The following is a 144,087-nucleotide window of genomic DNA, read 5'->3' as shown; positions in this document are numbered from 1 at the left end:
AGATTTCTACTCAAATATTGACTTTCTTACTTTCTTAGTTTGTATGCCCTTCCAATGACAAGACTGGCGAAGTTTTAAACTGATTTATTCAACATCACGTATCTGCAAAAATAAAATTAGAATTGGGTTCAGGGAAGCCATGTAGTTTAAAAACTCAAAGGCTTATTAGTAGACGCTTATTTGTAAACAACGTCATGCTATGGTCGTATGTCGCATGCGCAGGTGACAATTCCCCCACTTTAAGAAATATTAGTATAACGGATAGACACATCACTTATTTGACAAATTCTGTGGGAATACGGTCGACTGGACACACAGTGGTGTGAAACCACCATCTTATACTTATCTTGTAGATGGAATGACCTCTTATCCCGTATACATAATTATAAAACCATCCATGTGAATGACAAGATAAAATTCCCAACATGCTCAGCACATGTCAAGTTGTATTTCATGTTATGATTGACATCTACTTTGGAACTCACCCGTGGGTGTTGATGACAACGATAATGTATTCCTGTTCATTTATATGTAGATTATTATGTATACGAGTTTCTGTGGATTTTTTTGATAACTTGATAAAGCTGCTTGAAGTCAGACGTTTGACCATTTCTCAAAAATAAAGGCGAATGTACAAAAAACATTCACGGTTTGTATTACTTGTTTAGTAGATAACAAAATCAATCGTGATTAAATTATTGTAATACTGATTTCAACATCTAGTTACGAAAGTTTACACGAAATGCGACAATAATGACAAGGTCAGTAGGTAGTTGAACTGAACAAATTAAGTTCCCAATATCAACAATGATATGCTCTTACTAGAGCGGGGGAGACGTTACCGTGGCCTGCGCATGCGTGACAGCCATAGCGTGTCGTTGTTTACAAATAGGCGTGTGTTGTTATCGTCGCCTGTGAATCAATTCTCACGCGTGCTTTAACAAAAGACATTGTTTTATAAATCTATAGCTAGTAGAACATTATTCAGAGGGTGACATCGGATACACAATTTCACACTGACGACGGCCAGAAAACGTAAACCCGAATTACACGACAAACTGCCTTTTAAGTCAAATACGAGAGTTATTTTTTCTAGTTTTCATGACATGACTTGAAGCGCATGACCTGATTGGACACAATTTAAAGATACCCGTATGGGTCGTAGCCAACAAACTGAACAATTGAACAACTGATCTGATGAGGTAGATGAATTGATGAATGAAAGATTTGAAAAAAACGGTCTCTTAAAAGGTTTCGACCGCCACACGAAGACATCGTATTCCCGAAACAGAAGATACTTCCACAATCTTTACACACGGACCAATGAGTTCGGTCATTGTGAAAAAACTTGCTGAAAACCGGTGAATGTGAAGATTGCAGACGCGACTGAAATTCACATTACAATTTCATCTCTGTTAAATTTATAATTAAATAAGAGCGTAGAAGCAACATATTTGCAGTTGCGTACATACTTTATAGCTGAAAAGCGTGGGAAGACATCATCTGAAACCCGTTATTTCCTCCTGGGAGTCGTTTGCCCGTAAATATACCCTCATTGCAGGTAATAATTTGATAGCTTGGGATCACCAGTAAAATCATTCGTTCATGTAATAAGATTACATTATTATCTTAAGTCACGTGATATGGATATACTTGGACGTTCAATGCAATTACGTTGATCATTGTATTATAATTACTTACAATATTTGCTTCAATATTTACCATCATCCTAGTTTTTATAATTCAAAATAACTTTACAATATACAGTACTTATTATTGATGGTAGATAGAATGGCTTAATGTGATATTGAGTGAGAATAGAGAAGGATCTCCACAGTATATTTAGCCAGTTTAACAGGGACTGGCGGAAAACAAGTGACCACAACTCCAAGAACTGTTACTGCTAATCACTTCTCCCTAGCTTCTTCGCATAAATTAGACATTGTCGATAGCATGTCTAAACTAGTCACAGATAATACGACGACCCACCCCACCAAAAAACATCGTATTTGAATATACATTGATGACACAAAGTATCGGTAAAAACTCGTATATTTTCGACACATTTAAAGATGACATGATACTGTATGATTTTATAGTATACAGTTATAGTCAGCTACTCGCCAATATTGACTCCAATATTACTTTAATGGCATTCATTTACTACGGAAAAGCCCTCAATTCAATCGAACACATATTTGTATTTCGAGCTCTGGAAAAACAAGGCGTCGATTTTAAAGATAACAATATAATGGAACAGCACAAATTACGATTGACAACATAAATGACCTAGGAGTAAGGCAGGGAGACACACTATCACCAAATCTATCCATTGCAGCATTGGAGGAAATATTTAAAAGAACTGATCTAGAAGAGAAGTGAATTCAGATAAATGATGCACAAACGTATTGGGAATCATAGAGCAATATATCTACTTAGGACAGTTAGTAACAGCAAATAATAAAAGTCAAGGAAATAGCAAGACGAATGGGACAGGTTTGGAATACATTATGATATACTAAGAGACACAAAGATCCAAAGGTATAGTGAAAAGTCGGAAAGGTAGAGTGAAAAATCGGACAGGTAGAGTGAAAAGTCGGAAAGGTAGAGTGAAAAGTCGGAAAAGTAGATTGAAAAGTCGAAAAAGTAGAGTGAAAAGTCGGAAAGGTAGAGTGAAAAGTCGAAAAAGTAGAGTGAAAAGTCGGAAAGGTAGAGTACAAAGTCGGAAAAGTGAGTGAAAAGTCGAAAAAGTAGAATGAAAAGTCGGAAAGCTAAAGTGAAAAGTCGAAAAAGTAGAGTGAAAAGTCGGACAAATAGAGTGAAAAGTCGAAAAAGTAGAATGAAAAGTCGGAAAGGTAGAGTGAAAAGTCGAAAAGGTAAAGTGAAAAGTCGAAAAAGTAGAGTGAAAAGTCTGAAAGGTAGAGTGAAAAGTCGAAAAGGTAGAGTGAAAAGTCTGAAAGGTACAGTGAAAAGTCTGAAAGGTAGAGTGAAAAGTCGAAAAAGTAGATTGAAAAGTCGGAAACGTAGATTGAAAAGTCGGAAAGGTAGAGTGAAAAGTCGGAAAGGTAGAGTGAAAAGTCAGAAACGTAGAGTGAAAAGTCAAAAAAGTAGAGTGAAAAGTCTGAAAGGTAGAGTGAAAAGTCGAAAAAGTAGAGTGAAAAGTCTGAAAGGTAGAGTGAATAGTCGGAAACGTAGATTGAAAAGTCGGAAAGGTAGAGTGAAAAGTCAGAAACGTAGATTGAAAAGTCGGAAAGGTAGAAAGAAAAGTCGGAAAAGTAGAGTAAAAAGTCGAAAAAGTAGAATCAAAAGTCGGAACGTAGAGTGAAAAGTCGGAAAAGTAGAGTGAAAAGTCGGAAAAATAGATTCTAAAGTCAGAAAGGTAGATTGAAAAGTCAGAAAGGTAGATTGAAAAGTCAGAAAGGTAGATTGAAAAGTCGGAAAAGTAGAGCGAAATTATTTTATTTACGAGATTCATATATGTTTCAAATGCATTTTCATCCCATGTCACCGAGAAAAAATAAGATAGGAAAAAATAATCCCACCATAGAAACCAATGTAAAAATGACAGTTTTGACCATTTCCAAGGCATTCGGACTCCTGTATCTCAAAAAATTGTCCGGCGACCCATATTTTTATTTTCGGTATTTTGATGGCATGAACCCATGAACATGAAATATAATCTTAAATTCAGCTCGAACCTCTTGACATAGTATTTACATTGTCTTTATTCGCAGCTAATAACGAATATAACGTGTAATAATGATGGGAGCAATGTTGATATTTTTTTTGATAATTGATTCCAACAATACTCAGTGTTATTTTCTGGCTTTACGTCCCATATTAAAAGCCACTATGAGTTGACATATTTGTTCCTGGTCATTTATATGATAGCGAGCGCTAATTTAAAACATCTTTTAATACTTGTTATTATTTAAACTGTTTAATTTTAAAGATCAAGTGAGTTAATAATAAGTAGGTATATCTTACATAAACTGCAACATTATTATTCCGTGTTCATTTACATAAATTCGTCAAACAGCAAAACATATCGTCCAAATGGTTGCCTTTTTTAAACACTCGCCCTTCAGGGGTTCCGATAGTGCAACTTGAAAATAACTGTTTCAAGACACGACTCCGGTTTAATTAGCATAGGGCACCACGGGCGATGAAGTGGGGCAAAGAACAGAATTGGGAATTACATGTGATAGCCGATAGGGGGCATCCCATTCAACGTCATTTTATCGTTAAATAACTTCCGATGAGCAAAGGAGCGAGTTATTAAAATAATTAAATACGTCTTGATGTAAATTATATTCGCAAGAATTTAAGTGAGTGTTGAACTTGAAACATTATTTAATAGTAGCATATGTTGAGTGTACAAATGTCATCAGTCATGCGTACAACATTTTATCATTTTGTACATGAGTGTCGAAAACAACGGGATATGACTGCATTCGATCTATTTTGCTGTCAAATATGCACCGATGAGCCAGAGTTCGTTCAGCAGGCACGGCTTTTTCTATATTGTAATTAGTATACTAGTATATTACGGCATATCACAGTCCCACTATCTCTACAGAAAGACTGTGGGTATATTCGTTTTCCTATACTAATATTCAAAACTTTAGAACTTTGTTCTAATAACTCGTCCGTGCAACACATCTTGTACATTTCCGTCTACTTAAAAATTCTTGCGTTCGCCAGAAATCTAAAATATAAAGTATTGAGAAAGTCACGTGATATATCTTCTGGGCATGCGTGGTGGATTCAAATGGCAGACGGATTGTTGGGGTATTTTTAAGGGGAAACCTTTCATGGCACTTCGTATACACACCATGCATTTATTCCTGATGTATGTTCTCTGAAAATTGGGGAAAATTGAAAATTTAGAGTGCGCCTAGACTTGCTTGCAGTCTGTTGCGATTCCGCTGAAAAATTCCTGAAAAATAAATATATATTGCGTAAACGAGGGGTGAACGCGAAAGTCATGTGACTGCGAAATCCCAACATATTTCGCGGTCACGTGACTTTCGCGTTCACCCCTCGTTTATTTTTCAAGAATTTTTCATCGGAAAGACTGCAAGCAAGTTTAGGTTACTGCTTTCGCCATTTATACACTATCATATTTTATTTAATAAAAAAAAATAAAACAAGAGCCTGTATGCAAGTCTAGTGTGCGCCGTGTACTGCCCAGAACTGTCTTAGAATATACAGCGCCCTCTCTGTCATTTACTGAGTCGCATCTGGGGTAGCAGTGACTGCAGGGATGACATTGTGAGACAGCTGACTAAACAGTAACTGACTAGCATCTTAGCACACGTGTATTTCTTATTACTGGTTGAAAGTCATGGAGGCACGAAAAGGGAAAATACAAACTGGTAAGGATATTAGAACAACAAATGGTGATGGGTTTTTTTAGATATCAATGGCAGAGCCACTTTGTGGTGGTAGAAGGTAAACTTTTGCTCCACGACGCCACGTTCACTAGTAAACAATGTCACCGCTATCTGCATACATATAATGGTGCATAGGTCCATCATCTATTTGATCGACGTGGCCAAGGTACCAGTGCCAGGGGACTCCGAGGCAATTATGGTGGTGATCGAGTCGTCCATGTTAGTTTATCATGCAGGACCCTGTGACTTTCTGGCAAGGTGACACGTGAAGGACCATTAACGTATTGGGGTCATCAGTAGCTCATACAGGACGGGGCGGGGCGTCCTGGCGAGGTGATAGCCCTGGCTACATTCCTGTAGGTTAGCCTCCGTCCGCTAATCATTCGGTCCCATACTGTTAAAATTGTTGCAACATTTCAGGTGGAAAATAGCAGACTAGAAATAGAATAATTTGCGTAATAATTCAAAGTTTTAGTAAATACATATTTGAAGAATCTCATAAAATTTGATATATAGTTATGTGGGATAACTGTGTAGTATTGGGGTGTATATAATAAACAGAAATCGGTGTTGGGTGGGTTTCTTTATGTGGGTGGACTGTAAGAAGTCCTAGATAGAAGATTGGGGTTAGATCTGGTGAGCTGTAGCGTATTGGTAGTGGTGGTGTATTGCTGCTGAATATATTTGAATATAATTAAGCACAATTGATAATGACACCTGCCTCATAGAAATCTGTGTATATTTAGGAGATTTGTCTTTGTAGATTGAAATTAATTTAAATAGTTTATGCATCGGTTGTTTGACATTATTTTTTTTAAATTCATATCAAGTATCTGTGAAGGCTTTCGGCAGATGATGTGCAAAGGTTGAATATAAGTAAAATAAATAGTAATTCAACTTGAAAACTAAACGGGGATTTGTTGTTTGCTGCTGCAAATCTTGTTGAACTTAAAGCCAAGGGACTGTTACCTGTGCTCAGACAGGAATTGAGTCCTAACTTAAAGCCAAGGGACTGTTACCTGTGCTCAGACAGGAATTGAGTCCTAACTTAAAGCCAAGGGACTGTTACCTGTGCTCAGACAGGAATTGAGTCCTAACTTAAAGCCAAGGGACTGTTACCTGTGCTCAGACAGGAATTGAGTCCTAACTTAAAGCCAAGGGACTGTTACCTGTGCTCAGACAGGAATTGAGTCCTAACTTAAAGCCAAGGGACTGTTACCTGTGCTCAGACAGGAATTGAGTCCTAACTTAAAGCCAAGGGACTGTTACCTGTGCTCAGACAGGAATTGAGTCCTAACTTAAAGCCAAGGGACTGTTACCTGTGCTCAGACAGGAATTGAGTCCTAACTTAAAGCCAAGGGACTGTTACCTGTGCTCAGACAGGAATTGAGTCCTAACTTAAAGCCAAGGGACTGTTACCTGTGCTCAGACAGGAATTGAGTCCTAACTTAAAGCCAAGGGACTGTTACCTGTGCTCAGACAGGAATTGAGTCCTAACTTAAAGCCAAGGGACTGTTACCTGTGCTCAGACAGGAATTGAGTCCTAACTTAAAGCCAAGGGACTGTTACCTGTGCTCAGACAGGAATTGAGTCCTAACTTAAAGCCAAGGGACTGTTACCTGTGCTCAGACAGGAATTGAGTCCTAACTTAAAGCCAAGGGACTGTTACCTGTGCTCAGACAGGAATTGAGTCCTAACTTAAAGCCAAGGGACTGTTACCTGTGCTCAGACAGGAATTGAGTCCTAACTTAAAGCCAAGGGACTGTTACCTGTGCTCAGACAGGAATTGAGTCCTAACTTAAAGCCAAGGGACTGTTACCTGTGCTCAGACAGGAATTGAGTCCTAACTTAAAGCCAAGGGACTGTTACCTGTGCTCAGACAGGAATTGAGTCCTAAATGACGATAACAACACATACAAAAACACAAAAGCTTATAGGTAGACATTTGTTTGTAAAAAATGACACACTATGGGCATCTGCTTCGTGTGCAGGTAATGACCCCCCCCTTAATGCCCTTAATGCCATTGTCATAATTTTTGGAAATATATCAGTAACAAAGACATATAATTTACATATTAACCTAGCAGGATTTTCATCACTAAACACAAACATTCTGGTTCTACATGTTTCATATTGCAGAGCCCACAAAATTCTATTTTTACATAAATTATTTGAATATATGCTGGTTTTAATTTACAATGTTTTTACAAGTTGGATTTAAAATATTTAAATCCCCACCTTATAGGTTTAAAAATAAGGTTGCTTCTTTTAGTTGAATGTCTATTTTTGACTCCCGTGTGCAAAGCACACAATGGGAGTCTTTGCAGTTAGTGTGTCTGTATGTGTGTGTGTGTGTGTGTGTGTGTATGTGTGTGTGTGTGTGTGTGTGTGTGTGTGTGTGTGTGTGTGTGTGTGTGTGTGTGTGTGTGCATGTGTGCATGTGTGTCCGTCTGTTCCACTGATATCTCAAGAACCATACATTGATTTTTGATGAAACTTGGTGCATAGATGCTCTGGGCCAATGCGCAGATTTGATTAGGTTTTTGTAAAAATCCGTGCATATTAATTACCTAATTTGCATGATAATTAGCTGATTTTTAGCTGTTCCGTGAAACTTGGCACATAGATGCTCCAAACTAATGCGCAGATTTGATTAGTTTTGGGTAAAAATCTGTGCAATATTAATTACCTAATTTTCATGATAATTAGCTGATTTTTAGCTGTTCCGTGAAACTTGGCACATAGATGCTCCAAACTAATGCGCAGATTTGATTAGTTTTGGGTAAAAATCTGTGCAATATTAATTACCTAATTTGCATAATGATTAATCAATTTTCGGCTTTTCCACTGATATCTCAAGTACTAATCATCACATTTCAATAAAACTTGGTATATAGATGTCATAGTACACTGCACAAACCTGATAGTTTTTGGGGTAATATCAGTACATATTAATTACCTAATTTGCATAATTAATTAATTTTCAGCTTTTGATATTTCAAGTAGTAATCATCACATTTCAATGAAACTTGGTACATAGATATCATAGGACACTGCACAAACCTGATAGTTTTTAGGTTAATATCAGTACATATTAATTACCTAATTTGCATAATTAATTAATTTTCAGCTTTTGATATTTCAAGTAGTAATCATCACATTTCAATAAAACTTGGTACATAGATGTCATAGGATACTGCACAAACCTGATAGTTTTTAGGGTAATATCAGTACATATTAATTACCTAATTTGCATAATTAATTAATTTTCAGCTTTTGATATTTCAAGTAGTAATCATCGCATTTCAATAAAACTTGGTACATAGATGTCATAGGACACTGCACAGACCTGATAGTTTTTAGAGTAATATCAGTACATATTAATTACCTAATTTGCATAATTAGTTAATTTTCAGCTTTTGATATTTCAAGTAGTAATCATCACATTTCAATAAAACTTGGTACATAGATGTCATAGGACACTGCACAGACCTGATAGTTTTTAGGGTAATATCAGTACATATTAATTACCTAATTTGCATAATTAATTAATTTTCAGCTTTTGATATTTCAAGTAGTAATCATCATATTTCAATGAAACTTGGTACATAGATATCATAGGACACTGCACAAACCTGATAGTTTTTAGGTTAATATCAGTACATATTAATTACCTAATTTGCATAATTAATTAATTTTCAGCTTTTGATATTTCAAGTAGTAATCATCACATTTCAATAAAACTTGGTACATAGATGTCATAGGATACTGCACAAACCTGATAGTTTTTAGGGTAATATCAGTACATATTAATTACCTAATTTGCATAATTAATTAATTTTCAGCTTTTGATATTTCAAGTAGTAATCATCGCATTTCAATAAAACTTGGTACATAGATGTCATAGGACACTGCACAGACCTGATAGTTTTTAGAGTAATATCAGTACATATTAATTACCTAATTTGCATAATTAGTTAATTTTCAGCTTTTGATATTTCAAGTAGTAATCATCACATTTCAATAAAACTTGGTACATAGATGTCATAGGACACTGCACAGACCTGATAGTTTTTAGGGTAATATCAGTACATATTAATTACCTAATTTGCATAATTAATTAATTTTCAGCTTTTGATATCTAAATATATCACATTTCATTGACACTTGGTATTTAGTTACTTAAGGACTGTTCAGACCCCTGATTAGTTTTTGGGTAAATATTTGTGCATATTAATTACCTTATTAGTATAGTTAGTTAATTTTCAGCTTTTTGCCTCATATCTCAAGAGACTTGCTACATAGATCTAAAACTATACAGAGACCTGATTAGTTTTAGGGTAAATAATTGTGGATATTAATTACCTAATTAACATAATTAATTTCACTGATATCTTAATTACTGATCATCACATTTGAATAAAATTTGGTACATAAATATGCTCTAGGACAATAGACAGGCCTGATTAATTTTGGGTTAAAATTTGTTCATATTAATTCTCTAATTAACATAATAATTCATAATTTTATTGTTTTGTTCATATTAGTTACCTGATTTACATAATGAGTTGTCAGCTATTCCAACAATATCTCAAGTACAAGTAATTTTGAATTAATTTTTAATGTGTCTTCAATACTCTCAGCACACGGGAGTTCTTTCTAAGCTTTCTTTGATGGTTATTGAAAATAGTATGAAATTATCATGAAAACAAAGTAAATTACATGTTTATGCACAAATGCAGTATGGTAATAATATCAACAAATGCAGTATGGTAATAATATCAACAAATGCAGTATGGTAATAATATCAACAAATGCAGTATGGTAATAATATCAACAAATGCAGTATGGTAATAATATCAACAAATGCAGTATGGTAATAATATCAACAAATGCAGTATGGTAATAATATCAACAAATGCAGTATGGTAATAATATCAACAAATGCAGTATGGTAATAATATCAACAAATGCAGTATGGTAATAATATCAACAAATGCAGTATGGTAATAATATTAACAAATGCATAGAAAAGTGCATACTTTGCAATGATAACTGCATAATAAATTATTGTTATAAATATTGTTATACATCTGTTTTCTGCTTGTATTAATAATTTAGTGATTATGACTCAAAATGTCAAAGAAAAACATTTGCACTATGTGAACATTGCATTCAGTGATGACATATTTCTATTGCAATATAGAGCTTCTGCTTTTTATGTAAACAAAGGAAAGTTTTGAATATGTGTGTACTGATATGTGTGTACTGATATGCGTGTACTGATATGCGTGTACTGATATGCGTGTACTGATAGGCGTGTACTGATAGGCGTGTACTGATATGCGTGTACTGATAGGCGTGTACTGATAGGCGTGTACTGATAGGCGTGTACTGATAGGCGTGTACTGATAGGCGTGTACTGATATGCGTGTACTGATAGGCGTGTACTGATAGGCGTGTACTGATAGGCGTGTACTGATAGGCGTGTACTGATAGGCGTGTACTGATAGGCGTGTACTGATAGGCGTGTACTGATATGCGTGTACTGATATGCGTGTACTGATATGCGTGTACTGATATGCGTGTACTGATATGAGTGTACTGATATGTGTGTACTGATATGTGTGTACTGATATGCGTGTACTGATATGCGTGTACTGATATGCGTGTACTGATATGCGTGTACTGATATGCGTGTACTGATATGCGTGTACTGATATGCGTGTACTGATAGGCGTGTACTGATAGGCGTGTACTGATATGCGTGTACTGATATGCGTGTACTGATATGCGTGTACTGATATGAGTGTACTGATATGTGTGTACTGATATGTGTGTACTGATATGCGTGTACTGATATGCGTGTACTGATATGCGTGTACTGATATGTGTATTGATATGTGTGTATTGATATGTGTGTATTGATATGTCAATGTTGGTGATACTGTAAATGCATTAATTATTCACTGGGTTTTAATTTCACCATTTTTAAATCCACTAAATTTAATCTATATGAACATATGAAATAATAATAAAACTCATTGTTTCTTTGACAAATTTGTGAATATGGTCAAAAATAGTGAAATTATATGTCAGTGAAAATAAATGTTTTTACAGTAATTTTGTCAGAATTATATATGGAATAGTTTGTTAGTCCCCGTTCAGACGAAGTTCGAAAACGGGGACTATTAATTTACTTCATGATCGGAGAAAAAATGGCCAACTGGCGGCCATTTTGGATGTAAAATTTGCTATTTCTGATATTTCTGCATGCAGCAGTTTCTTGGAGATGACTGGGCCGATTTGGATCAAAGTTAGTATGATGATCATACATATTGGGTTGTAGGTGCACGGCATTTTTTTTCATTATTCGAACAAATATGGCCGACTGGTGGCTATCTTGTTTTTCATTGTACCCATGCTACTTTCTTTTGAATGCAATGAACGTTTCTGTTTAAATTTTGTACAAAGATAGTATACCAAGGGATATATTTGTACCAACATTATTTTTGCAATTCGATTCAATATGGCTGACCGACGCCCAAATTTCATGTAAAAGTGCCAAATCGTCATTTTTACATGTCCGGAGCTGTTTCTCAGAGATGACTAGGCCAATTTGGATCAAAGTTAGTATGATGATCATACACATGGGGTTATAGTTGCATGTCATATTTTTTCTGTGAGTCAAACTAATACATACAGATACATTGTATCTGTATGGATGTCTGTGTATGTGTCTGTTCCACCAATAGAACCAGAACCAGTCTTTAGATTTCACTTTGTGATAATGCACAGACCTGATACGTTTTCAGTAGAAATGTGTGCATTTTACTAATGTATTGTAATGGTGTTATACACTACTAATATCTGAATGAAATACCATCCTTTTTTGGTAAAAACCGTTAAGCGACAGACCATATTTTGCTGTTTTGTTGTTCTGTGTTTTCATCGCTAAAACAAATGTAAAACTGCTACAAGTGCATTTCTGTCTACATTTACATATGAATAAAATAGATTACTGGAATAATCATTCAATAGACAGAATTTTAAGAGGTTAATGACACACTCAGACTAAAATGACCACCTGTTGTTTTGAATCAACTCTTAAAAAAATATTAGCTTGAGTATGAGTATTTGAATAAAACCATCAATGGTGTTTCATGAAATATTGAGATTAGTACCTAAATTGAAAAAAGATTTATTACGTCATTATACATATAATTATATATTATGTCATTATTTATTCATAATGTCATTTTTATAGTATTTGAACATTATTATATCATTATTTCATTATTATTATTAGGTAATTTTTTAATTATTAGGTCATTATTTCGTTATTATTAGTTAAATTTTATATTATTAGGTCATTATTTCATTATTATTAGGTAAATTTTTAATTATTAGGTCATTATTTCATTATTATTAGGTAAATTTTATATTATTAGGTCATTATTTCATTATTATTAGGTAAATTTTATGTTATTCAGTCATTATTTCATTATTATTAGGTAAATTTTATATTAGGTCATTATTTTATTATTATTAGGTAAATTTTATATTATTAGGTCATTATTTCATTATTATTAGATAAATTTTATATTATTAGGTCATTATTTCATTATTATTATTAGGTAAATTTAATATTAGGTCATTATTTCATTATTAGGTAAATATTAGGTTATTATTTCGTTATTATTAGGTAAATTTTATATTATTCAGTCATTATTTCATTATTATTAGGTAAATTTAATATTAGGTCATTATTTCATTATTATTAGGTAAATTTTATATTATTAGGTCATTATTTCTTTATTATTAGGTAAATTTAATATTAGGTCATTATTTCATTATTATTAGGTAAATATTAGGTCATTATTTCATATTATTATTAGGTAAATTTTATATTATTAGGTCATTATTTCGTTATCATTAGGTAAATTTTATTTTATTCAGTCATTATTTCATTATTATTATTAGGTAAATATTAGGTCATTAATTCGTTATTATTAGGTAAATTTTATTTTATTCAGTCATTATTTCATTATTATTATTAGGTAAATATTAGGTCATTATTTCATTATAATAATAATAATAAATTTATTCATAATACTGTAGGCCTCCGGCCTCAAGGTATACTCATTGTAATTACATAACATGTTACAGAGGACAATGTCATTTTACAGTGACTGAAAAAGAACAAGAAAATATGAAAAGAACATAAACTGTCAGACCAAAATAATTGTATTACGTTTTTTTGTGGCGAGAAAAATAAATTTAGAAATGTTAGGCAAGATTACTGCATGTTGTAATTGTAATAGTGATATGAATTTTTCGGGTGAGGGAAGTGTATAATAATAACTTGGGATGTATTTAGATCTCAACTTTTGGTAATTATTTCATTATTATTAGGTAAATTTTATATTATTAGGTCATTATTTCATTATTATTAGGTAAATTTTATATTATTAGGTCATTATTTCATTATTATTAGGTCATTATTTCATTATTATTAGGTAAATTTTTAATTATTACCGGTAGGTCTTTATTTCATTATTATTAGGTAAACTTTATATTATTAGGTCATTATTTCATTATTATTGGGTAAATTTAATATTAGGTCATTATTTCATTATTATTATTAGGTAAATTTTTAATTATTCAGTCATTATTTCATTATTATTAGGTAAATTTAATATTAGGTCATTATTTCATTATTATTATTAGGTAAATTTTATATTATTAGGTTATTATTTCATTATTATTAGGTAAATTTTATATTATTAGGTCATTATTTCATTATTATTAGGAAAATTTTATATTATTTAGTCATTATTTCATTATTATTAGTTAAATTTAATATTATTAGGTCATTATTTCATTGTTATTGGGTCATTATTTCATCATTATTAGGTAAATTTTATATTATTCGGTCATTATTTCATTATTATTAGTTAAATTTAATACTATTAGATCATTATTTCATTATTATTAGGTAAATTTTATATTATTCAGTCATTATTTCATTATTATTAGGTAAATTTAATATTAGGTCATTATTTCATTATTAGGAATCTTTTATATTCAGTCATTATTTCATTATTATTAGTTAAATTTAATATTATAAGGTCATTATTTCATTATTATTGGGTCATCATTTCATCATTATTAGGTAAATTTTATATTATTCGGTCATTATTTCATTATTATTAGTTAAATTTAATACTATTAGGTCATTATTTCATTATTATTAGGTAAATTTTATATTATTCAGTCATTATTTCATTATTATTAGGTAAATTTAATATTAGGTCATTATTTCATTATTATTAGGTAAATTTTATATTATTAGGTCATTATTTCATTATTATTACGAAACTTTTATATTATTCAGTCATTATTTCATTATTATTAGTTAAATTTAATATTATAAGGTCATTATTTCATTATTATTGGGTCATCATTTCATCATTATTACGTAAATTTTATTTTATTATGTCATTATTTCATTATTATTACGTAAATTTTATATTATTAGGTCATTATTTGATTATTATTAGGAAAATTTTATATTATTCAGTTATTATTTCATTATTATTAGTTAAATTTAATATTATTAGATCATTATTTCATCATTATTAAGTACATTTTATATTATTATGTCATTATTATTTTGCCATGTATACAGCGATTCCACTATAGTTTGTGCCATTTCGCTTCACAGAATTTTTCTTGACATTATTTCTTTATTTTGTATCCTCATATGCAAATGCTTGGTAACAATTATGTTATTTATTTCAGTATGTGGTCTTCTTGACCCAGCAGAGTTAGGATTCACTATGACACATGAACACTTCACAATGGTATTCAATATAGCCTATACAGAGGCTGACAGAAAAGAGGATTTGGAAACGATGACAGATGCATTGATTAACTTGCGTAATCTTGGATGGATTAGACAAAATCCGTAAGAATAAATTTTATTCATTCATAGATAGATTGATTATTAATTTATGTATGACACAGTTATATAATCATTGACACTATAGTATGTTCACACTACACTTCACATCAGGTTTACACTGGGCTACATTGTACTTCTCTTATTGTTCACACTACGGTACACTTCACATCAGGTTTACACTGGGCTACATTGCACTTCCCTTATTGTTCACACTACGGTACACTTCACATCAGGTTTACATTGGGCTACATTGCACTTCCCTTATTGTTCACACTACGGTACACTTCACATCAGGTTTACATTGGGCTACATTGCACTTTCCTTATTGTTCACACTACACTTGTAATCAAGTGTACATGGACTACTTCACATTTGTTTACAGTATGTTCACACTATATGTTGAATCAATAAATTATAATTGCCTATTTTATTTGTTTGCAATATACTTTGAATCACAATTTTATTCATCGATCAATAATTGCTAAAAATATAGGTTATTGATACATCCTAAATGCCTTCTAGCAGCTTTGTTAGGAAATGTGGTTACAGTCATTGAAATTGGCCGAAGAATCAATATTTGCGATAGATTTATCCCATATTTCATTTCTAAACTTTCAAGTTTTGTAAATTATGAGTATTATTTGAGTATATAAGTGTATTGACTTTTTGTTGCATAGGTACAGCAATAAACCCAACTTATTACTAGATGATGAGGATGATGCGATTGTTGAAGAATTGAAATACTATAAAAAGAATGGAGGCTGTAGTATGGTTGATAACACAACGATAGGTAGTCAACGTAATGTAGAAAAGGTCAAAGAGTATTCTGAAGCCAGTGGAGTTAATATAATTGCTGGAACAGGTCAGTGATAAAGAGGCACTCTGACTGAGATATGATAGCTGTCTCTAAAGTATTTAATTTGCATGAATAAATGGAAATGTGTACTAAACCTCATAATTTCAATAATTTGCAGCACATTGGTGATCAGGTCATTGGAATAAGAGTCATTAATCATCCAGTGTACATGTGTTGAGATAATCCAACATTTTGTATAATAACAAAGTCTTGAGTTCCTAATAAAGATTTTTCTTTTTATAATTAACCTGTTTAAATTCCATTACAAATTATAAAGATTCAGAACTCAGAGTTGCAATCTAATTGATTTTAATCACAGTTACCCTGCAAAGATCAATTCATGTAATTTATATATCTGTATTGAATGGTTATTAACCCTATCTATGGATGGTCATTGAATTTTATAACCTACCAATGTTGTGAACTATGTTATGGAAAAGGTTCTTAGATATACCATTTTTCAGTTGTTGAATGTGTATTTGTTCCATGTCTAATCTGGAAAATTTTGGAGACTGTTAAGAAATCCACAAATTAGAAGCTATCCATCAGAATTAATCAACATCACCATGTTACAATCTTTTGTGACAGGAACTTATTCTTGATATTATATTAGGATATTATGTGAGTCAATCACACCCACCTGAAATGAACACTATGAGCACAGAAGAATTGACACAAATCATGGTCAATGAAATAAACAATGGCGTTGGAAACACTGGGATCAAATGCGGTGTAATAGGAGAAATAGGATGTTCCTGGCCTTTACACGGTAATGTCACCTTTCTATTTTGTGAGTCATGGAAATCTGGAGTTCAATTTCAGGAGAGTGTTCTAAAATGGTCCTATCGCTAGTTGGGATATTTTTTTAGATTCACTGTGTACAAATTGTCTGTTGACATCTATGTATATATTTATACCTTGGGTGATCTGATGTTTGTTTATTTCGTTCATGAAATTTAATTCAATTTTAAAATCTCTAATTTTGTTGAATAATTTTGTTACTTTTGGTAAAACGTGCCATTTTTTGAAAACAACTAGTCCAACCAGTCAATATCATAATTCAACATGTACATTTTATTATGGAAATTTAAACAGACATTTTACCCAGAAGACACTTACATTCAAATTAGCAAAAACGTTTTCATTAGTTAGAATATTACATTAAATGCAGTAAAAGAAGTTTTCTTTTGTTAGAATGTTGTATTCAATGCAGTATTAATAAATTATTATTATTATTATTAGCAGGGTCAAAGGTATTATGCAAACTAACACTATATGTTCACTGCAGGGTTTACATAACTGAATAATGACATTGTAATGATGTGTTTTTCAGCAAATGAAAAGAAGGTGTTACAGGCTTCTGCTGCTGCACAAACTGTCACTAGTTGCCCAGTCATCATTCATCCAGGACGTGACCAAGCAGCTCCTGCAGAAATCATCCGAATTTTACAAGAAGCTGGTGGTGATATAAGTCGAACAGTTATGTCTCATCTTGATAGTGAGTACATGCAACTTTTTGTTATTTCCTGTCACAAGAGATTTGCCTGCTTTGACTGATTATATTCATATTTTTAGCTCCACTGTCGATTTTGTTGAGCGAAGCTTATCATATGAGTGATTGTCCCTCGACAGCGTCCGTCGTCTGATGAATTAAGTGATATTTTCGACTTTAAGCTCACTTCAGTAATCAGACTGGATCACATCATAGTTTTCGTATTTCATCAATATATTTGTTTTTCTAGGAACTTTCTTTAGCAATGAAAATTTGTTGGAGTTTGCCAAATTGGGCAGCTATTGTGAATATGATCTGTTTGGAATAGAGACATCACATTACCAATTTACAGACATCGACATGCCCAGTGATGCACAGAGGATTGCTTATATCAAAACATTAATAGATGAAGGATATGAAGATAAAGTTGTCATTGCACATGATGTACATACCAAACATAGATTGGTAAGTATACTACTTGATGCACATACCAAACATAGATTGGAAAGTATACTACTTGATGTACATACCAAACATAGATTGGTAAGTATACTACATTATGTACATACCAAACATAGATTGGTAAGTATACTGCATGATGTACATACCAAACATAGATTGGTAAGTACACTACATGATGTACATACCAAACATAGATTGGTACATATACTACATGATGTACATACCAAACATAGATTAGTAAGTCTACTACATGATGTGCATACCAAACATAGATTGGTAACTATACTACATGATGTACATACCAAACATAGATTGGTAAGTATACTTCATTATGTACATACCAAACATAGATTGGTAAGTATACTACATGATGTACATACCAAACATAGATTTGTAAGTATACTACATGATGTACATACCAAGCATAGATTGGTAAGTATACTACATGATGTACATACCAAACATAGATTGGTAAGTATACTACACGATGTACATACCAAACATAGATTAGTGAGTATACTACTTGATGTAAATACCAAACATAGATTGGTAAGTATACTACACGATGTACATACCAAACATAGATTGGTGAATATACTACTTGATGTACATACCAAACATAGATTGGTAAGTATACTACATTATGTACATACCAAACATAGATTGGTAAGTATACTACATGATGTACATACCAAACAGATTAGTATGTATACTACATGATGTACATACCAAACATAGATTGGTAAGTATACTACATGATGTACATACCAAACATAGATTGGTAAGTATACTTCATTATGTACATACCAAACATAGATTGGTAAGTATACTACATGATGTACATACCAAACATTGATTTGTAAGTATACTTCATTATGTACATACCAAACATAGATTGGTAAGTATACTACATGATGTACATACCAAACATAGATTGGTAAGTATTCTACATGATGTACATATCAAACATAGATTGGTAAGTATACTACATGATGTACATACCAAACATAGATTGGTAAGTATTCTACATGATGTACATACCAAACATAGATTAGTAAGTATACTACATGATGTACATACCAAACATAGTTTGGTAAGTATACTACATGATGTACATACCAAACATAGATTGGTAAGTATACTAAATTTTAAAAATGGAGTAACATATTAATTGGTAACCTCTAGATTAATTTATAAAAAGTACTACTTTGTTTGTTTTCATTTGAATCCCACCACTGAACTCATACATGTATAATCGTTGTCATCTATTGTGCCTTTCAGTTTATTCTATCTAAACTACACCAAGTGTTTATGTTCCTAGAGCTCAAAAACACATACAAAGCTATAAATATTAGCCAAATTTCAATGCAATCTTGACAAGCTTTTGTTTCTATGGTTACAGATGAAGTATGGTGGCCATGGTTACTCTCACATCCTGCTTAATGTCATTCCTAAGATGTTGAAGAGGGGAATTTCCCAAGATGCAATTGACAAGATTACAATACATAATCCTAGAAACTGGCTAGTATTCAATGAATAACTGATTCATTAAATCAAATATTTCAGGAAATTAAGGAATCAGTTTTTGACCAATGTTTTCAAAATTATTACAGTGTTTCATTGGAGCAAATATTACAGTTATCTAAAGAAAGCTATTTTAATAAATTTATTCAAATTATTGTTATATTTATTCATTTTCAGTCATGTGACATATCAAGTTGCAGGTGGATTCAATCTAGCCACTCGCACTTTAGAGACTTTGTTGTAGATGTTATCATACTTTCTAGTTTACACCATATTAATATTTCAGACCTTTGTCACAATCATTATTTTGGTTGCAATTTGAGGTCAAAATGCTGTTTTTTAGATCAAATTCATAAAACACGCTAACATTCCTCCCAAATTCAGGTGATCATAACCACATAAGACCCACTATATGACAGCGAGGTAGGATATGACAGCTGAGATAGGGAGATTTATTATTTACATACTCACACGAAAGGTGTAAGCTGGTGGCAGCATTTGAAATAATACATCACTACCGGGACATTAATGTTGCGAGTATTTCAACTTTCCCAGTTCGGAAAGATCGTTAACTTTAGCTACCGATGTGGCAGTCTGAGCGAGAGAAATGTTAAATGCATTCTAATATGCACAGCAATGAATGGTTTTGCCTTTAAGTTCCAATGTATTGTGATGGTAATCCCAGGTGTAAAGCAATTATATAATATGTGAATGCCATGTCATCAGGGTTGCTTCTTCAGACATCATGGTGGAGGAAAACCCTTGACAGAGTTGGTCCCAGATTCTGTAAGTTGTAGTGACACAAATGAGTTTGAACATTTCCTGAAGTCTAACCAGCGCTGGGTTTCTGTGAGTGAATGGTCTCAATGTGTAACATCCTTCCTTCGCCAATTTTACACATTTTGTATTTTGTTTTGTTTTATGATTAATCTATCTTGCATGATTGAACTGATTAGTTAAGCCAAAGTATCAACAAAGTATTGAAACGTGAAATGGCATATTTTGTTTGGAAGTTATGTAGCTACACCACTAAATCTATTTATTATTGATCTATCATTTATTCTATTATAAGTTACTCGCTCATATTTGTGAGCTCTGGGGCATTATTCCATCATATGCGCTGGTGCTGAAAATCCTAAGCAAGTGTAGATATTTATTTCCCTTGTTTGGGGGAGTGGTCAATGTTATTTGCAACACATTTGTTTTATGTGACTAATTAAATTTCTTTACTTGTTAACTGATAAGTTAGTTTTCTCTAGTATACTGTGTTGGTTTGTTTGTATTCCCAAGAAACAAGTGATTGGTCATATGGTCAACTGTATTCAGGCGATAAGTTTAATAATAGCTACAAGTTGTTGCAAGTCATTTCATCATCAGTTAGCAATAATAATTATAGTGATTGTAATAATTCATAAGATGATAATTGTTCAATAAATACATGTTGTAGAAATAATGATTTCAATAAGAATGGCATTTCTAGTTCCACTCCATCTAAACAACAATGAAAACCAGTAATCCCACATTGTCAAAAAAAAAAAAAAGCGCTTGACCAATTAAATGATATTGCTACAAAAGAAACATTATAAACAATGATTGGATGTAAAATACCAAACTAATATTTTGAGGTGGATATACAATCTGATACAACATTTGAATGTCCTGGCACGGCACATCACATTACGCAGACTCCAAAACAATCTCAGATTTCAAGAAAACTCTTGGCAAATTATTATTGTCAAAGGGTTGGAAAAATGAGAAAGCATGTTGTGGAAATATCTTTACTTTGAGGCTTGTGTTAGGCTTAAATTAGTCTCAAAAACATTGTACACCTGTTCAGTTACCTATCATGGTAAATTAAAACATGACATAAGAGAATCCCATACAAGACCTATTGTGGGGGACAAATGCGTGAAAACTTCAGAAATGGTGCTAAACCTTTCAAGATCTATCATGAGCTACTAAATAAAAAAAGTTCACCAAGCTTTTTGGCAGGAAATAGAAATTCAATTGGTCAAAATTTAACTACACTGCAGAAAATATCTAGCAAATCTACAACTGAAAACAGGTAGGCAAAGAATGAATGAGAAAACTTACTGAAAACAGGTAGGCAAAGAATGAATGAGAAAGCTTACTGAAATTGTATGAAGAACAAATCATTGAAGTCAAGTCCACCTAATTCGAAAATGAAAGTGAGATATCTTTCGTTCCTGATTATCTTGTGTGTTTGGCCGAATCTGGTGTGCAATTTTGACATATGTGTGAACAACATTTTTTGGGACGCAACGGGTGGATGTGTACGTCCAAATAAGAACAAATGAATTACTTGTTCCTTATCCAAATTCCAAAATAACTGCTTTGCCAGTCACAAGTTTGTTATTGACTGCCCATGGTGTACCTATCATAAAAAGGTGGTTGGATATGCGTTTATATATGCTGATGGTGCAAAATGTGAATCTAAGGTGCAAAGTTGTGGAAAAGCGGTTCAAAGTGTGAAACTGGAGTGCAAAGTTGTGGGGAAATTGATGCACAATTTGAACCTCAGGTGCAAAGTGCGCATCCAAGGTGGAAAAGTTGTGCAAAGTGTGAGACTAGAGGGCAAAGGAGTGGAACAGTGGTGCAAAATGCGAACCACGGTGTAAAGTTGTGGGAAATTGGTGCAAAGTGTGAAACTAGAGGGCAAAATAGTGGGAAATTGGTGCAAAATGCGAATTTAAGATGCAAAGTTGTGGAAAAGTGGTGCAAAATGCTTTTCCACAACTTTGCACCTTAAATTCACATTTTCAGGTGCAAAGTAGTGTAAAATTGGTACAAAATGCGAATCTAAAGTACAAAGTAGTGGGAAATTGGTACAAAATGCGAATCTATAGTACAAAGTAGTGGGAAATTGGTACAAAATGCGAATCTAAAGTACAAAGTAGTGGGAAATTGGTGCAAAATGCGAATTTAAGATGCAAAGTTGTGGAAAAGTGGTGCAAAATTCGAATCTCAGGTGGAAAGTTGTGGAAAAGTGGTGCAAAATGCGAATCTAAGGTGCAAAGTGTGAATCTTGAGTGCAAAAATGGTGCAAAATGCGAATCTAAAGTACAAAGTTGTAGAAAAGTGGTGCAAATGTAAAACTAGGGTGCAAAGTGGTACAAAATACGAATTTAAGGTGCAAAGTTGTGAACAAATTTAAAATTTGATGATATATGGTACAATAAATAAAAAATAGAAAAGTAGATTTTCTCTATGTTTAGAAACGCAGAATACAAATTTCGAAATTTGAAGTACAGATAAGTTATTAAACGAAGAATTTTTTCGTCCGACTGATTAGACTGACAAAATATAGGTAAATATTTTTTTAATATTTTTATAACGTGGACATACAAGGCAAACATAGTATTCATCCTCAAGCAACCCTAAAATACATAATTTACAGATTTTCATACTCCTCGGTATGTTTAATTTTCGATCAGATTTAACCCAAATGTTGTGGAATGATGTTCTAACCTGGCATAGCGCAGAAAGAAACGTGTTATCTTTAATAAAAAGCAAATATTTTTCACGCCTAAAATAGATCTTAAAATCTCTGTAGTTATCGAATTTAGGATAGTTGTTGAGATCTGTAAACCAAGTTTGTTTATACATATTATGAACTCTTTGGGTGAATAGTGACAAAAAAGAACAGTTATCTTCCACGCCTTGGTTTAACCAAACAAAACCAAAACCGTGCGAACATAGTAGTTCTTTGGCTTGAACGTAGTCTCCCTAGCTCTCCATAAATTACAGGATTTGATGTGGTTTTAACCAAATTTAAAATAAATTTACAAATCATGCGATTTGTTTCCTCAACTTTTACCCCTTTGTCAAAATCCCAAACTTCACTGCTGTACATCAATATTGGTAAAATTTTACAGTCAAAAATCTTTAAATAAATTTGTATATCAATATCACTGTATTTGGCTAGTTTCATTTTTAAAGCAATTATTGCTTTACTCGCCTGCTCGGCAATCGTTTTTGGGATATAAACCAGCGACCATTTCTTGAAAAAGTAATAGCCAGATAATAAAAATGAGGCACAGTCGGAAGTTGTTCTCCATTGTAGTGTCATTTCTCATAATGCCTTAATTTGCCGGCATTTCTAAAAACTACATTTTTGTTTTACTAATATTGACTAATTAAGTTTCCATTTGCCTGAATATTCCAACTGCATTCGAACTGAATAATATTAAATCGTAAATCGTAATAGCAAATAGTAAATAAAACAATAGTAGTTGTGTTCACGTTACACGAAGTACGGGCTAAGATTTAAGCTGATTTAGGCTTATCTAGCATATTTGCATTTCGGCTAGACCCAATTGCGTCCACGCACAGGGAGGGCTTGTCGTTAGCACGGGCTAAGGGGCGCCATCAGTCGGTGACCTTTGGCAAGCCGCTATTTACGAACGAAAAATAGATGACGCGCGTGGTTCTATTGTTTCGTTCTAATTTTGAAGCGACGTGCACAGGTACGCAAGAGAGGACGGACCCAACTTATTTGGATGCACAGAAACAGTATACAACGGCGTAACAGAATACAGAGTTTATTAATGCATGTCGTAGACAGCGACCCCAATTTATTTTGTCTACGATTGGAGCTACTGTAAGCTCTACTACAGCGACCTGATCAGTGTGGAAGCGTGTACACTGAGCTCGGTTGCCATTTTGAGAACGAGAAAGTTGGATATATTTGATCACGTGCATAATGTTCACACCCAAAGGTCGCTGCAGAGGGCGCTTAGCCCTGGGCTAAGCGTTCGCGCACACTTCATTAGCCCGTGTTAATGGTCTAGACCGCGTCTTAAATTCGGATCAGATTTAACCCGTACTGAGCATTCATTAGCCCGTGCTAAGCGTTCACGCACGTTTGCTTAGCACGGGCTAAGGAATTTGACCTCTTAGCCCGTGCTAAGGAGCTGTGCGTGAACGCACTAAAGTAAACCAGAGAATCATACTCCAAATAGTCATCAAGGTCGTTTATAAACAAAGCAAACAGAAGAGGTGACAAAATAGAGCCTTGTTGAACCCCACATAGACATTTAAACGTTTCCGTTACCCCTTTTGAGCTTCGTACGCGAGACTTTATATTGCAGCTATATAATGATTAATATGGTCACACAATAAAGTCTGCTCATAAGAGTAAAATATCTATTTATGAAGGTGTCTAATATAAACATATTATCTAGCGTGCTATACGACTTGCGAAATCCAGCTTGATTTTTATTCAAAGGACATATTTTTCAACCCATTTGTTCAATCTGGAATATATAATAGAAGCAAATATTTTACCTAACAGTGATAATAATATCAGGGGGAAAATTATTCTCCTCTAGGGTTCTCCACACGTGTCAGGAAGGAACCTCGTCTCCTCTCTCTATCGCGTCCCATTATGGTACGGGATCGGGTAAGTCACTTAAGCTTTACAGTCAAATAAGACACACACAACGAAATACGTTTCAACTCTCGTCTTAGTTGGTCTTTTGAGCACTCTATAAGACACAGCGCCCTGGGGAAAAGTCCCCAAGACTATCGCAAAGCTGACCCAAGACTAGCCCAAGACTCTCTAGGACTGGACATAGACTGCGTCTATGTGGAGTACTTGCCAAGACCAACTCAAAACTCTCTTTATTCATTTTCAAAAGCTTAACCAATTACAAAGCAGTAAAAAGACTCTAGGGCGTAACCTTCAATCATATGGCCAATCACACTAAGTACTGAATACGTCATATCTTTTGATTAATCGTTCACTACATTAATAACTACGGATACCAACTATCATTAATAGTAGTCCGATTAGCGACGGTTATCTCGTAATTAGTTCCAAATCACTGAGCCAAGTTCCGTCCAAAACTTCAAATAGGCCTAAACGATGACAGACATAACACAGCAATTCGCTAATAATCAACTAATTAAGTCGGACAACAGATACGTGTAAACAAATTCATCATACATCCCTTCACCCAAACTGAGATTATGCCTCCCGGTATTGCACGTTCACAAATCAAAGATACCGTTCTCTACTCATCGTCATACGGGTTAAATACAATACTAAGAAAAAGGTATAAATCAAAAGAGTGAAACACACTAATTAAATACTATGATTATAAAGTCTCAAATATCAACGGTTATAAATAAAAAAACAAGGGAAAGGCTACTAATCGACTCACTTTTCTCAAACAGTTCGCTGAGGTAACCCTTCGCTGCACTGTCTCTCGTTACTAAGGTTACAAACTCTATATCAAAAACTCAAAAAAACTAAGGCGTGGCGGTGTAACCAAGCGATCGGCCAATCGCGGCCGTCGTCGTGATTACCAGGGATGCGTCTCTCGGTTAAAGCATTGCAAAGCGGTAACTTAAAGAATGAATAAACAAGCTATTAATCAAACTCCTGTCATCTACGCTTATAAACTTCAACTGAACTCACAAGTTGTTAATCTAAACAAAAGTCATACGGCGTGGAAACAGAATGAAATGACAAAGACGCTTTCATAACACATTACTCCTCTGGCAAAAAGACGGGAAAAGACTAAAACGATATATACTACTGAGTCACATATAATCCTGTCAATCATGAACAAAAGCTTGCGTTATTAAACAATACTTATATAAGCGCACCACATCTCATTCCAAAAAGACATTCAAAAACGTTACAAAGGTGCTCTCCACTCAAAAAGCGTCAGAAGTATTCCGGAAGCAACACATAAACAACAACAACTCTTAAAACGTTGATATCTCTGTACATCGACAAATCTCAAAACTCTGAAAAACTCTTTGGGGCATTACTTTCCCCATTATATCCCTTACTCATAAACTCATTAACGGAACAGTCATGATCATAGCAAACTGTTGAATTTTCATGCTGCCTTGGTCTCCTATTTTTGACCACATGTTTCATTTCAGCTGCGGCAGTGTATAAAAGATCAACAATACGAGTAATTGACTCATCCAAACTATTGCTACTCATCAAATCATAAATTGATTCCAACATGGAAGCAGCGCATTCTCCGTTCAAAAAACGGTGAAAATTTTCGCTATATTTTTCATCCCAGGTTATTTTAGACATTTTGGGATCATCACTTGTAACCGGTGCGACATTCGAGGCTACTATAGCATTGCGATTTTGTTTCACACTAAAAAATAAAGGTTGGTGATCTGACTCATTTCTATCACCCACATAGAAATTTGTTAGTTCTTTCAAATCTGAAGAATTACATAACAAATAATCCACAACACTATCACCATGACATTTTAAACACGTAAATTAGCCACTATTGTCTGCAAAACGTCCATTCATAATAAGTAACCTAGATGTTTTACATAACTCTAAAAGGTGTTACCCGTACCGGTTTGTCTTTGTGCCATGTGACTGTCTTGGTGGTAAAATAACATCACTTAAATATTCTTCATGGCAGGGGACATGTACAGTGTATCTACTAGATTCGCAGATCTAGCATTAAAATCACCACAGACCAAACAATGGTAGTTGGGATACATTTGGAAATATTTAGCGTACTCAATTTCTAGTACATCAAATAAATTAATATCAGAATATGAAGAAGAACCTTCAAGAGATAAATATACAATACCAATTATAAGTAATAAGTTATCATTAGTTTTCATTTTCAACCAAATATCGGCAGACTTGCTATACAATTGATTTACTGACTGGAGACCATGAGTGTCATTTAACAATAGAATTGCTTAAGAGTACCTGCCAAGGTGACAATATTTATTTCCAATACTACATTAGAATTTATACCCACCAAGGGAAAACGTGTCATTAATAGTGCCCATTTCTCCGTGAGACAAATCACTTGAAATGTCCTTAGATAAAAAAGAAAATCAGGATTTGACCATTTAGATCGAGCACTATTGACATTCCAGCATATACAATTAATAACATTATTTTCAAACGATTTATTAGGATTGTTAATAGTTGTATAGTTCGTATTCAATATAGTATCAGGGGGAAAACTTTCCTTCTCTCGGGTTCTCCACACTTGTCAGGGGGAAACTCGTCTCGTCTCTCTATCTCGTCCCCTTGAGGTACGGGATCGGGAAAGTCACTTTAACTTTACAGTCAAATAAGGCACACCAACGAAATACGTTTCAGCTCTCGTCTTAGTCGGTCAATCGAGCACTCTATAAGACACAGCGCCCTGGGGAAAAGTCCCCAAGAATCTCACAAGGCTTTACCAAGACTCGCCCAAGACTAGACTGCCTCAAGGCTCGCCCCTGGACTCTCTCGGACTTTCGACTGCCCAGGACTGCTCTCTCTCTATCTCTACTGCGTCTATCGTGCTGTATTCGCCAAGACCAACTCAAACTCTCTTTATTCATTTTCAAAACTCTAACCAATTACAAAACAGTAAAAAGACTCTAGGGCGTAACCTTCAATCATAAAGCCAATCACACTAAGTACTGAATACGTCATATCTTTTGATTAATCGTTCACTACATTAATAACTATGGATGTCAGAATAGCGACGGTATCTTGTAATTAGTTCCAAATCACTGAGCCAAGTTCCGTCCAAAACTTCAAATAGGCCTACACGATGACAGACATAACACAGCAATTCGCTAATAATCAGTTAATTAAGTCGGTTAACAGATACGCAAAAACAAATTCATGACACATCCCTTCACCCAAACTGAGATATGCCTCTTGGCATAACACGTTCATAAATCAAAGATACCGTCAGCCACTCATCGTCATACGGGTTAAATACAATACTAATAATAAAAGGAATAAATCAAAAAGAGTAAAACACACTAATTAAGTACAATGATTATAAAGTCTAAATACAATGGTTATAAAGTTTCAAATATCAACGGTTATAAATCAAAAACAAGGGAAAGGCTACCAATCGACTCACTTTTCTCAAACAGGTCCGCTGAGGGTAACCCTTCGCTGCACTGTCTCTATTACTAAGGTTACAAACTCTATATCAAAAGGTCAAAAAAAAACTAAGGCGTGGCGGTGTAACCAAGCGATCAGCCAATCGCTGCAGTCGACAGCATGATCACGTGATTACCAGGGATGCGTCTCTCGGTTAAAGCATTGCAAAGCGGTAACTAATAAACAATGAATAAAAAGCTATTAATCAAACTCCTGTCATCTACGCTTATAAACTTCAACTGAACTCAAAAGTCGTTAATCTAAACAAAAGCCATACGGTGTGGTAACGGAATGCAAAGACAAATGTCGCTTTCATAACACATTACTCCTCTGGCAATTAAAGACGGGAAAGGCAAAACGATAGAAACTACTGAATTACATATAATCCTGTCAATCATGAACAAAAGCTTGCGATATCAAACAATACGTATATAAGCGCACCAAACTCTCACCTCAAAAAGACATTAAAAAATGTTACAAAGGTGCTATCAACTCAAAAAGCGTCAGAAGTATTCCGGAAACAACACATAAACAAAAACAACTCTTAAAACGTCGATATCTCTGTACATCGACAAATCTCAAAACTCTTTAAAAAAACACGTGGGGGCATCATTCCTCCCATCATAATCCGTACTCATAAACTCATTAAAACTCCATAAAACTTCACAAAACTCCAAATCACTGTGTTGCAAATACTTGTCCACTGAGGCGCGCTTAAATCGTTATAAAGGACCTCGCACGTCACCAAATATCAGTTCAAAACAAAGATCTGGGCGCTTACATACATACAATTCGACATCACAAAAAAAAAAACGGTAAAAACAATAGAAAAAAACAGCAATACATTACATTACTGAGCAATAGGGTTGGGGTTCTGGAAAAGAGTTCAACGTCCTTGAGTTATACAGTGTCAGTTACAGTGTCCAACGAGCGGTTCTCTAAGCAATACACAGATAGCTAAAGTCAAAGTCTATAAGCGTCTCTTCTCTTGTCGCGTTATTCTGGGTCGTTCTTTCATCTTCTTCTTGTCTTTAATGTCGCTCAATTCTTAATTATACAGTCCTATCCGGTACTGGTCCTTCCGAAGGGGTTCTGAAATCTTCATCTCTTCAGCGTTGTACATCGGTGCCATACTGGTAACGGTGTTAGTCGTCGAGCTCGGTTTCTGAGTCGTCTCTGCCATGGAGCTGTTTAGTTCGGTTCGCAAGAAAGACACACCTTCGCCATTTCACTTCTCTTCTCAGGATGTCAATGTGTGTAAAACACCTGCCCGGGTTCTCCACCACGTATCAGGGGGAAAACTTTCCTTCTCTCGGGTTCTCCACACTTGTCAGGGGGAAACTCGTCTCGTCTCTCTATCTCGTCCCCTTGAGGTACGGGATCGGGAAAGTCACTTTAACTTTACAGTCAAATAAGGCACACACAACGAAATACGTTTCAGCTCTCGTCTTAGTCGGTCAATCGAGCACTCTATAAGACACAGCGCCCTGGGGAAAAGTCCCCAAGAATCTCACAAGGCTTTACCAAGACTCGCCCAAGACTGGACTGCCTCAAGGCTCGCCCCTGGACTCTCTCGGACTTTCGACTGCCCAGGACTGCTCTCTCTCTCTCTACTGCGTCTATCGTGCTGTATTCGCCAAGACCAACTCAAACTCTCTTTATTCATTTTCAAAACTCTAACCAATTACAAAACAGTAAAAAGACTCTAGGGCGTAACCTTCAATCATAAAGCCAATCACACTAAGTACTGAATACGTCATATCTTTTGATTAATCGTTCACTACATTAATAACTATGGATGTCAGAATAGCGACGGTATCTTGTAATTAGTTCCAAATCACTGAGCCAAGTTCCGTCCAAAACTTCAAATAGGCCTACACGATGACAGACATAACACAGCAATTCGCTAATAATCAGTTAATTAAGTCGGTTAACAGATACGCAAAAACAAATTCATGACAATAGTATTGTAATTTGTTATTGTTGCGTAAACCCTGGCCGAGCTTTTATCCATTTTTAACCACGGTATGAGTTTTAAAGTCATAGATATAAACTTCACTCTCGATAATCAACTTATCGTATTCCAGTGCTGCACGCTTCACCCAACACGTATTCCATCATACAGCGATCTTCTATTTATTCTCGCATTTTTAACACTTTTGACTGAATTTGGCAATAACCCGGTCATTCGGTGGACTCTTTCGAATTCTATGTTGTTTGCTATGTTTAATTTATCTTTAATAAAATGGTTAACTTTTTCTTCAGAATCATCCCATGTCTCATTTACGTCTTGCTTGATGCCATGGAATATTCAGTTGTCACGTGTCTAGCTTATTTTCCAATCGATCGATTTTCTCATTTAACTGTTTATTTTCAGACTCGGGACTCTTCATTCTATCATTAGGTACTTTAGCTTCACTTCTTAGTTTCTGAACTTCGCCATAGAGATTATTAATTTTTGTATTTAGGTTACTAGCGAGATTATCCATTTTGCCATTTGGTTGTTTCATCTCCTTTACATTTGTTCCCATGGTGCCCTCGTATCATCTTTATTACCATCACTGGTTTCATTTCCACTCCGTAATGTCATAGATAGTGGACTTTCCGTTGAGATCATACCATCATCTGTCAATGTTTATTGTTTAGATCCGGGGTTGGATTCTACGTCACCACACATTACAAGTGAATTAGACAAAAGAATCTAACAACAGGTGGTATGCCACTCAATGTTTACCCAATATGGCCGGTTATTTCTTTCGGCTTGGGTTGATGGAAACAACCAATTTTACTTCTATATTGCTGTAAACTGATGCCCATTTCACAAAAATTCAGGTGCGTACTCACTGATACTTTAGAGTTACAATGCACTGGATTAATGATATCGTCCTCACTTAATGAGAAATAACTGGAGAAGTTGCAGCCGCAGTTTGCGACTTGTTGCATCTTGCAGCTCCCTCTCATTTAAAATATAAGAAGCACTTTGAATTTAGAGAATGGAAAATTCACGTTTCATCAGCGGATAAGGAATTTCCCAAGCAAAAGGATGATTTTAACTGTAATAATATATATATATATATATATGCAAAACATATCATATATAAATGTAAATATACGTTCAGTACACAGAGCCAAATGTTAGTAAATTATCGACATTTAATGCTTCAAGAACTGTTGCAAAATCGCGTATAGTAAGCCAAATGAATAAACTTTGTCACTTTATTCTGACATAAGGAATACATACTTACCAGCTTATTATTATACTTACCCAGATCCAATTAAATTTAATAACTTAATGAAAACAAATAACAAACATTTACAGAGAAACATAGCATTTACACAGGCATATACTATACGAGATAGAATTTAAAAAATGTGTTTTTCTTTTCTTTTGTAATCTTTACTAGCACTTCTTGTACTTATTATGTTTGTTACATTCTTTGTACATAAGGCCGGAGGCCAAAGTACTGAATAAATTATTATTATATAGAACTGTTGCAATATCGTGTATTACTATAGTAAGCCAAATAAATAAACTAAACTAAACTAAACTAAACTAAACTAAATAGACCCTCATGTGAAGTGAATTCAACATTCTTAGATTATTCAACAGACAACCTGGAACCATTTTTCATTTGTCGCTGCATTTATTGATTCGCAAGTAATGATACATCCTGTTTTATCGCGGTTGATTGAACTTTTTTAGGCAAATATTATTGCAGTTAAAATTAATTTAATTGAAAGCAGAATAAACTACAATAAACTATACATGCAACAATTTATATAAACCATAAACACAATAAACACAATAAACACAATAAACACAATAAACACAATAAACACAATGAAAGTGAATTGTTATTATAAACATTGGTTAATTACTAAGCAGACTGCTGTTGTTATTATTGGTGATGTCTTGGTGGTATTAAAGGAACTTCAATTTATTCCACATACTTTGCTGCTTTAGTAGTATCCATATTCCCACCGTCGATAGGAATTGCACGACAGTACCTAACTGTCCTCTTATGAACCTTTATATCTAATAATCTCTGATGTTTCCATCGGATACTGAATTGAGTATAATTATATGTAGTTAAGAAAATTGTGAACTGGCAAATTTAAATTTATCATTTGACGACTAAAACAATATTATTCTATGACAACCAATACATTTGAACGTCAATGACAAAATATTTTATGGTTTTTAAATATTTTTCCAAATTTGTTAACGTTTTTTAAGATACTTACTGCGGATATCTTTAAAATGTTACATAAATATTTACAAATAGAACGTAAACTTCAAGCATATCTGCAAAATAATATCCTGACAATGGTTACGAATCCTTCTAAAAATATTTCTGCATGACAATCGTTTGGTCATTATTTCTAGGGTACCTATAACCTATAACCTATGTTATACTATTTATCTTTATATTACAACAATCCCGCAATTACAAATTTTGAATATCCTGAAACCTATTCGATTGGTTCCTGCCTATAAGATTTTATGAACATTGACCAGCAACTAGTTTAGTTATCTTGCTGATAGTACAAACAATCAAGGTTAGAAAAACAACATAACCTCCACAGTAAAAGTATTTATTCAAAGAATAATAGCTTGACATTGTTCAGTAAATACTCATATTTACACATCTACATTTTCTGGATTTTTTTTCGAATTTACTATTTATTTACTTGTGTATATTAAATTTGTAAGTATTTCATTTTCTTATAATTTAGAAACCTCTAAATCCAGATACCATTGTGACTGGCCTGTCTGTGGGGCTACTTTGTTTCTATTATTTTCTTTGACAGTTATGGTCATAAAATAAAGGAGGAAATCAAAAATGAAATCTGCATTTGGAGTTTATTGATCGTTTGTTTTGATATTTGAAAGTATCATCCACCGCCGTCGTTCAACCACAACGGACATTACAGCTAATCCATACATTATATACATTTAGTCTTCAAAATCAAATATAAATACACATATGTAATGTAACTACCGTTTTATTTTGCATACTAATGTGTTATTAATGTTTGAAACAACTCTTATAACTCCAAATTATGATCATCGATGAATTTTGTGAATTACACTATTGTTTATCTTACCTACAAATCAAAAATTGGTAGCACTGTATGTTTGTACATGTATAACCAACGGTAAGTATAATACAGTTGCAATGTCAGTATAAAGGAATAACCTGTAACTACTATTTGTAATTAGTATATACATATTTCTAATGTTAAAGTATTGCTGTGGTAGTTATTTATTAATACCCGGTAGTTTACATAGTTGATGTGTATCGATTTTCAAACTGTGGTTATGATCGCCTGACGTCGGAAAAAATGTTTGCGTGTTTTATGAATATTTGATCTAAAGATCGTTATTTTGACCCCAAATTCCAACCAAAATAATGATTGTGTCAAAGGTCTAAAAATCGTCATTTTGACCCCAAATTCCAACCAAAATAATGATTGTGTCAAAGGGTTAAAAATCGTCATTTTGACCCCAAATTCCAACCAAAATAATGATTGTGTCAAAGGGTTAAAAATCGTCATTTTGACCCCAAATTCCAACCAAAATAATGATTGTGTCAAAGGGTTAAAAATCGTCATTTTGACCCCAAATTCCAACCAAAATAATGATTGTGTCAAAGGGTTAAAAATCGTCATTTTGACCCCAAATTCCAACCAAAATAATGATTGTGTCAAAGGGTTAAAAATCGTCATTTTGACCCCAAATTCCAACCAAAATAATGATTGTGTCAAAGGTCTGAAATATTCCATATAATATAGATATTGGTGATTATTTATTACTAGTTAGTTCGTGTGTATCGATTTTCAAACTGTGGTTGTGATCACCCGAAGTTGGAAGGAATACTAGCGTATTTTATGAGTTTGATCTAAACATCGTAGGTAGTATCGCCCAACCCCCTATATAATTTTAGGCGTTCGTAAATCCGTGATATACCTCTAAACGATGTTTGGGAATAATTGAAAAATTAGTGTGCGCCGTGTCGTCGTACTGTCATACTTGGTAGATACAGCGCCCTCTCTGTCATTTACTGAGTCGCATCTGGGGTAGCAGTGACTGCAGGTGACCTTGTGAGACAGCTGAATGAACAGTAACTGACTCGCATCTTAGCACACGTGTATTTCGTATTACTGGTTGAAAGTTATGGAGGAGCGAAAGGGAAAAATACAAACTGGTAAGGATATGTTTTGATCTGCAAATAATGATGCTTTTCCCAGGATATATATGCCAGAGCCCCTTCCTGGTAGCAGAGCGAAAACTATGCCCTACGACTTTTTCAAAGTGGGCGTCATTTATATTCGTTCATTGGATGCCTACTCAAAAATTCCACATTTACCAGTAAACAATGTCACCGCCATCTGCATATATATTATAATGGTGCATAGGTCCAGCTTACATTTGAGTGACGTGGACAAGGTACCAGTGCCTGGGGACTCCGAGGGCAATTATGGTGGTGATCGAGTCGTCCATGTTTAGTTTATCATGCAAGGACCCTTGTGACGTTCTCACGAGGATGACAGGTGAAGGCGTCAGTTTAAAGTAGTTGGGTCATCAATGGTTCATACAGGACAGGGCGTCTTGGCGAGGTGACAGTTGGAGGCGTTTAGTACAAAGTATCTCAGTACTTCATTATCAGTAACACAAGAGGTGCTCGCTAGTAACGTTAGGCATTAAATGCACAATATGCAATCATAACATGTAAACTTATGTAGTAGTAATAATGCACCTATCAATATTTTTCAAATAAACGAATATTTAAACAATAATGAACGACCCGCCAACCCATAATGGGCTCGCGCCTCATACATATATGTCGCACAAAGTGTGCTTGAGTCCATTATGGGTTGTCGGGGAGTTCATTATTGTTATTATTTTGTAGCGTTGTCATTATCAGTGGATTTGCTGCCGCTAAAAAGCGGGAAAATTTTGAGAAAAATCTACAGTGAACGGAATAGTTTCAAAGTCACTGGCCTGTGAATCTGAAAGCTAGTGGGTGTTAGCCATCCTAGAATGAGAACCAACAGTGATTTGAATCTCACTGTATAAATAAACAGAAACCCACCTGAGAACACGGATACTTTCATTTATTTATACAAACTGTGCCCGGACTGTTACATTAACTGGGAGTCGACGCTGAGGAAATACAAGTCAAGTCGGTCTTTCGTCGATCTCGTTTCGCAAATTTTGTAGTACAAAAACAGAACAAATTCATCTCTGTACTCGTAGACATACATTGTACACCCATTTCGTTTATCGCATTTGCTTTGATAAATTATCCTCGGTTAGCCTCACATGCATTTCATCAGCACGATAAAGTGAACTAATCAGGAGGCCACCAGGACAGCAGCTTCAGTCGCAGAATTTAGAAGCGCGCGTACTAGATGGAATGCGTGTTAGCGTACAGATACAGATTTTGATATTGAAATCCGCTGTTATTGGTTATGGACCGTTTTATTTGATGCCGATTTTGGTATTAAATACTTGTTATCTAACAATTTCTCTTCAATAGTTTCTCCTTTATTCGTTTTCGAAATCAACATAAGTCATTGTATTCATATCCATGGGACAGGTCCTTGATGCTCAATAATGTAATACATTACTGCGAATAATCTGCTGCAATGACGTCATAAAATCCACTGGTATTGATAATGCTATAATATAATAATATATAATTAGTCGAAAAAACAAAGAAATAAAATAATAAAATTACATTTTGGTAATTTGTTCATATTTTCTGTAATTTTCATTGAAATCAATTGTAATTTGGGACAAAACAAACAAAATGTTGCTTCTATTTTTTTTAAAATTTTTGCAACAAATTCCTTTTGAAAATAGCAGACTAGAAATGGAATTATTTTGTGGATGGTGCCTGCAGTTTGCTCTGGCGCTCAAACAGTTTAACAATTCTGATAAGCATTGTCTATTTGACTATGAAAATATTCAATAAAAAAATTTGGAGTTGTGGACATTTATAACAATCCAATATTTCCAGTATTGTAGACCTTGGAAATGAAGTCATTCCCTGCATATTATTTGCATAATAATAGTTTTAGTATACACACACTATCTTGTCGATTTCACATCTACCGTGAAATAAGCTTTCCATCAATATATAGCTTTGTATGGTTCTGTCAATATTTGATATGGGAACATGAGTTTAGAAAATACCAAAAACCTATACAGCATCCTTAAAGCCAAGGGATTGTTACTTGTGCACAGACAGGAATTGAGTCTAAATGACGACAACACATACTAAAACGCAATGGGTAGACATTTGTTTGTAAAAAATGACACACTATGGCCATCTGCCGCATGTGTAGGTGACGACTCCACTGCCTTAATGCCACTGTCATATTTTTTGGAAATATATCAGTAACAAAAAGACATATAATTTACATATTAACCTAGCAGGATTTTCATCACTAAACACAAACATTCTGGTTCTACATGTTTCATATTGCAGAGCCCACAAAATTCTATTTTTACATAAATTATTTGAATATATGCTGGTTTCAATATACAATGTTTTTACATGTTGGATTTAAAATATTTAAACGTGTCAATGCTATTTTAACTGATAAGTAAAATCCTCTAAATTTAATTTACATGAACATGTAAAAATAAAACAAACTGTTTACTTGAAAAATTCATGAATTAAAACACAGTGAATATGCTCAAAACATCACAATAGTGTAAAAATGTAAAAATAAATGGTTTTACAATTAATTTACTCATATTATGGAAAATTGAAACAACAGATAACTACGGCCCATGGATAATTGAATTGTAGCTGGAACAAGATTGTGCAATATTTCTCACATTTGTAAAACTATTTATACCAATCATGATTTTTTCACATTGTCTGATCATTTTCAATGTGCTTTAAAATGTTTAGTGAATAACTGAAATGCAAGCATCTTGGATTTGCTAACAAAAAGATTGAATTCTAATAATAAGCTGCCCAAGCACAATTTTTCAATATTTTGTTGTACATATTTGTACACAGAAAAATGATCTGGTGAATCGCTATGTAACTATGTAGTCAGCACAGAATTCTGTGTCATCACTGATTGGCTGTCTCTATTCTATGGGAATATACATACACAGAATCACTTGTATATAAGGCCCACCCCTGTTGGATTCGTTCACTTTGTGACGATATCTTCAATTATAAAATTTTAATGAATATTTTTGTTGAAATATTTTTGACTTCTTCTTGAAAACTAACACCTCAATTGCATTGAAACTTGGTACGTAGGTGCCTTGGGTAGACCTATAGATTTGTTCATTCTGTGGCGATATCTTCAATTCCCTATTTTTAACTAATATTTTTGTCCTTTTTGAGAAAATTATTTTTGACTTGTCCTTCAAAACTACCTATCGGTATTCTCAATTGTTTTGATACTTGGTACATTGGTAGACCTCTGTCTGATTTTGCATTTCATGGTGATATCTTCAATTCTTTGTTTTTAATGAATATATTGTCATTTTTGGTAAACATGCTGGTATCTTTTAACTGTATTTATGGATGTCTGTTCCACCAATATGTAAAGAACCAGTCATTAGATTTCACCTTGTGATAATGCACAGACCTGATACGTTTTCAGTAGAAATGTGTGCATTTTACTAATATATTGTAATGGTGTTATACACTACTAATACTCTAAATTATTCTATTTTTGTAAAAACTGTTGAAATAACTGCAAATTAGTTAAGTCCATGTCATTTCAGTATTTTCACAGCAAATTCTGCAAATGTTCCATCTTCACAGCCTGGGTAATGTGACTATTTGTTTTCTTCAGAAATTGAGCAAACAAATCATACAGCTTGGAAAAGCATTGAAACCAGATCAAAAATAATGAAAATGTTTAAAAAATCGCCATGGCAATGACAATTTCTGGATCAGCCAAGTCCAGTCGAAACAGGGTTTCGGTATCATTGAAAGTCGCATTTATTTCTTGATATCCATATCAAAAATACTGGTCCTACTGATATGTCACAATGAAATACATATCCATATCAAAAATACTGGTCCTACTGATATGTCACAATGAAATACATATCCATATCAAAAATACTGGTCCTACTGATATGTCACAATGAAATACATATTCATATCAAAAATACTGGTTCTACTGATATGTCACAATGAAATACATATTCATATCAAAAATACTGGTCCTACTGATATGTCACAATGAAATACATTGAATTTTGAAAAACTCTTGAATGCTGTATTGACAATCTGTGTTTTCTTTGCAAAATTGCAAAAACTGCAACAAGCACATTTCTGTCAATATTTATATATGAATGAAATAGAATATTAGATTGATTATTCAATAGACTAAATTTTGAAATTTGTTACTGTCTATTTGATGAAGTGGTTTTGACTTTCTTAGTGATTTTTGATATGCCTGAGAACGTCATGGTCTCGCTGTGATGTGATGTAGAATATGGAGGTAAATTTCACTTGTGATATGGTTTATCCATGCTGTATTTTAACCTCCTTCATTTGTAAAATTATGGCCGCAGGATACACCGCATTACTCATGAAATGGACACTCCACAAACGTCAGGGTAAGACCATGACAACCATCTCATATCAGTGACAAATGTAACAATCACAATAAATTCTATCCACTAAACTGAACCACAATATTTGATCTCTATGGATTGGACTATCTATATTGTTTCTTCAAATTTTTTATTTTAAATAAAACATTCCTGTGGCATTGGTGTCAATTTGTAATGGCCATCTCAAAATGTGAATACTGAAAGCATAGCATATACACTACTCTGTGTATACCGACTTTGTACATTAAATCACTTGCAAGTGAAAAAAGATAAACAAATGGTTGCGTCTAGGTCTTCAGAGAGCGCCATCTAGAGTAATCCAGTTTGTTAAACAAACTGCACGGATTACAGTAGGAGATGACAGCTTACCAGTGGCCCTAGGTGAAATGTCAATTCAGTTGCCATCGAGAGTCTCTGTCAGAATGATGATTTTATGTGACATATTATCCTTGTGTAGAGTGACTTTACCCATGCAATTGTGTCTAAAACAATATTTCTGTAAGATTTGATCATCTTTATGTGCTATGTTTAAACAACAAATCTTTAATCTCTAATATGTAAGTATAAGCACAGTTCCTCTATCATATATCAGAGTGATAAAGGGACTGTGGTATAAGCTACACCCATAATTACAAATATATAAATCGGACAAATGAAAAACTGCTTAAACAAATATTTGAAAATTAAAATAAACATTGGTCATGATTATTATATCACCTTGTAGTTGAAACAAACACAATTGGTTGAGAAGTGTCATTGGAAAGCCGTTAATGACATACTCTTAAAAAAATATTAGCTTGAGTATGAGTGATATACCATCAATGGTGTGTCATGAAATATTGGGTGACATTAGAACCTAAATTAAAACAAGTTTTATTATGGCATTGTACATAATTTCATAATTGTTATATCATTATTTAATCATTATTTAATCATTATTAAGTCATTGTTATGTCATGTACAGGTTTTTTCTAGAAAAAAACTGCGAGGGAGCACTGTAATTCAGTGGTGCCACCAAGTGCGGGAGATAAGGTTCTCCCGACCAGGGTGTGGAGTTTTTGATAATTCTAAGTTATAATGGAGCATTCTATGGCTTCTTTGGGGCCAAAATTACTATCAGACAGGTCACAGTTGAAGACTGTGGCCACATGTGATCAATGGTCACTCAGAATTTGATGGTTGCCAGAGGATCTGCTCCCCAGGGTAAGGGGGCGCATGGCCATGGCATGAGGGTGCTGCGCCCCTGTTCCTTTGTTTAAAAAAATCCCTGATGTATATAGTGATTCCAGTTAGTTTGTTCCATTTTGCTTCACAGGAATTTTTCTGGATATAATTTCTTCTTTATTTTGTATCCTAAAATGCAACTAAATATTTTGGTAATATTTTACTATTATTTATTTCAGTATGTGGTCTTCTTGACCCAGCAGAGTTAGGATTCACTATGACACATGAACACTTCACAATGGTATTCAATGTATCCTATACGGAGGCTGACAGAAAAGAGGATTTGAAAACAATGACAGATGCTCCGCTTAACATGCATAATCTTGGATGGATTAGACAAAATCCGTAAGAACAAAAATTAAATTGACATAGTTATATAATCATTGACACATTAGTGTGTCTACACTACACTTTAAACCAGGTTTACACTGGGCTACATTGCACTTGCCTCATAGTATGTTCACATTACAATTAAAATCAAGTTTACACTGGGCTACATTGCACTTGCCTAATAGTATGTTCACACTACAATTAAAATCAAGTTTACACTATGCTACATTGCACTTGCCTAATAGTATGTTCACACTACAATTAAAATCAAGTTTACACTGGGCTACATTGCACTTGCCTAATAGTATGTTCACACTACAATTAAAATCAAGTTTACACCGGGCTACATTGCACTTGCCTAATAGTATGTTCACACTACAATTAAAATCAAGTTTACACTGGGCTACATTGCACTTGCCTAATAGTATGTTCACACTACAATTAAAATCAAGTTTACGCTGGGCTACATTGCACTTGCCTCATAGTTAGTTCACACTACAATTAAAATAAAGTTTACACTGGGCTACATTGCACTTGCCTCATAGTATGTTCACACTACACTTTGAATATGGTTTACAATGGATTACTTACAATGCAATTGCCTTTTAATTTGTCTGCAGTATATTTTAAATCAAAAGTGCTAAAATTAAGGATTATTGAATTATCCTGAACGCCCTCTAGAGACTTTGTTGGGAAATGTTGTCAAGGTCTTTGATCTCCACAAATGTCCGAAGAATCAATATTTCATATATTGGTCTGTTATCAATATTAGTATTGTGTATTCACTTTTTGTTGCATAGGTACAGCAATAAACCCAACTTATTACTAGATGATGAGGATGATGCACTTATTGAAGAATTGAAATACTATAAAAAGAATGGAGGCTGTAGTATGGTTGATAACACAACTATGGGTATTCAGCGTAATGTACAAAAAGTCAAAGAATATTCTGAAGCCAGTGGAGTTAATATTGTTGCTGGAACAGGTAAGTGATAAAGAGGCACTAAACTGTTGACAGTCCTCCTGCCTAATTTTTTAGTATACTAAATCATTATCAGTCCTCAGGCCTTTGCTGAAATGCCTGCAGCATTTCTTGCAAACATCTTCGGTATTTGCTGATTTAGTATAAAATTAGGCCTGAGAACTGTTGACAGGTTAAGGAGGCACTGTCACTGAGATTCAATAGCTGTCTTTATAGTAACAGGAAATGCACTCTAAATTTCAATAATAATTTCCACACATTTCATTTATTCTTTAATAATACGATAAAGATAATGTGACTTTTTTTGTTTGGTTAACATATTAGACATCATTTATATGTAGTTTATAATGCATTCCTTATATTGTAAAAATTTGTAATTTGTTTTGTTTACTTATTATTTGTATGAATTATTTATACTTAGTTATATCTTTGAATCCATCTATACAGTGTGTAGCTATTGCATATAGAATGTCTCTGTTGTTTGTATATAAGGTGCATTCTGTTGATAAATAATATTCTTCAATTTTGGCACAGTTTTGTCACTAATGCTATGATTAATGTTTTAATGTATGTGGATCCATAGATTTATTGTAATAAGGATGATTTATCCAATATTTTGCATCTAGTTTACATGTAAACTGACTTTCCAATATTTCATATAAGTCCTAAGACAGTAATTATGCTATAGGACTTCAAGTACAACTACATGTATATTGATAATTATTGTGGTTACCCTGCAAGGTGAATAGATCATATGTTATGTGACAGTTAGGAACACTTCATGGAATGTATATATCTGTATTGAATGACTTTTATTCCTATCTATGTATGGTCATTGAATTTTATAGCCATACAATGTTGTAATCATGTTATGGCAAAAGTTGCTGTAAAAAACGCTTATTTTACTGGCGTTTAATTTCACTATTTTTCTGTTTTGAGCAATTTCACTGGTCATTAATTTCACAAACTTGGCAGGGAAACAATGAGTTCTATTGTTATTTTACTTGTTCATGTGAATTTAACCTAGCAAATTTTACTTATAGCAAAAATATGAAATTAAAAATCAGTGAATAATTAAATGTTTTTACAGTGTATCATACATTTTGTTGGATATTACTATATTTATAGAGAAATACTTCAAAATTATCAAGTTATTGCAGAAAAATATACTTTCACAGAACCTAGTTATTTATAGAAAGTTTATTTTTGTTACTTAATTCTTATTATATTTTATTTTGAAGTGTGTTCATTCGTTAGTCTGGGGAATGACAGGAGCTGTTAAGAAATCCACAAATGAGAACTAACCAGCACAGTTAATCAAAATCATTGTCTTAGCTACAGGAAATTATTTTTGATATTCATACATAAAAAGTACCAAGTTTTTTTGCCAGAACAGTATCACCTCACCAAACCTCGTTATTTATAGAAGAAGAATTTTTGTTACTCAATTCTTATTTTATTTTAAGTCTATTTGTTTCAATGTTTAATCTGGGTAATGACAGAGGATGTTAAGAAATCCACAAAATAGAAGCTACCACCATGTTACAATCATTTGTGACAGGAACTTATTCTTGATATTCATAGGATATTATGTGAGTAAATCACACCCACCTGAAATGAACACTATGAGCACAGAAGAATTGACACAAATCATGGTCAATGAAATAAACAAAGGCGTTGGAAACACTGGGATCAAATGCGGTGTAATAGGAGAAATAGGATGTTCCTGGCCTTTACACGGTAATGTGACATTCAGAACAGTAAACAAAGTTTTTATTGGTTAGAATGTTATATTCAAAGCAGTAAAAAGAGTTTTCATTGGTTAAAACGTTACGTTCAAACCAATATTAATATATTTATATTAGCAGGGAAAATGTCACAATGGTTTAAAGGCCATACTGACCATTTAGGATTTCTATAATGGCAGTATACAACCACTGGGGCACTATGATTTGTTCAATTGTTTTTAAACAAATGTTCATGCCTATGTGAAATGTAGTGTATTATGCAAACTAACACTATATGTTCACTGCAGGGTTTACATAACTGAATAATGACATTGTAATGATGTGTTTTTCAGCAAATGAAAAGAAGGTGTTACAGGCTTCTGCTGCTGCACAAACTGTCACTAGTTGCCCAGTCATCATTCATCCAGGACGTGACCAAGCAGCTCCTGCAGAAATCATCCGAATTTTACAAGAAGCTGGTGGTGATATAAGTCGAACAGTTATGTCTCATCTTGATAGTGAGTACATGCAACTTTTTGTTAATATTTCCTGCCACAAGAGATTTATGAACAGTATATCCACCTTGGCTGTAGTACATGTACTTTTGTTGTATAGTTACCTTGTTCTGTAATCTACCCATCTTGATCTGTGGTATAGTTACCTTGTTCTGTGGTCTACCTACCTTGTTCTGTAGTATACCTACCTTGTTCTGTGATTTACCTGCCTTCATCTGTGATATACCTACCTTGGGCTATAGAATACATGCATTATAAATGCTTTCTGTTTGTGTACAGAAATCTGTTATTAGTTTGTATATTTTGGTAAAATTGTTTGAAATATTGTTTAATAAATATATACAGCAGCATGAGCAATAGGGCTGGAATAGTTGAATTCACTTTACATAAGAGCACTTCTATAATCTCTAGTTATTCAAAAATTTTATGAAATTTACTCATGATGGGGCTCAGATACCCATATTGATTTTGTAGTCTGAAATGGGAACTTTTGGGTTCTGTCCATGCGTCTGTCATCAGAGATGCCTCAACAAATTTTCTTCAAGGCTGGTACAAAGACTAGTCATAATGGGAGACATGTGCACATAGATTTATTTTAGATTTGGTTGACCTTTGACAGATTGACGGCCATTTTTGTTCCAAAAAACACCAAAAATCAACATTTGGACATGTCATCAACAGTTTCTCGGACATGCCTTGACAGGCTTTGACTAAATTTGTTCAAAGTGGAAACAAAGACAAATCAAATGGTATATATGTATATGCATGTTGCTTTTCTTTTGCAAATATGTTTGTACATAATTTTTGCCATGTCAGGTTTCATTGTAACTTGAAACTTGTAGATTACTGATGCACATGTTACTCAACTTACATCTTCTCTAGTATGTGTGAAATTTAATATCATAAGCTGGTAGTTACATTTCACTTGAGTAATCAGACTTCATTATAATCTTCATATCTCATCAGTAAGTTTTTTTTCTAGGAACTTTGTTTGGCAATGAAAATTTGTTGGAGTTTGCAAAATTGGGCAGCTATTGTGAATATGATCTGTTTGGAATAGAGACATCACATTACCAATATACAGACATCGACATGCCCAGTGATGCACAGAGGATTGCTTATATCAAAACATTAATAGATGAAGGATATGAAGATAAAGTTGTCATTGCACATGATGTACATACCAAACATAGATTGGTAAGTATACTACTTGATGTACATACCAAACATAGATTGGTAAGTATACTACATGATGTACATACCAAACATAGATTGGTAAGTATACTACATGATGTACATACCAAACATAGATTGGAAAGTATACTACTTGATGTACATACCAAACATAGATTGGTAAGTATTCTACATGATGTACATACCAAACATAGATTGGTAAGTATACTACTTGATGTACATACCAAACATAGATTGGTAAGTATAATACACAATGTACACACCAAACATAGATTGGTAAGTATACTACATGATGTACCTACCAAACATAGATTGGTAAGTATACTTCATGATTTACATACCAAACATAGATTGGTAAGTATACTACTTGATGCACATACCAAACATAGATTGGAAAGTATACTACTTGATGTACATACCAAACATAGATTGGTAAGTATTCTACATGATGTACATACCAAACATAGATTGGTAAGTATACTACATGATGTACCTACCAAACATAGATTGCTAAGTATACTTCATGATGTACATACCAAACATAGATTGGTAAGTACACTACATGATGTACATACCAAACATAGATTGTTAAATATACTACATGATGTACCTACCAAACATAGATTGGTAAGTATACTACATGATGTACCTACCAAACATAGATTGGTAAGTATACTTCATGATGTACATACCAAACATAAATTGGTAAGTACACTACATGATGTACATACCAAAAATAGATTGGTAAGTACGCTACATGATGTACTTACCAAACATAGATTGGTAAATATACTATAACTTACAATTACAGTACAGGTATTGTTCCTGGTAAATTTTATTTTAATTATGTTATTATTCTATAATGAAGTAACATTATTAATTAAGAACCTCCAGATTAATTTATAAAAACGACTGATTACCTCCTAGTTTGTTTTTCATTTGAATCAAAACTGATATTTGTTCCCACCACTGAACTCATACATGTATAATCGTTGTCATCTATTGTGCCTTTCAGTTTATTCTATCTAAACTACACCAAGTGTTTATGTTCCTAGAGCTAAAAAACACATACAAAGATATAAATATTAGCCAAATTTCAATGAAATCTTGACAAGCTTTTGTTTCTATGGTTACAGATGAAGTATGGTGGCCATGGTTACTCTCACATCCTGCTTAATGTCATTCCTAAGATGTTGAAGAGGGGAATTTCCCAAGATGCAATTGACAAGATTACAATACATAATCCTAGAAACTGGCTAGTATTCAATGAATAACTGATTCATTAAATCAAATATTTCAGGAAATTAAGGAATCAGTTTTTGACCAATGTTTTCAAAATTATTACAGTGTTTCATTGGAGCAAATATTACAGTTGTCTAAAAACAGCTATTTTAATAAATTTATTCAAATTATTAAAAAAGAAAAAAACATCTAATCAGAACATTCATTTTCAGTCATGTGACATATCCAGCTGCAGGTGGATCCAATCTAGCCACTTGCATTTTAGAGACTTGTTTGTAGATGTTATCATACTTTCTAGTTTACATCAGTATACACCAAATTAATTCAAAGTATATTAAATAAATGTGTGAGATTCCATGCAAGGGTGGGGGAAAAATTAATATTAAAATTCATTGAACCAAATATTACAGTTATCTAAAGAAAGCTATTTTAATAAATTTATTCAAATTATTAGTTTGTATCATTGAACCAAATATTTTTGTTATCTAAATAAAAATATTTCTAATCAATATATTCAAATTATTGTGGTGTTTCATTGAAAAACCTAATTGAAATGGTCTGTGAAATAAATGAAATTATACATACCTTGGTCTGGTCGTTTCTGAAGTAGGGAATGTGTACTTGACTTCTTTTATCATGCGATGGAAGGCTTCAACTCTAAAGCAGCAAATGATTCTACTGACAATTCCATAAGGTTGTGGCAGGTTTTAGCTTCAGAAATTTAAGCAGAACTGGCAAATGATCTTGACAAAAATTGAGACTTCTGCTGTAGCTGGAAAGGTTGACTGGTGAAATATGCAGACAAATAGTAAGAATGACCTGAACTGAGTCATCAGTGTGTCTGGTCTAAATGCTGCTAATATTGTCTAAATACTGCTAATATTGACTAAATGCTGCCAATATTTTCTAAATGCTGCTAATATTGTCTAAATACTGCTAATATTGACTAAATGCTGCTAATATTTTCTAAATGCTGCTAATATTGACTAAATGCTGCCAATATTTTCTAAATGCTGCTAATTTTGTCAAAATTATGCTGATATAGTCTAAATGCTGCTAATGTTATATGCTGATTCTGTCCCACGGTTACAGCTGGATATCAATCTGATTAACATAAGATCCGAGATTTGGCTTTTTTTAATTTTTTTATTTTTTTTTTTTTTTAATTTTTTTTTTTTTTTTTAATTTTGATCTAGTATTTATTTTTTGATAGTTTTTTGAAGTTTTGGTAATTGCAATAGTTAAAAAAAAATACATAAAAAAACATAAAATAATACAATTTCTCAAAATAAAATAAAAAAACCAGTAAAAGTAAAAAATACACTCCATACAATACATCAGATTGAGCTGGACATCTGAAATAATGTTTCAAACGATGAATGGTGGAGTCATTTGTAATTTTCATTACCAGTATTAAAAAACATTGCTTCTGGCTTTTCAGGCATTTTCCAGGTACTGTCCAGGAAAGGATCCCTCAGGTAATGGAAACTAACAGTGGTGTATGACTTCAGATACCAGAGTGCCAAAACGTGTTATGATAATGTACGAGTAAGACGACTCATCAAGCCATAGTTTTATACAAAAGTGTGATTGGTCCACAAAGTAACTGAATCAACTTGAGAGACTGCAAAATTTTCAGTAAGTTAGAGACGACAACTTGCTGCATCTCCTACCTGAAGCCAAGACCACTAAAGAGCAGTTGGAGGGGGTGAGGATGTCCCAACACCACTAACAAAGACCAGAATGGTATGACTGTATGTGGTGGTAATTAGCGCTTAGTCTTTTGAATGGAGTTCCTACCAAAGCTATAAATAGTTATTCTGATATTACCCATCATAGGCAGAACTATTATCCCTATTTGCTACATTGTAAACCAATGTAACCACCTGTGAATGGAGTATGGTGTGCAGAGACCATTGTATGGTGTGCAGAGACCATTGTGTGGTGTGCAGAGACCATTGTGTGGTGTGCAGAGACCATTGTGTGGTGTGCAGAGACCATTGTGTGGTGTGCAGAGACCATTGTGTGGTGTGCAGAGACCATTGTGTGGTGTGCAGAGACCATTGTATGGTGTGCAGAGACCATTGTATGGTGTGCAGAGACCATTGTATGGTGTGCAGAGACCATTGTATGGTAATAATAGTAATTATAGTGGTAAAACAAATTGTACTGTTTTTGAGACACTGTGTGTATAAAGATGGGACAGTTCTTGAGTTGTTAGAACACTTCTATTGGAATGTTCAATGGTAGTGGGTCAGCCTCCTGACTTTCTGTGTGAGCAGAGTCCTTTTGAAGCATAGATAACTGACAATATTGTCCCCACATAGAAATCATATGCCATGCCCATGCTACAATGTGCTGCAACTTAACGGCACGCCAATGTAAACACCTGTATAGCCAAGTAGAGAATGAACAGAGAACTTTCATCTTCACAACTTTGCACGGCACAACACGATTTTAACAGGTTACAGACAACCTTTGCCAGCTACATTATCATAAGCCAATTTCTTTTTACATTTTGTACAAATCTTTAAACTTTCCATTAACATTTGAGGCTGTTTTGATGACTTTAAATAAAAGGTTATCATCAATATACCATAAATTGATATGCAATTTGTATGTATATGACAGAATTAAAAAAAAACAATAGTTAAATGGGCTAGATGGTTTGTTCAATTGGTCTCCCATGGCAGTACTATACTTGTTCAATGCCGCTTAACTTTAAAGGTCGTCACACAGCGCGTGTTCGAATTTTATGTAAGTAAACAATGTATTTTACATGCGTTGTATACGTTGCTATGAGTCCCATATCGAGCAGGATACTGCGCGACGACGACCACCACCCTTTAAAGACAGGTCTATCATCTGTCGAATCTGCTTTGGCAGCCCGCTATTTTTGCATGCCATTCGAAGTTTAGAAGTATTATATCGATTGGATGATTAGAAAGTTTGTCTACACATTCCTGATATCGTTTTGTGACATTTTGAACTATGATTCTATATGACAACAGCATCGGTAAAATTTCCAAGAAACTTCGCCAACTTCCCTGTCTGTTTGCACAACATTAAACGCTGTTTTGTGACACGCTCAACTTAGAATGCACCTTGACTTTTAAAATGGGTTGATCAATTTTCGGCATTTTATTTTAAATTGGGGGGCGGGGCATTAAATGTTTACAAGTTCAATTGTTTGGGTGTTAACCTACTATCTGGACGTGTTTTGTTTGACAGTCTGATAATATGATGAGCGTTCAACAGTCTTTTCAAAACTTTTTTGAACAGTCAACTACGTGTTTTGTAATGGTCACAAACTTTTCAAAATTTTCTCGCTGTTTTAAACAATATGTGGCAAGCTTTTGTCAAATCTAGAAGCCGTTTTTTGACATTCCATCATGATGCATTTGTTTTTAAACATTCACAGCTTTAAATGAAATATAGTTACGAAAATCACAAATTTACTTTAGTTTACGTATTTGCATTTATTGAATTGGTCTCCTATGTATATAATTAAACACGCTTTAGAATATCTCGATTAGTTTTGTAATTTGTTTTCATTAATTAAAAAGCTGGCTCATTCGCCTGCCTCATTAAAAATAATATACATAATACAAAAAATAAGTTACATAACATTAATATAACAAATGTTTAAACATTGATCAATAAAAATGCATTTTACGTTTGCACTAATGTACGAGTTACTAACTCATTTGGTATACGATGTTACTCTCTGGAAGACGCACTTTCAACGTTCGTAGAAGCACAGTTTTATACTGTGGTATAATTCCTAAAAACAATGGGTATATTGATTGAGAATCGTATTAGAAGTGTTGAAATAAATAGTTAAACAATACAATACAATGGTATTTTCAAACAATCGAATTGATTGAATTTTAAAATGTGACTTGAAATTTGCTAGAGAAATTGATGTTACTATAGTGTGTCATATTTCAGTTGAAATACAAGTTTCATTTATAGTGCATGTATTTTTTGAAAAATCAGTTTTCCAAAACGTTATGTAAGAGAATTGCTTTGTTTTCTTGAATGCAATGCGTCGCCCAATAATGACCTGTTGAAATTAACCTTGCTAAAGTTTGCAAGAGATATATTCAAGTTGAATTTGTCGTCTGACTTATAATACCTAAATATCTTAACAGAATCACTATGAAAATCAGAATTATCATCTTGGAATAAAATAGACAATATGTTTGAAGTCAATTGCCACAAACGTTGAGTTGTTCTACAAAGAACTAAAATATGAGTAATGTACAAAATCGCTGTGTATGTGGTCTATTGCGGCAATTTTATGCGAAAAGATATTTTTAAATATTGAAGTAATGTTATAGGCATTATTGCCGAGCCTGTTCGGTGTCAAACCACTATATGGAAGAACCAGACAGCTTTGAAATCCACATCCGGGTATCATCACAATTAACATAATTCGTATTCTCCATGCAGAATTAATGGTTTATAAAAATAGGTTGGTGATAAATATCGCATTATTGAAAACGGTGTCCATCTGGTTTGCTATTTCCGTCCAGGCTTGAATCATTTTGATATAAAAAGAAGGCAGGTTGGGACAATTTAAGAGCGTCATTAATGGGAACCAAGTATTGATTAGCAGTTTTTATCAAGAAAGAACTCTTGATTTTTTTTTGAATTTGTGGTGGTTGTTGGGGTGAATGAACTTTTTTAAGCGGAACTATGCACGCTGGGATCGCTAAACAGATAAATTCATCCCTCCTTCGACAGTTGAGTTTGTGGGAACATTATACCTAATCAAGTAACCAAAATATACAATTATTATAACCTCTTTTAAATGCGTTAAGTGGGTCAGATATTGGACTGATTGAAAACACATGTAAATAATAAAATGAAGACGAAGAATACAAGGCGTTAATTATCTGGGTTTTCCTTTCAGAGTAAGGTGTCGCCGCCGCCGTTGATTAGGAATCATAAAACATTTTATTTTACTATTCCGATTAGAGTCCAAGATGTCAGTATGTTTGTGACCCATAGAAACAGCGAGTATTTTTATTATGCCAACTCAAACAGATCCTGAGAAATCCTGAAGTGCGCCCTCTATTGCTACCACGCTATAATGCTTCTGTTTTTTTCCATACTCGATAAATGTTTCGGAAGAATTCACGATTGACTTGTCGTCTGACAGGGTGAGAGTTGAATCACCAGTGTGTTGATATATAAGTAAGTTGAAATTTGGAAGAGCTATTATTTTAATAGCGGGATTAAGCTTGTTCTTAATATTTAGTAGAGACGTCAGTTTAACACTATTCTGTTTTGAAATGAGTGTAATAACACTGGTACGAAAACTTTCAGGGAGTTCTCCAGAACTGAAATTTGATGATAGTCAGCCACACTATTGTACCAATTTGCAGTCCGGCCATATAATCCCAGAGACATGTCGTTAACCTTTTCAAATATTGATTTGCAGAGCTACAAATTGTTGGATTGTTATCTCGTAGCTCTTTGCCATAGTCTGCTAAATAGAGTGCATAAATTGGTCAAGAAATGTCCGAAATATTTGGGTCTTTAGTGTACGGTTTGATATATAAACTAGACATTTTCAGCCAAATCGACTCGGATAAGTTGAACGTCTCGTTGTGATTATCAATCAATGTCATGCTTAATTTTTTCAGACTCAAAAACATGTTTTGTATTTCTGTTGCCATTCTTACTAAACAGAACTTTACTACGTATAGCGACGCTTTCGATTTCCGGTTTAATAACATTGACGTGTTGATCTTTGGGCACATAAAATGTCGTTTGACGGTAATTTTTGTATATTTACACTTTTGTTTATTAATATTTAATTTTGTTCAAGTTTTCGAGTGATTTTATAAGTTTACGTGGAACACAATCTTTTCGAATTACCGAAACGAATCGATATTCTTTAATGTATTGTTTTTTTTTTAATTTCTTTCACCAACTTATTAAAGGGGAACCGCTCAATCCCATGGATTGCACCAAAGAATCATGGGACACTATTGTTTATGTTGTTTACAATGTTAATCTATCTTTTGTTATCCATTGTTATTTTAATCCAGAAAGTAAATTTGTTGTGAAATTAATCTTAACTGGAAGGTGCCCCTTTAAATGTTGTGTTCAAGGTACTGTCACGAGATTTAGAGATATGCCCGGTCAGCGTCACATTTTGAGAAAAATCAATTTTGTAAAAAAAAATATTCATATTCCTAAATGGGAATAGGAACATTGTAGCATTGATCTTATCATTACATAAAAATAGTTATGAATTCTAGTATCTGCCAGTCTTTGCTCTACTGAGCGCCGCCGAGTAAATTCTGTTTCTAAGATCGTTCCATGTCGGCATAAAGAAGACAATTAATATATTACACATGTCATTTTTCAGATATCGTTGTTCATATCATAAGATTTGACAGCGACATGTTCGGACTATTTATTATGTTAACAATAGTATCGTCAATAACAACATCCGTAGTAGTCAACCTGGATAGCTATCGCTTGATCTATAATTTATTATGGATGTTTTAGAGATTAGAGTCGCCACTCCTCTCATGCCAGGGTGACACCGGTTTCCGTAGTTAGCGGTGACAACGTCATTATATGTATTTAGTGTTCGGCTTGATATTTGTCTCCGTCTTCTGTTGCGTGTTTGAGTTTCGCTCTCAATAGATGACTCGTGTTTGCGTTTCGTATGTTTCGTTATTCCACGTATTTCTTTCACATTTTGCGGAACGGAGAGATTCGACAGATGTGCAGATACCAGGTATTGCGGCTCACCTGAGCATATTGCTCCTTATTTGTTTCGCCACAACTTTCATCTTGATCTTCATCAATTCAATCTCAAAAGTTATGTCCATTCAATTCGCATTTTTTGCAGTGGCGATTACCACATTTACCGGTACGTTCCGTATAACCGGCGACTTTACATATTTTACAAATATACAGTGGGCACTGGTGAATGATATGTGTATCGCTGAGATAGTTATTGCAAACCTTTGATTGCTTATTGTGAAGTATTCGAGGATACTATTATGCCTGTTGTCTTCAAATGTTACCGCCTATAGAATCGAACTCACACCTGATGAAAATCTGACGTACGGCGTGAATTTAATTTAATTTTTTTATGTAATATTTTTTTTTATTATTACGTAAATCTTAGTTTGTATTACTTTAATTAACGCCACATGCTTTCGCGGTTACAAAAACTTTTGAAAAACATGTAACAGTGGCGGCTACAGGTGTTGGCGGTGTATGTACCACTCTCCTCCTATTTTCATTTTTATCGTCATTTTAAGCTGACTTTTTACCTCCAAATCTTCGTCGTACAATTTACAATAATAACTTGCTTATTATACGTGATCGCTTGTCTGATTTGTTTTTTAAGCAGTTCATGCCAAACTCGGCGTTCGACGCCAGCAAAGATGCCACGTCGATATGTTGGAAGAACATATTTCTACCGTGGACAAACAACTCATCGATGGTTTTATCACTCGTGTTACTTGGGAGAAATGTACATCGGAACCCGGATCTGGCTAAATACCCATGTAGTAAATATGCAAAACAGTATACTAGTACATCACAATATATGCACCTGAATGATTTTACCTGATAATTCTTGGAACTTTGTGGACGGTTTAGTTAAGGCATCTATTTGGTTCACAATAATTTGGACAGGTTTATTAAACTCTCAGCTGAGTATAATTTACTTGAACATAACACTCACCTTCAATAATCACATACTAGACGCATGGAGACGAGAACAGCCACTGTATACTATTCAGGCTTGCCAACGCTCACACCGGCATCAGTGTGAAAAGCAGATACACTCGTTAAATTTGGTGACCAGTTTAGTATGATAGAAAGAGTGTACAATCTTCAAATAATCACAATATAGAGTGTGGGTCAAGACCGAACATACGTGATTCCGGCGTTTTATAATAAATGCTTTCTGATAATAATAATGTATGAGATATGTCTACGTCATAACCTCGTTAAAGTTATTAGCATATTTCTCACATCAAACATGGACGATATGCACATTGGTATAACAATGATATGATGGCTATTAAAAAAGGCATTGTGCGCATCAGAAATACCAAAACTGCCAATGTGGCCTACTACTAGTATATATCGTATTTTCTAAACTGCGATCGGAGTTTAAGAAAATGGAAAAAAATGTAAAAAATATATGCTAATTATATTAAAGATATTCAAATATCGATACTGAACGTTTGTAGAAAGCAAAACTAAAATTAACTCTATCACGGCATGCGTGTTGTATTATGCTTGTTCAGCCAATTATTTTGACTTTGTTTTTTCGAAAAATTCGATCCCAAAATGGCCTAATATTAATTCATTCAGTGACTCTATACTTAATAATATTGTGTTCACGGTAGAAAAAGTTAAATTAACTTTACTGAGTGTCGGTGTTAACAAGCAAATGGCCAGGATGGCATACGGGCAATTATAATACGGAAGTGTGTGGAAGAGTTGATCATCCCATTAACGTTAATTTCTAACAAATCTAAGCAGTTGAGTGTTTTTCCCTCTGTTTTTAAGAAATCAAATATTGTACCGGTTTTTAAATTAGGGGAAAGAAATAATGTATGTAATTACAGAAAATAAAGATACATAATAAGTTTTTGAAAGTATTATTTTTTTATAAACTTTTTGCTCTTGTGAAACAAAAACAAAACAATCAGTGCGCATGCGTATTAGAAAATTTCATTGTTTCATCGTTTCTTCGAACGAATACTCAGATGTGTGCTACAAGAAAGCGGTTTTCTGTTCATAATAAATACGGTACACTTAATTTCAGCCTTGCCATATTTACTGTAAACACATTAATTATTAACTGGTCTTTAATTTTTTTCGTGATGAGTAAAATTCAAATAATAGGATAACAATAGAAATACTGGTTTTCCTGTCAAATTTATGAACTTAAAACCCAGTAAAATTGCTCAAGACATCAAAATAGTGAAATTGAATGCCAGTGAAAATAAACGGTTTTACAGTACATCATCGTCTTCCTCTGCTCACTCTTGAATGGTTCAGGCATTGTTAACTTCCATATATATGTGTTTGCTGATCTGACTCATCCCCAGTCACCTGTACATGGTGACACTGGATCTGAAACCAACATCTAATCCAAACAGGGTTTAGCTTGGTATGTTGTATATTGCATCCTTCCATTCTACTGATGTAGGTGGTATAGCGTCAATCAATGATCATCACGAGTCACTGCGCCCTCACTGGCGGATTCATCCGGACACAAACTGAAGTAATGATACGTTGCCTTCGATGCACAAAATTTAGTTCTATTTACTGGAATCACATAATATGTCATTGGTGTATGTTTTGTGTTCACTGAAATACTAGTAGTTTATCTTGTATGTGGACCATTCACACATATGCTTCATCATCATGCTTAACGATCGACGCTTTCCAGCAAATTCCAGACCAGTGAAACGAAAAGTACTAATTTGGAATAATGTTATTGTGGATTACGGTATCAGATGGACAGGGTTATTTCCACTATTTGTAGCTCCGCTGCCATCGTAGATGACAGACCGGAACTGCTCATATATATGATTGACCGTCGTCGTCCGTCAACAATTGCATTTTCGACTTCTTCTAGAAAACTACCAGCTCAATTTCTGTGATACTTGGTATATGTAACTTGGGTGTATAATTCTTCTTGAACACTACCAACTCGAGGTGTACATTATATTTTGAACAATTTATTCTCGACTTGGCTACCACAATGTTCTTGTAGGACAGCACAGCTATTTTGACCGTCAGGTCGCTTGTTTAATTGAATCGCATGTTGAATGTCCAAAAAATATATTTGCATATTCTCTGTCGTTGAGTCACAGCTGCTAAATAAATAAATAAATAAATAAATAAATAAATAAATAAATAAATAAATAAATAAATAAATGAAAAATAAATAAATAAATAAATAAATAAATAAATAAATAAATAAATAAATAAATAAATAAATAAATAAATAAATAAATAAATAAATAAATAAATAAATAAATAAATAAATTAAAAAAAATTAAGCAGTTTTAATCATGATCGTTTTACAAAAGACGTGCATACGATCCGTTTTAAAGATGGGGACGACTTAATAACGTTTTAACAGTACCGCAAAGTACTCTGACCCGTCAGATTTACACATGTATTGTCAATCAGATTTACTACATTCTAATCGGAGTAGTATTTGACGAAGTTCTTGCAAGCCTATGCTAGAAGCAGGCCGATTTACACATACGTCGAACAAGCTAGATCACGTGACATCATCCTAATGTTTTATCTCATGTTGATATCACAAATGAGATTAAAAAATAATAAACAAAATTTTAAAAAAAAGATTGTGCTTTTTTTTCATTGCAACTAGACCAAGAAACAATAAACGTTTGTTAAAGACTAAAGTTAACTAAAGTGAAACACTGCGATAAAGACTTTGTTTTCAAAGTTATCGACATTGTAAAATTCTTTCGTTTTTATGCAGAAAAATACAGTATTTTTACCAAGTAAAATCATATTTATTAAAGTTATTGTTCATATATGAGTTGTCGAACACACTATACATAATCCAGAACATAAAAATATTTGGCGCTTCCTAGTTACACTTGACAGTTTTTCTTTGTTTTTATGGAGGTGATAACTGCGCATTTGTTTTGGCAGGCAAAAGACAAGTATTGTGAAAACAGGAAATCAAAAATGACAAGAGAGATTCGCTAAATCGACATTTCGCTATTACGGCATTTTACCACAATTCGTTAAAATTGCATGCCGCCTTTCAATTTACATGTTTACATGTTGCATGTTTTACAGTAGTTTCATTGGCTTAGCTCATGGATTTACATCCATTCTTAACTAGAATAGTTTTAATTGCAACTAAATTGTTTATTATTGCCACCCACATATGATACATTTCAAATCCAATGGTCTAAATAAATAAAGGTTTAACATCATTGACTCCCACAGTTATCGTCTTCCTAATACTGGCATTCAGTGTAACATTAGGCTGCATTGTGGGAATTTTCAACCCCAATATCATACACACTTTATCGGCAATTTGATTGGTCCTTGCTCGAAATTTGAGAATGTGACGTCACCTACCGACCGTCCTCAAAGACACCAAAACATGGTTCGTTTTCTCGGCATAAAAAAGACCATCTACGAATGCCTGAAATTAACTTCACATTGCAGAAACATTGGAATTTACCATATTCAGAAAATTATTTCCAAAAAATATTGTCCAGTCAGGATTATGTATAATTCGTCATTTTTTATTCCCCCAATCTTAGCAGCGTATCCCGTTCCGCTTGTTGATTTCTTGTGAAATGTATGAAGACCGTTGATACTAGATAGTGTATGTGCTTGGAGTTAGTTGCTCATGCGTGTCATGAGTGGACTGTGAGGGCGTCCTCTAATATCTTTATTCTCGATGCTCGCCCCGGATGCTAGCATTTTCGGACTAAGTGTTCACTGAAAAGTTATTGATGGAATGTTTGCTTAATTAGTTAATTTATTTTATATATAACCTTATTTTCATTGTAGACACTGCGTGCCAATTATTAAATTGTAATCAATATCATTCAATCTTCAAATGACGTTTTTCACAAATTAAAATTCTAGAATATCTGAAGAATAATTTTAATCTGGATATGATCACGCCGAGTTGTCTATTTTTAGGCAATGTTCATAATGTTGGTGTTAATAGTAATTACACGTTAGTAAAAAAAATCGAATTGTACACAAATAACGTCTGATATATTTCCTGTGATTCTACTTTTTAAAATTGTAGTAAAATAGTTTAATATTTAATTATCAATAAATGGACCCGGTATGAAAACTAACGATAAGTATTGAAGGCACAGTGGTATAATACAACACATATTGTTTGTTTAGCAATTTGCAATATTCGGGCGTATTCCATGCTTAACTACGACGAACCGAATTAATGAGCAACATTTTGCGAGTTGGCAAAATGGAATGGTAAACTTGTTCACGTACACATGCATCCCAAACTTGTTGTTAACAAATTATTTTTTTTACAATATAGCGATATATGTGTTTCTATATACTAGTAACGCCATGGACTCAATATCCACCTCATATATTTCGTGTGAGCTCTTCTGTTTCATGAGGAAATTGTGCTTCCGTTCGTATATGCGATATTGGTTTACGTTGTTTGGATTTATTGCTAATAAAGAAGTGTTTTCGCTTTTTGACACGTGAAACAATTTTGCATAGTAGTTACCCAATGTGGCATCTGTTTCTACGAAAGAGGGAAACTTTGTTGGGACAGAAGTAGCGATATGACGTCATTCATACCCGGGCATTCATACCATGCCTTAATATCGGACACATCACACCTTGGTAAACACCGTGACCTGCCGCTAAAATGGTACTATTCATTATGTAATTGTCGGCAATATAAAATATAAATTCCAGTATCAGCCACAAATACTACACGAGAAGCTTAACTTAATTTAACATTTAACAATATATACGTACGAGGGTTACTAGTCATATCGGCGGAGTGATTTTCAGTCAGTACTCGCAATGCGGTAGGAAGTGGAACAAGGGAGAGCACGTCATAGTCACCGAGTTCAGCAACTTTGTTCAGTTTCTATCGTTTTTTCGTCTTTTTCGTTTCATTTATTTGGACTAGTAGCAGATACTGAAATACTATATATGTGAAGATGCGCCTTTTTCTCCGATCATGGATATTGTTGGGAGTCATTGCTGCAATTTACGGGAATCTGGTAAGTACACTCGCTCTGTTATCGCTTCTCTCCAAACTATGTTAAATCCAAGATGGCTGCGTCCATAACTGAATACACCACCCGCAATCGCATTTCGACAGAGATGCCAATTAAAATTCAATCACTGAGCGTTATTCGTGACAAAGAAAACAGTCAACACATTCCACTTTAGACACCGTGCTTTCTGAAAATGAAATTTTCTGTTTGTTGATCAAACTGCCGCCTCGTTGAGAAATGATTTGGTGTTTATGTTTCTGATCGAATTGTCCGTCTACTTCTTAGTTGACGCGTAAACACAGTGTTGTCTAAAATCTAGTATGTGCTCCAGTAAGTCTGTTTATTATTATTGTCCACCGACTACATATCTATCGTTTGAACAAATACCGATCTTTTCTCTGGCCTTGCGTGGTAGGCCGATTGCTGCCTTTTGATTACATGATTCAATCAACGCCGATGACATATTCGCGGTAGCGCTGTCGACCTATTCCTTCGCAAATGTCAATAACAATATTATTGACAGTAAGAACCACAGCATTCACGAGTCTAATGTTTAAATCCGTTTTCTCTCGTTCATAATTAGATCGGTTGTGACTGGAAATTTGTTGTTCAACTAAACTTTATCTAAATCAACAGAGAATAGTCGCGCGTAACGAATATCGATTCCAATTAATTATAAGGCCATTCCAATTACTGACGAAAATTTACTTTGCAATTCATCCATCTTGATCAAAGTACTAAACTCCTGGAAATTATTCCAACCACCTTGTTCAACGAACCATAAATTTGTTTTGGGATGAAAATATTGTAGTTATAATTTATTTTTGTTGATAAACTGTCACACCTTTTTTATTGAAACATTCCTATAGTGATAACCGTATCTCATATTGCTCAGTGGATTGCAGAGGTTATGTTCTCAGAATTTATATACTTGAACATTCCTTACATGTTTGTTTGTTATCGTAAATTAATGCTTAGGTTTGGTTTCCTTTTCTCTGTGAAAACAATTTTCCTCTAAATCATGAAAGTTATTCATGATAGAAAGATAAACAAATACAGATTAATTTGCTTAAAATAAAAAGTTTGACTTTCTCCAAGCATAACAAAAAATAAAACATATTTTAATGATGATGCAGCATGCAGTAAATGTAATTTTTGGTTTTTGTGTGCTTTCATCCAAAATATTAGAGCAAGCAAATGTAGCACTTGTGAGAATATTAAATAAGACCTTGTCTAAACTAGCCCATGTGACCAGAAAATTCTGGCCCATGTGATCAGATAATTCTGGCTAAATCGTAAACGAACTAGTGATGCCATGTTAGTTATTTCAGCATGGTGATCAGTAACTATTTACTGGAGTGGATATACTGTATGGTTTTCCAATTTAAAAAAATGGCCTACCATTTTAATTTGAGTTGAGGATGTGTTTTAGACTTTATTTTTCAGGGAGTGTATTTCCTTGACAGTCTTCCTGTTTCTAGGCATGGAGGTAAAAAGAGAAGGAGTCGCAGCCAAAATAATTCTCCTAAACTTCTTTTGTTTTAGTCAAGTTTAATCCTATAATTCCCTTTGTCTTATCGTCCTTTCACCCCAGGATCGTCGCCGACGTGTCATTTCTCTCAAGCGTTGCTGCGTACAGTACACACTCCAAGGTCTTGTTTTACAGTGTTGCAGTAAAAGCCAAAGACGTAGAGGAATCGTGCTTGTGAGGGAAAGTTGAGATTTTGAAAATCAGAGAATTTCTTGTTAAGTTTATGTAATTTTTCGTTTTTCAGCACATTTTCCGTTGTATTTTTGAATCGGTAATATTGTAATGTTTCGAAACCTTGCTAGTACTGCTTTTTAGTCCAACATAAAGATCGTTTAATGTTCCTTGCAATGGTGCATGACATGGACCACATCGTGTTGTACCAGAGACTGAATTTTGAGGTTCGAAATGACACTGTTTGAAGTTCATATCCCGTGTATGTCCTACTTCCTATGGCAGTGCGTCAATTTTCTTTATACACCATGTACAAGAAATTCGCTGCATTTTTTTGTTTTCGTGCAATCATTTCGTTCACAGCATATGCAAAAAAATTCTATGTCTATAATATGCTCTTCGATTTCGTTTACGTCTTCTGAATTTAAGGATATAGCAGTTTCAGCATCGTAGTCAAACTCGTGCGCGTTATCGATCGTCGCCATATTTGTTTATAAGAATTTGACTAGAATTGTCACGAAAATCGCAGAGTGCTGCCAAAGGCATCCGTAGTATGCTAATACATGGTAATCCTCACTGTGTTAAGAGGAAACTGTCCTCCTTGATCCGTTCGGCAAATAAACTCCCTGATCTATGTACAAACAGCGGTGACCATCCTGGTACCTCTGATCTAAGCTTGGCTGTGACTCCTTCTCTTTTTACCTCCATGTTCTAGGTAATTTACTTTGCCCCTGTAATCTATAGCACCTATAATATATCAAATTACAAGAGGTTTTGGTCCTTTTTCTGCCATGTTAATCCAAAATACCAATACTACTTTTGGATTTGTTTAATATCAGTCATTAACTTATGTTGACATCTTGGGATCTCCTCGTATTAAAAATAATAGAAGATGAATTTTCATTAGGGTGACACCTTGTTATAGTACACAACCAAACTAACGTAGTCCCTAGTTTTCACATCTACTTTGTGCTTCTTTAGATCAGTATTAGTGTGCATATGTAAAAGAAAGACAGGTGTTAAACACTACATTGGCATGGAGAAACTCAATTAAAAAGGGAGTTTAAAGCCCAAAATACCATCTAACAGTGTTCATTTTCAAAAAGCTTTTAAGTGAATTTCACTCAAAACTGCATTTGAGTGCTGTGGCCAACTTATTCAAACTAAAAGAGCAATTAGCTCACAATATATGTTGAATTTTTACACAGTTTAGATTGGTATTAGGCCTATATATGTGCTACTTAAATATACAGCTGTCAACTGTTAATTACTATGATGTTCATGTGGAGTAAGTACCACAGTAATTAAATAAATAAACGAACAAACAAAACAAAGAAATAAATAAAACATTATTTACATTCATGTTATGGAAACTCGGCAAGTGCTGAATAATTTTATTCTTCATATTTTCAAAGGAATTACACCAGTTGAGCTCACATTGATCAGATCCAAGACGCACTCGGCTCGCGCCCTGTTTTGTTCCCATCATTATGAAATAAAATGAATTCCTTTCTTCATATATTAATAAGTGCTGTTACATATATATGTGTTCACTTTAGTTCATCGTCAAGAACGTGATTTCAGTTTGTGCAGAGCACTCGGACAGGGAAACGTGATTTCAGTTTGTGCAGAGCACTCGGACAGGGAAACGTGATTTCAGTTTGTGCAGAGCACTCGGACAGGGAAACGTGATTTCAGTTTGTGCAGAGCACTTGGACAGGGAAACGTGATTTCAGTTTGTGCAGAGCACTCGGACAGGGAAACGTGATTTCAGTTTGTGCAGAGCACTCGGACAGGGAAACGTGATTTCAGTTTGTGCAGAGCACTCGGACAGGGAAACGTGATTTCAGTTTGTGCAGAGCACTCGGACAGGGAAACGTGATTTCAGTTTGTGCAGAGCACTCGGACAGGGAATTTCACCTGTAACGTGAATACCATTATACTCACAAGACAAGAAATATATGGTCGCCCAAATAATTGCCTATTTACATAGTATGTGTGTGTTGTTCAGTGGTCATTATATTATTATAAGTTGTATGAAACTTCCTCTGTATGAATGTAAAACTAGATCCTTAGGTTTTCACTAACTGGTTGTACTTGTATAACTTTTCTAGTGAGAACACTATATTTGGGGGATCGTACATTGTAGCTCTTGCTACATGTAGAGAACCATTAAATTTTATGAGAAGATGCATGTTGTAAATTCATTTCTATGAATTCAACAATATAATTCTACATAACAATAGTAAGTACAGGCTTCTTAACCTTTAATTACCGAAAACACTGTAGTTTTACAATGTACTAAGACATACATACGCTTTCAGGAAAAGAAACTTAAAAATTCCCGTCTGTTTTATACCGTCATGTTTATTTATAGCTCTTCTACCATATAATAGGAAGTTTCAATACCCGTCTTGTTTTCATTTGATAACATTGTTGGCTAAGGAAGCAGATGTTCTATTAACTGTCATAAGATATTTGTGAATAATAAAGGCCCATACCCTTTTCTAGAATAAATAAGGTGCAAACATACAATACAAACATACAAATTTCAGTTAAAAATATGTTTCATGGGGTCTATATGCAAGATAACCCATACCGTGGTACATTATTTCTATGGTCAAATTATATAATATTTAATGATTTTTGTCTACAACAAATGTGATTTTGGGTTTAAGTGAGCTTACTATTGGTGATGCGCTTCTAATGAAGCAAATATAGTTTTTTATGTTAAGTGTTCTATGAACTTGCATTTTGGTTTATGTTAAACAAAATTAAAGCAGGTTTACAATATTGGCGTATTGCAAAAGAATTATTTCAGATTGATCATCAGGTTCACAAAAAGCTTATGTCATTATGTTTCAGGAATAAATGCTAAGCCAGTTTACAAATAACAATCCTATTTTTAAATGGAGGCAGTTGACAGGGTGTGTTTACACACTGTCATGATATACACTGTTGACATGAACCCAAGACCTTAAGATTTTTTTTAGACAAGGTGTTGATAGAGATTTGATGTTAAGAGGTTTGTTACCAGTGCTCACTAGAGAAAGCCACAATATTGCACATTTATTCATTATCTGCAAATTAGAACAACATTAGATAGATAATTATCATTTATTTAGGTTGATATTGGGGTGATAATTATCAAGTTTTTAGATCAAGGCCAGGATTTGGGATCAAGATTTCTGAGTCATAAGTTTTAACACAATGTTTCTGTCATTGGAAATAGTATCTATCACATCAGTGCTGTTTTTGTTGTCAGGCAAAGAGGCTGGGATTTGTGCCAGAATGCCATCAATGTCGGCACGTAATAGCTTTTTACTCCTCTCAATCTGTCCCTGGTCTTCTTTTCTATAACAATGGCAGGACCTTTAATTGTATTCAAATAATTACCTGTCTTGGGTTATAGCTGTTTGTAGGCTCTTAAAATACACATTGCTACATCCAAAAGTATCGTAATGTATTATTTTTAATTACATATTATTATGCATCTGTAGGAGACTATCATTTAAATTGTGTACATACATGTGATATCAGAAAGCTGAATTGCATGATTCTCTGTGAATAGTGTTTGCCAGGCATTGCATACTGATGAGCACTTACTTGTATGGGAACAATTCGGGTGATGAAGTGGAAGAGATAATTTTCCTATTCTTACTATCTTAAATACTAACATGTACGACTTGGCAATGTGTTCACTTTATTTTGTGCATTGCATTGTGGGGAAGAGGTCAACAACAACAAAGATCAACTTATTTTATTCATGTATTTCATTATATTTCTTGGCAAGCCCAGCAAAACCAGTTCATCAGGCAAGCAGAACCACCAAATTAAACACTGTATTTGAGATACAGAGCTTAGCTATGAATGAATATTTTCAGTGAATTGAGTGTCTGTACGTCACAGTATGCAATTTTAAACATGTGCTTATTGACTAATAGAGCTTGCCAGTAATTTGAAGTCTGGCTTGATGTCACTCACTAAGGGTAGTTACTGTCTACATACACACATGCATACATACATGTATGCTTGGCTGTCTTGATTTTATAGCTTTTACTCCATTACCTTCTGATAGCTACACAGCATGCATAATTGAGTAGATCTCTTACTTGGAATGCAAGCAGTTACAGTTGCCAGTAAATTACACTGATTTCATCTCTTTTTTTCCCAACCTCTTTTATATATGCAATGGCTTCATGAAAACATGTCATACAAGTTGCTTACGTCACCAAATGTAGTATGTCACCTTGTCATCTTGTGTGACCAGTGTCATCTTGTGTGACTAGGTCACTTTGTCATCATGTGTGACCAGTGTCATCTTGTGTGACTAGGTCACCTTGTCATCATGTGTGACTAGGTCACCTTGTCATCATGTGTGACTAGGTCACCTTGTCATCATGTGTGACCAGTGTCATCTTGTGTGACTAGGTCACTTTGTCATCATGTGTGACCAGTGTCATCTTGTGTGACTAGGTCACCTTGTCATCATTTGTGACCAGTGTCATCTTGTGTGACTAGGTCACTTTGTCATCATGTGTGACCAGTGTCATCATGTGTGACTAGGTCACCTTGTCATCTTGTGTGACTAGGTCACCTTGTCATCTTGTGTGACCTGTCACCTTGTCATCATGTGTGACCTATGCCATCTTGTGTGACTTGGTCACCTTGTCATCTTGCATGACTAGGTCATCTTGTGTGATCTGTGTCCTATGTCATATTGTGTGACCTATATCATCTTGTCGTCTTGTGTGATCTGTCACCTCATTTTGTGTGACCCATGTCATGTCACCCTGTAGATATTTGCTATATAACATAAATTACATTTATTTGTAAATGTCATGTTGGCATGCATTACTGTGGCATTTAATTTCACTATTTTGATGTTTTGAATTACACTTTATTGTAAGTCCACAAACTTGGCTGGGAAACAATTGCTATGTTCATGTTGATTAAATTTAGCAAATTGTACTTAAAAAGGCAAAATTAAAAACCAGTGAAAAATTGATGTTTATTGTGTTTAATAATTTTGAATTCTTCTACTGCACATTGATTTAACTGCTGGTACTGTACTGTACTGTACTGTACTATACTATTGAATTGTAATTGTAGCTGAACAGGTGTTTTTGTGATATTTTATTACCCCAATATTTATAGTTTTATTATTCATATTACTTTATCATGATAATTTCCATTCAGTGCTTGACTTTAAGTAGATATCATGTATGAGTTTGCTCAGTCACATAGACAGCCAGTGCTGAACCTACATCTATATTACTGTACGATTTGTGTGTGGATATAACATGACAGCAAATCTGTTTGAATCGCTTTCTCAAATACTGTAAAACCATTTCACTATTTTGATGTTTTGAGCAATTTCACCTTTAAGATCATAAGATCAGTTCTTTTGTAAGTGTACATTAATTTTATTTAGCGAATTTTACTTTTCAGTGAAAATATCAAAATTACAAACTAATTAATAATGTGTTTACAGTATATAATGTACCCTGCCTCCATTACTATGTCATTAACAGTTTAATACATGTACCCTGCCTCCATTACTATGTCATTAACAGTTTAATACATGTACCTGCTTTAATACAGCGAAATAACAGGTTAACTTTACTCCCTGTTAGTTAATTAGATGGTTTGGCATCACTGTAACATTCATTTGCCTGTAGTCTTGAATACAGATAATGATATGACTTGTCTACTCATACAAACTCATCCTCTGTGGCTGCATCTGTCACTTGATAAAGGAAGACATGGTAAACAACGCTCTTGAAAAGTGAAAACACTCTTAGAAGCCTTGGTATACATTTACATATTGATTTCTTGAAATTTCATCCAGGTGGTCTTTATTTTCTTGTTCAAAAAGCTTCACATTACATTTGAATGAGAATGTAATCTGTACAGAATGTGCAGGCTTGCCCATAGCTACTGTTACATAGTGTCATTATCATACCATGCAAAGCTCAGAGCATACAGACCTGTACATAGCTACTGTTACATGGTGTCATTATCATACCATGCAAAGCTCAGAGCATACAGACCTGTACATAGCTACTGTTACATGGTGTCATTATCATACCATGCAAAGCTCAGAACATACAGACCTGTACATAGCTACTGTTACATTGTGTCATTATCATACCATGCAAAGCGCAGAACATACAGACCTGTACATAGCTACTGTTACATGGTGTCATTATCATACCATGCATAGCTCAGAACATACAGACCTGTACATAGCTACTGTTACATGGTGTCATTATCATACCATGCATAGCTCAGAACATACAGACCTGTACATAGCTACTGTTACATGGTGTCATTATCATACCATGCATAGCTCAGAACATACAGACCTGTACATAGCTACTGTTACATTGTGTCATTATCATACCATGCAAAGCTCAGAACATACAGACCTGTACATAGCTACTGTTACATGGTGTCATCATACCATGCAAAGCTCAGAACATGCAGACCTGTACATAGCTACTGTTACATAGTGTCATTATCATACCATGCAAAGCTCAGAACATACAGACCTGTACATAGCTACTGTTACATGGTGTCATTATCATACCATACAAAGCTCAGAACATACAGACCTGTACATAGCTACTGTTACATTGTGTCATTATCATACCATGCAAAGCTCAGAGCATACAGACCTGTACATAGCTACTGTTACATAGTGTCATTATCATACCATGCAAAGCTCAGAACATACAGACAGTACATAGCTACTGTTACATGGTGTCATTATCATACCATGCAAAGCTCAGAACATACAGACCTGTACATAGCTACTGTTACATAGTGTCATTATCATACCATGCAAAGCTCAGAACATACAGACCTGTACATAGCTACTGTTACATGGTGTCATTATCATACCATGCAAAGCTCAGAACATACAGACCTGTACATAGCTACTGTTACATAGTGTCATTATCATACCATGCATAGCTCAGAGCATACAGACCTGTACATAGCTACTGTTACATGGTGTCATTATCATACATGTACCATGCAAAGCTCAGAACATACAGACCTGTACATAGCTACTGTTTCATTGTGTCATTTTCATACCACATTCTGGGAATTGCAGTTTCTGTGTTTGTGGCTGTCATACCTATGCTACAGTGTTGCATGCTGGGAATTGCAGTGTATGTGAGGCTCTCATGGCTGTACTATAGTGTCTAATGCTCGTAAGATATTGTTTTATATTAAAATTTTGTGTGTATACCGTTTATAATCATGTTAAATCATGTGAAACTGTAGTTGATTTATTAATGGTGCACGTAAATGACAGAGGTGTTTTAAAGCGAGGTAGTCGTCACTTGCGCATGCGTCAGATGGCCATAGCGTGTTACTGTTTACAAACAAGCGTCTAACCATGAGCCATTGCGTTTTTAGCATGTGTTATTGTCACTTGGGACTCATTTCCCGCGTGTGTGCAGGTGACAACCCCCCCTCCCCCCGCTTTAATGATCCTGCATACAAAAAAATAGAACTTTTGGTTTATGTATGCTTCCTAGTTTTATTGCAAATATGATTCTAGCAGCCTGAGTATATCACTTTTCATAAATGTTGTGTGTCTTGTAGTCACCCAATTCAGTTCAGTTTATTAGTAAACTGAATTCACCACTGTATTTATGAAAGAGAAAATACAGCTCACCTTTACTGAACTATGCAGATCTCCACTGGGTATATACATGTATATGTATAATCTGAGCACAGGGACCTGAGTTCAACTTTGACATCAAAGGGCTTAAGAATGTTGCTTTAATTTAAATAGGGAATACAACTTGTATAGTTCGTTGGTCATTAGAGAATTCTATATAAGCTGCGTTAAATCTGCCGACTTGTATAAGGTTTCTGTCATATAAATGATGTACATGGATATCGGGCAAAATACGAGTCGACACTGTGCATTTCTGTTTGGTCACGTTTTCGTGCTCAGCCACATGTGAAATTGATTGAGAGAAATAGTTGTACACTTGTCTATCTTTCTATAATGATGGCAGCTCATTTGCATAAGTTCTGTCTTCATTGGCAATGCAAGTACATGTACATGTCGTTGGAAACTGGAAAAAGCATACCCGTTTAGTATTACCTGTTACTTTGTATACTGTATGAATGTAAGATTTAGTCCTCCACTCAATACCTTTTCAGGAAAACAGCATAGGACCATTTCTTATTTGCACTGAATGGTATTTATGTTAACATCCTCTATTGTATTTATTGTTATGCTAAATGACCTCTATTTTACAATACTAGTTATAGAATACGTATTACAAAATTTTTTGCGACTGAATAGATGAAACTGATACTTTTCAGTCCTCTCAGTTGGAATACTTTGATGAAAATCGATAAAGAGAGTTTATTGCGAGAATGTCACATAAAAACATTACAGTGGAAGTATGCATGAGTGCATACCTACGATAGCAGTATTATTGTAATAACATCATTATTATACATCTTCCAAACCACTTAGGATGCCCAAAACTGTTTTCAAAAACGTTTGCCATCGCGAAAATCGTTCCTTATTTGGCATTTATATCCAAATATGGTAGGATGCAGAAACCCAGTACCACAAAATTACAGCATTCTGTAACAGCAATACACTGATAGATATATAACAGTCATTCTTATTAATGCAGAATTACTTAAATCTGTATAACGTGTTGACAGTTTTGTTGCCTTTTTTTTCTCTTTCTCTCAGGGATGTAGTAGTGGTCAGTTAGTTCATGCAAAGATCTGAATTAGGTCTTAAAAATGGATCAGATTTAACTCATACTTGGTGTTTCTTAGCCCGGGCTAAGTGTTTACACATATTGTTTTAGCACAGGCAAACGTTTTTGACCTCTTAGCTCGTGCTAAAGAGCTGTGTGCGACCACAACTAATGTAAAAGCTGGTAGGCTAAGAATTAAAATTGTACGTCATATTAATGTTCACCTTTAAATCAACTCAACCTTGGTTGGAGAATAATGCCATAAATATTGTGTTTTTGAAATGCCATACTCTTAAACAAGGAAGCAGTTGAGCCAGGCATTGTAAAGTCACTCAAAGAGCTTTATGGTTAGTAGAATTTCCCCTTTAATATGGGATATCTTTTGTCCTGGCTTAGCTCTGTAATGAAACTTGCTAGTAATACTCTCTTTGGAATTTGCTACTTAAGCGTCAAGTAAGTTTCACCTTAAAATTATATCTGTTGAAATTTCTTTGCACTGACAATATATAATATGTGGAAAATGTTCGGAAGAATTGAAAAAACACACAAAAAAACATATTTTTGACATTGTACATACAATTAAAGACTGAATTTTTGCTACAAATTTCACAAAAAAAGCCTGATAAGGACTTCATCACCTGTTCTCTTGCTATGAAAGAATGCTGCATTGACATGAAGTGTTTGCAGGTGCCTTGAGCAGTCAGTAATCTCTATTGTCTGTGTTGTGTGTATTTTAAGATTTGTCTTTCACTTCATATTTAATATGAAAAATGTAATGTGCCTTTTAACAGCTCCACCATCTTGTTGACAGGAAGCTGGAAGCCCTTGTCTTTGACCTTCACCTATTATAGGACACTGAATCATTGGCTGTTACATTTGACACTGGTATCTGTTTCTGTCCTATAATTTAATCTACTGTAAAACCATTTATTTCATTGGATTTTAATTTCACTATTAGATGCTTTGAGATATATGTTTTAAGTTCACTAACTTTGCAGAGAAAAATGAGTTCTGTTCTGTTTTTTTCCATGTTCGCATGAATTTAATTTAGCAGATTATACTCATTGTTAAAAACAATTAAATTAAAAACTATCAATAATTAATGTGTTTACAGTATTTAGCCCAGGAAGATACAAACCTATGTACAGTGTACATACACATTTGAATTCAACAATATCCTTTGAATTAAGAACCACAGGAATGTAAATTGAATGCTTTGAAGTTGGTGATTGCCTGCTCCCCTGCTTTGGTGCCAGAAGTCACCATACAATGTCCTGGAAAGCTTTGTGTAAACAGATCCAATTACCTGTCCCTTAGGAGTGGACTTGCATATGGATTGCATTTTAGCTGCTGCTTGGCTACTTCTATTTACTATTGTGTATCTCCTTTCAACTGTGCTGGATAATACCTCACAATTATGGCTACAAATGTGTACCATATGTGTGATATATTGTGGATAGTTTATCAATGGTTTTCACTTTCTCACAATTTAAAGTGAACAATTATGTTACGTTACATTCGTAGTTAGACTTGCATATAATGCAAAAAAAACAATACATTTATAGTTAGACTTGCATATAATGCAAAAAAAACAATACATTTATAGTTAGACTTGCATATAATAGCAAAAAAAACAATACATTTGTAGTTAGACTTGCATATAATAGCAAAAAAACAATACATTTATATTTAGACTTACATATAATAGCAAAAAACAATACATTTGTAGTTAGACTTGCATATAATAGCAAAAAAAAACAATATATTTATAGTTAGACTTACATATAATAGCAAAAAAACAATGCATTTGTAGTTAGACTTGCATATAATAGCAAAAAAACAATACATTTGTAGTTAGACTTAAATATAATAGCAAAAAAACAATACATTTATAGTTAGACTTACATATAATAGCAAAAAAACAATACATTTGTAGTTAGACTTACATATAATAGCAAAAAAACAATACATTTGTAGTTAGATTTGTATATAATAGCAAAAAAACAATACATTTATAGTTAGACTTACATATAATAGCAAAAAAACAATACATTTGTAGTTAGATTTGTATATAATAGCAAAAAAACAATACATTTATAGTTAGACTTAAATATAATAGCAAAAAAACAATACATTTGTAGTTAGATTTGTATATAATAGCAAAAAAACAATACATTTATAGTTAGACTTACATATAATAGCAAAAAAACAATACATTTGTAGTTAGACTTACATATAATAGCAAACAAACAATACATTTGTAGTTAGATTTGTATATAATAGCAAAAAAACAATACATTTATAGTTAGACTTACATATAATAGCAAAAAAACAATACATTTGTAGTTAGATTTGTATATAAGAGCAAAAAAACAATACATTTGTAGTTAGACTTACATATAATAGCAAAAAAACAATACATTTGTAGTTAGATTTGTATATAATAGCAAAAAAACAATACATTTGTAGTTAGACTTACATATAATAGCAAAAAAACAATACATTTGTAGTTAGATTTGTATATAATAGCAAAAAACAATACATTTGTAGTTAGATTTGTATATAATAGCAAAAAAAACAATACATTTGTAGTTAGATTTGTATATAATATAGAGTTTTTGGTAGCTAAACCTTGCATCTGTGTTAATTTAGTATTTAAGGATCTAGTAGAGGTTTTTTTCTTTGAAAATATAAAATTTACTTTTTTTCCACATTCGCTTATAAAAATATATAAAGCATGCATTCAACTAGAAAAATCAATTGTAGCGATGGTTTAAGAGGGCAATACATTTTAAGTAAATCTGAAATACAGTGTATTTTATGTTTTTTGTGATTTTTCATGCATAAGGAAACATCAGTATTTGGGGTTAGTCTAGAGAGTTGATGACTACCAGCTTCTCCACGACCATGATTATTGGCATAGGTATTCTCTAATAACTGCTAATGAAATCTGGCAAAGATGGTTTGTCTACCACTTGACTTTAGAAAATATGACATAACACTCCTCTTTGAGGGTTGAGAGTGTACTAGGTCTAGTAGGCCCCAGAGCAGCCAGCTATAATTTTAATATCACAAAGTTTATAAGTTATCATTGAAAACAAATAAGTTTGCATTGTTTTATGATTTCATGGATACAATAAATTACTAAATCTAGGACCATTTTCTTATGGCCTGGCACTTTGCCTATGTTGTTTTATAGTGATAGATCTGATTTTGTTTTCAGGTTTAAATCAAATCATAAAAATACATTGGTTCCTAGTTTAATCATAGACTGTATGGTTTAAATTAATCATTGAAATAACATGGGTTTTGACAAATTTGCACCAGGTTTTGTTAGCTCCGCTGTCGACTTTGTCGAGCGGAGCTTATCATATGAGTGATTGTCCATCGTCGTCGTCGTCCGTGTCAATGTTTTACTTTTTTGACTTCTTCTTGAAAACTACAAGCCTGAATGCTTTGATACTTGGTGTATATGTACTTTGGGTAGACCTCTCTTAGGTTTGTTCATTTCATGTTGATATCTTCAATTCTCTAATTTTGGTGAATATTTTTGTCATTTTTGGTAAAAAGTGATATTTTCGACTTCTTGTTAAAAACCGCAAGTCCAATTGATTTGATACTACATATATAGGTACTACATGTGGACCTCTCAGATTTGTTCATTTCGTGATGATATCTTCAATTCTCTAATTTTGGTGAATATTTTTGTCATTTTTGGTAAAAAGTGATATTTGATACTATTCATATTGTTCATTTTCTAATGATGTCTTCAGTTCTTTAATTGAAATGTGCATTGCTAACAGCGGAGCTATCTCAGCCGATAGGCTGCTTGTTTCACATGCTATTCTGTCACAAGATATAATATTAATTAATGCTCGTCTTACATCCAGTAATTTTCACAAATATTTAAATTACATCGTTTCACTTTGGATTTTTGCAAGGGTGTATACAGTATTACATGTGCACGGTACCAGAGGTTTATTCCCCACATTTGATCCAGATCTATTTATCAGTAATGAAACATTGCCAAACTGAAATTACTACAGATAGCATAGAGCAGAGAAATTGATTAAATTCCCTGCACTGCATAGTTCGATACTGTGCTAAATAATTTAATGGTTGGAAGGTCATGTGTTAAAAACTGCATACACATGGCAGATGTTATAATTGATGTGTGTATTTAGTAACAGTTGCTTGTGTTTGTAGTACACTTAGTGAAGCAGATTTATTATACCTGGTTTTCATCGCCTTGTAGAGATTGTAAATTTACTATCAAGACGTGAGTGGTTTGTATTGAAACCATTTGTGATAGAATACAAACAGCTTATCATAAATTCTATATAGGTATCTATACTGTCTAATTGTTCAGATCTGACTTGTGATCACTTGAGTCATCACTTCAATAATCACTGACCTACCTATCTCCCATATACGTGCAAGGTGTAGGTTCAATACTTAGGGTTAGAAAAAAAATAATTGTTTCCAATTACCCAAGCTACTTATATTTATTGTGAAATTCAAGCTTATTTTAATATGCAAATTAGCCTGCTTTTATTTTATTTTTATGAAAATTAGTTAATCACAAACATGATTTCCTTTGATGTAGTAGATGACTTAAACATGACTAATGAAATCCTGTATAAGGACTAACTGCAGTTGGTGGTCATTTTTATTTTAAGTCTGTATTGAAATCATGATTGTGATAAAAATAACCTGTTAAAAGGAAAAAAATAAAAAGTCCTTCAAAATCTATTCACATAATTCTCACAAAAAAACCTGTTTCCGCTTCATTCATTGGCAACTTCCTTTAAATTTTCTGTTTGTAAGGACAGTAGTTAATATTTCATTTCAAATCAGTACAAGAGTACATGTATGTCAATTTTTGTTAAATGCTAATAATCCAAGTAATTGTTTGGGGCACATTATTTTTCTGCACAGTTGATGAGAACCCAATTTGGTTGTCTGTTAGCGTTATTAAATATTCAGTAATTTAGTAAGTTCACTATGAAAACTATGAATTTATAATCAATAATAGTTGATAAGTAGAAGACATATATCTTTTAATCACTCAGTACAAACCTCTGACAAATAATTGATTGGTTTAAATGGATTCATAAGACAGCACTTCACCTAAATCAAATATTTGTTATGCAAACCTTCAAATCATGAAAATGGTTTCAGCTTATGATCATTGACAATAAAATTAAAGTCATGAATTTACAGATAGTGATGGTTTTCTTACTGACTTTAAAAGAATTTTGATGTATATGGATGAGATGTTGTCATTCTTTATATGGTGTGTGATTGTGATTTCTGACTAGTACAGTTTAAACATCATAAATGTTTCATATACCTACAACATGCTGTGTTATTTGTACAATCATTGTGTCTAATTAACCTACAGTCAGAAATCACCCACTGTGTCTACATGTACCATGTTTCCATGGATACACACTGATATAACAAATATTGTAAAGTGCTTAAATTGTGTAAGAGACGAATTTTGTTGAATTTCAGGAATCTGAGAAAAATACCAAGAAAAATGTAATTATTGAACTCTTAATATTATACAAATATTTGTTCATGATAATTAATTTTTATGATTTAATTTTTTTTTCTACCTAAAAATTCTTCCTGTGGGTCTTTCAAGTGGACAAGTGGGTGGTCATGTTAGGGTAACCATGGAAACATTTGCACCTTACCACGCACACCAACTATTTATATTTATTTATTTATTTATTTATTCATTCATTCATTCATTTATTTATTTATTTATTTATTTATTTATTAATTTTATTTTATTTTATTTTATTTTATTTTATTTTATTTTATTTTATTTTATTTTATTTTATTTTATTTATTTGGTTGGCCAGGGAGAGAATACTGCACTTTTTGACTACTTTCATAAAAGCACATAATGTCTTCATACAATTCCTTATTTCTAGGGTATAGTGCAGATTATTAAATGTTGTGAGTAGGTTGTTTAAACACCAACTCTATATTTGCCAGATGTGTTTTAACTAAGATTAATTATCAATGGACTTTGTAGGGTGTTTTCATAGTTTTTTCCCTATGAATGATTAGCCTGGGGTTTTGAACACTATCTCAGATGAATCCAACTATAGGAATGGTTCTTGTTAAAGCAATTTTTGAATTAAAATTTTGTTTAAAGTCACTGTTACTGGATGCTGAGATGCACTAGACTTAAAGGGAAACCTTCCAATCCCAGGGATTGCACCAAAGAATCATGGGACACAATTGTTTATGTTGTTTACAATGTTAATCTATCTTTTGTTATTCATTGTAATTTTAATCCAAAAAGTAAATTTGTTGTGTTGCTTAACTTAACTGGAAGTGCCCCTTTAACTGCTAGGCAACATTATGTACAAAACAATCTGCTGCTTTCAATCCGTCCCTACAACATCATTGTTACTCACAGTATCATCAACATTATGGTAGCCATTTTGTATAACACAGCACTTACTGTAAGACTTCTTTGAGAAACGACATCATATTTGTCTATTTATAAGATATCGTATTAGAAACTAAAACAAAACTGAGCTACCATACCCATCAAACATAGTGTGGAGGGTGCTTAGTCGAACTTGAACCCCAAAACAGAAATTTCCCAAAATTGGAAGGATGGGTGCTTAGTCCTGCATGGATACTAAGTTGATTGAGTATGGTGATAAGATTCAAAATATCAAATGCAAATTTTGCTATGGTGATGTGAACACATAGTTTTATACCTGCATTCACTCGTTTGTCAATTTACTGGTTCTAACTAACTTATAAGGTTAATGTTTTAAATAATAACAACTCTTGCACTAACTATTCGTAATGATTATTTCAATAACACAGACCCAGAATAATAATAAATTTCATGCTTATACTTTCAGTGAATAAGTTATTGACTGTGTTAATCAGCCAAGACCTGATACTATATCTTGATGTCATCAATATTTCCTGCCATTCTTGGATAAATGAATTAAATATGTGCTTTATACAAGCAAATTTTTAATGGGCTTGTTTGAAATAAAACCTGACCTTGTACCTAGTAGTAGTTAAATGGATACTGCTTGTTATTTAAAGATATTATCTTGATATATTACCCATAATTCACTTGCTTCACTGTAATCTGTAATTATACTGGGCAAGCAAATGAGCATATTTCAAGTCGTTTAGGGAATACTAAAATGATGTCTGCTGAAATGAATGCACAAAGAAACCTTTTAAGATCGCATAGTTCATTTCAACTAATGCTTTCATTGATCCATTATTTAATGATTTTAGTGTATGCCGTGTTGATGATTCTGTCATTGCCTTGTTCTCGCTATAAAAATTGAGTCTTTTTCAGGCCTTCAGAAAAAATAAATGGGAATTCAAAATTGTCCACTTAAACACAGTAACATAAATGATTAAGGGAGCTGTGCTATAAATTCCTTCAAAATGGTATGAATTGGGCATATGATAATTAGCTCTTCTGGGTCTTGAATTAGGTGAGTTATTGACAAGTAGAGTGATCACTCCGTTAGAAAGTAATGTCTGTCATAATCATAAGTTTGCATTCACTCACAGTTGTGTACTTTTTCAACTTAATTGCCATTGATGATTGGCAAGTTTTGACAGTGATTTGTGCTATGCCATGTATGAATGATGAGACCATGCCACTTATTGGCCTAGGGTTATTGTATATTGGCTATTCTTGTCAGCTGCCCCTTTCATAATCAATCTTGTAGTTGTTTCCATCTTAAAACAACAGGTTTATTGTGTTGGATTTGAACCTCTCAATCACTTCTGACACCAAACACACCCTGTTGTCATTCTGTCAGTTATATATGGCAACAAAACCGTAATTTGTCTCAATAATTAAATACTCAGTGTACAAATGAATTACTGATAAGGCTATGAATAACTGTTTTGTTACTGTAAAATACTTTATTTTTAGCTAGAATCAATTTTCAATAAAACGACGTTACATTTTGGCCATTTTGTATGCAATTTATTTTCACTGAGTTTTGGCAAGTTGTATGTAAATTTTATAGAAAAAAGGGATTTTTGTCAGCGAAAATAACGAAAACAAGCTGCAAATGAAAATATAGTACAGTAATCAGAAATTCGTGTATAACTTCTAGGTGAAGTTAATTGGTATGAACACATCTAGTTCAAACTACTTTTATTAGACATTTCCCCAAAAATTAAATAAATTATTATATTGAAATAATACAATTGGATAAATACTGTAAAAGCATTATTTATAAGCTGTTTTTGTTTCGCTATTTTTGCCGAAAAAAAGACAAATTTGCTGAATGCCTATTAGCATAAAAATCCATGTGAACATGTAACATAAAAATATTTATTGTTCACTTCCAAGTTTGTAAATTGAAACCCAGTGCATTTGATCAAAATAGTGAAATTAAATGTAAGCGAAAATAAATGGTTTCACTGTATAACATTGCTTCCATTGTTCACCTTTTTTGCCAACATGCTCAGCTGCCAAGTTAACATTGGCGTCATCATGCCAATGAGTCTACTCATGTAGGAAGTTGAGTAAGAATAGGTACATGATAGGTTCATTTGAAATTGTTGTATGACAAAGCTTAATACGTAGTTTTATGAGGAAATAAATAGCTTTTTTCAATTTTATACATTTCCTCATTCATGAAAATGTTGATGATTTCCCAAGGCCTTTATAGTACAGATATGAGTAAAATGGTGGCATTGTCAAAAGGGTGGAATAGAAAAAAACTGCAATTCAGCGGAGCCACCAAGTGGGGAGATAGTGTTCTCCCTACCAGGGTGTGGTTTGATAATTCTAATTTAAACTGGATCATTCAAATTACTATTAGACAGGTCACAGTTGAAGACTGTGGCCACATGTGATCCCTGGTCAATCACAATTTTATGGTTGTCAGAGAATCTGCTCCCCAGGGTAAAGGGGGTCATGGCCATGGCATGAGGGCGCTGCACCCCCCATGTAAGGGTACATGTATCTCAGAGCTATATATTCCCCTCTGAAAGATCTCTGTTTTAGCATTGAGCTCGAAAAAAAGAAAGTTCAAAATCAAATCATTCAATTTTTGACAGACTCTCGTCTCCCATTATGCATTACGTGAGATCTCACGGTGAAAGGGAAAATCGCCTTTTCCCTACCTTTTATGTAGCTAGTACGTACATGCAAATTATTGCGATGATGTCTATACAAATGATATAAACATAACAACTCAACCGTGTGATAAATAGATAAAAGCTAAGATCAATAAATCTGATATATACCATATTTGCTCTATTAGAAAAACATACATGTAAGACCTAAAAACAACATAATGATGGGTCATTATAACTTAACAAGAACTTGAACTACAGAATTGTTGAGGGCACTCATTATCAAGGCAGAACATTTTGAAAACATTTCTCAATAAAACTGTATAGTTAACATTTAAGGGCAAGAAGGCAGTTAGGTAGGACATTGAGGTAATTGCCTTAATGGCCTCTGCCTCCATGAATTTCAATCAATGTATCAATTTTGACAATAGACACATTGGTATTTATCTTAGCGCATATGCTACTAATAGAAAAAATTCCATATTGAGTAATCTATTCAAAATATCTAATTTGATTGCAAATTATTCTCTTCTAACTCTATTATTAATCTTGCTTTGGATACAAATTCATGCATATTAAATGAATTACATATTTCATATAAATTACCAATTTGTGAAAAAAGATAGGACTGGGATCTATTTTATTAATTTACTTGCTGTACTAGAAAAATTAGACTTGCTAATTCAATGATATATTTATCTAGCACAAATGTAGTTTATCTGAGAATCATAATTGAAATTCAAAACGCATTTACTCTTGTACAGAGTAGGTCATCTATCTTAACATTGCACGAACCTCACCTCGTAATATTACAGATAAAAATACCACTCTCTTTTACATGTACATGAACAAAATGTAAATTGTCATTTATAGCATGAGATAGAACCACAAGTGAAGGAAACTTAACATCTGTGAATTCGCTTGTAGCACATGAGTAAAAAATGAGATATAACCATACAAATTGTAAGTGAGGGGAATTTAGTTCAATCAGCAGTTTGTGGAATTTGGGAATCTGCATAAATATTAGTCTGTCAGTGAAAAAAGAGCCATGACATACTTGAATTGTTAACGAAATTGAAACAATGCAGAATGGATTACTGTACTACAGTTGTATGAAGGATGGAGATGGAGAATAATTCTGTGAGGAAATATAAGGATAGAAGATGAGTAGTGATGTGGAACTGTTAATGATGGGCAGAAAAGCACATCATATATGAATATTTAAAAAATTATGAAATAAATGAAGCATGTAGGAAGCCAAGTGAACTCTTTGGCAAATAAAGAAGATCAGGCTTCCAGGTTTGTCTATATTTTGATCCTGCCACACCCAAATAATATATATTAACCATATTTGAATTTTAATTAACTGCTACTGATGTTTACTGATATCTCTAATAATTCTGACTACAATATTCAATGCAATTAATCTTTCTAAATTATGGAATATACCCATTCCCTGACTTCCTTGTTTCTTATATTTGTTCTCTGAGAAGAACATGCATAAACTCAAATTTGTTTATTCAACTGATGAAAGTACTAGTAGTAGTGTAATTTTTAAGACAGCTGCAATAATTCTTTGTGTTGGTATAACAGAATGAGAGGCACTTTTAATAAAGTAAATATGATAAACACCTTCAGTATGTTGTGTATTTCTTAGCACCTGCTATGCACATCCATCAAGGATCATCTTTGAGTCGATACAAAAAGCTACTTACAAGATTGTGTCTGATTGGCTGCTAAATCCCAACACCTAACAGTTGGACCAATCAGAGAGTTGCTTGTTTGTTGACAGGTTTTTTTGATGGAACAAATTTTGCTTTGCTTATGCATTGACTTAGAGATGCTGAACTGTTCCAGTTACAGGCAACCTAGATTTAGTAAGTCAAATTTTCATTATTTGTTAACCGAACTTTAAATAACAGGAAATATACAATGTTAAACAAAACAAAATTTCTATGTTGCCTGTAACTTGAAAGTTTGGTTAACTGTTATTTAAAGTTACTAAATGTGGACATTTAACAAAAATAAAAATATAGGTTGCTCATAACTCATTTCTGTCAATTGAACATCGAATTACAAGTTGGGCATGGTTTCGCAAAAGTGGGCGTGGTTTCTAAAATATGGGCATGGTTATTTTTGTAACTCTATGTTTTCGTAACTCTATGTTCGTAACTCGATGTCCATAACTCGAACAATTCAGCATCTCATTAACTCTGAGTTTGTGAAATACTCACTTCGGGCACTTAGACAGTAAGGTTGAACTATGAGAAAACAAAGAGCTGAAGCAGTAGAGGTGTGTGTGTATGTATGTATGCTGTGCTGTGGCTTCCTTACTATCTTTCAAATGCTTGTTGCATTTCTATGCCTTATAATCCTGATAAGATATCAAACATTCCTGATTGAATTGAAAGACTTTTGGATGCTTCTTTAAATTAATGTAACAAAATATCACAAAAAATGCTTTTATTCATCAAACCTTAGAATTACTTATCTTGCATGTCCTGCATTTCACTTTATCATTATGCATTGACTATTACCTGAGAGCATCTTACTGTGTGTTGGTCACATCTACAGTGGTTTCACTGAGACGACTTTATACTTATTTGCAACTGTGAATTGTCAAACTTGCCCGTTTCCAAGACAACTCACACCTAGTAATGATTATATTAGCACTTCCCTCAAGTTGATAAATGTGAATTTCCAGTGGATGAAAATGAAGCGTGAATTCTTGATAATAAATGCGCATGGATGCGTCTGAAACGAAGTTAACACCCCTATTGGCTTCTAATACTAAATGACATTTTTTCACTCAATTGACTGCAAATCATTGTTAAGTTCCTACTCAAAATGTTGATAAACAAATTAAACTTGTGTTCCAATTTCCTCCTCTAATTAAATTGAATGAATTATTGATAAGGTTTCTTGATAGCTATTTATTTTGGCTGTCAAATAACTCAAGGGGCTCAATATGGTTGTAACGGATGTTAATGGAGGATACTTATATTCAGTGAAATTAAGATGATTAATTAATTAACAAACTGTCACTGAGGTCCATGATTTAATCTTCATTAGTATTAAATTATAATTAATTAATCCTTATTGCCATCAACTGAATTCTTAAGGGGTTTCATAATGAGCATTTAGTAATAATAGTGTGCAGACTTGTGTCTCTGTTTTTTATTTCAATAATAATAATAATAATAATAACTTTATTTAATTAAGCGCAACAATTCCAACATATGAAGATCAAAGGCGCTGATACAATAAACAATCAGTCAAATATTAAAAGCACATTTAAATAAGTGCGTTTTCAGTCTGGATTTAAAAATGTCTACTGAAGGACTAGAACGAACAGACAGAGGTAATTCATTAAAAAGTTTAGGACCTAAATTTTCAAAAGCACGGTCTTTGTATAACACCTTGGACTTTTTACTACACACCTGACGAGTTTTAATAAGAAACTTTGATTCAGATCTTAAACTACGACTAGGTACATAAAATTCGATTAATTCACATAGATAATTTGGGGCAAAACCATACAAAGATTTATACACTAGTAAAAGTAATTTGAAATTGATTCTTTGTACAACTGGTAACCAATGAAGTTTAATAAAAATGTCTGTAATGTGGTCATATTTTCGAGCATGAGTGACAAGGCGGGCTGCTGCATTTTGTACACGAATAAGAGGTTTTATCTTAGTTACAGGGAGACCAGACAATAATGAATTACAGCTGTCTAAGCGAGAAGATATGAATGCATGTACCAACTTTTCAGTATCAATAAAAGAGTGAGTTGTCAATTAGGGATATAAATCTATTAAAGTGATTAACCTCTTCTCATCTCTAAAAGATTACTTCTGTTCATTGCAAAAAAAATATTAATTGTGTGGTTGTAATAACATACAGTATAATTACTCTATCTCCAATAGATCACATACATAAACCAAAAATTAAATTTGTTATATACTGAATCATTAAAATATGACTTATTTTGATCATGGAAACACCTCTGTAATTTACGCAAAAGCATGTGCTACTAGTCTAGCAAATACAATACTCTTCAGAAACGGGAAGGCTTAGTCAGATTTGTTTTCACTTATTAAAGATTTTTTCCATTGTGCTTTCTTGCTGATTAGTTAACAAAACTCAAGGTCACAGTAAAGCCATTCAAGTTTGGAAAAAATTCTGGATAATAAAGTCAGTTTACATCTCATAGGAATTTATGGTGATTTCCTACAATTTTTTCTTGTTTGACCAAGAAAAGCTTTAGGTTATGCAATAAATTTTAGAAAAGGCGAGGTTAAATTTTTTTTACATGGCCTGAAATTACATTGTGAATGATATGTCATAACACTTAGATGTAAACTTGAATTCAGTCTGTGCTGTATTGTGTTATCAAGTCTAGTCGGAAACATTCCAAGCTTGTGTTTTACCCCCACATTCCATTGACTGGCATGTGTGGTTTGATGGCATTCATAAACTGAATAATTGTATTTGCATATCTATAATTATCAACACTTTCACCATGGCATCAGCATAGAAATGGTAGTTGCTAGGGTGAGAAAATCTTTTTGGGGGTTACAGGCTTATTAAATGGTGATCTCTGTTTAGATGAGGGAAAGGCTTCCACCTCCCAAATGTAATTGTATATGACTATGCATGTCCTAGAGAGGGGCATATACAATTAAAATAGGGGAGGGCACTGGAGTGGTAAGGTTAGGATTAAAGTTAAAGGTGAGGGTGCTCTAAGGAAGTCTTACCTATTGAGTACCATGGTAACAACTGTTGCTAGAGTCAGTGCTTTTAAGTGATGTCACATATCTAGTTAGTGGTGACTGTGATGAGTCATAAACCTTGTGTCATATCTCTGTGATGTGACCTGAACTGTGACTTGTACATTTCCTCTCTTTAACCTGCTTTACTCCATTGCTCGAAATAAACATAACTGGCTAAATTTCACAATGATAATGAAAGCAATGTTGAAATACATTTGTCCCAGCTGTGAGAAAATCCTAACATGACAATCCCCATTTAATATTGTCATTTGTCTTCCATTGGGCCTTTAATATGATTGAAAGTATCGTTCAATAAATGTGGACATGAAGAGTTTCCTGTCTCTTGAAATGTGTTCACTAGCAACATATAAATAGAATATAAATCAAATTGATAGCCGGATAACCTAGCCCTTCTTACAATGTATGTTCAATAAACCGCTGCTTACATGTACCTTGCACCTGTGTGGTCGTTAAATCCAGAACATAAAAAACAACTTCTTAGACAAATTGGAATGTTGTATCTGCTTGCCAAATGTGACTGGGCTTTTAATATGTTAAAGTAGTACCCTCAGAGTACTGAAGTAAAAGTTTTGTATTTTGTTTTGTATAATGACAGTACAATATAGATATTGAGAATGAACCAAAGACATGAAGCATGTTGGGGAATGTGAATATTTCAACAACTGCATTATAAAACTATGTGACTGCCCATACTGATTTTTTCATTGCTGTGTCGACAATAGTTGGCATGATGAATTTATATTTTTAGATTTATCGATTAACTGACTCCATTGTTCATGTCATGATCCCTATGTTGTACAATAGTCGTTATGGTAATCTATGACTGACAGTTATTTGATCTCTTATCAACTGGATATGTTTCTCTATTTTGCACTAACAAGTTGTCATTTTTTGTATAACATTAACAAATCTGCGTCTTACTGACTTGTAGAAAACAATTTTGAATATCAACAGCTAAACTCTACGTCTTAGTGGACAGTATGTACCTGTTCTGATAGAAGCACAGTATTGAGAATAGATTATTATATGCAAATGTGCTTACTGTAAAATACTTTATTTTCGTTTGGAATTTATTTTGACTGAAGGGTGGATTCAGTGAAAATCCAGCGAATACATTTTTCCCCTGTATTTTACATTCAACTCAACAACAATGCATGTGAGTGAAATAGACTCCATACAGAACATCCAAAAAAGTCCTTAAAGTATTTACAGTGTACCTCAGAAATTGTTGCAAACATGCATCAAAACACCTTACCTGTGAGTCACACCTTCTAACAATGAAATGCTTCAATGATATAAATGGATGGCATGAAAACCATTAAAAGCTTCAATATCATTGTGATCTGTAGTCCATCAATGGAGATTAGGTTTTTGAGAGATTTCACGGATTTCTAGATGATGAACGAATACACAACCAAACAGTTGTCAATTAATTATTTTCCCTTCAGTGTAATTTCTTGTGTTATGCATGAAATTGAGCATGAAAACAGGACAAACATACATTTTACTGTAAATGCATTAATTATTCGCTGGGTTTAAAATTTGTTATTTTTACTGACAAGTAAAATCCGTTAAATCTACTTGAATTTGTCAAATGACTTTAAAGCTCATTGTTCCACTGACAAATTTGTGAAGTGAAAACTGTGAATATGCTCAAAACATGAAAATAGTGAAATTAAGTCAGTAAAAATAAATGGTTTAGTATATGAGTATATCATAGCTTTGTAGTTGCGTCAAAACATTGTGTGGGGTTTGACAAATAAGTATTTCTATGCTTAATAATATGCTATACACATACAATGTTCAATCTCCCTATTTGCATTTCTGCATTGAGCTATAAAAAAGAAAATTAAATCATTTGATTTTTGTAGCAGACGTTCAGTTCGTGTCGTTTATGCATTATGTGATATCTTGCAATGAACTGAAAATCACTTACTTACATTACTGTAAAATGACTAATTTTCACTGGGTTTAAATTTCACTGATTTACCATTTCAGGCATATTCAGTGGGTTTTAAATTCCTGGATTCGTCATTTAGATAATGTGTTCCATGCTAAATTTTACATATTCCCTGGGTTTTAATTTAGAGCATTTTCCAGTCAGCGAAATAAGCTGAATTAAAACCCAGTGAATAATTAATCCTTTTACAGTACCTTCACCCATATACATGTACGTCATTTTGACATAACAGACATTCTCTGTCATTAAGAGGTTTGACTTATAAAAAGGATATATTGACTTCCTTACTTTGTTATGCAACAAAAGATACTTGCACAATCTTAATGAATCATATTAAATTGTTCTTGCAATAATACATTAACTAGATTAATCCTTCAGACACTTAATTTAGCAATGTCACCAAACAGGGAGAACAGAAACACAGCTTGACTTTGTGGTTGGACACAGCTGTGAACAAGCTTAATACATCTGCCCAAGTGATTGAACCAATAAGAGCAGAACCTACTTTCTACACAATATAAAGATTCCTTTTCTCTACAGTGTCTATACTATGAAATGTACACGTAATGAGATACAGCATAAAGTGAAACCAATAAAAATTGACACTGTGAATGATAGAAAGTAGTTCGGGCATATTTAGGAATTTATTTTTCTCCACTGCTATGCATTTATGTGATAACAAAAGCGTTGTAAATTATGTGAACCATTTTAGTGAATACATGTATCCATAGTAACAGTGAATAAATTCATTCAGTCTTATCGACAATTGATCATGTGCAGTTGCACAAATCTGCAGTTTAATTTGCATATCACTCTGATATCTTTTCCTATTGTTTATTTGCGAGAATGTGACATGGGATGTAAAAAAGTTCTAACGTCAAATCTGCATCCCTAATAGAAGTCGTCCCATTCTTTTAGAATAATTGAGAACCAAAAATTCATCATTTCTCATATGTGTAGGTGCTCTAATAGAAGCCGCATCCCCTCTATTGCATTGTACCATTTTAATAGAAGCCAAGTTGCATTATTTGGCATAAAGAATGTACTGATACATGTACATGTGATACTGAAAATTCAGAATCAAGATGTATTACTTGTGTCTGAATGTGGTAATTTCCTGCCAGGTGATTGAGTTGCTAGAAAAAAATAAAAATATATTTTTTATATTAATCAAGTGGTTCGACTAATAGAGATGTCAACTTATCGAAAAGTACAAGGTAATATCTGATGTTCATCCCGGGATTACAGAACATAACTGTTACGGAACTAAGGACATGGTGAACAATGGCTTTCTTAGAAAGAACTCTTTTGAAATGAACCATTAGTAGGCACACCTACATGTATTTAACATTTACATGGAACACACAAAAAATACATGACCAAGGCCCAGACAAAAACATTCTTGTTTCTGGTCAGTAGACATGTCTGTACATGTGACAGCTTTTTTAAGGTTTTTAAAATGAAAGAAAAATCAGATTTTTATGAAAAATAAAAGCACAATTTAAAAATGCACTTATAGATTTTGAAAAAAAAAAATTAATTGACCAGAAACATATTTCTTTTTTAAGCTTTAATGCATGTAGATTCCAGAGAATTTGTCAAGCATGACATTAATACTGTGCCTTTTTTTCAAATACAAAATTTGTGTACACATTAGTCTCATAAGAATTAAACTTCACACCATATCTCTCTAATTTGCCAGATTAGTAATATTGGCACAATCCTGATTGAAATGTGGAAAATTATTATACCTTTACCACCAAAACAATGTGCACTCGTTTGAACGTTGAAAAATTGCCATTTCAGGCTATAATCTATTAAATAAATACAACAAGCAAGAAAATGATGATACATGTAATAACGATATTACATGATTACTGTGGATTTTGCACTCGGGAAGTATGCGGCTGCATCGTCCTCCACTACATGATGGTCAATACAATGGCCGTATTGCCTTTATGCATACTTCACAGTACTCCCATGATGATCTTATAGTGGTTGACAGAAACAAATGTTATTTTTATAAATTTATAACTGAATATTGCATTCAAGGTTAGTATAACAATCATATCAATTTATATACTTAAAATGCTATTTTATGTAACAACAGTTTGCTTTTAAAATTTTGAAGTTACAAGATAAAATTCAATGCCACTGCTTGGGTTCTAACTCAAAACTCATAAATAGTCATGACTTGATTAAAAGTCATAAATACCGTACTCGACCGTGTGAGCCCCCATGCGTGGGCAAGCGCCCACCCCCCACTTTTCGCAATTTTTATATTTGGGGTCACATTCGGCAAAGCGCCCACCCCTTCAAAATGAAACTAATTTAAAACTTGGTCTTGCGTAACGAATCTTGGTAATCGTTTTTATATGATACAGCGTGGATATCGACCGCTGTGAACATCTTGTGAATGCGTGGAAAATGGTAACAGTGTGTAAACTACGCTTCGACAATGACCTGTTAATACAGGTAAAATGCGGTAAATATTTCATGACATATTCAGTTTACCTCTCAAAAATGGCTAATTTCGAGTTTTTTTGAAAAACCATGTCGTTTATTCGCTTAAATCAATTCCAACAGATCGGACTTCGACATCGATAATTCACTTCCGCATTGCGTTACCGGAAAGTCTTCGGGAATTTCCGAAGAATTGCGTCAGTACAACACAACATTCTGATTGGTAAATAACCAGCTTGACCCATTAGGTCAAAGGACGCTGCTGCAGGTCAAATGCAAATGCATCATGGCGGAAAGTGATTTTCATCGAGATTTTGCGTACGATCTAACACCATTTTCAGTGTAGATAATATGACAATTTTGACCTTGACTGTGTTCCAACAGACTCAAATGTTTTTAATTTCCTAAATACTGGTGGTACGTAATTAATATTGTGATAAAATGTGCATATTTTTTGTGATCATTTCTGTTTCTTCATTGTGAAAATCAATGACGACTCAACTAATTTCGTAATTTTATTTTCCCTCAAAGACGTTATCTGTCACTTGATGAATCAAATTTTTCATTTGCACAGTTTTTCGAGGGGGGTGCTCGGGTAAGCGCCCACCCCTAAAAAATCGTGATTTTCTGAGTTGAGGTCCCTGGGCGCTAACGCGGTCAAGTACAATATTCATGAGTTGATTGTGTTGTCCACCTGTGATATCTTTATTATTATGCAAATGTTATGTGAAGAATAGAAACAAAAATCCAAAACACGTGTACACTTATACAACTGTACAATGAGATGTACGTTATTGGCTAGTACCAACTCCAGGTATGGTTGACGTATTGTAGGTTAGATAATGCTTTCGTACCGTGCATTCATTCAAATATTTGACCTCCACTCGAGCTTGTAGCCCTCATGTCGGTTAAATATGTGAACCAATGCGCTCCACTCATGCATTATTCTGTGCATTCAAAAGGGTTGTAGACTTACAGTAGCCTTTAAAAATAAAATGAAAATCATTCCCCTCTTCAGTGGACATGGTGATACACAATGCTAGTGATCATGAGCCGCAAGGCATGTATCCGGTTAGAGTGTTGAGTAGTATTATTGTGAGGCCATCACAAAGAATACACAATTAGTGGTTGAAGTCTGCAAAACATACATCTACTGTAAGACTTTCATGACAGGGCTCATCAAGATTGTTTTTTACTGTCTGTATTTGAAATAAAATACCCTAGTGTAGATCACTGTTGATTGCCCCCAGCTTGCCTTATATCACTTGGTTACAAATCTAAACAAGAGGCTGCTATGTAATAAAAGCTGTTCTATGCCTTGTTTAATGGCTCATATATTATATAACCGCAAGTCATCTAACAGTGCCTGTCGACTGCTAAACAATTTCGCACTGAATTTGCAAACTGTTTTGTGTAACTTACATTACAGACGACCATTGTGGCTGAATACAGCCATCTATGATCGCCTATTGTCCTAGCTTTGCATGTTTGTCCGCTGCACAACCAGGAAAAAATTATTTCCTTTCGTTTTATTAACAATTCTGAAGTGTCCATTTTTAGCGTTTATTTTGCTGTTTGATATTTTGTTTTGGTAATGTGCTCATGTAGTATGGTAATTATTTCAATCCAAGCAGCAATTTTTAGGTGTAATTTTTGCTTGTTAAAAATGACAGTGTGATTGTGCTACAGTGTATGTTTTCAGAATTATAATGGGCCACATGCTGATACAATGTAACTACTGCTCACTAGTGTTCTGAGATGCTGATTTATAAACTAAGGGATGGTCTCAAATTCATAGTAGCTTAAGGAATTTTACATCAGCATGTACATTTTTGTATACATGTATAAGGGGTGTCGGCTAAAACAACATTGCAAATAAAATACAGGCTCTACATGTACATGTATGATAATATACTGTACACTGTTTTTTGAAATAACAAGAATTCTGCTTCAATACAAATTATTCATTGCAAGGCAATTATTGTAGTGTCCCATTGTACATGTATCACAGTAAATCTGAGTGACCTGCCTCGTATGTCACATGCCATCAGGTTTAAAATTTCAATTATTTTGGTTTCGCAGCTAATATACCTTTTTTTTAATGACATTTTGTACAGGTGTACATTCACTTGAAAAATGCAACCCTTCTTCTTCCCTCCCCCTCCCCCTCCTCTGCATATCGGAATGGTTGAATCTCATACATATGGTAATCCACACACACACGATTATGAAATTCTGGCTCATTAGACCCATTCTTCAAATACTTTTCTCGAGTGGAAAGAAAAAATTATATTTTATATATCATCTTCTCATCTCCTTGAAGCTATGATTTCATGTTTAACATGGATTCAATTTAATAAAAATGAAAAATAAATCCAAATTGTAGCTCCATTGCCCCTCAATATTAGACTAACATGGTTAGAATGAAATAGCATGTCTATAAATGAGCATAATTGAATACATTTCTCCAGATATGGTTATGGTAATCCCCATCCAGTCTTCAAGATGTTTTTATCATCAAAACCATCAAAGATGATGGTCAGTATAATTTATTGAGACATGTGGTAATCTCAAAATGTTTCTGAATTCAGAATGTAATTACATGAAATAGTGAATTAACATGTGATTGTTTAAATCCCTCATTTATCAGCATTGATGTCTGTAGATTGGCGGATGTAATCTCTGCTGAGCCAGTATTTCTCATTACCTTAATGGTATATCCTATGATATAATAATAGAATTTTCTACTACACTTTGCAGGTATGCATATTAAGGTCAACTCTAGTGTTGATGTTTGGCTAAATTCTAAGAAAACTATATTGACAATTCTTGCAGTCCAGTGATTCAGGTGCTCACTGGACATCAACATTTGTATTTTTCCAAATTTTCTAAATTTTGTTCAATCATTTTAGACACGGGACCTAAATGTTTTCTGTTTAATTTATTGTTTTACATCCAAAATATGACAAATAATTAGAAATGACACTAGTTGCCATTATGACCAAATGTCCTAAGCTAATCTTGAGACAAGTGTACCCCTCTTATAGGCCACTCGACCCCCCCCTCCCCAATAGAAAAGTTTTAGCTCTTCTCAATTTATGCATACTCAGTAATTCTATTTCAGCTTTCTTATTACCAAATTGACCGATGTAAAAAAAAATTTGGATTATTTTAAATGGTAGCTTGGACTATTATATCATGATGAATTATTAAATATTAACTAATTAATATATGAATATGAAAGATAAGCACATTGTGAATGTCATTCTAATTAATATAACTTATCAGTGGCATGGTATGAATTATTAAATACATCTGCATAAGTGTTGGTTAGTGCAAATGTTAAACACAGTGGAGTGCTTTCATAAATTCATTCTTTCTGCTGGTAGTTGTTGAATAATCTCATAGTACACTGTATATCTTGTTTATTACCGGTACATCCTGCAAAACAAGTTGGACTAAAGTAGTTCGCCTGGCCTCCGTTAAGCTACAGTGGTGTGCTCTAAAAGTTTGTTTAATCAATAAAACCCTGGCCCTTGCCCTTTCCTCTAACCTACCTATTCATAAAAAATGTGGTCAACAGGAAACCACATTTGTGATATGATAGCAGAAGTCAACAATGTAGTGGTTTATAGGTCACTGAACCTTCAAAACAAAATCAAAGGAATAACTGTAGTCCAACCTTTTCACCACCAATTCACAATATAGTCATGTATAATCTGCACTTTCCTTCAGAAGATTGGAACAAAAATAGCCAAATTGTGTCTGTTGGCTCTAAAGTTAGAGTTCATTTCCAGAAATATTAGAAAAATATGCAGAATAATGTGGGCGCAAAAGTCAGATAGTGAAAAGGCTAATTTATATTACTATTCAAGGTTTTACTACTTTAACATGTATTTGAGTACCCTATTTTTACTGACAACATTTTGGTGCATCAGTTTGCACATTATGTATTTTTCTACAGTTTCTTGGATAATTTTGGATCTTTGGTTCTCTTTGACAACAGATGTTGATCAACATTTTTGGAAAAAAAATCAGAAAAAATTATGCAGCTCTGAATGTTGCACAAACGATGACTTGGACATTGAAATGGCTAGTAACAGTAGCCCTCTGTGATGGAATCTTGTACTCCCAGGATGCATTTCACTGTGAACAATAGAGGGATTAACTTTCTACTCATGGCAAAGGCATATATTTGTTTACTTATTTTTTGTCTTCATTGACAACTTTTACCCTTTGACATTTTGAATCGTGGGAAACATTGTAATTCAAATTGCTAGCCAAATAGTGAAAATGTTTATTATGAAGGTCTTCCCTAAGAATATTTGGTAGTGGTAATTTGAGCTCTAAATCACACAGAAACTAAAACCGTTGCAGCATTGTATGTTCTGTATAGTTGATTTGCTGTTCACTGTGAGATCTCGCCTATTGCCTGAAAATCATGCCACAGTAATTAAACAATTTAATTCAGAATTTCTTTTTTATAACTCAATGTTAGGGGAAATATTGTGTTGAGGTACACTTACTTCCTTGAAATTGACCATCATCAAATGTGTATAGCACATTATTAAGCATGAAAGTATCCCAAATTACTTTTGTTGAATCCTGTGCAATATTTCACATCACTACACCACTTTGACCTTTGTCTTTTTTTACGTTTGATTTCATGCATGATGCAAAATCCTCATATTGAATGCAAAATGGTCTATCAGAAACATGACTCTAATATTGCATTCAACTGTTAAGTGTTCATGACACTTGCAATGTAGTAAGAGTACGGGTAATACATAAATGCCTAATGTGTCAATTTTCCTCTATTTCCATGGTAACCACTATGGACAAACTGAATGATTATGACATGGAAATAGACCGCAATTGTAATAACTGTCAAATAAAAAATGTCATGAATTCCCAGAAAATTAAATTAATAATATCAGCTTACAACACAAGCAGTTTGAAGCTAAATTGGTATTATTCGTGAAGTATTATGACTGTCAGTAATTTGGTAATTACTTTCATTTTTCTCACTCATTAAACCCAAACCAATTGTTGTTACAAGTAATGAATTCTCACAGATCTTCATAATTTTATTCATTTCACCTTTTTACAGGTCTATTCTATTAACATGGAATTAGATTTAGTGTATACATGTAGCTTTGTTACAAAGAAATAAAATTGATTAGCTTTCAATTACCTGTATACTATATTTGAATGTTTATTGCATACATAATGTACTTATTCTACATGGCAGGCTGAGCAATGTATTAAACATGTATTGTCCCTTCCACATAAATGTGAATAACCCTCAGGCAGTTAGTCCTCTTGCCATACATGTGCAGATAAACTAATCAATCTTCTAGTGACATGCTTGAATGCAAGTTTTGAACATCCAAGTAGTTACTTAGTTGAATGGTGGTGGTCGTTGTAGTGTGTGTTCTAATTTAATGTAAATAAACATTGTATTTTTCATGATTTGATAAACCGCTATGAGTCTCATACATGTATCGTGATAAACCGCTATGAGTCCCATATCGAACAGGACCAGCCCGATCACCACCACTCTTTAAATCTTTGTGTATGCAGTGTTTCTCTTTTTGCAATATTTCTGTGGAGACTTTCAGTCAGTGATGTGTTAATATGGTATGGTAATATGGTATGATAACAACTGTTCTTTAAGGATCATTGTGAAATCTTTTCACTATTACAAAATTTCTCCATTTTCCCTGACTTGAGATTCTTGAAAATATGTCTCTTGAGAAATGAAATTGGTTAAATTACAGTGACTGCCTCTGGACTTTCTCAATCATCATCATATGTTAGTATTTGCTTGGTTCTACCATGGATCTACTGGGGGTTATAGGTTCATGGTTTCTTTAACATTCACAAATGACCCACATGTTGTTGTTTACACACTTGCACATAGTCAGCCTTGAAGCCCTAACAATATTTAAAAAAAACATATAGGGTTTCAACCCCTTGGCTAGCATTGTGATAATGTAAATATTTTTCTAAATATTCTGAAAATGGAGCTGCTCTTCTGTGACTTGAATGTATGAGTAAGTGTGTACTTGGTATGGTAGCTATAGGCACTGAATTCATATCAACATGTACCATTACAAATGTATATCCAATCCAGATGAATGCATAATATTGAAAATCAATCTCTTATTTGTAACTTAATCATATGGCTAATTTGTCAGCCTGTGTGTCAAAATATAAATGCAATATAAAATGTAGATTAGAAAAGCTCTGTGGGTATCTGTGGCATATCAGATTGGCTTGTTATTTACATTTTGTACCAGGATGTTAAATCCAAAACACTGTGCAGCAGCTGTTAGATACAGAACACAGTGCTGCAGCCACCAGACTTGTTGCAAACAGAAAGGTCTCGTTTTCAGTAGGCTTTTATTTAATAATAACACTAGAATATTTTAATTTTTTTCTCATGTTTTGCGCTTAGTGTTTGGTGGTATGCAGATATTACACTTCTTGTTGTTCATGCACTTATAAGAATATCTGTAAATGTCCAAGCCTGATTTGCATTTTATCTTTCTTTTAATCTCTGCCTGATTAAAATTATGAAAAAAAGCAAAATACCATATGTCGTAAAAAAATTTTTTTCAGATTATAATGTTTTTGTACATTACTTGTTCAAAAATCATTTATTCTAGAGTACTCGGAACGAAGTGACTTTTACGCACTTTATTAACAATTTATGAATTAGTAATGAATAAAAACAATGTCATAATGCTATGTAACCATGGAGACATAGTTATCTATGTAACACATGACTTGAATATAGTGCTTTTTATTAGAGATTATTTTTAAAAATTGATCATTGTGGACATTTGTAGCCTCACTTCAGTGGTTTCTTGAGGTAAACTCTTCAGATTACCCAAGATGCAACTCACAGATATTCACTTTCTATTCTGATTTGTCTGAAAGCCTTTTTTCAAGATCAGTGAATGTTTCTGTCAAGCACTGTTGAGTCAAGAGTCTTGTGAATAATGATATATTTGCTATATCTTGTAGAGTTTTCTTAATTGATTGTCACAGTATAATTGTCCTGACTCTAACCATGGTGTTATTGATGGGCAATAAATGAATGATTAGCTCTGAGAATCCTAATCAAACAGATTTTGTTTAATTAGTGACCAGAGTGAATCAGGTTAAAATATCACTTTGTACATGTTGCATAAAAACGGAATTATTTAGCAGGTTTTTGTAATTTATTGCATTCTAGAATTTGAACTGTTTTTTTGTTCTCCAAAATGTTGTCCACCTCAGATTTTTTTTTTTGGACAATGGTTCAAGGGTTTTGATCATTAAAAACTAAACACGTTGAACAGATGGTACTTGGTGTTATGAACACCGGTAGAATCAAAACATCTCTCAAACAATCACAAAAGTTTTTATGATATCTTGTCTGATTGATGCAGACTAAAGTCATTTGTTGCCATAGTTTTTGTTATTCTCCACATTCCTGACGTGGTTTTCAATTGATGAATCCTCAGCTTTTGCCTCACTAAAATACCACATCAGTTTCAAACAGTAAAAAAATAATTCCCAGCCTTTCGCAAACCAAAGATGAAATGTTGGCATGATTCCTGTTACAGTAGTATTGCTATGGGCTAATATTGAACATTCATAGCTTTTCAGGTGAAGGTTGTAGCTTGGCATGCAGCACCATCACATGTTGTGATTAGGATCTGTAATCTGATTGGTGGAGCCAACCACTTTTGCATGTATCCATTGTTTTTAATTCAATCCCTAATGAGTTGATATTGAAATAAATCAAATTTTCTCATTCCAATGGAAATTGAGTGGAAGAATTGTTGTTTATGCTGTTGTTTGGAGATTCCATCAAAACTCTACCAGTAGTATAGATTCATGTTTTTAATATTAAAGTCTGATAATTGTATTAGCATATCCAAGCTGTAAATTCTAGAAACCTCTTATATCTGGTAGGAGGCATATTTTGGTGTAATTTTTGAGTTCGAAAAATTGTAGAATGTAACACTGAAACTTTTGCTGTGGTACAAATTTATTTTTGTACCACAGAGCCTGTTCCTGTACATGTATGCAATGCATTATGGGAGATGGCTTTTATCACACTTTAACTTAAATGTCAAGTTTTTGAAATATTGGAATTCTTATCAATAATAACAATGTTTTGAGACATAAATAAAAAAATTTCTAGTCGCCACAATTTGTTTTCATTTTCAATATTCTGATAGCATATTAACCCCTAATAATATAAACATTAAGAAGGTGACATGGAATCTTCAATTCTACACAAACCTAAAGACTTAAGTCACTGTAACACAAATTTAACATTGTACATATTCAATACAGTGAATCAGAATCACAAATTAACCTTTTCACCGACAGACTTTCTCGCCCAAATTTTTTTGCATTTTTTTTTATATTCTTCAATATTTCTGGAAATGAGCCCTAATTTTGGGGCCAACAGACAAAATTTGAGTCAATTTTCATTTTTTACACAAACAATTTAGCTATTTTTGTGCCAATCTTCTGAAGGAAATTGCCAACTATAAATAGGACTATTTTATGAATTTGTGATGAAAAGAGGGAACTGCTGGTGAAAAGGTTAAAATGAAAAGCTTAGTATAATAAAAACCAAGCTGTATGAACCACAGGTGTATATGTATACGCATTGATTGATGATTTCAATAGGAATCCATTGATTTACCTTGTCAAGATGCTAATCATTGCAACTAGCTAAGATAGTAACAAGCTTTATCATAATTCTTGGGGCAAACATCCGGGCATTCTCTCTGCCTGGCAACCATCACGGTGAAAACAAAAGCCAAAAACTTTCATAAAACTGCACTTATCTAGATAGTTGTTGAGACTCTCCTGTAACAAGATTACCCCTACATGTGCAGCATGTATAAATTTGGTTGCTCATGATTACTTCAAAGTTGAGTTGTTTTGTGCTGTTTCCTTGATTTTAGCTGTTTTCACTGGCATTCCACGGCAACATATGTGAAACCCATAGAAATACATTGGTACAGTAGTGCGCATCTTAGAAACATACAACGTTCAGTGACGTACCTCCGCCCCTAATAAAACTTCATTGGAAATCATGACTTAAAGCAGACAGGTGGACACCTGCACTTAAAACAGGAAATAACAACTATAGTGAGCAGGTTTCAAGCACATGGGTATAATAAAAGAAGAGTAGAGATAAAAAACAGATGTATTAAAATAGTTTCCATAGATTCATCACTCACAATTACATATCGAAATATTATGTATTGATGGCAGGATGATTATGGATATAATGTTTAAAGCAACTTGGGCCTCTCCTTATACTTTGATCTAGATCAAATTTGTTGAATCTTTTGAGCGGATTCACTTTGTACGTACTGTTACACATGTATATCAGTTTTCTGGGAAGCTGACATTGCACCTGTCAATTGTGAATGGCCTTGTTGTAATACTTCTCTAGGTTGATAATAAAAGTTGCTGGCATGACAGACAGGCATTGGTCACACTGAGCCTTACTCTTGACACACACACAGATGGTGACTAGACTTTCACATACGTTAAACATACACCTGTAATAATAATTTTTCCCAGAGGGATTTACATTGTATTCCCACAAAACTGTCCTTTCTTACATTCTATCAGAATTTACGCATTAAATTATAATATTCTAACTGATAAATATTAAATAGGTTGCAATTTTTAAGACTTCATGCTGTGCTGCATTCCTGTAATGAATTAAAATGTATCCAAGCGTACATTGTCTGTTATAAATAGCATCAGATTACGAAGTTTAATTTTAATATTTTACATCTAGATATGCTCAGAATATATCTTAAATCTGTGAATCTTAAAGCTTTTAGCACCAAAGTCAACTTTTAAAATCTTTCAAAAAATGTTATTTTTTTAGGTAAATTTTTCCCATTTTTTTTTTATCAAGAATGAGAAGTTATGCATGCAATGTTCGATATTGGTCCCATAGCAAAGTATACATGATGTGTAAAACACCTTGTTTTATTACAAGAAATTCTGCAGGCACTGTGCAATGACCACCGACCTTAGCCTTTTAAGAATTTTTAGAAAAAGGACTTTAAAATTTGCAAAATGTTGCACAAAAATGTTGTCAGGAAAAATTACGAGTATTCCCACAGGCTATGTTTTCTGATCACTATACAACATGTTTTAAATCACTCCACAGTGCTGTTATTTGCAGTGTAAATATAGTGCATGGTTAGCCGTGGGGAGAATAGAGATGTTTAAACATTGCATCAATAGACAATGGAATTCACATTACAGGTGAAATTACAGGTGATTTGTTCTTATAATTATAGTGTCACAGTCTTTTTGAATTGAATTTAAACAGTATTTGAATATAAGTCAGCACAGTTTTTAGAAGTGAAGATTCCATCACTTTCATATTCTGTAAGGACAGGTCATCATTAATTCTGTGTACCGTATTTATTCTATTTGAATTGCATCTCCAATAGAAGCGTGTATAAACCCAGAACTGGATGTAGTGTAATCTGAACCATTAAAATATGACTTATTTTCCCAATAGAGACACACCTGTAATGTTGTATATAAGGGCATATCAGAGCAAACCAGTACCGGTACTTTTAGTTAACTTCCACCATCGGTCAGAAACGTAATCACATAAAGCAATGTCTTCTTGGCTTATTGTTGTCATAACGATTTACATGAAAAATGTCTCGTCAAGAAAGGTATATGAATAAAGTGATTGAAAAGCTTATTAAAAGAAAATGGCGTACAAAGACATTGACTTGAGGAATGGGTTTTACAGCATTCAACACATCAACCCATCAATTGTGTTACATTCATGTCTTTCACTATATGTCATAGCAGATAAAAATGCCTAAGAGAATGATTGTTGTAGTGTAATAGTATTAGATGTGTAATCCTTAACAAATGAATGTGTCACTCACAGTATGCCTCAGTCATAAACTAGTCACCACAGAACTGTGTGTCACTACACAGTGTTTAGGGAACACCAGTTTGAATCTCCAGAAAAATTCACAATTTTAATATTAGACATACCCTTAAAAAACATTAGTATACAAAACAAACAAAGCAGATTAGTTTAATGTTTTTTCAGTCAGTATACTGCTGTGTTTCTTGGTTACCACTGTTGTAAACACTGAGTAAATCTGATCATTTCATACTTGACAAGTTATTTTAAGATGTTATACTAAATTTGTTTCTAAAATAAGCCTTGACTGAACAAATGTTCACAATATTGGCCGCCACATGTTTAGACATGGACCCTGTTCTTCCCGTGTATTGAGTTTTTTGTATCATAAATGGGTTTGTTGCTGATTTCAGCAAATTCTAATAGACATGTGTCACTTGTTTTTCTATAGCTGTTATACATTTTACATATGATTACGTATTATTTGGACCTACATGTACAAGGTCAACAAAACTGTGTTGTCTGTACATGCATGTAGAAGGGAACTGTGCCGTCTGTACATCCATGTACATTGTACAAGGTGAAAAAAAACTGTGTTGTCTGTTTATTCATGTACAAGGGAACTGTGTCGTCTGTTCATCTACTAGTATGTAAAAGGGGAGAAAACTGTGCTATCTCTACATCTATGTACATGTACCGGTACAAGGTGAACACAAGCAATGTTGTCTGTACATTCATGTACTAGGGAGGGGGAACTGTGCCATCTGTACATCTATGTACATGTACAAGGTTAAAAAAACGTTCCATCTGTAGCCAGGCCAAAAATCCAGCTGTTATTCATCTACATTGTATATAGTGATTGAAGTCTGAATGACTCACTCATTTACCAAAATAAAAAACTGTCATTTTAAGAAATGTAGATCAGGTTATCAACTAATCCTTGAAGCAATGCATCACTCACTCAAGATTAATAGAATCCTCTACTCCCAAGGGCCTTGGATGAGATTTCTTTCTCAAGTTAGGGATTTTTTTGTCTCTGCAAATGAAAATTCTATGTATCAAGTAAACATGTACTACGTGCATGACTCAAATGTCAGGACATGTCTTCCCCTCGGCCACCGGACATCCCCCAAAACGGATGCTTAATAACCTTGCTTATTATGTGCAGAGAGCATGAAACCCATCCATGCTGATCCATGACACACAGCATAGCCAGACATTGCAGGAAAGGCCTTCAGATCTGGCTGTACTGGGATGGTAAAAGCAGAAAGTAATGGTGCAGCATTGTAACAGTGAATAAGTACTGAGAAATAATTCTCATAGTTGCTGCTGACATAGAAACTTTTAAAGCAAGCAAATAACACCAAATAAGTGGCATAGTATATACATTGTATACACATTAGTGTAGTTTTAAATAAATGCTATGTGACCACTAGTTTGTCCCTGAGTAGTTGCTCTATTATAATACAGGTTGTGGTTTCGGATAAATACCATCATTATGAAATCTATGAAAGCCAAACCTTTTGGTCTTGTGGTTTGCCCTCTGGTGATATTTTGTCTATTTTGTTACCAAATTTTTACACTGTATAGCTGAAAAAAGGCTATACAATGGCAGTTTTCCTCTGTATCAGGGGACGTCTTACAAGATTTTGTAAGTGTTGTTTGCTCTTCATGTTACCTTGCTTCTTCACCCTGAAATATAGTCCATATCATTACATTCTGATGTGCACTTCAATTTGAGATAAATGAGAGGAAAGTGTTTGTCTATCCTGTATATTCAATGTTATTAGCATTACTGTTGTCTATGGGTTGCTATCCTGTATAGTCGAGGTGAATGGCATGTCTGTTGCCTATGGGATGTTATCCTGTATAGTAAAGATGAATGGCACTATTGTTTATGGGATGTTACACTGATTTTACATTTTTAATTTACTATTCTTCTTTTGGGTTCTGGAAAAATGTGTTGTGCATGTTAATATTGTACTATGTGCACTACCGGTAAAGTGGTAGTGTAGGTTATTTAAAAAATAAAAAGGATCTTATTTACTCAGTACTGATTCTAGTTACTAGGAGCTTGTATCTGGTTCACAATTAATAGTTCAAAGTAGGCAAATTAGAATTTGAAAATTGCTGAAACCTGCTAGGATAGATAAATACAATATATAGAAAATGGTAGTCGGCAATCGGTAGTCCTTGGCAATTATTCAATGTATCCAGATGATTCCGTTGTCTATATAATAGAAAACTTAGAAGTATCATAAAAACCAGATAGTAAGATAGTTAACTGTATGTCCTTGACTTATTGATTCCAGTCTCCAGAGACAGTGGTGTCTACCACTTCACTACTGTAGATGGTCCCTAGCTGCCATTTTCTGCATGACTGGGCCTTTTTCCAATTATCTGAAGTAGGGCATATTATCCTGGCCACACTTATTGCAAAGAATACTGTCTACAGTTCATTGACTGTATCCTGTTGGCGCCTAACTCCAGTTTTATTTCTTGCTTGCAATCAAGCTTACTTATCGGTGAATTTTCCATGGCAAGTTTTCTTAATCCAGCGTTCTTTAATCAGTTATGGATATTGAATAAGATGTGCGTTAATGAGAAAACGGAGACGAGCTTTGAATGTTGAGTTTTCACATGCTTACGAGTAGAGCACCCTCACAGTTGAGTTTTCACAAGCTTATGAGTAGAGTGCCCTCGCAGTTCAAATATGATTTGTTTGTTTTTTTGTTGAGCTTTCAATTCAAATAAATTGTTTTCATATTTAAGTGTCTGTATGTGCTCTTCAGTATACTTCAAAAAAAAGAAAATTTATATTCGCTTACCAAACTCTTTTCTTGAAAGGAAAGAAAAATCATGTGTAAAATGTTTACTGTAAACATTGCTGAAGATTAATTCAGATAATTGTTCTGTAGAATGTTGCTCCAGAGTATTTACATGTGTGTGTGTCTGTGTTTAAGCGAATGTAGTAGTGACAATATTTTGTTACAAAATACATCTGCAATTCAATATTTTAGTATTAATCAGTACTTTAGTATGTGGACTTTACGAAACACAGGGTATTTCCAACTATATAAAGTTGTTACATTGCAAGTAATTCATCGTTTTACAGTATAAGTAAGTGTGTTTATAATTGTAAATGCCATAGTCGCTTGCGTAAACACACTCTGACATGTCAGAAATAACCTTCTAAACAACATATCTAAAATCTACCGAAAGTAGGGAAAAGTTAGTAAATATAATCATGCTACATTGTATTTCTTAGTATTTCTCTCAAAGCCAAGGGTTCTTTTAGTCAGTGGCTACAAGTGTATGTAATTGCCATTACATATGAATGAAAGTACACTTACCGGCTTGTGCCAATAATATGCTTTCATTCATAAGATTGGAGATGACTGAAATGACTGTCACATAAATATTGACATAATAAACACTGGCTTTGGAGCAAATACAGTGGTGAATATACACGATTTTCTGTAATTAACGGCTGATTTAAATTCAGCAACACTGATAATTGCTGATTGTGATATCATTGGATTGATCACTCAGTATTTTTTGTCAATCAGTATTTTTTTATTTCATGAACAGTTGTGTTTTCGGGTTAGGACATATCACAGAATGACTTTTTATCTGGAGAGAAGCATTTCCCCATAGAGGGCGCTCTCACATACTTGCAATAGTGGAAACAGCTATTTTGAGTGAATATAATTGTGAATCCTGCCAGGCCACTGAAGACTTGCAGTATGACATTGACTAAGGCTATAACATGTACATGTATCTTCCTAGCACAAGGCTTACCATCTTATTTCATCACAGAAAATATACACGTTTGGATTTTATAGATGTAATACAATTGTTTTACAGTGGCTTGTATACTTCACTCATCAATCATTCTGAACAGTGATAGCTTTCATCAAACCCACTGTGCCTAGATATGTTACCATGGTAACCAGTTAGTCCTCGGGTTTATTAATTTTCTTTTTTGAAAATCAATTTTTCATCCATTCATCCATCCATCCATTCATTCATTCATATCTGCAGATAGGTTTGTTTGATATGCTTATACCTGTACCGATTACTACTCTGGATTAGTAATGCAATATATTTTGTACTACCAATGATTGTTGCCAAAAATGGATTCTCTCACTGTTAGCATGTTATTTTCACAACTCTGTATTTCACAACCTGTTGCCCATAGCAACTGTTGTCATAGAATGTCTTGCTCCTGTGACACCCATGCTCGGCTACACAGTATGATAAACTTTGCTACTGAATAATAATGACTCTTTTTATGAAGTGCTCAAATCAATAATGAACTTGTGCTTGAGGGCGCTTTACATTATTACCTTTATAACGATAGCGTTTGAATGTATATATCTCAATCCCCAAGGATGTGTTTAATTCCCAAGGCATATGTTCGCTAAATCCAGAATATAACATGTACATATGGTCTTATAACATTAGAGTTTGGTAATTCTATGTACATGTATGTCTAATGTTGTCAGGAGTTGCATACATCTGTAGTTTTATTATCTGAAGAACAATGTACACATGCAGGATTCTCCCTTGGAAAATAACATCGTGGCATAAATAATTTTTTAACTATAAAATATGGTAATTACCTTGATTATATTTATGATTATTCGAAGTGGGCTCTATTGTTTATCCAAAATTATTGGGTAAGGGACTGACACTTTAAAGCACTGAGAGAACCCTGAGTTATGGTCGTATAGGCTGGTCATTCCAATTTTAGCAATTTAAAAAGCCTGTAAACAAAACAAAAATACTTGAAATCTTACCTTCATTTGTGACTCGAAATTAACACATGTCCATATAGCTTTACAAGGAAAGTAGATACCTACTTGAGTTTTCTGATACTCCTTAAAAGATTGCCAGCAAAATGACATCATATTTCCAAATCATCGTTGTCTACTTCTGGGTTCAACAAAAAAATAACATTATAATATATGTGACAATACAATTAATCTGAATTGACCGAGGAGCATCAGCAAACGTTTAATATCCATTGCAGTTTTCTAAATGACTGTAAACCAATCTTGTCCATGCACTGCATTATAACAGTTTACATTACAACATTGGAGTTTCAGATTCCCTGGGTGATATTGATTTAGTTTGTATCACCAAGAATGTTTTTTTCAGCAGATATGTATACATATATTTCCCTAGCCTAGATTTAGCTTTGTACTAAACGTGTATTGTAAGGCATTCTGAATACCTATATATTTTATATAATATATTCTTTAGTCATACCTGTAATGAATGAAGTTGGACAAAATATTATTTAAAACATCTTAATATCAATATATGTGTAAGATATCTTTGCAGACAACTTATACTTGTGAAAAACTGAGACTCTAGAACAAATCGCACCCTTCTTTTTTGTGTCATCAGTGTGCGTTCAGTAACATACCGGGTAGCTGCAAGCAAACTCAAAACTTGGCTTGTATGATCAGTTTTTTCTCATAAAAGTTATCTGATAAGTATTTTTGGCATTCCTAAAACATATGTGGTGTTGCATTGTGTATCATGATATACCAATTAACTGCCATAGTATATTATATATCATGTAGTTTTAGTATTTAATATTAGATTTCTCATGTTTCACCCCTCCTATGTCATAGGATACATTCTGATTCAGGATGTTTTGCGGAACTCGCAAAATGTTTACGACAATTCAGAAACAAATATTTACTCTATTAGAAGAAAATCTCTAATAGAAGCGCATGTAAACCAACATGTACATGTATGCCTGATTATTAAAATACAGTAATCCCTCGCTAAGTTGCAGGTGTCAGGATCCAAGCAAAAACCTGAGGTCATGCCATTCAACTACCTGCGACTTATTATTGACCAATGACACATCTGTCATTTATGCAAGACCATTTGCTACTCACATAGAGAGAAAATATGGTACATGTATCTTCACACCTTGTCTGTTCAATCTCCATGTGCGTGCTGACATCTTTCAAAATAAATTAGTATTCCGTGTTTCTTAATAATCGTTAAATTGCCCATGAATCTAATAACGTTTTAAATATTTATGAATATTACATCTGCCTAGTATGAATTGTAACTGCTAAGTAGATTTGATATTTAACATTACAAGTCATTACATGTCAGTTGTCTGTTTCATTGGGTTGTTAGTCCCCGTTCGAACGAAGTCCGAAAACGGGGACTTATAATTCGGTCTTCGTCCGTGCGTCCGCCCAGAGTCGTATCTCAGAATCCCTTGGACCGATTCCGTTCATTCTTTGCATGTGCCTAGTACTTTATGTGGGACATGTGCACATGCAGTGGTTTAGCGATTCGATTCAAAATGGCCGACTGGCAGCCATCTTTTTTTTTTTGAAAATGTTTTATTTTGGACATGCTTTGTCCGTTTTCATTCAAACTTGGTACATAGATTATACATGTTAGGATACATGTCCATGACGATTTATTTCACAATTGGATCAAAGATGGCTGACTGGCAGCCATCTTGTTTTTTGAAAATCTCGTATTTTGGACATGCTTTGTCAGTTTTCACTCAAATTTAGTACATAGATCATACATGTTAGGATATATGTCCCCGACCGTCCGTGAGTTCCTGTGTCTATCTGTCCGTCTGTCCGTCCGTGCGTCAGTCTGTCCAGAGTCATATTTCAGAATCCTGTGGACCGATTCCGTTCATTCTTTGCATGTGCCTAGTACATGTTCATGACGATTTATTTCGCAATTGGATCAAAGATGGTTGACTGGCAGGCATCTTGGTTTTTTTTTATGCGGTATCTTGGACGTGCTCTGTCAGTTTTCATTCAAATTGACAATCTGTTGTATACGTCACTTGGAACTCAAGTTTCAAGGACACGCTCGCGACAACCCCTCTGCTTTAATATGACGAGCACAAAGAGAACTTAATTTAACGGGGACTGTGTCATTTTCAATGACTTGTCTTTTTTAGGGTTTCCATGTTTTCAGATTTAACTATCCATCCCTGGAATCATGACATTACATTGCAATTTTAACACACTATGATTTCCATTTGCTATGAATGTAACCCAAGCCTTTTACCACAAAAATTGCATTTATCAATAACAAGTAAAAACATTCAATATTCATACAGTTCCCCATAAATTCCTATTCTACAAGCACTATCATTATTTGATTTCACCCCACTACTGGGGTCAAGGTAACAATGGTTTTTCATTATATTGACTTAATATGGCATACCTATTGTTCTGTGGCAATGCCCCTATAAATTACAAATGTTAATTACTCAGCAGTTCTTTCATTGTATTATTGATTTCCCATGTTGATTTGTATAATGTTTTAAGGATAGTTGCCCTATGCTGGTTATTGATATAAACAGATGGCTGGAAGCTAATTTCAATATAATAGATGTTTTACTGTAAAAACAGTGTTTGATTTTCATAAAAGAATAGCTGCTTCAATTTATTAGGAGGTGCGTGTTTGGGAGTGTCTTATCTATTCATTCATATCGTTAACTACGAAGATCTATGTCACCAAAAAGTACACAAGCCCAAAAATTAAGGGTTCTTATTATAAGATCATGGTTTATCCATTATTTAGGATGCCATTTTCTTTGCTTATTTGGCCTACTAGCTATTTTTCAAACTTCTCAAGATACATGAATTTGAACGTAAAAAAGTCATAGGACGATGGCTTCAAAATATTAGATGGGATTCAACAAAGGCGCAATTCATGGTCAATTCAGATGATGTAAAGGTATTTTGAATCATTAGATTTTTGTGGCAGACATTTTGTCCACACCTTACGAAGGTATATGCATGAGTTTTCATAGAAATTCACTATTAAAAGGTACATGTACATAAAATCCAACAAAGTCCAATTTTTCTAGTGAAGCCAATGATGAGTATGTCATTTCTGATTGGCATTGCAGCTGTTGCTATAACAATCGACTCACACTTATAATAAATCAGTCTTAGCTTTTTTTTGTAAACAATTAGAATATTGAAATCAAAAGATATAAATGCTAGCATGAAGCAAGTAATCTGAGCCATTTCTGTGCTGTATGACATGTACACGTACAAGATGTATGACCTGAAACTCCTCTCAGATTTCTGATAAAAATTCATAATGTATGTGTTCAAAAGTATTTTGCACGTATAGTGTTGTATACATGAACTATAATATCCCAAGTCTTTCTCTTGTAATTGAATCATAAATCTAATTTATTTTTGTATATTAATGTTTACAATAGGAATTATTCTCATGATACAGTATGTATTCCCAATAGTGTTACCGAGGTTATGAATTTAATAATTTTACATGCTAGGGTTTATAGAGATGAATTACTAGTGGTAGTAGTTTACTATAATAAATCTTATTATATTTAGAAATAACTCAATCTGTATTTGAATATAATGCAGTATGTGACACACGCACATCCACCCACTTCCTTCCTTCAGAAAAGATTAAAACACTTCCTTCTCAGACTATAGACCTAAGATAAAGTCAGACGGTGTAAACTGATATAGGCCACTTTCATAACATCTAAAGGTCACACATCCTGGTAATTTTGTTGCTATGACAGCATCACAAACGTACTGCACATTTTAATATTCTTTTAATGTATTTTTGTTCCTAAGAGAGAAATGTTACTCGTCAAGTCTAGGAAATTGTGCTGAAATATTCATAAAATAAATTAATTTTTGATTTCCTTACCACCGAAAGTACCAGGATGTGTGAACTTTAGAGGTCATGAAAGTATGCGTTTTCATCATAATCAGTTGTTTGAATTATTTAACCTATAAATGTAGGAACATAAAAATGTGTACTTGTGTTTTATATCAATATGATACTCAAAACATTAACAAATTTGGGGAATTATTAAATTGCTACATGTATGTGGTATATATAGCGCTAATTTTTCTTTTATCAGGCTTGTCCAAAACCAAATAAAACATGAATTCTGACCATGACATTTAATTATTTTAACCTAATTTTGGCAGCTGAATTTGTTAATGTAATATTACCGGGGTAGGCTATGATTTATTGTACAAGGCTCTTCTTTTAATTTTATATATTCAAGAAAAATACAAGAAAATATATATATTTTTTATATATTTTAAAGGGAAGCTTATTCTTTATTGATTTTAATTTCTTTTTCATCACAGACATTGAGCAGAAACTGGTGAAATAAGGACATGAAATATTCAAATTAGGTTATTAAATGAGATATTATTGGCTTGATTTATTCGTAGGTCAAAAGACAATCCAATGGAGTGGAAAGCAATAGCATGTCATTAGAGGCCGGCGAGTCACATGCTCCTGTGATTGATATTGATGATAAACCGGTTGTTAGTAGCGGGGATGAGACAGAGCCAATAGACTTGGATGATAGTAGCGGTGATTTACCAGATGACGAAGATTTTGATGATGGTAGTGGATCAGGTAAGTTTATATGTTATAGCAGTATTTTACAGTATGGTTGATGTGTTTATTATTGTGTATGTTACCAAACTGATGGCTGTGCTTGATGAATTCACGTGTGGGTGGCTATATGTATGTAACATGACTGCAAGGCTGTATGCCTAAGTGTTTGATATTTTACGATCTAGGTTAATATTTGTTTTCCTGTATAGTCTTGCTATACCCTTATTGTTATACAGTGTCAGCCATCATTGGTTGTACAGATGTGAATTGCTGTTGCTATGGGTCATATTCCATTTCCTTGTTAATCTTTATCATATATTCATAGAGTTGTAGCAGAAATAACTGTCTGTACCATATAAATTAAAATTTTTAATGTGAAGTATGATAATCCTAGTAAAGTAAACCTATTATGTTTTATGCTATGGTTGATATTCCTCAGCAGTCGTTAGTATCAGTGATAATATCCTGGATGTCATGACTTTCCGTTTACAGTAACAGTAAACACCAATGCCTGTCTGGGCTGGTTTGAGACACGAATAATTATATTGTATTTTGTGTTATAATATTAGACCAGTATCAGTCAAATCAACCCCTTCTTGCTTGCAGTGAGTTAGCATTATCAATGGGGTAGCCCAAATTAATTTTATTTTACAAAACCTATTTCATTAGCTAACTGTCAGCAAATTTACCCACTGTTGAGTGGCTATAACTTAACAGAAGTCAGTTTGGTTCAATGTTTTGCTGTCGGCTAAATGCTATGGTTTATGTTCCTACATGTATATACTGAATGTATATGCACATAAGTGTTATAATGAAACACCCATAAATGTCAGGTTCACCTTGCGTCCTTTCTTATTTACATAAAACCTAGCTATATTAAATGCAAGTCGGTTGTGTCAATACACAGATCGTGTGCATAGTTTTATTTTCTCACAATAATCCAAACAATACTCAATAAATTATTAATAAATATTAATATTGTTAATGTATCGTCCTTGTAGTCCATTTGGTATTACGCATGTACGGTAAGTATATGGTTGTCAGCTTATCTCAATACACTAGCTCTTTTTTATGTATTCCATTTCATTCAAATGAAACCATTTATTTTTAGATTTTGCTGTCCAGAGAGAAAAAAAGAAATACTGTAATTTTGATGAGGCCAGCTTAAGGGTTGATTTTATTTTCTGTTCTCTACCATTTACTCCTGAACCATGTGACAAATAAACAGATAAAAGCTGTCACTCTGCCATTAATAATATGCTGGCTGTGCAGAAATTGCCAAGTGTTATTATAGAGCTTGTTTGGCCATGTGAAGTATAACCTGTACATCAGATACAAGTAATTGTTACAGAAACAGGGAGAATCAATTATAAGTCGTGATGAGTCCATTATCTTGTATTTCAAATTCTAGCAGATACAAATTAATAATTGTTTGTAATTTGATGGGACTGACCCGAATACATATATTACCCCCGGTACATAGCAGAATTCATCTCCTGAAAGCAAGTTCATTAGGTTGCTTTTTTGAACCACAAGACTCCTTTCACTTACGATCTGTAATTTAATTTTGCTTTCTAACTTCAATTCTTGCTAATGTAAAGAAATCCTACTCTTTACATCAGCTCATTATTGAAAACAAACATTAAACTGAATTCATAAGGATTGTAATATTTCCAGTATTTTAGCATTTTAAAATTGTAGAATGAGTTCTTTAGAATTCTGATGAGTTGACATAATGCAAGTTCTTTAGAATTCTGATGAGTTGACATAATGCAAGTTCTTTAGAATTCTGATGAGTTGACATAATGCAAGTTCTTTAGAATTTCAGTAAGTTGACATATTGCAGATGATATATTCAGTGAATTTGGTAAATGTTATTGTTAAATTGAATGACAATTGCTCATTTTGATAATGTGTGTCATGTTGTATGCTTAGAGTGACCAAGATAATAATTTTATTTTTCTTCCATACTCAATGAGCTACTCGACTAGAATATATGCAATATAACATGTACTTAATTTTAGCTGCTACATGTATAGATATGCTATGTCTTGTATTTACTTGGAGATAGGATTTGATGCCTTCTTTTCCTTCCCATTTCAGCATTGTAAAAACAATTTCCTGTCAATATTTAAAAATCGCAATAATTAATAGCTTGGCCTTCATTGCATGATACAAGTGGTAAAGCAGTCCTCGGTACACTAGGTTTGTACATGAACTGAATGGTCAAGCAGTACTCAGTACACTACATTTAGGTTTGTACATGAACTGAGTAGTCAAGCAGTACTCAGTACACTAAGTTTGTTCAACAACTGAGTGATCAAGCAATACTCGGTGCACTACATTTAGGTTTGTGCATGAACTGAGTGGTCAAGCAGTACTCAGTACGCTACATTTAGGTTTGTGCATGAACTGAGTGGTCAAGCAGTACTCAGTACACTACATTTAGGTTTGTACATGAACTGAGTGGTCAAGCAGTACTCAGTACACTACATTTAGGTTTGTACATGAACTGAGTAGTCAAGCAGTACTCAGTACACTAAGTTTGTTCAACAACTGAGTGATCAAGCAATACTCGGTGCACTACATTTAGGTTTGTGCATGAACTGAGTGGTCAAGCAGTACTCAGTACGCTACATTTAGGTTTGTGCATGAACTGAGTGGTCAAGCAGTACTCAGTACACTAAAGTTTGTTCAACAACTGAGTGATCAAGCAATACTCGGTGCACTACATTTAGGTTTGTGCATGAACTGAGTGCTCAAGCAGTACTCAGTACGCTACATTTAGGTTTGTGCATGAACTGAGTGGTCAAGCAGTACTCAGTACACTAAAGTTTGTTCAACAACTGAGTGATCAAGCAATACTCGGTGCACTACATTTAGGTTTGTGCATGAACTGAGTGCTCAAGCAGTACTCAGTACGCTACATTTAGGTTTGTGCATGAACTGAGTGGTCAAGCAGTACTCAGTACACTACATTTAGGTTTGTACATGAACTGAGTGGTCAAGCAGTACTCAGTACACTACATTTAGGTTTGTACATGAACTGAGTGGTCAAGCAGTACTCGATACACTACATTTAGGTTTGTGCATGAACTGAATGGTCAAGCAGTACTCAGTACACTACATTTAGGTTTGTACATGAACTGAGTGGTCAAGCAGTACTCAATACACTACATTTAGTCCTCTGTAATCACATTGGCTAATACTGTAATACATTTTATTTTTCCCAATTTCAAACTGTTTAGCTTAGGGTGAAATAAAAAATCCTGAATTTGTCAGAAAAAAAATTGACATACGTATACATTGTACATGCTTTTGAATAATTCATGTTTAAAATTACACTCGGCCATTAGTGGTGAAATGGACACAATTTATCGTAACCAAATCAAAATGAAATTTATGACTGACCAAGGGTCAATAGAAGCCCAGTACTTTTAAAATAATTTATTTTCAAACTACCCCGGTACAGTAAGTAATAGAATTGCAAAAGTGTGTGTATGTTGAAGCATGGATTGGGAAGCCAAGCTTGAAATTACAATCATGTTCTTGTCTCAGTCTTGTCTCATGTGTCTTCTGAGTTTTAGATTTTGAAATAAATAGAATACAGTGGCCCCTCGCTAAGTCGCAAGTGTCTGGATCCAAGCATAAACCACAATTTATCGAGGGCTGTGACTTATCGAGGGGTCTCGTGGGTGAGGGGGAAGGGGGTATGCATTTATAATGGCTAAAAAGCACATGTACACACATGGAATTATTTATAGTATGTTTTCTTTATTTATCGAGGGCTGTGACTTATCGAGGGGTCTCGTGGGTGAGGGGGAAGGGCGTATGCATTTAAAATGGCTAAAAAGCACATGTACACACATGGAATTATTAGTCCCCGTTCGGACTTATAATTCGGTCTCGTCCATCCGTGCGTCCGTCCGGAGATTCAAAATGGCCGACTGGCAGCCATCTTGTTTTTTGAAAATGTTGTATTTTGGACATGCTTTGTCAGTTTTCATTCAAACTTGGTACATAGATTATACATGTTAGGATACATGTCCATGATGATTTATTTCACAATTGGATCAAAGATGGCCGACTGGCAGCCATCTTGTTTTTTGGAAATGTCGTATTTTGGACATGCTTTGTCAGTTTTCATTCAAATTTAGTACATAGATCATGTTAGGATACATGTCCCCGACCGTTCGTGAGTTCCCGAGTCTGTCCGTCCGACCGTCCGTGTGTCCGTCTGTTCGTGCGTCAGTCTATCCAATGTCATATTTCAGAATCCTGTGGACCGATTCCGTTCATTCTTTGCATGTGCCTAGTACCTTATGTGGGACATATGCATATGCAGTGGTTTAGCGATTTGATTCAAAATGGCCGACTGGCAGCCATCTTGTTTTTTGAAAATGTTGTATTTTGGACGCGAAGCTTATCATATGAGTGATTGTCCGGCGTCGTCGTCCATGTCAATGTTTTACTTTTTCGACTTCTTCCTTAAAACTACAAGCCTGAATGCTTTGATACTTGGTGTATATGTACCTTGAGTAGACCTCTCTTAGGTTTGTTCATTTCATGTTGATATCTTCAATTCTCTAATTTTGGTGAATATTTTTGTCATTTTTGGTAAAAAGTGATATTTTTGACTTCTTGTTAAAAACCAATAGTTCAATTGCTTTGATATTACATATATAGATACTACATGTGGACCTTTCTCAGATTTGTTCATTTTGTGATGATATCTTCAATTCTCTAATTTTGGTGAATATTTTTGTCATTTTTGTTAGAAAGTGATATTTTCGACTTCTGGTTAAAATCTGTAAGTCCGATTGCTTTGATACTATACATATTGTTCATTTTCTAATGATGTCCTCAGTTCTTTAATTGAAATGTGCATTGCTAACAGCGGAGCTATCTCAGGCGATAGGCTGCTTGTTTTTTTATGCGGTATCTTGGAAGTGCTCTGTCAGTTTTCATTCAAATTTGGCACACACATGTATTTTATACATGTTAGGATGCATGTCCATGACAATTTGTTTCAAAATCTGGTCAAGGATGGCCGATTGACAGCCATCTGACTTTTTGGCCTTACTACAAATGTACTATATTTCCACAATTTATGTACCATTTTCATTTGTATTTGGCACGTACATCATTTTTATTTTGGCCATATTACTATGACACGAAACACGTGTTTTGATGTAAATAAACAATCTGTTGTATACGCCACTTGGAACTCAAGTTTCAAGGACACGCTCGCGACAACCCCTCCACTTTACTATGACAAGCACAAAGAGAACTTAACCGGGGACTGTGTCATTTTCAATGACTTGTTTATACAAATGTAGTATGTTTTCTTTATTGAACAACATCACAGCGTCCATGTCTGCATGGGTTCAACTTATTGCAGCAAGTTTTATAGAGCTTTATCAAAGGGGACATGCCGATAAGTATGTAAAGTCACGACTTCATGTACCCCCATCGACACCTCAAGTCAGGCCGCTGTCACCCTTTGTATCTCAGTAATTGACAACCAGTAGGTGTTAAGTTGTCTCCTCCAGCATCCTTAACGGACAACTAAATACACGATGTGGTGAAACATTAGCTCTTTTGCTTCAAAACTCCCAGCAAAACAACTACCTGCGACATAGCCAAAATCGCGACTTACTGAGGGGTATTTCGATATTTTATGAATAGAATTTATAATTACGCTAATTGCTTGATTGTAATTAAAAACTGTACATGTAGTTGATGTACACATGTTGACATGAATTATATATTTATAATCATGCATAATTTAGTTGTTAACAGCTTGTGTCTGAATAAATTGCAGTGTATTCTACATGTATATGATGTATCTCCACCTAATCGAATTTCTAGTTGAAACCCTCTCTGCTACATTTACACACTTCAAGCACTGTTGAAAAATGTGTATTGTTTGGTTTAAGGCCACACCGTAAATTAAATTCCACAGAATCATCATATTTGCTTGAATATAGCCTATGAGATGGCAGAGATGTGACTAGTCAAAATAATACATTTTTGTTTTTGGTTTATTTGTAGATTTTCAAGTTTAAGTTTAGAAAAAATGTGAATGAATCAAAACTGCATGATGGATGGTATATTATCTATAATGAGCATTAATATAATACAGTTGTTTACTTGCCTGATATTAGGAGAGGACACAAGAATACAAATACTTTACAGTTATCAATGTTGATAAAATTCAGCAGAAATTATATGGCTGTAGCCATCTTGAACTACTATTTGCTCCATAGCTGTTGGTTCAAAATCCACTGCACCACTGATACCCCTGACATTGCTATTCAGAACTTTGTAACAAAATATTCAATACCCAAATTGTTATGAACTTGGTTTTGTTTGAACTTACAAATATTACATCAGTCAGTGATTCAGTATATAGATCAAAGTTTACTTTTTCAAACCTAGTCTAATTATTATAATAAATATCATGTACAGTTGAATTAGACTTATCGTGTTGTAAATTTACATTGACAACATGATGCAGTATAGCATACTAATAATATAATTATGAATTCCCTGTCATGTTCTTCTCATTGCCCCTGAAAACTGAACCATGTGTGTTGTGTGATTCCTCAAAGGATGCCTATTTTCTGCATGACAAAATCCTGTATATTCTGTGTCGATACTAATAGAGAGAATTATGCCATTATGTAGGAATATACATGTTGAATTGTCAGTGTGCAGTGGTTTCACATTAGCAGTGTTATGAACATTCCAAAATGCAACTGAACAACTACAATGAGCCTTGTCTACAGAATAATTTTAATTTTGAGAAAATCCATAAATCATCAGGTTTGGATTCTGCTGTTTTCAAACTGATGTATTCAGTTTAAAAGGGGTTGACCTTTAGAAACTTGGAGGGAGTCTATTTAGAATCAGCACCAAGAAAATTCAGAATGAAAAAACAATGTTCTGATATAACTCATAAAAAGAAATTCCTAAATTAAGCTTGAAAGGAAAGGAAAGGAAAAAATTAATTTGTGCAGTTTCTATATTATCTCCTCCCCGTTTTAATGGTCAATCCCTGGGCCCATTATTTAGTGCGTGAAATGAAGTGAAGGTAAAAACCTCATTTCAGGTACATTAACCAAACTTGGCTCTGTGTATTTTTTGAAATACCCTATACACAATCTAGGCTGTATTGATGTACACACAGAGTAATGTTTGTATCCCAGTCTGAGTAAAGTTCAATCTAATGATACATGTACTATCATACTGAGCAAATATGGTCGCTATATTGTAGTCATAACTCAAACATTATTTCCTTATCATATAGGCACACCTTCCATACTTACGGAAAAAATATTGTTTATTTGCCTAAAATGAGAGTACTGTTATTACTCTATTTGTAGCAGTTGTTAATGACAGTTTGACTAGAGGAATAAATGCATACATGTATCTTTTTCTTCTATGCACCTAGACAGCTGGCTATCTAGCATGTACACTGCACTTAGACAGCTGGCCATGTAGCATGTAAACTGCACCTAGTCAGCTGGCCGTGTAGCATGTAAACTGCACCTAGACAGTTGGCCATCTAGCATGTGAACTTCACCTAGACAGCTGGCTATCTAGCATGTAAACTCTACCTAGACAGCTGGCCATCTAGCATGTAAACTGCACCTAGACAGCTGGCCATCTAGCATGTAAACTGCACCTAGACAGCTGGCCATCTAGCATGTAAACTGCGCCTAGACAGCTGGCCATCTAGCATGTAAACTGCACCTAGACAGCTGGCCTTGTAGCATGTACACTGCACCTAGACAGCTGGCCATGTAGCATGTAAACTGCACCTAGACAGGTAGCCTGTAAACTGCACCTAGACAGCTGGCCATGTAGCATGTACACCGCACCTAGACAGCTGACTATCTAGCATGTACACTGCTCCTAGACAGCTGGCCATCTAGCATGTACACTGCACCTAGACAGCTGGCTATCTAGCATGTACACTGCACCTAGACAGCTGGCCATCTAGCATGTACATTGCACCTAGACAGCTGGCCATCTAGCATGTGAACTTCACCTAGACAGCTGACTATCTAGCATGTAAACTGCACCTAGACAGCTGGCCATCTAGCATGTACACTGCACCTAGACAGCTGGCCATCTAGCATGTACACTGCATCTAGACAGCTGGCCATCTAGCATGTACACTGCACCTATACAGCTGGCCATGTATGTAAATGTACCTTGACAGCCGGCCATGTAGCACTACTGAAGGAAATATTAAAATGTTTCATGTATTGCATGGAATTTATATTGTATTGTATAGAAGAGGTATTGAATGGATATATGAAGTAATTTACACAACTAATTAATCATAGACTGTGACAACATGTGTTATTTATAGCTTGTAGAAGTGAAAGGTCAGAATATATATTAAGTCTAATCTACATGTATAATCTCTAGGTACATATAAGGACACAATACTTGTATGTAAATTATGCTGTAGTTTTAAATTTATTCCTGATAACCCAGTCTCTAGGGCAGCTCTTTGCCATCATTATGCAATGGTTTCTCGACTGCATGTGGCCTTCTGCTGTAAGGTCATTTTCAACATGTCCAGATGTCGGCCTTTTTAGAATCAAAAGGCTCTATTTTCGTTTATTTGATTACTTTTTTTTCTTGAGGCATCAAGTTTCAGCATTAGAAGGAAATTCAAATGTATTTTATAATAGGGCATTGAATCTGTAAGACAAGGTATAGACTACTTTCAGGATCTGAAGGTCACACATCCTGGTACTTTTGATTGTATGGAAATTAAAATTGAATATATTTTATAGATATTTCAGCATAATTTCTAAGACTTGACTATTTGTCTTAGCTACTAGAGTAAACTGTTTCTGTTAGGAACAAACAGACACATTAAAATTCTACAAATTGTGATTCATTGTGATGCTGTCATACCAACAAAAGTACCAGGATATTTGACCTTTACTGGTTCTGAAAGTGACCTATTTTCAAGCAATGGTAGTTCTGATGAAGTTCTGACATGTTATGTTTAGGAGTCAACAATTTGAAATCAAGAGGGGTGCTGTAAAAGAGCATTTTTTTTATGTACATCTGTAATCTTTTTTATTTTTCCTGAATGTATCATTCAGGAAATTTTGAATTTTGTTTTCAACAAATCTTCCAGCCACCCGTCATGATTTCAAATGCTTGTCCTAATATCAGTTTTTGGTTTGATATCATTAATGATGAGTGTCCTGCTAAGGAGTTCAGTTTTCCCATGAAATTCAACCCTGTTGCTATACAAAACATTTCCCATCGTCTATTTTATTTGTGGTTTTCTCTATTACACTCATATTTGCTAATAATAAACGTCTTTAATTTCATGCTTCATGGAATTTGGTGCCAAGCCATCAGCTAATAATAAAACTGACACTGTTAATGTTGAAGTTCGCCTTTCAAGTCACTCTATTTGAATCAGGTTCATTTAATACAAGACAAGTTAATAATGATTGGAAATTAGTCTTATAACTTGAATGGATACGTTATCCGCAATTTTACACCCACTCCTCAAATGCAATATCAGAAACAAGGAATACACTTTTTAAGGAAAACTTTAAAATGTTTTTATAAGTCATCTTTTTTTCAATGTCTCTTTATTTAATTTTATTTACTTTAATATAATTGGGGGACGGGGTGGGTGGGTGAATTGTTGTTTGTTAATTTGATCTTTTTTCTTATATTACCCTGCAATTTAGCGTCCTTTGTATTCTGTTAAAATAAAAGTGTTTGACATTACAAGGCTCTCGAGAGAGCAATTACGGAGTAAGGGCACCTACTCCATCATTTTGGATAACAGCTTGATTATAATAACAATGAATATAACATAGGTAATTAACATATTGTCATTGTTATGCAAATTATATTTAACAATGATTGTTTTGTATGATGCTTTTATATTCCACCCACTTGCAAAATGATGTGGTATGTATTACTCGATGATCTATTTACCATTACAAATATGCCCATTCACCGAGTATTGATTGACCATATTTGTCGTACATTGCTTAAATTTGATGGCAGGCTGTGCACCAAATGGGAGAGCATATTTTCCAAAACAATCACGTTTGAATGGTAGTCAGGTTTGTACCTTGTGTTTCCATCTTTGAACTGAGAACAAAAATACTGTGTTTGTATTCCATATATTTGATTTAATAATTACTGAATTTCATGCTGTCTTCAATATAGCCGTAATAATACAGGCAACATTCCTTTGTGTTATTTCTTTGTGTTATAGCAATAACACTGTTGTCAGTGTCCATTTTCAGTCCATAAATTAGATTGACCTAGATGTTAGTTTTATTGGTGTATGTTAATTTGATATTTATTCAAATTATAATAATGCTATTGGCCATGTTGGTCCATTGTAAGTAATTAGTAATATTGCAATGTTTAGGTCATGTTGTTAGTGTACAGAAGTACCCAAGCATGTGACGGCTGATTCATGTGAGTTTAAGGTTTTATTCCTCTCATTCATGTGAGTTTTAAGGTTTTATTTCTCTCATTCATGTAAGTTTTAAGGTTTTATTTCTCTCATTCATGTGAGTTTTAAGGTTTTATTTCTCTCATTCATGTGAGTTTAAGGTTTTCAACCCTTGGTAGGATTTGAACAGAACCTTCTGATGATTGATCAGTGTTCAATCACTCTGCTGCTGCTGATTTCATTTTTTGTGTTTCTTCACAAAGTTCAAGCCTTGACATATAATTTCCATAGTTACTGTCACATGCACACTGAAGTAAAACTGATTTAGTAGACAAGGTGATCAAGTACTCAACTTTTCACTTTATTTCATTACAGTAGTATTGTCACATTGTTCAGTTGTACGTGACATTATATATCTTCAGCACATGGCAGTAATTTGAACAATTTCATTAACCTTTTTTTTTTTTATATTCTTCAATAATTTTGGAAATGAACTTTTTGGGGCCAACAGACAAAATTTGAGTCAATTTTCAGTTTTACTCAAAAAATTCAGCCATTTTCTCCCCAGTCTTCTGAAGGAAAGTGCAGACTGGCCGGGACTATTTTGTGAATTTGTGATGAAAAGAGGACACTGGTGGTGAAATAGTTAAATGTATGTGTATATTGAAGTGCTACATTTGTTGCGAGACAAATGTTTTAAATTTCTGTAAATAAACAATGCACTTTTACACGCTGTTGCCAAATTTTCTTCATTTGCGAAATATTCATATTTTTATTCTCAAACTAAGAAATCCGCTTATTCATATCTATAATGATCACATGTCTATAAAGCAGTGATGATATTTTACAGCATATTGATGCTTCCATGCATTTGTTATGGTGTTAGCCCAGTATTAATCATCACGTAAAGGAATGGCAAAAAGAATTTAAAGTGCCTGTGAAATGGCTGCTATTTTCACACCTATAATTATCCATTGATACATAAATATTATTATTTTTTATGTTTCTAAGCATGAATTATTTTTTTTAAGTGAAAAAATGTGTTTTAAACTCAATCTACGGCAACTTTATTTTTGTGTATTTTAAAACGAGGCTCCTCATTAGCTTCTTATTTGCATACAGAAATTCCCCTTGTGACGTCAGAAGGGGAAGTCGCATGGCAGCTTGCATTGCCAGTACGTGTAAATAAGGCAAATTTCTTCTGCAGTTTTCTCGTCTTTGACTAAATTTTCACTTAGGTACTTGTTCGTCGAGGAGGAATGGACCATAATGAACACATAGTATCATTTTTTGTTGCATGGGGTTGAGTTAGATGCGAAATATGTTCATTCTGGTGTAGCTGGTCACGGTAATCGTCAGCGGCGCACGTTTGTACACTGTCGCTGGACAAAATAGAATTTGACGTCGGAATTATCTCGTTATTTAGCAGGTTACTAGGCACGTCACTACACTGTTTTATTTCATCAATCGTCTGAGTAAAACTTTCAAAATTAAAATAAAAGAGAACATATTTTGACATTCTAAACATTAGACTATAGTGATCACTATAAAATAATTTAAAAAACGACAAATCACAGTTACTAAATAAATGACAGCCGCGTGGAAATAAATTGAAATTTTGTTGAAATAGGTGAACGCGTCGGGTCACGACGAGGGCAAGTGCGTTAAAAGCGGATAACAAATATAACCGAGATCGACACACATACAGATAAATTCAGAGTGGATTCGAGTTAGCGTGATCCATGGCGTGATTGTCATAATTATAACATATTAAAACTTTATTTGGTGGAAACACATTGACCAAGCTCGGACTCTTATTTCAGAAATTATTACGCAGATCAAGCTGCAAGCATGGAGGTACAAAAAGAACAGAGGTGTGAATTCGACATTCAACAGCAACCACTAAACAATTCAGAAACTTTTAGCCTTCGAAAATGAAAACAATTAGCAGTGTGTAAGGGCTGTGTAATTTCCTGTTTTTCCGACGCTTCGTTTTCGTGTCACTGTCAAAGTTATGCTACCTTGTGCTACCTTTTACTTAACAGGGACTACTAAATGGTTTCTATAAAACGATAATCAGGATCGCAAAAAAAGACAACTCATTTGAAACACTTGCCGGATGTCTATCTCTCTTCTGAAATCCGCCTCGGTGATCATGGTCCGGAATCTATTTCTTTCAAAAGTGTTGCACCAGGTTTATGTTGTCGGCGTTTCTCTTTAAACCTAGTTGTTCTTTTGTCATGGACGAGGACAGTTTTTCCAAAAAAGGAATCTGAGGCTAAGTGGCTTTCGTCCACTGATGTGGCACCTTCGGATCGATTAGAAACTTGTGAATACTTACACTATGACTATACGTTTCACTGCAATTGCCCACAACACATCATCTAAAAACTCTCTCTCTCTCTCTCAAAAAAAAAAAAGAAAATAGACAAAAAAAAAAAGAAAAAAAAAACGCCGATTGAAAAATGTATATCGTTTAAAAGTATACTGAATGACCAGTGTTATTACGGCTCAGGGGTATGACTTCCTCTCACATTTTGGCATTTGGTGGCGCACTTTCGGCGAGAGTCGGAAATCCGGAAACAGTCGATCGTTTCAGGATAGGTGGGCGTGGCTACAACACGAGAAATATCCCAAATTTACTTGGATACGAGTAATCATAGTACTTACATGTAAGTACAGTATGTGCTGAGTTTCGATTCTCACTCTATTGAGACTGAGATTTTTTTGGTCCATGCTGACTCTGTCCTGGTAGACACATTTTTGACTTGTGCTGACCCTGTTTCTATGGTCGACAAATCCTGTGATTTCTATTATTTCTATTATTATTTATTAATTCAACATGTTACTTTTAAGTGTGTTACATTTAGTTGAAAATTGATGATCAAATCACATTAAATGTAATAGACCTGAACTATCTCTTGCTAAATTTGTTTCCATTTTGTGTATAATTCTTCTGGAATCAAAGACTGTGTATGTAGGTGAAGTGTGTACAATATTATTACATTAAATAAATGTGAGTATACAGAAAATAGTATCACTTGTAGAATTGTAGTACTGGTACACTGTATATAAATTTTTTTGTACAGTGTATATATTAATTTGGTGGCATGCACCTTCGTAGATATCTAATACCATTATATACATGTCTCCTCCACATGTATATGTACCTGGTTTCATTGTACACCCACTTTTGCAGGCTTCCTAAACCAATATTCAAGTTAATTAGCATAAGTTATCTACTGTACATTTATTTTCTCCCTAAGAATTAGAGTCAGCACTGAACGCTTCCAACTGTTTTACTGACAGACTGCTCACCATTCTCTTCATTACTGCATTGTGTACAGCTTTCTCTAAGATACTTGGAGATTAAAATGTTGTACATCAGGCTTACATACATACAAAGGCATACACAACTGCAATTGATAGTTACAAGCATTTGAGGCACTGGATACTCATGAGTGGAAAAAATCATCTTTCCAAAAAAAAAAAAAAAAAAAAACCACTACTCAATACATATAAATTTAATTGTAAATACATGTAAATAAAATTAAACCCATTGTGAAGATATAATTCATTGTTTCTTGTCGTGTTTGTGAACTTACATTTGTATATCCCAGTGAAATTGAAATTAAATGCCACTATAATTAAATGGTTTTACATTATGTTTTATCTTTTCTAAATTAATTATAATTGTATTTTATGGACAGCAAAACTATGGTTGCTAAAGGAACTTTCTGTCCTACAGTTCTGAGGTTTGATTTTGTGTCTTTACATATTTTAAAAACTACCATGTGTTTGTATGCCATAAAATCAACCCTAAATATAGTGTTTTGAAAACTATTAGTTAGATTGCATCATTCGATTATGTGACTGACAGTAAACATGTTAGACATACTGATTCAACTACCCAGAGTTGAATGCTTTTATGTTACTAATGCATTCAGACTTAGCGGAGAAACATTTGTACACAGGAAATAAAAGAGCAATGGTGAATTCACTAAGTGGACCCGACTCCCTGGTGAGAATTTACCATATCCCATGATGCTGTGCTTTGATTTAAGATGTAATACAATGACCTTTACATTGAACTGTATATGATTGAATGATGGGAAAGTGTGTCCTATTATTTTCTGACTGTTTTTTTAAGTCACTGGGTATATAGACAACAAACAGAACCGGTTTTGTCATAATTGGTCTCCTATATCTCTGTTCAGTTCCAGGTTAGTTTTATGCTAGACCTTAAGATCCATGGTTTTCTACATGTTTCATAAGATCAGTGTTATATATTGCTTCAGTGGTGTGAATATGGAAGGATGCTGTTAATTCACACTCTTGAAAAAGCTATTGTTTTTTTCTTTCCATGAAATAAGTGAGTTTCGACTAGTGTATACCTGTAATTAGTATGCTACATTATGTATAAGGATATTTTTCCAAAGAGAGGGTGATAACTTGTTATGCAACAGTAAAGTTCTTTTGCACGCATCTAAATCAGGAATCTGTGAAAAACATGTTTTTCAGTGGGAAACGGGAAAACATTTATTATAGTTGATGTCAATATAGCTAGGTTTTCTGTTCTACTACACGTGTATTTAAGTTAAATTAATTTATTGGAGCTCATTGCACCAGGAAATACTGGTACTATATCATGTTTACCTAGATGAAGTAGTTAGCAAAACACATTGAGCAGGTCTCTACAATTAAGCATTCACTTCTCATACCATGTCAGTATCAATAATGCATGGTTTTATCGTAATTATCATAACCAATAGGTCAAGATAATTAACACACTGACCTTTTGACATCCTATCTTCTCACGAAACCTAATTTATAAAGGTTGCATAAGGTCATACTGATAACTTGAATTATTCTGTCTGCATCTCTTATGTTAATTTAGTTAATGTTCTATTTTAAAGCGAGGAAGTTGTCACCTGCGCATGCGTCCGATGACAAGTGTGTCATTGTTTACAAACAAGCGTCTACCCACGAGCCTTTGTGTTTTTAGCACGTGTTGTTATCGTCGCTTGGGACACAATTCCTGTGCGTGCACAGGTGACAACCCTCCCGCTTTAAACCCTGTGTTCTGCCTTAACCTGATAGCAATGATAAGAGGTACACTGCCCTCTAGTGATAGTTTAGCGTCACATGTGGTAAAAAAATTGTTGGAAAGATGTTGGGAATTCAGTTTGAAACAATTGGAGAATTACCATAATGAGAAATGAATGCATACATGTACATTTTGTAATACGGTAGTAAAAACACTATCACATATAAAAACCACAATGTCAATCGGTTACATGTTTTGAATAGTCACTTTAAATCTTAGCATCACTTAAAAAGCGAATCAACTTTCCAATAAAAATATAATCATAATTTGATTTATTGTGTGAAAAAAAAGTGTTTTTGTTTTTTGTTTTTTTGTATTGATTCATTCATGGAATGTAAGTCATAATATTTGATGAATAACCGTTACACATAGAGCAAAATAATATTTTTTGATGATTCTGCACCAGAATTTAGCCATTTTGTGTGTTATTTAAAGAATGATAAACAATGCGCTATGTGTTATAAATCATAACTGTCAGAATTAGCGGTTTTTATGATGACATCATAGTTTCACATTCACGCAGCGTTTCAATAATAGGCAGTGCACGGTGTTTTAATAAACATTTAGGGGCCTACTTCTAAACATTAATAAATATTGTCTATCCAAGCATAGCTTGCGTTATTACAAACAAGCTTTTGTCCAATCACAATGATTTATTCAGACAATTAAACTGCTGGTACATGTATAATCTAAAAAGTTTGAGATTTGTCACAGTTGAGTGTGATAGATAAATGTGTTTGTTATGTTGTGTGTAGTATAATGTGAAATAATGAATCTTCAATTGATAGCAGGAATAAAAGTGAATTAAAATAATAAGTATGTAACTATCCTATAGACATGCATAGTATATACATATATATTAAGACAAGTAAATCAATTTGAGTTTATGTAAAGGTGATATCAATCCATGTATACTGAAGGCCCTCATACTTGTATATAATAAATGACAAGTGTAATTGGGGCAGGGTATGATATATCCATATACTGCAAGACATCTTGCTAATTCCAGTTTCCTGACATTCTGGTTATGGGCATTTCAGCTGAATTAAGATACTGTTCCTCAGGCATTAAATCAATTCATTTCAAAGTGTTTCTAACCAAGTTCATGAGATACTGAGCTAAATAAATCAACCTAGGGTTTCTGTGAATAATCAAAGATTGATATGCTTTCTGAAGACTAAGATTTCCCCTATGGGATTGAATAATTTGAATATGGGGAGAGTAGGTTATTGTAGAGGGAAGATTCAAAGCCGTAGTTGACAATATTACAGCCTCAATATGAGTGGTTTCCCCTTTGTGCGAAGAGAACATTGATGAGCAAACCTTGCCACGGTACTGTTTTTAACATTAACTTGAATGATATTGGCTGATATTGAGGAATGCCTACATGACATCAAGGGATTTATGATGCAGCTCAATAATAGAAAAACAAAATCGAAATTCAAATTGCGTCAAGCCAGAAATTACAAATGATGCCATAATTGAAACGAGAGCTTACTTGGAGAAAATTTCGGGGGGGGGGGGGGGATTTTCAACCCTGATTGTTGGGCTGCAATGCGTTTACACAGTCAGAGCCATGTCAGGGCCCAATCCTATCAGAGCTGAACCCTGAAGATTTATTGGAGCCGAATTGATGGATATCAGACACTATATATATATAAACTATGCAGCATTACTAGTATAAATTTGAATTGTAAGCATATTTTGTAAAAAAATATGTTTTTTATGTCTTTTTGTCTCTCTGAGTTGATCATGTGATAGAAAAGTTCTCACCTGATACCACTTATTCGTAAAACTATTTGATTCTTGTGGTGTCTAGCGCTATATTACCATTTGCCTTTAGTTTATTGAAAACCCATTACATTACTTGCGTCAACCGACTCTATAAACAAGTCATATCAGGTTATTACTTTATATATACATGAATATATATCAGCTGATATACATGAATATTACTCCCAAAACAATTACATACATCAGTGATTAACAAAATGCAGACAAGACATTACATGTAGCATTAGTCTGTACAATTGGCACCAGTCAGTACACGCCTCACTGCATGCAAACTACCTGGTTGCCAACAGTCAGTACATGCTTTGCTGCATTACAAAATACTTAGATATATGTATTCCTATTCCAAACCGTAAATTGAGTTTTTTTTAAAGTGTAGGTATGTAATAGAGATAGAAGTGGTTAGTTTGGTTCAGACAATTACTGTTACAGATGTATACACTGAGGAAATATAAGAGATTAGGTATTTTGTTAACACATGTATTGTATGAATTAATTAAAAGCGGGTACTCCAGAGTTTGATTTCTCTACAGGTCTGAAATTATTAGGAAAGTAAAATTATTGAGTGTTTTGTAGGAAACCTATTTTCACTGATTTTTAGCTCCGCTGTCGACTTTGTCGAGCGGAGCTTATCATATGAGTGATTGTCCGTCGTCGTCCGTGTCAATGTTTTACTTTTTCGACTTCTTCTTGAAAACTACAAGCCTAAATGCTTTGATACTTGGTGTATATGTACCTTGGGTAGACCTCTCTTAGGTTTGTTCATTTCTTGTTGATATCTTTAATTCTCCAATTTTGGTGAATATTTTTGTCATTTTTGGTAAAAACTGATATTTTCGACTTCTTGTTAAAAACCGCAAGTGCAATTGCTTTGATATTACATCTATAGGTACTACATGTGGACCTCTCTCAGATTTGTTAATTTTGTAATGATATCTTTAATTCTTTAATTTTGGTGAATATTTTTGTCATTTTTGGTAAAAACTGATATTTTCGACTTCTTGTTAAAAACCGCAAGTCCAATTGCTTTGATATTACATATATAGGTACTACATGTGGACCTCTCTCAGATTTGTTCATTTTGTGATGATATCTTCAATTCTCTAATTGTGGTGAATATTTTTGTCATTTTTGGTAAAAAGTGATATTTTCGACTTCTTGTTGAAAACTGTAAGTCCGATTGCTTTGATATTACATATATAGGTACTACATGTGGACCTCTCTCAGATTTGTTTGTTTTGTGATGATATCTTCAATTCTCTATTTATTTTGGTGAATATTTTTGTAATTTTTGGTAAAAAGTGATATTTTCGACTTCTTGTTAAAAACTGTAAGTCCGATTGCTTTGATACTATACATATTGTTCATTTTCTAATGATGTCTTCAGTTCTTTAATTGAAATGTGCATTGCTAACAGCGGAGCTATCTCAGCCGATAGGCTGCTTGTTGATGAGTTGAATGTAAAATATAGAAAAAAGTATATATTCATTGGATTTTATTTTACAAGTACAGTAATGTGCAAGCACCAGACTTTCTTGTCCAAATTTGTTTTAACTTTTTTTCTTGTATTTCTGGAAATGAACCCTAATATTGGAGCCAACATACAAATTTTGAATCAGTGTTTACTCAAAAAAATTGGCTATTTTATTTCTAATCTTCTGAAGGAAAGTACAGATGATAAACCGGACTATTTTGTGAATCTTTGAAAAGAGGGAAGTGGTGGTGAAAAGGTTACATTGACAACAAATTTAATTCTTTCAACAGTTGCAATATAAAGTATGGTAGTCAAAGCTTGTGAATATATCCAATGCTGTCATGTGGCTGTCCAATGATACATGTATGTTGGCTGTCAGAGTGGCATTCAATAGTCTATGCTGATATGAATAATTAATTAATGTCTTGATTTAATGAAATATATGTACAAACATTCACCCTTACAAAGACCCATTAAGCCAACATCATAGCTTTTGTACGGAACAAATTTTACAACAAAATTTCATTCTAAAGTAAATTCTGTCCAAGCCAAAACTTTTGCATTGTGTTGTTGAAGTGGCATTAGGTTTTACATAACCTAAAATACATATTGAGTGCCTAAGTCAGTGATATTTGTCCTCATCTCTGTGGGTATTGGGAACTGGAGATGCAATTTTTTGATAAGCTAGGTTTTGTTCCTGTTTTGCCATCCTTGTGGGATGATATCTAAGTCTTTATGCTCACATCTGTGTATATGATAACATTTTATTTTTAGCTCCGCTGTCGACTTTGTCGAGCGGAGCTTATCATATGAGTGATTGTCCGTCGTCGTCGTCCGTCGTCGTCGTCCGTCGTCCGTGTCAATGTTTTACTTTTTCGACTTCTTCTTGAAAACTACAAGCCTAAATGCTTTGATACTTGGTGTATATGTACCTTGGGTAGACCTCTCTTAGGTTTGTTCATTTCATGTTGATATCTTTAATTCTCTAATTTTGGTGAATATTTTTGTCATTTTTGGTAAAAACTGATATTTTCGACTTCTTGTTAAAAACCGCAAGTGCAATTGCTTTGATATTACATATATAGGTACTACATGTGGACCTCTCTCAGATTTGTTCATTTCGTGATGATATCTTCAATTCTCTAATTTTGGTGAATATTTTTGTCATTTTTGGTAAAAACTGATATTTTCGACTTCTTGTTAAAAAACGCAAGTGCAATTGCTTTGACATTACATATATAGGTACTACATGTGGACCTCTCTCAGATTTGTTCATTTTGTAATGATATCTTTAATTCTCTAATTTTGGTGAATATTTTTGTCATTTTTGGTAAAAACTGATATTTTCGACTTCTTGTTAAAAACCACAAGTGCAATTGCTTTGATATTACATATATAGGTACTACATGTGGACCTCTCTCAGATTTGTTCATTTTGTAATGATATCTTTAATTCTCTAATTTTGGTGAATATTTTTGTCATTTTTGGTAAAAACTGATATTTTCGACTTCTTGTAAAAAACCGCAAGTGCAAATGCTTTGATATTACATATATAGGTACTACATGTGGACCTCTCTCAGATTTGTTCATTTTGTAATGATATCTTTAATTCTCTATTTTTGGTGAATATTTTTGTCAATTTTTGGTGAAAAGTGATATTTTCGACTTCTTGTTAAAAACCGCAAGTCCAATTGCTTTGATACTACATATATAGGTACTACATGTGGACCTCTCTCAGATTTGTTTATTTCGTGATGATATCTTCAATTCTCTAATTTTGGTGAATATTTTTGTCATTTTTGGTAAAAAGTGATATTTTCGACTTCTTGTTGAAAACTGTAAGTCCGATTGCTTTGATACTATTCATATTGTTCATTTTCTAATGATGTCTTCAGTTCTTTAATTGAAATGTGCATTGCTAACAGCGGAGCTATCTCAGCCGATAGGCTGCTTGTTTATATTTGATATGAGCACCAGTATTATTGTTCGTATCACTCTCAATATTGTTATATGTATGTGTATGTTTGCTAATATTTTAGTCATAACTAGTGTGGAATGTGAATGGTTGTGACTGGTGCTACTACTAAAGGTGTCTGTGTGTCTCTTGTCCTCACTGACCCTGACTTGTTTCGGATTAGGCTAATTTATGGAAATTCTATTATGTTTAATATCTTCAAAGTAAATAAAATAAGCCCTGTATTGGAGTGTGAAGGTTACTTTTATTCAGATAGAGTATAGGGTCAAGCATTGTAAATGATGTAGTAGAATATACTCATAGAATTTGAACAAGACATTCCACTGTTATAGCAAGTAGTCTGCCTGATAGCTGATTTATTCACTATTGGAGTTGGTTTCTGTTATAAATGTATGCAGACTCTGATCATCTGGGCTACATATAATTTGTGTTGATAGTCGCCCACAGCGTCTCCCCAACAGTGATTGGTATTTTGGTAACCCTGTTTATTTTCGTCCAAATAAGAAATCAGACTAAACTACACATGTGTGTGTGTTAACATTCCTTATTTTTAAGCAACAAAAATATTTTCATTCTGTTTTTAAACCAATATTTTTTCAAGTGAAAATACATGGTGGAAATGTGACACTTGAGTCAAGTCTGCCGGAAATGTAATGTAATTTGAACGAATGTAAATTCTTAATGATTTGATTCAAGTGATGCATGGTGAAATTCTCTCTTTCTATTTCAGGTTATGAACCATACCCTGTAATAGATGTAACAGCAGAACCATCCAAAAAGACAATTGTTGAAAAAACACAAAAACCAGGTGGACCTACCAAATCTTCTGTTACAAAGGTATGTAATTATTAGGACATGTATTGTACAGTTAGTTGGTTGAGTTTATTTGATTTCAGGCAGTTATACTATACGTGTGTTACTGGCTAGGTTACAGCAGAGTGTACAACATTTGTACATCATTTGTACATTCACACATGCAAGATAGTTGTATTTTATTTCTAGTTCCTTACCTTTCTGTAGACTCTATGAATTTTTTTTTTTTTATTCTCTGTTTGTCAATATGTAGTTCACTATTCTGTTTTCTCTAATTTTTATTATAAAACATTTCTTGTGTCATTAGTGTCAATTTTTAATGGCCATTGCCGAAATGTGAACACTGAAATCATAGCATATACGCTGTATACCGACGTTGTACATTAAATCACTTACAAGTGAAAAAAGTTGGGTTTGCTTCCAGGTTACTACAGGGTGCCATCTATTGAAATTCAGTTTTATCAAGCGATGACAACTTACCTGGAGCCCTTGACAAAATGTCAAATACGTTGCCATCTTGACGACTTCCCATCAATGAATTTATATGTGATTTCCCATAATAGTGTGACTGATTTCAATAAAATGACAACTACTTGAGCCTCAGATTTCACATTTTATGTGATTAGCCCTAAAGTGCCTGTGAAATGGCTGCTATTTTCACGCCTAAAATTATCCATTGATACATAAATATTATTAATTTTATTAATTTATAAGCATGAATTATTTTTTTAAGTGAAAAAATGTGTTTTAAACTCAATCTACAGCAACTTTATTTTTGTGTATTTTAAAACAAGGCTCCTCATTAGCTTCTTATTTGCATACAGAAATTCCCCTTGTGACGTCAGAAGGGGAAGTCGCATGGCAGCTTGCATTGCCGACACATGTAAATAAGGCAAATTTCTTCTGCAGTTTTCTCGTCACTTATGTACATGTTCGTCGAGGAGGAATGGACCATAATGAACACATAGTATCATTTTTTGTTGCATGGGGTTGAGTTAGATGCGAAATATGTCCTTTCTGGTGTAGGTGGTCACCGTGATCGTCAGCGGCACACGTTTGTACACTGTCGCTGGACAAAATAGAATTTGACGTCGGAATTATTTCGTTATTTAGCAGGTTACTAGGCACGTCACTACACTGTTTTATTTCATCGATCGTCTGGGTAAAACTTTCAAAATTAAAATAAAAGAGAACATATTTTGACATTCTAAATATTAGACTATAGTGATCACTATAAAATAATTAAAAAATACGACAAATCACAGATACTAAATAAATGACAGCCGCGTGGAAATAAATTGAAATTTTGTTGAAATTTTGGTGAACGCGTCAGGTCAGGACGAATGCAAGTGCGTTAAAAGCGGCGTTTAATTGGATAACAAAAATAATCAAGGTCGACACACATACAGATAAATTCAGAGTGGATTCGAGTTAGCGTGATCCATGGCATGATTGTCATAATTATAACATCATATTAAAACTTTATTTGGTTGGAAACACATTGACCAAGCCCGGATTCTTATTTCATAAATGCAAGCATGGAGGTAAAAAAAGAACGGAGGTGTGAATTCGACATTCAACACCAATCACCAAACAATACAGAAACTTTTAGCCTTCGAAAATGAAAACAGTCAGCAGTGTGTAAGGGTTGTGTAATTTCGTGTTTGTCCGACGCTTCGTTTTCGTGTCACTGTCAAAATTATTGCTACCTTTTACTTTAATAACAGGGACTAAATGGTTTCTATAAAATGATAATCACGATCGCAAAAAAGTCAACTCATTTGAAACACTTGTCAGACGTCTCTCTCTCTTCTGAAATCCGCTTTGGTGATCATGGTCCGGAATCTATTTCTTTCAAAAGTTTTGCGCCAGGTTTATGTTGTCGGCGTTTCTCTTTGAACCTAGTTGTTTTTTTCATGGACGAGGACAGTTTTTCCAAAAAAAGGAATCTGAGGTTAAGTGGCATTCGTCCACTGATGTCGCACCTTCGGGTCGATTAGAAACCTGTGAATACTTACACTATGACTATACGTTTTACTGCAACTGCCCACAACACAACATCTAAAAACTCACTCAAAAAAAAAGAAAATAGACAAAAAAAAGAAAGAAAAAAAACGCCGACTGAAAAATGTATATCGTTTAAAAGTATACTAAATGACCAGTGTTATTATGGCTCAGGGGTATGACTTTCTATCACATTTTGGTATTTGGTGGCGCACTTTTGGCGAGAGTCGGAAATCCGGAAACAGTCGACCGTTTCAGGATTGGTGGGCGTGGCTACAACACGAGAAACATCCCAAATTTACTTGGATACGAATAATCATTTTCAGCAAAAAAATCAATAACTGCCCATTTCATGTTCACAGCGGTCAATATCCACGCTGTATCATACAAAAATGATTACCAAGATTCGTTACGCAAGACCAAGTTTTAAATTAGTTGCATTTTGAAGGGGTGGGCGCTTTGCCGAATGTGACCCCAAATATAAAAATTGCGCAAAAGTGGGGGGTGGGCGCTTGCCCGGGCATGGGCGCTAACGTGGTTGAGTATGGTAAAAACAAAAAAAAATGACTCAAATTTATTCTGTTGACTCCAAAATTAAGGGTTCATTTGCAGAAATATTGAAGAATACAATGTATAAGAACAAATTGCAGAAATATTTGGGTGAGAAAGTCTGGTGGTGAAAAGGTTAAAGATAACTATGCTATATGGCTATGAAGATTTTAGAATCAAGCATTATTCTACAGTCAGAGTTTACTAATATCCCTTTTCTTTTCTGACAGGCTCCCAAACGTCCTAAACCTGAGCCAACTGAAGGTGTTGACAACAATAAGTTACCTGATATAGACATAGGTGGTGATAGTGATATAACAGTTGATCCAGCAGATGACAAAATGAGTACGATTTCTAACGATATTATACCAGATGGAGAAAATGATGTGGAATTCAGCACAGGGCCACCTAATAGCATTGGCAACTCTGCAGAGAGTACAGGCACTGCTTCATTCATGGAGCTCCTTTTCTCCAATCCAGCCATCCTGGCAGGTTAGTTTATAATGATGTGATATTTTGAACACATGTAAGCACATGCGCTGTTAATAGAGCAAATATGATATAGGCGCACACATTGAATCCAGATTAGATGAGAAATTAAAATTTGTGTTTCTTTTCAGCTATCATTGCTGGTGGTGTGATTGCTCTGCTGTCTGCCATTCTCTTAGTGATGTTCATTGTGTATCGTATGAGGAAAAAAGATGAAGGCAGCTATTCCTTGGATGAACCCAAGAAGTATAAAGACCCCAATATGTATTGGAAGGACACAGGAAAAGAATTCTATGCATAAAACCGAAAACAGCACACATTGTTGTTGAGATGAGAGTCATACTTTTCATTACCTTATATGGCGTGATACCTTGAATATGCAAATTACTGTGGAACATAGCCAATCACAGGCCACTATACTCTCACTCTTTCATTAGATTTTCAAGTTGCCATGGTATTACCTCTTTACATTACTTGGACCAGTTTGTTCCAGTTGAAACCGGCTGAAAGTAGTTTAATCCAGTCTCAGTATTGTGAAAAGGTGCATGTATGCATTATATGGGGGTTATTTTATTGACATGGTGCTTAATTTAGGAATAACATTTGGGGCCAAAAACATAACAAAATTGTACAGAAATGTAATTGGGGCCTCAACTATCACATGTGATGCATGCTAGTAAACCACTGTGCAGACACCTCATTGTCCTGCTGGAGAGTGATTGGTCAGTGTTTGCCAAGGAAACTACCAATGAATAGAGGGAATGCCTCTTAGTCTAAATTGGGGAAATAAATTATGTATACTATTGTGCTGTATTGAACAGCTTTAGTAGTGGGACATCATCATGTATGTCTTACCTGCATATGGAATAACTGATTTTTTTTATACAGAAATTTTAAATTTTAGTAAATTTACCAACTGTTAATAATGTTTTGTATGTGATGTCATCCCCATGCTTTCCCACTTGTCTTGTTTTAATATCACTACCTCTGGTGGATTCTCTCTCTGTATTTGTACACTTTTTGTATAGCTTTCATAATTCATAGGCAGAATAAGATGAGATTTATCTTCAATTCATATATTTAAGTGAAATCTTTAGCATGGAAATATTAATAACTGGTTTTCCAGTCAGTTATTGAGACTGAGAACTTTCTTTTCAGAACTGACTCCCTAGACATGTCAGTAGCAGATGAGGCCTATCAAACCAATCAATAATAACTGTTCTGTCTCTTCCACGTTTTTTTTTTTTAAATTATAAAACCTGGATGACCTCTGCTTTCTCTATTGCTCAGCTCTGAATCACAAAGAAATCTTTTGTTGATGTCTGAATTTATTGGCAAATTGATGCATGGAATCTCCTGTATATATACAGGCAAAACATTGGACTAGTTTGCTTCCTTACGTCACTATAATATTATTTGGTCTTTGCGTCTTGTAACACCGGAGTCAGCCATTATTGCCTACCACTGCTGTCTTATCTATGTTTATATCAACCAGTTAACTATAGTTGTTATAGTCTGTTTGGTATAAAAAAAAAAAATAAATAAAAAAAAAAATGACTTATCTTTATGTATCATGTTGTATTTTTATATACATCCCAAAAGAAAAAAAAAGAGTGAATTTCTGGTATAGCTCTTAGAAATAAATAAAAAAAAAAAGTAGCATTTGCAAAAGTTTATTCTTTGCTGTATTTACATATGAAAAGTTCTATTATACCCATTTTCATTTTATCCAATCATATAATTCATAGTACAGGACAAGAAATTCTTAATATATATTTATGTATATTAGACAAAAAGTTTGGTCACTTTCAAACTTTCAGTTGATTTTGCGTTTTCTCCTAGTTTCAACATTTTCAGGTTTTGTTTTTCGTCTCCAAAATCAGGGGAAAAATTATGTTTATTGTGAAACTTATATTTGTAGCATTTTAGTAAACTTTATAGAGGAAAAAAAAAACTTTTTTTGTTACGTATATTAATGCTGGAAAAATTGATAAACTAGCAGCTCTGTTGATGTGTGTGGTGTTGCAGGAGGTTTTGGTTATCAACTGGAATATCAACCATAACTAGTCATGTTCTCAAAGATCTGTCATATGATGATAAAACTGATTACTGTAGAGAGTGGAAAAAATTACCAGGTTTAACTTTAGTCAATTTGTTGTTCAGGGATATTTACTGGATATTATTAATTTCACTGATTTGTGAAGGAAACATTGCATTCAACTGTTAAATTTAAATATTCACTGGGTTTTAATTTCGGGAATTTATCCATCAGCAAAATAATCAAAAATAAAACCCAGTGAATAATGAAGCCAAGAACAGTGTTCCAAAGGTGGAACAATTGTATTATTTTGTTTTCATGCCAATTCTATGTTTGAGGGCAGTGTTCAAGCGACTAGTAAAACGCTAACTGACACTACACATAATCTCAGGGTTGTACATTTTTGGTTTTTATATAGGTATTGCTTGCAATCTCTAGGCTTTTTTTATTCCTAACTTTTCCTATGTAATGATTATCATAACTAATTTTTAATAACTGTAGTTGATGAACATAAACCTGGATTTAAAATCAAGTTCATCTACTACGGTCTTGACCAACATTTTGTCATCATTCAATTTTTGCTGGTTTTTGTGCCTTTTTACTCATTCAAAACTAAAAAGAAATAACTTGGTATCCAGCACTTAATTTTTAAACCTGTATGTGTTGTTCGCAGGCTTTATATATACAACTTTGATTGAGATATTTAACCTGGAAAGTAAAATTAATATCAGTGTGTGATGCTTTGCTTGTATCTCAATAACAGATCCTTACTGCGATGTAGTGTTTTATCATTACCCACAATGCATTGTACTTCCTATGTAACTAAGTATCAAAAAATCAACACTGTGATGAATGTTTTCTCATTACCCACAATGCACTATGCTATAACGTTTATTTTCATTGACAAATTGTCACTGTAATACAAGTCGTTCTAAATCGTCATAACCTGCATCCTAACATGACTGCTACATGTATTTTAAGTTTGGCTTTTGAAATCATTCTTGTGGAATGTTCTTTGTGCCGTTGTAGGATGATGGTTCTCATCAGACTTGAACACAGTGATATCAAAGTATTTGGCAGCTTGTTTCTATGTTGTCCCTCAAAAAACAAAATGAAAACAAAGCAAAGTATTTACTTCATATTGAAATTCACAACCTGGTCAACACGGTCAGAGAATATAAACACAACCTGGTCAACACGGTCAGAGAATATAAATACAACCTGGTCAACACGGTCAGAGAATATAAATAAAATCCCACTTGTGGTTGTAGTTTTGAAGACAAGTTTACTTTGCTATCATTATTTCTCGTACAAGTTGTTTGAAATATTCATTTTTGTTTGTCTTCATGTACATTATATGCTATGTAATTCTTTGACTGTAAAAACACTGCAATAAATGCCTAGCACAGTTTATACACAAAAACCATGACTTGATAGACTGTTATTAAAAATGTCTCTACAACTTTAGACACAACAACAAAAACATGTCTTGTGTTATGTCATGCATCAGATATAGTGGTCAACGGCTTTTGGAGTCCATGCTTCAAACCTATCTGAGATGTCAATAACCTCTTATTTGTAACAAATTTACTATTATCAGATATCAAATTCCATCAGTATTTTTAGCCACATCTGATAAATAGACAGACATTACCACATCAAAAAATTGTTTTTTAAACTACATTTTTCAGGAGAAAAACAAACATGACCACATGAAGGTTTCATTGAAGGAAACATCAATTAGATTGAAGTATGAGAGACCATTCTTTGGAGAAGCACATATTAGAAATTGTACATAACATAACTTGAAAGGAAAACATTTCTGTGCATATTTTGAAATCAATCAAAACTTCAGATGTTGCATTTGCAGAATAGAAACTCAGAAATGCACCTTCCCAGCAACCCTCGTTCAACAATTGATACACCATTGTGTGTAAAATGTCTATCATTTGACATGGGAGGGCGCCCTTTACATTGAACTGGTGAGCTGACTGCTTTTGTAAAGTGCTTCCATTGTGCATTGTTTCCAGTATAATTGGAACCGGTGTTTGTAATACTACTATTTTTGGTATATTGACATTGTACAATGTGATCAATTTTCTTATTTTATTTTATTTGGATCTATTTTATTTATTTCGTGATAGTTTTTTAAAATTTTGGTAATTACGAATGTATGTGGCGATAGTTAAAAATATACCGAATCACAAGTACGTAACAAAAAAAATACAAAACAATTAATAAAATAGTATAAGTGAAATAAATATATAAAATACAGGCCTTGCAATACATCAAATTTTAATCAGATGGCAATGCGATCTACTGTCATTGGAGTGACATTTGTAAAGCACGGGAACGGTCATACAGGGAACAACACTTATAAAAAAAAAGCAACTTTCCACATCTCAAAACTTGCACACAAAAATATAAATTGTCAATACATTACAGTAGTTTGTTTATTATTAAAATATGGCAGGCATTCAGGCAACGTGATAGTGTGTAAAATTACATAATTAATTGTTACATTGTTACTGTAAAACGTATAGCAAGCTTGAATGCGCCGTAATAAGGGACGATACAGCTCAAACATTGGAGATTTTTTTACGAATTTATGCAACTTAAAATAACATTAACATATTGTTTTAATGCATTATAAAAAACTTGATAACACTTTCGAAGATCTTTAATATGGCACCTCTGTTAGAATAACGTGCTTGCATTTCTTGAGAAATATCACTATGTGTGATATTTTTAGTCCAATTTAGTCCAAAAATTATATTCTTACTGCTTAAATATTTTAAAGACTATATGTACTGTGAATATTCATATGTGTATTAAAATATGTAAATTACAATACATATAACATATGTTATAAGGCACTACATTTGACATCTCACGTGAAAGACATTTTTCGGGAAATCATTGGTTTTCTTATCTTATATGAACTGGTCAAATATTTGCAGTGCACACTTACAAACATCATCCCTTGTGATGCCCCTCAGTGGTGTGCCATCAGATTTGTTCTAGTCCATGTGTGAACTAATATATGCCTCACTCTGGATATGTCTGCTATGACACATTTTTTTTTTTGGAAGTCCAATCAATTATTTTCACATGCAACAGCTTATCTCGGCTCTGTTCCTCTTTCTCTGTTTTCCTTGGCAAATGCCCATTTACACCCAAAACTATATATTTGCAAGTATGCCCTTCTTGTCATTCTGTAACACAGAAACACACCAGGTTGATGAGGTTTCATCGTCTTTTTGCAAGCAATGAAGCTACATCACAACCATCGTCCGAATCGCACGGTTCTCTGTCTTCGACCTAAAGGCCTCTACACTGTTTAGAGGCTTGGCCGAATTAGGCCCGTAGCCAGCACTTTTGAATAGGGGGTTCGAAAACAACAATAAATGATATATTTGATGTGAAACGTGTGAATTTTATAATATTCAAAAAGTGTGTTTGAGCTCTGTTACATACATTTTTATATTCTCGGTTTTAAATTCAATTGGTTTACTTTGTGTTACGTTGGTAAGTTATTCTACCTAACATTTTTGAACTATTTTACCATTTTAGAGAAGGGGTCATAGGCCATTCCCCGCCCACAGACAAACACACCCAAACCCTTGATCCATTACGGCAAAATGTTGTACACAAAAAAGACAAGACTGTACGTATCTTAGCATTATTGTCCAAGCATTTTAAGGTAGAATGCTACTAACGAGCTTTTTCGCTCTTCACAGATGTTAACGCACATATAAAGTGACACAATTTCATGTCGAAATCTGTCTACAATTATTCATTTTAGTATTAGTCAATTATGTAATTTTATTTCTGTACAGGGCCTCACCACATCGTACAAAATATAATGGGTAGAAAAGTGCATATCACGTTTTAAAAACAATACAACATCCATGTAAACATATGGTACTAAGTTAAGCTGAATTCATATTCATCTCGTCGCTTGAAAACTTTTAAAAGATACAGAGCTAGTTGATATATGGTGTGTCAGCCAGACTGTCAGTATGGGCATAATTGCATAAAATTATTGACAAAAGATCAGCCCTTAGATCATTATAAAATGAACATATAAAAACAAAGTGAATTTCAATTGTCTACCATGCTAAATTCAAATGTATCACTGCAAAAACTAAAAATGTATTGAGCTAACTGTATTTTTGTGTGTCTGCCTAATTCTACATTATGTTTATGGCCAAAACAGCGAAAACTCGTCAGTATATATTTTAGTCTATAATTGCTTGCCAATAAATCTCCCAGGTTATAATACTACATTGATTTTTCCGAAAGTACACAGCCTGGATGATTGTGAAATTGAGGCATGCCATTCTTGCTGACAACAATTTTTTTTTTCTTTGAGTAAATATCCCTAAGAAATTAGCAGTATCTGCAACTTGTTTTTCAAACCAGACAATGCCGAAATCATATTTGAACAGGAGATTTTTACGTGGCTTTCCCAAGTAAGTCTGTCGGTCTTGTCTAACTGTTTAAGCATGATATAACATGTTTTGGGGTTCCAGCTATTTATTATTTAATTTTAACCAATATAAGAGACAACGCTTGAAATAACCACAGCATAATGTCAGCCTTCCACATTCGTCCAACATCGCTACATTGTTTGTGCAGCTATTAATGCTAAGTAGATATCTGCAAAATGTTGTCTGTACCCTCTCGATTTCCGACTTTTGGTACCCCATATCGCTACCATAAGAAATAGCTGGCACAATGATTGCATCAAACAAATTAAATGCACTAACCAATGGCATACTACCAAGTTTCTTGCAGTACGTGAATTTGTTGGTTCACTGTAAATCTGTTTTTAGAGGGCAGTAAAATAATATGCATATAGTAGCAGTTTAGCAGCGGTCTCAATAAACTTCAATGACTACCTCTCCTTTTTATGAACCCACTTAAAATATGGAAAATTTTCTACGACATCAAAAAAAACGTGTAAAAAAATATGTTTGAAAAATATGATTTATCGCATAGTTTCAGTGCTGAAGCAACACTGTGGGATAAATTTGTGGCTGCAAGAAGCTCTTCGACCTATACAACTCGTGATGATAAATGTTTTCAACCCTTAGCTGTACACTATGTCCAATAACACAGGCTACACGTACTAATACAATAAGTTTACTACATTTGGCTGATACACTTAGAACAAAACAGTATATATGCCATCATTAACTTGAAGAATACAAAACTAATGAACCAATATGAAAGTACAGTGTCGTGTTGTCGTGTCAATCCCGTTCGAATCCCACACTGTACTAACTGAACGAACACCAGCACAAGACAAACGGAACTATTCAGGACCACCACATCCTTCAGAGAGTGACTACAATTACGTAATAAATCCAATATTTTTTTCGTACACTGTAAAAATGTGTAATTTTTCTCGGTACGTACAAGAATTTACATCCAAATAAATAAAAAAGTCGTGAAGATCCAGGGAAATTACATTTTCGAAACTGTAAAACGACTAGATGACACAATTCACTGCAAAATTCAATTTCCACTGTAAACTGTAAAATCGTCTTTTTTTCCTTGTAAATTGTAAAAAGCCCTTTTATTTCCCGTAAAACTGTACCAGCTACCCCCTTGTCCCCCCATTATTGTTTCAATGCTGCTTTAATATTTAACATCAGCTGCTTGAACGCGATCTTCATTACACCATCACGGAATCACCGAATAAAAGCTTGCCCATTTATAGCAACCTGTTTTGATTGGCCGCTGTTGAGCTAAGACGAAGTAACTTCACGATTGACATTTAAAGACCGAGTCTGATAGTTACCTCACTGAGTCAAGTGATTTAAACGATGATAATTATTTTAATTAATACTGTTTGTTTTATTAAGTTCTAATCTACGATCATAAATCTATTCACTTCCAAAATTTAGGGGGTTCGACCGAACCCCCCGAACCCCCCCCCCCCCCCCCCCCAAAAAAAAAACTACGGGCCTGCGAATAAACTTAGACCTTGACTAGCGAAGATGCATCGCAACATTATCCACATTTCTCTGTCCAAAGAGTCAACTTAGTTGCCCCCGAAACAATCTTCATAATTATTATTATTGAAAAGAGTGGTTCTGGATATGTCCATTGGGAGAATTTTATCAGTATTTGTTTAGATAATCTCACTTCTTCCTAAATACTATAATATAATTAAAGTTGTGTTATCTGTTGCGCGGACTTTGACTACCGAAACATAAAAAATCTTGGGGAAGGTCACTGGTCGAGGGATACGCGTATGCGTACTGAATTTCGCGGAGAAAAGGTGTACTTTCTTTTGAGAAAAAAAAGATGACAGCCTGTCACAGGTCATAAAGGAAGACAATACAACAACAAAAGTATTTGGCAGTCTGAGTTCAGCCGGAACTAAACACACAAATGCACTCGTTGAGACGTTCGCACAGGGCAGCATATATTTCTGATCTTCCCCTAAAATAGGAGTGTTTTGATTCGTAGTCAGCATTTTATCGAAAAGAAGATAAATTTAAAAATGAATGGAAAGAAGTTATTTTTGATTTTGTAAAACATTTTGTAAAATATTCATATATCAACACTATGTTCGCATTGTTAGTTAAAGTGCCTGTGCAATGCCCACCCTCACGTTTCTCATTTTAAATCTGTGTCCCACTGAAAAGGGTAGTTATTGATTTTTTTGCTGAAAATGATTACTCGTATCCAAGTAAATTTGGGATATTTCTCGCAGCGTAGCCACGCCCACCTATTGTGAAACGGTCGACTGTTTCCGGATTTCCGACTCTCGCCGAAAGTGCGCCACCAAATGACAAAATGTGGGAGGAAGTCATACCCCTGAGCCCCTTTTTTTTGAGAGAGAGAGTTTTTAGATGTTGTGTTGTGGGCAGTTGCAGTGAAACGTATAGCCATAGTGTATGTATTCACACGTTTCTAATCGATCCGAAGGTGCGACATCACTTAACCTTAGATTCATTCAACTGTCCTCGTCCATAAAAAAACGACTAGATTTAAAGAGAAACGCCGACAACGTAAACCTGGCGCAACACTTTTGAAAGAAATAGATTCCAGACCAGCCCATGATCACCGAGGCGGATTTCAGAAGAGGGAGAGAGAGAGACGTCCGGCAAGTGTTTCAAATCAGTTGACTTTTTTGCGATCCTGATTATCGTTTTATAGAGACCATTTAGTTCCTGTTAAGTAAAAAGTAGCAATAATTTTGACAGTGACACGAAAACGAAGCGTCGGACAAACAGGAAATTACACAGCCCTTACACACTGCTAACTGTTTTCATTTTCGAAGGCTAAAAGTTTCTGAATTGTTTGGTGATTGGTGTTGAATGTCGAATTCACACCTCTGTTCTTTTCTATCTTCATGCTTGCAGCTTGATCTGCGTAATAATTTATGAAATAAGAATCCGGGCTTGGTCAATGTCTTTCCACCAAATAAAGTTTTAATACGATGTTATAATTATGACAATCACGCCATGGATCAAGCTAACTTGAATCCACTCTGAATTTATCTATGTGTGTCGATCTCGATTATTTTTGTTATCCAATTAAGCGCCGCTTTTAACGCACTTGCCCTCGCCGTGACCCGACGCGTTCACCTATTTCAACAAAATGTCAATTTATTTCCACGAGGCTGTCATTTATTTAGTAACTGTGATTTGTCGTTTTTTTTTTAATTATTTTATAGTGATCACTATAGTCTAATGTTTAGAATGTCAAAATATGTTCTCTTTTATTTTAATTTTGAAAGTTTTACTCAGACGATCGATGAAATAAAACAGTGTAGTGACGTGCCTAGTAACCTGCTAAATAACGAGATAATTCCGACGTCAAATTCTATTTTGTCCAGCGCTGGTGTCGGTGACGATCACGGTGACCAGCTACACCAGAACGGACATATTTCGCATCTAACTCAACCCCATGCAACAGAAATTGATACTATGTGTTCATTATGGTCCATTCTTCCTCGACGAACAAGTACATAAGTGACAATATAGTCAAAGTCGAGAAAACTGCACAAGAAATTTGCCTTATTTACACGTATCGGCAATGCAAGCTGCCATGCGACTTCCCCTTCTGACGTCACAAGGGGAATTTCTGTATGCAAATGAGAAGCTAATGAGGAGCCTCGTTTTAAAATACACAAAAATAAAGTTGCCGTAGACTAAATTTAAAACACATTTTTTCACTTAAAAAAATAATTCATGCTTAGAAACATAAAAATTAATAATATTTATGTATCATTTGATAATTTTAGGCGTGAAAATAGCAGCCATTTTACAGGCACTTTAATACCTGACAGGTAGGACCACTATATCGAAACTCGACTTTTTAGACAAGGTTTTTGGTTGCTTGCTAAGGAAACAAAGGAATAATGATGTTTATGAAAGTTGTTGAATTTTATTAACCGACGGCAGTGGTGCAATTTTTACTTACATCATATATCCTAAAAAAGATCTACGCTCACGTGCAGAGGCAGCAGCACGAAACTTTGCATGAGGGACGTAATCTGAAATCTAGACCCTCTTAACGCTATTTCCTGCATTTTGAGGGGCAAATTTTGCTGACACAAATGGTGTCAGCTTGATTGGGGGGTCCCCCTCCCCCGGTGCCGCCGCCACTGATATGTACATACATTCTTGTTGTCTGTCTTCTTTGACCCGTGAGAGGCTGTCATTTTATTTTAAAAAGCAACAACTAAAAAGGGTCTATGCTTACATGTTATACACTGGAATGGAGGAATCAAGTGCAGTTACACTTTCACAGTACAACTAATTCAGTTCAATAAAGTAAAAATAGACAGGACGTCTTCATGAATATTATGTGATATTTTGGGTAGGAATGTGTAAAGTCGATCGTTGACTGCTTCTGATACGTACTCCCAAGTCCAATACATACACACAAAAAAACAAAAACAAAAACAATTGTTTATTTTATTTCGTGTTCGTTAACAATTTATTCCTCGCTCAAAAACAAAAGAACCATTCACATCAAGGTGACGACTTGTGGTGGCGCTCTTCATTCC

The 144,087-nt window shown here is 33.9% G+C and overlaps 3 protein-coding genes across 4 annotated transcripts; all 3 read left to right on the top strand.

Moving 5' to 3' along the window:
* The first annotated feature begins 5,216 nt into the window (after positions 1 to 5,216).
* LOC100373389 (phosphotriesterase-related protein-like) lies at positions 5,217 to 21,150 on the top strand. Its single transcript, XM_085507733.1, has 7 exons — positions 5,217 to 5,378; positions 15,201 to 15,366; positions 16,041 to 16,225; positions 16,833 to 16,988; positions 17,553 to 17,717; positions 17,962 to 18,176; positions 19,576 to 21,150. The coding sequence occupies exons 1-7, from the start codon at positions 5,348 to 5,350 to the stop codon at positions 19,711 to 19,713; spliced, it is 1,056 nt and encodes a 351-aa protein (XP_085363859.1). The 5' UTR covers positions 5,217 to 5,347; the 3' UTR covers positions 19,714 to 21,150.
* A 13,518-nt stretch (positions 21,151 to 34,668) lies between these two features.
* Positions 34,669 to 46,948, top strand: LOC102804690 (N-acetyltaurine hydrolase-like). Of its 2 annotated transcripts, XM_085507731.1 has the most exons (7): positions 34,669 to 34,823; positions 40,627 to 40,792; positions 41,578 to 41,762; positions 43,344 to 43,499; positions 43,840 to 44,004; positions 44,984 to 45,198; positions 46,332 to 46,948. In XM_085507731.1, exons 1-7 carry the CDS (start codon positions 34,793 to 34,795, stop codon positions 46,467 to 46,469), a joined length of 1,056 nt encoding a protein of 351 aa, XP_085363857.1. In that variant the 5' UTR covers positions 34,669 to 34,792; the 3' UTR covers positions 46,470 to 46,948. The 2 variants fall into 2 exon arrangements, with proteins under 2 accessions (XP_085363857.1, XP_085363858.1); XM_085507732.1 differs by lacking the exon at positions 43,344 to 43,499.
* Positions 46,949 to 59,009: 12,061 nt separating this feature from the next.
* Positions 59,010 to 134,476, top strand: LOC100375709 (syndecan-3). Its single transcript, XM_085508098.1, has 5 exons — positions 59,010 to 59,219; positions 108,177 to 108,366; positions 129,891 to 129,997; positions 132,757 to 133,018; positions 133,147 to 134,476. Exons 1-5 carry the CDS (start codon positions 59,157 to 59,159, stop codon positions 133,314 to 133,316), a joined length of 792 nt encoding a protein of 263 aa, XP_085364224.1. The 5' UTR covers positions 59,010 to 59,156; the 3' UTR covers positions 133,317 to 134,476.
* The last annotated feature ends 9,611 nt before the right edge of the window (positions 134,477 to 144,087 follow it).

The sequence above is a fragment of the Saccoglossus kowalevskii genome, chromosome 14, assembly GCF_978046115.1.
Source record: "Saccoglossus kowalevskii chromosome 14, keSacKowa6.1, whole genome shotgun sequence".
NCBI classification, from domain to species: Eukaryota; Metazoa; Hemichordata; class Enteropneusta; family Harrimaniidae; genus Saccoglossus; species Saccoglossus kowalevskii.
The sequence above is the reverse complement of the archived record's forward strand: the minus strand, read 5'-3'. Positions and strand labels throughout refer to the sequence as shown.

What these genes read in the sequence shown, in the direction of transcription:
- LOC100375709 (XM_085508098.1), top strand. Translation starts at nt 59,157, where the DNA reads ATGCGCCTTTTTCTCCGATCATGGATATTGTTGGGAGTCATTGCTGCA. An exon ending in CCAAATCTTCTGTTACAAAG is followed by an intron (nt 129,998 to 132,756) that starts GTATGTAATTAT and finishes CTTTTCTGACAG; the next exon opens with GCTCCCAAACGTCCTAAACC. An exon ending in CAATCCAGCCATCCTGGCAG is followed by an intron (nt 133,019 to 133,146) that starts GTTAGTTTATAA and finishes GTTTCTTTTCAG; the next exon opens with CTATCATTGCTGGTGGTGTG.
- LOC102804690 (XM_085507731.1), top strand. Translation starts at nt 34,793, where the DNA reads ATGGAGGAGCGAAAGGGAAAAATACAAACTG. An exon ending in AAAGGGAAAAATACAAACTG is followed by an intron (nt 34,824 to 40,626) that starts GTAAGGATATGT and finishes TATTTATTTCAG; the next exon opens with TATGTGGTCTTCTTGACCCA. An exon ending in AGTTATGTCTCATCTTGATA is followed by an intron (nt 44,005 to 44,983) that starts GTGAGTACATGC and finishes TTTTTTTTCTAG; the next exon opens with GAACTTTGTTTGGCAATGAA.
- LOC100373389 (XM_085507733.1), top strand. Translation starts at nt 5,348, where the DNA reads ATGGAGGCACGAAAAGGGAAAATACAAACTG. An exon ending in TAATATAATTGCTGGAACAG is followed by an intron (nt 16,226 to 16,832) that starts GTCAGTGATAAA and finishes ATATTATATTAG; the next exon opens with GATATTATGTGAGTCAATCA. An exon ending in ATGTTCCTGGCCTTTACACG is followed by an intron (nt 16,989 to 17,552) that starts GTAATGTCACCT and finishes TGTGTTTTTCAG; the next exon opens with CAAATGAAAAGAAGGTGTTA.